Source organism: Eumetopias jubatus, unplaced genomic scaffold (assembly GCF_037043125.1).
Source record: "Eumetopias jubatus isolate StellerSeaLion01/CBP00866 unplaced genomic scaffold, mEumJub1_p1.0 scaffold_16, whole genome shotgun sequence".
Classification (NCBI taxonomy): domain Eukaryota; kingdom Metazoa; phylum Chordata; class Mammalia; order Carnivora; family Otariidae; genus Eumetopias; species Eumetopias jubatus.
In genome coordinates, this window is record NW_028274822.1 from 64,784,093 (window position 1) to 64,905,988 (window position 121,896).

The 121,896-nt window shown below is 47.1% G+C and overlaps 3 protein-coding genes across 5 annotated transcripts; 2 read left to right on the forward strand and 1 right to left on the reverse strand.

Annotated features, from left to right (window-relative positions):
- Window positions 1–56,783: 56,783 nt before the first annotated feature.
- Window positions 56,784–58,393, forward strand: CLDN5 (claudin 5). The gene has a single exon (XM_028094778.1). The coding sequence runs from the start codon at window positions 56,822–56,824 to the stop codon at window positions 57,752–57,754; it is 933 nt and encodes a 310-aa protein (XP_027950579.1). The 5' UTR covers window positions 56,784–56,821; the 3' UTR covers window positions 57,755–58,393.
- A 2,578-nt stretch (window positions 58,394–60,971) lies between these two features.
- CDC45 (cell division cycle 45) lies at window positions 60,972–95,759 on the reverse strand. Of its 3 annotated transcripts, none has more exons than XM_028094780.2 (19): window positions 95,277–95,759; window positions 95,091–95,150; window positions 94,205–94,297; window positions 92,764–92,901; window positions 91,646–91,789; window positions 85,299–85,354; window positions 83,458–83,506; window positions 81,824–81,885; window positions 79,910–79,960; window positions 78,408–78,527; window positions 76,775–76,906; window positions 76,416–76,514; window positions 75,676–75,837; window positions 69,323–69,461; window positions 69,156–69,239; window positions 67,476–67,594; window positions 64,882–64,958; window positions 62,779–62,845; window positions 60,972–61,099 (listed from the first exon to the last, which is right to left on the reverse strand). In XM_028094780.2, exons 1-18 carry the CDS (start codon window positions 95,325–95,327, stop codon window positions 62,781–62,783), a joined length of 1,701 nt encoding a protein of 566 aa, XP_027950581.1. In that variant the 5' UTR covers window positions 95,328–95,759; the 3' UTR covers window positions 60,972–61,099; window positions 62,779–62,780. The 3 variants fall into 3 exon arrangements, with proteins under 3 accessions (XP_027950581.1, XP_027950580.1, XP_027950582.1); XM_028094779.2 differs by having other exon boundaries at window positions 62,779–62,890; XM_028094781.2 differs by lacking the exon at window positions 79,910–79,960 and having other exon boundaries at window positions 62,779–62,890.
- Window positions 95,760–96,071: 312 nt separating this feature from the next.
- On the forward strand, window positions 96,072–121,193 carry UFD1 (ubiquitin recognition factor in ER associated degradation 1). The gene is made up of 12 exons (XM_028094782.2): window positions 96,072–96,211; window positions 99,367–99,499; window positions 99,880–99,912; window positions 102,788–102,909; window positions 106,627–106,757; window positions 109,389–109,461; window positions 113,983–114,051; window positions 114,896–114,961; window positions 115,238–115,285; window positions 116,078–116,166; window positions 117,298–117,379; window positions 121,070–121,193. Exons 1-12 carry the CDS (start codon window positions 96,209–96,211, stop codon window positions 121,142–121,144), a joined length of 924 nt encoding a protein of 307 aa, XP_027950583.1. The 5' UTR covers window positions 96,072–96,208; the 3' UTR covers window positions 121,145–121,193.
- Window positions 121,194–121,896: the final 703 nt, after the last annotated feature.

Here is a 121,896-nt window from a genome sequence, read left to right on the forward strand (position 1 = left end):
CCACTTGGAACAGTTCCCACCTTCCCACAACTTTTACTTCCACCTCTAACACAAGGACTCCCAAACTCTGTCTCTGGAGCCCAGGAGCCCTCCCTGAGTTTCAGACCGTCTATCCTCCTGCCCTTTAGATGTCCTGCAAGGACTTTCAAACCAAAACAATCCATTCTCCGCTGAGCTTTCTGCTTTGTCAAAAATCAACTGACCACATCTGTGTGGGGCTATTTCTGGACTCTGTGTTCTGTTCCATTGATATGTGTGCCCATCCCTTCTGCAGTGCTGCCCAGTCTTAATGACTGTAGCTTTGTAGTTAAGTCTCGAGATCAGATGGTGTGTGTCCTTGGAAAGACCCATACAAACCCATGAAAAGAGTTGTTCTTCTCCTCTGAGGTTGTCTTTCAGCGTGAATTTTAGAATTAGCTTGCCAATTTCTACAAAAAAAGCCTGCTAAGATTTTGATTGGGACTGAGTTTAATCTCTACATCAGTTTGGGAGAACAGACCTTTCCAACCCATGAACACAATATATCATTCCATTTATTCAAGGAATTCTTTGATTTCTTTCACCAGTATTTTATAGTTTGCAGTGAAAATTTTTGCATCTATGTTGTGGGATTTATTCTTAAGTATTTCATGTTTTCTGGTGCTATTATATATTAAAACATTTTTAATTTCAACTTTTGGTAGTTCTTTGCTAGTACACAGCTAACTAAATTCACTTGTTAGGCTTAGCTTTTGCGTAGATTCCATTGGGTTTTCTGCATAGAAAATCCTGTCATCTGCAAACAAAGATTTTTTTTTAAGATTTTATTTATTTATTTGACAGAGAGAGACGCAGAGAGAGTGGGAACACAAGCAGGGGGAGTGGGAGAAGGAGAAGCAGGCTTCCCAATGAGCAGGGAGCCCAATGCAGGGCTCGATCCCAGGACCCTGGGATCATGACCCGAGCCGAAGGCAGATGCTTAACGACTGAGCCACCCAGGCGCCCCAACAAAGATGTTTTTATTTATTCCTTTCCAATCTGTGTGCCTTTGATTTCTTTTTCTTGCCTTTGCACTTGCTAGGACCTCCAGTACAATGGTGAATAGAAGGAGTGAGGTCAGACATCCTTGCCTTGTTCCTGATCTCGAGGAAGAGCAACCAGTCTTCCACCTTTAAGCACTGGGCTAGCTGCAGGGGCTTGCTAGATGCTTTTACCAGATTAAGGAAAATCTCTTTTAATCCTGGCTTGCTGGGTTTCTTTTTTTAAAATCACAAATGGATGTTAAATTTTGTTAAATGTTGTTTCTAGATCTATTGAGATGATCATAAAATTCTCCTTCTTGAGTCTGTTGATATGAAGAATTATGTTGATTGACTTTCAAGTATTGAACCAACCTTTTATTCTTGGGATAAACTCTACTGACCATGATGTATTATCATTTTTATACATGGCTGAGTTAAGACTCGATAATATCTTATTGAAGATTTCACATCTGTGTTCACAAAGGACCTTGATCTATAGTTTTCCTTTCTTCTGTGCCTCTTTAGGCGGGCTTTTAAGTCCCTTGCGGATTATTAGCTTGACCCTTCCAAGGCTTATTTTTAAGATTTGTTGGGGAGGTTCAATGTACACTCACTCGAGGGCTTGTTTAGCCCACTACTAAGGTGGAATGCTTTGAGAGTCTCTAAAGTGTTTCTGCAGGTCACTGAGAGTTGTCCACTGTGGCTGAGCTCTTGGGATCAGCCTCCTTGCTGCTCCCTGGTATTTGCTCTTGGTCCATCTCCATGGCATCTCACACTGCACACGTGCGGCTCAGTGACTCACAAACGCTCAGGGCACCCTGTGAGGATTTCTGGAGCTCCTTCCCTGAAGAATTCCCTTCTCTCCGGAACTTTGTCCCACAAATCACAACTGAGTCCCTGCACTCCTGTCTCCGATCCTCACGGCAGCTAAGCCACCAGACACTACTTAGGTCCTTGTTCCCTGAGCTGTGGTCCATGAAGTAGCCCCAAGCAGAAATCCAGGGCAACGTTAGCACTTACCTTTTTTCGTTTTCTTTTCTCAGGGATCACAGCTCTGTGCCACCTGCTGTTCAATGTCTGAAAATAGCTGGTTCATGAACTTTGTCCAGGTTTCCAGTTGCTTTGGGCGGCAGGACACATGCACTACAGTTACCCCTCCTGTTGACTTGACTTTGGTATGTCCCCCACCAGGACAGGCCAGTCAGGCCCCTGTGCTTGACCAGCCTCATGGCAGACACCGCCCCAGAGAGCCATGTGTCCAGCCCTGAGAGTGGCCCTCACTAAAGGGCAGTTGTCTTTCCAAAATGCTGCTGCAGTGGGGAGGCACGCTTTGCTGGTGGCTCTCTCTAGAAGTCTGATAAAAGAGGGATGATGGAGGATGGCAACACCCAGGCTAAAATTCTGTGACCTGACCTACTTAGAAAAATTCCAGGGGCACCTGGGTGACTCAGTCGGTTGAGAGTCTGACTCTTGATCTCGGCTCATTCAGGTCTTGATCCCAGGGTCGTGAGTTCACGCCCCACCTTAGGTTCCATGCTGGGCATGGAACTTACTTTAAAAATAAATAAATAAAAATAAAAAATAAAAGTTCCAAAGGATAAATTATGAAAAATGACTTTCATTATTCAAAATAGATGTCAGTAGAATCATTTGAGTGCAATTGAGTCTGGGGCTCATTTTAATTACAGTTTTAACAATTTAAACCAAAGCCTATATTTTGTACACACTACATAAAGCCAAGGATAGGTAAATAAAATAAAATTCATGATCATGGAAGATTGGGGGAAATTGACTGCCAATTATGAGGAATGTCTAAATGATGATATATTAACCCAATAGATTATCATACAGCTATTAAAAATAAAGTGACATGAAAAAGATATTTATGAGCAAAGCTGAGCAGAGAGAACCTAAATTGCCCACATACAGTGATTACAACAATGTAAAATATGGGTCGATAAGAGAAAAGACTGGAAGAAAGTCTGGAGAGATGAAGGCAGCTATTATGCTATGATGGTGGGAATATAAGTGACATGACCTTTTTTCACGTTTTTCAAGTGCTGTAATAAACTTTAATAATTAAAAAGGTTTTAGAAAAACCACCTAACGCCCAGCCATCAGTCCTATTCAAACTTAACAATAATAATAGGAAAGAACCAGGAAGTGACCCACCATCTCCCACAAGGGTGAGAGCAGAGCCCTTCTTGGCAGACTTCCTGTGTACCCAGCGGGGCAAAGACTGTGTTGCCTGTGGCCTCAGGGGGAGCTGGAATGCACAGCGGATGCATTAGGAGTGAAGAGTTTCAAGTGTTGGTCAGACCACCCACAACATAACACACATATTTTCGCCTTGCAAATGCCAATTTTTTAAAAGGTGAAACTTTATACTGCTAGGGAGTTGAAGTTTGCCGTTTGAAGGCTACAGATCTTCACTGTAGACAAGCCCGTGGGAATAGCAGTAACAGTTGGGTGAAAGCACCAAGTAACATAGAGCATTCACACAGGGCCACTCTCTTGTTCAAGAGATCTTGAGAGAATATGCATATACTGTGACCACAGTCACCAAATTGCTGAAAAGAATCCCGAGGAAAACCAGGTGTGTGAACCCCATGCTTGGGGTCATGGTCAGGGATACCTGCAGCATCATCTCGGGCTTGCTCTCACTATTAAGGTGATTCTATCAGGCTCTTTGCACACACCTGACATGCATGAGAAGCAATGCGCCTTGCTGACTGCTGTGCTTCCTAAAGCACGTGTGAAAACAGAAGGGCAGGAGCCAGGACTGCTCAGCCTCTGTGAGCCTCCCCTTCCTGCTCCATGAGAGGAAAGGATGTGCTGCCACTCCCCTGCGCTACGTGGCCCCTTCCATGATGTCTGTTCATTGTGCACAGCTCCAGGGGTTCGTCTGACTCAACCCCGGCTTCCGGCCCCTGGCCCACCATGCTGCCCTTCTACTACAGTCTCTATGGAGCCCTAGGAGACCCAGGGAAGGGGCGTGGATTTCGAAGTTTGCAGATTTCAGGCAATCCGATCCTCACTAGTAGGGACGATGGCGATGATACCAGCTAGGATTTATTATAACATTCACGCTTGCAAGCCCTAAGTTATTTACATACATCTCTTCATTTAAATTTCACAACCACACTAGAATGATAATATCATTTCCTGCGTTTTAGAATTGGGGAAACTGAGGCACAGAGTGCTTAAGTTTCCTGAAATTATTTTTCACCAGATCAGAAATTTTGGAGAGATTGGAACTCTCTTGGACTACTTACTGGTGAGAATGTAAAATTGTTCAACTGCGTGGAAAATAGTTTGGTGGTTCCTCAAAAAGTCAAACATAGAATTTACCACATGACCCAGCAATTCCACTTCTAGGTATACACGTAAAAGAACTGACAGTAAGGACTTAAACAAATGCTTGTACCCGAATGTTAATAGCAGTATTATTTGCAATAACCAGAAGGTGGAAATAACTAAAGCATCCATCAGTAGATACATGGATTAACAAAATGTAGTCTATTCATACAATGGAATATTATTCAGCCACTAAAAAAAAAGTTCTGGGGCATCTGGTTGGCTCAGTCAATTAAGCGTCTGCCTTCAGCTCAGGTCATGATCCTGGGGTCCTGGGATTGAGGCCCATGTCTGGCTCCCCGCTCAGTGGAGAATATTCTTCTCCCTCTGCCCCTCCCCCGCTATCTATCTCAAAGAGATAGATAGTTGATAGATAGATAGATAAATAGATAGATGAAAATTCTGACACATGTTATGATGTGAACCTAGGAACCTCTAGGTCCCTAGAGCAGTTGAATTCCTTCTGGTTTAAAGATGGAGACTGGCAGGGGGTGTGCAAGACTAAAGCAAAATGGGTTTCTACAGTAATATGGGTGAGAAATGAAGACTTGCTTATAACAGTGGCTGACAAGATCGATTTGAGAGAGATCAGGAGATTAAATTGACTGGACATGGTGGTTCTTGGATTTGGAAAACAGAAGGAGGAATCAAAAATAATCCCTAGGTTTCTGGTTTGGTCAACTGGACATGTGACTGCTCTGTGGGCTGGTGTAGTTATCTAAGAAGCTCTCATTCATCATTTTTCCAGAAGTTATTAGCAGGTGATGAGGAAGCAGGTAATGATTTTTAAAAATTGTTTGAGGAAAACAGTTGAATTTAGAGCTACCATTCGATCCAGCAATTGCACTACTGGGTATTTACCCCAAAGATACAAATGTAGGGACCCGAAGGGGTATGTGCACCCCAATGTTTATAGCAGCAATGTCCACAATAGCCAAACTGTGGAAAGAGCCAAGATGTCCATCGACAGATGAATGGATAAAGAAGATGTGGTATATATACACAATGGAATATTATGCAGCCATCAAAAGGAATGAGATCTTGCCATTTGCAACGACGTGGATGGAACTGGAGGGTGTTATGCTGAGTGAAATAAGTCAATCAGAGAAAGACATGTATCATATGACCTCACTGATATGAGGAATTCTTAATCTCAGGAACAAACTAAGGGTTGCTGGAGTGGTCGGGGGTGGGAGGGATGGGGTGGCTGGGTGATAGACATTGGGGAAGATATGTGCTACGGTGAGCGCTGTGAATTGTGTAAGACTGTTGAATCACAGATCTGTACTTCTGAAACAAATAACGCAACATATTTTAAGAAAAAAGAAAAAGAAGATAGCAGGAGAGGAAGAATGAAGGAGAGTAAGTCAGAGGGGGAGACGAACCAGGAGAGATGATGGACTCTGAAAAACAAACTGAGGTTTCTAGAGGGGAGGAGGGTAGGGGGATGGGTTAGCCTGGTGATGGGTATTAAAGAGGGCACATTCTGCATGGAGCACTGGGTGTTATGAACAAACAATGAATCATGGAACACTACACCAAAACAAATTATGTAATATATGGTGATTAACATAACAATAAAAAAATTAAAAGATAAAAAAAATTGTTTGAGGAATACTATACTACTCAGCAACCCAAAGGAATACATGCAGCAACATGGATAAATCTGAAGAATATTGTGCTGAGAAAGGTGCTAGGCAAGTATATACTGGATGACTCCATTTATATGAAACTCTCAAAGAAGATAAATCTAATTCCCGGTGTCACAAATTTGATCACAAGTGTTTGCCTGGGGCTGTGAATGTGGAGGCTGAGGAAGACTGGGGCACCGGGAAACTTCCTGAGGTAATGGAAATGTTGCAGATTTTGATGGTGATGGTGGTTACAATGACCAGTTCATTTATAACAAATGCATTTTGGGGTGCCTGGGTGGCTCAGTCGTTGAGCGTCTGCCTTCAGGCCGACGCTCAGGTCATGACCGCTCAGGTCATGACTCAGGGTCCTGGGATCGAGCCCTGCATCGGGCTCCCTGCTCGGCGGGAAGCCTGCTTCTCCCTCTCCCACTCCCCCTGCTTGTGTTCCCTCTCCCGCTGTGTCTCTCACTGTCCAATAAATAAATAAAATCTTAAAAAAGAATAAAACAAATGCATTTCATTGTATGTGAATTGTACTTCAATAAATTGATCTGAAATTTTTTAAAAACTCAGAACTTTAAATAAATGTATTCTCTTTGGAGGAGGGATTATCCTAGAGAAGGTCATGGACTTGAACGAGTGACAAAGCTTTGCAATCACATGCATCTCTACTTCATGAATCTATTACTTAATGAGTTTAAGGTTTAAAAAACATATATGCGGTTCTAAATCTGTAAGGTTTTCCTTACATCTCATTCACTTAAATAAATTCAATTACATTCTTGAAGTTACCAAAATTTCGTTTCTTGGGTAATTGTTCTTTTAGATTTTACCAAGTGACCATACACTGGGATTACTGCATTGCAGCCAGCAACGTAAGGGGACAAATGCAGCATCTTGTTTTGCGAGGCACACAGCCTCTGCTTAGGTCAACACTCTTATGTTTAACCCTCATCTTCAAACAAATTGGATTTTTGCTATGACTTGTGTGTGTATAGGAAAGTGTGGATGGGGGCGACACGGAGTTGGCAGGAGCCACACAGCCTGTTGGTGGCAGTGCCAGGACACACGCTGCCCCTGGCCCTCAGGGGCAGAGGAGGCCACTCCTGGGAAGACTCACCTTCATCACTCAGACTAGAAGCCTGGGACTGCACTACCCAGCACTTTGGTTTCCTTCATGCTATTTCCAGAGCATTTATTTGCCAGTCCCGGGATGAATGGCACCTTTTTTTAGTGTGATCAATTATAGATCGATCACAAGTTTTGGTTTCTGTTAGGAAACAGATGCACATGATGAAGAAGTCAAGTGTCTCGCCTACTCCACCTATGCCCCATCAGCGGGGGCAGCTGTGGGTCTTCACAATATTGTGTGCACTGATTGACATTGACAAGCATATGGGTGCATTTATCCTTTAAAAATGGTAGCAATCTTTATGTACCATTCTGCTTCTCCATTCTTTTTTTCATATAAACTGTGGTTATTTTAGAAAATACAGGGTAGGTGGGCGCCTGGGTGGCTCAGTCAGTTAAGTGTTTGCCTTCGGCTCAGGCCATGATCCCAGGGTCCAGGGATCAAGCCCTGCATTGGGCCCCCTGCTCAGTGGGGAGCCGGCTTCTCCCTCTCCCTCTGCCTGCTGCTCTGCCTACTTGTGATCTCTGTCAAATAAATAAAATCTTTACAAAAAAAAAAAAAAACACAGGGTAGGTATACTGTACATCGGTTGTTGTTGTTCTTGTTTTACCTTAGTTACATAAAGGATTTTTGTGAATCAACTTTATTAAGGTATCATCTACACACAATAGAGTGCACTTAGTTTAAGTTAATGAGTTCTGACAAGTGTGTATATCTGTTACAATCAAGACAGAACATTTCCATCACCCAAAAAGTTCCCTTGTGACTCTTTCTGGTCAATCCCCTCACTCTCCACACCAGGCCCCGGGGAAACACTGACCTGTTTCCTGTCACTCCAGATTAGATCTGTCCTTTCTACAGTTTTCTGTAAGTGGAACCACACTGTCCGTAAATTTCTGGTCAGACTTCTTTTATTCAACATAATATCTGTGAGATTTATCCATCTGTGGCATCTTCAGTAGTTTATTCCTTTTAGCATTCCACTGCATGGCTACACCACAATTGTTTATCACATGTTGGTGGACATTTAAATTGTTTTGTTTTTGGCTATTAGACAAAATTGCTGTGAACATTCCTGTATGAATCTTTGCAGATGTTTTCTATTGTGTATTATCTAGCAGTGGAATTGCTGGGTTGTAAACAGTACATAAATATTTGAGATTAAAGAAAACTGCCCAGCTTTTCCAATCATACCATTTTTCATTCTCACCAGTAATGTATATCTCCTTGGCAACACTTGATATGGTCGGTCTTTTAAATTTTGGTGATTCGAATGGATGTCTAGTGCTGCTTCATTGTGATTTTAATTTGCATTTCCCTTATAACTAGAGACATTAAACATCTTTTCATGTGCCCATTGGCCACTGGTATATCTTCTGTAAAACATCTGCTCAAATTTTTTTAATTTGTAATGAAGTTTTGTTTGTCTTCTGACTTTTGTGTTACAAGGTCCTTATGTATTCTGCTTAAAGCCCTTTGTCAAATATACAGTTTTTGGCTCTTTTCCTTTTTTAAAGGTGCTTTTAAAAGAAGTTTTTCATTTTGATAAAGTTCAATTAATCAATTTTTTCCTTTGTTGTTTATGCTTTTTGAAAAATTGTTTTGTGATACACATTCTTTTTTTTTTTTAAGATTTTATTTGTTTCCTAAGAAATCTGCCAAGGTGGCAAATATCTTCTTCCGTGTTTTCTTCTTCAAGTTTTACAATGTTAACTTTTACACTTAGGTTTACAGTCCAATTCAGGTTAATTTTTGTATATTTTATCAGATAAGGATCAAGATTCATTTCTTCCCATGTGGATATCCAACAGTCCCAGCACCAATTGTTGGAAAAAACTATCCTTTCCCCCATTGGCTTCCCTTGGCAATTTTGTCAAAATCAATTACCTATGTATCTGTGAGTTTATTTCTGCACTCTATCCTGTTTCATTGATCTGTATGTCTACCTTTATGCCAGTACCACACTGTCTTGATGATTATAACTTTATAGTGGGTTTTGAAATAAGATAGTGTAAGTTTTACAACTTTGTTTTTAATTTTCAAAATTGTTTCAATGAGAAAAATTTGGCTTCAGTTCTTTGAATTTCCACATTTTAGAATGAACTTGACATTTTTTACATAAAAGCTGCTGGGCTTTTTTTTTTTTAAAGATTTTACTTATTTATTTGACAGAGACATAGCGAGAGCAGGAACACAAGCAGGGGGAGTGGGAGAGGGAGAAGCAGGCCTCCCGCAGAGCAGGGAGCCCGATATGGGACTCGATCCCAGGACCCTGGGATCATGATCTGAGCCGAAGGCAGACGCCCAACGACTGAGCCACTCAGGCTGCTGGGCTTTTTATTTGGGATTGAATTGAATCTACAGATTAATATAGGGGGAGTTGGAAAATTTAACAATATTAAGTTTTCTGATTCATGAACTTGGCATATCTATTTGTCTTTTTAAATTTCTCTCAGCAATGTTCTGTAATTTTTAGCATACCTCTCTTGCATACATTCTATTTCTCCCTAAATGTTTTGTGGTTTTTGATGGTATTGTAAATGGTACTTCTTAAAATTTCAATTGCTTATTGCATTTGAAGAAACTGATTCTTGAATATTAATTTTGTATCCTGTGACTATGTTAATTCACGTATTAATCCTAGTAGCTTTTTTTGTAGAGTCCTTGGAGTTTTCATGGTATATGATCATGTCCTATCTAAGATGGACATGTTGTCTGTGAATAAAGATAGTTTTACTTCTTTCCAGTTTAGATGCTTTTCTTTTTCTTGCCTTATTCAGCTGGCTAGCATTGCCACTAAAATGTTGAATAAAAATAGCAAGAACAGACATTCTTGTCTTGTTACTGACTTCAGGAGGAAGTGTTCATTCTGTCCTATGATACTAGCTCTAGGTTTTTAATATTTGCCCTATATGAGATTATGGAAATTCTCTTCCCTTCTTGGTTTACTGAGAGGTTTTGTTTTGTTTTGAATTATGAACAGGTATTGGATTCTGTCAATGCCTCCCCACCTTTTTTTGCAACTATTGAGATGATCATGGTTTTTCCTTAGTCTGTTAATATAGTAAAGCACATTGATTTTTTTTTAATGTTAAATCAATCTTGCATTACTGGGATAAACTCCACTTCTCCATGGTTTATAGTCTTTTTTATGTGTTGCTGGATTCAATTGGCTAAAATTTTGAAAGAATTTGAGTTTTCCGTGTGGGAAGGTTTTTAAATACAAATTTAATTTCTTTAGTTCATGTAGGGCTACTCAGACTATCTCTTTCCTCTTGAGTCTATTTTGGTAATTGGAGTATTTAAGGTAGAGTATTTTATCCAAGTTTTTGGATTTATTAGTTCAGTTATTTATAATGTTCTATTTCCCTTTTAATGTTTGTGGAATCTTTTTCCTGTGTCATTCCCTATATTGGTAACTTATGTTTCTTTTTTTTCTTAATCTAACTAGAGGTTTACCAGTTGTATTGCTCTTTTACAGAACCAGCTATTGATTTCATTGATTTTTACCTACTGTTTGTCTGTTTTGTTCCATTGATTTTGGTTCTTTACTATTTTCTTCTATTTTGGGTTTAATTTGCTCACTCTCCCTTTTAAGCTTTTTTTTTTAAGATTTTATTTATTCATTTGAGACACAGAGATACAGAGAGAGAGAGAGAGCATGAGCGGGGGGGGGGCAGAGGGAAAGGGAGAAGCAGGCTCCCCACTGAGCCAGGAACCAATGTGGGGCTCGATCCCAGGACCCTGGAATCATGACCTGAGCTGAAGGCAGACACTTAACCATCTGAGCCACCCAGGCGTCCCTCTTTTTAAGCTTCTAAGACCTTTCTACCAAATACAAAAATTTAAAGTTATGTTTCCCTCTAAATACTGCTTTAGCTGCACAAATTTTATTTTCATCATCATTCAAAATATCTTCTAATTTACTTCGTGACTTCTTTAACTTATGGGTTATTTGAAAATGTATTAATTTCCAGATATTTAGGGATTGATGTCCTTCTGTTATTGATCTCTAATTTTTGTTATGGTCAGAGAACCTACTATGTCAATTAAGTCAAATTGTTTGATATGGTTGCTCAGGTATTCTGTATTCTTAAACTGGTTTTCTGCCTACTTGTTCTATCATTTACTGTTGAAATTTCTAACCACAAGTGTGCATTTATCTACTCAAACTTTAGGTTTGGTCAGTTTTTGCTTCATGTATTTTGAAGCTATTGGATATATATATATTTATGTATATATATATAATATATATATTTAGGATAATTATGTCTTCTTAGTGAGTTGACCCCTTTATTAGTATGAAATCTCTCTCTCTCTCTCCTCTAGTAATGGTCCTTGCTCTGAAATATAGCCACTCTGGTATTCCCATAATTCACATTTGCATGATCTATCTTACTCCCATCACTTTACCTTTTTTGGTACTTTTTAAAGTGTACAATCCAGTGGTATTAAGTATATATATTCACACTGTTGGGCAACTGTCACCACTGTCCATATCCAGAACTTTTTCATCTTCCCAAACTGAAACTCTGTACTCTTTAAACAATAAATCCCCATCCCCTCTTCCCCCAGCTCCTGGAAACCACCATTTTACTTTCTGTCTCTATGAATTTGACTGCTCTAGTTCATAATGCATAATGCATTCAAGGTTCATCCATGTTGTAGCATATGTCAGAATTTCATTCCGTTTTTATGGCTGAATTCCAACTTAAGTATAATCCACATTTTGCTCATCCATTCATCTGCTGATGGATATTTGGGTTGTTTCCACATTTTGGCTATTGTAAATGATACTGCTATTAACATGGCTGTATGAGTACCTAGCTGAGTCCTGCTTTCAATTATTTTCAGTACATACCTAAGAGTGGAATGGCTGGGTCATACGGTAATGTTAAATCTAACTTTTCAAGGACCTGACAAACTGTTTTCCACGACTGCACCATGTTACATTTCCACCAGCAATGCATAAGCCTTCCAACTTCTCCACATCCTCTGAACACTTGTTATTTTTTGTTTTGATAGTAGCCATTCTAAAGGGGTGTGAGGTGATATCTCATCATAGTTTTGATTTGCATTTCCCTAATGACTAGTGATGAGCATTTTCCATGCGCTCATTGGCCACTTGTATGTCTTCTTTGGAGGGATGCCTGTTCAATTATTTTATCTATTTTTCAATTTGGCTGCTTGGTTTTTTGTTGTTGAGTAACGTTCTGGTTTTTTTTTAAACACCTTTTATCTTGGTTTTGCTGACAGAGATATTTTATTTTGAACATCAGAAGCTGAAAGAAAAAAAATGATGTCATATTCAAAGACACATTTTTTCTTCCATTCAGCACCACAAATTTTAACAATTATTGACATTCCACTGAAGTGACTCAATGTGTAGAAATATGAGAGTTACATTTCTCTCCATCACTCATGTAAGAATCCACATTTAGCAATGTGGCAGAAAACAACTTGTATATAACCTAAAAACAAAATCGGTTTCTTTCTATCCTACTGGAACATTAGCATTCCTCAAATTAATGATATTCAGGACTTTGACCACTCTTTCTTATAAATACGTGGCACCAACTCTGATAGTAAATGAACAGTTATCAGATCGACGTACCACTCTTCCTGTTTCAAAACCATGAAAGGAAATGGAAAAAAGGAAAACCCCTCAGAGTTTTTGAGCTGGTGATGGGGTCCCTGACCAGCACAGGAAGGAAATGACCATGGAGACACCTGTGCAATGGCTAGAGCCAGGCTTGCCTCTTTTGGATGTCATGCAAACAGCACACACACCCAATGAGGGTGGGTCACACAGCATGTTGGGCACCATCCCACTGGGCCGTGGAATATGGGAATTAGCAGTTCATCTCTCCCTCAGGCTTAATTTTTAGAAGCCTCATTTTGGTTACAAACTGAAATACTTAAGGATGGCATATCTGTGGTTTGCTTCTAATTAATCCGGGGTGAGGACAGCCCGGCTGGATGAAACAGGATGGGTATGAATTGGGAATGTTAGGGCTGGCGCTGGGTCATAGCAGTCAATATGCTATTCTGCCTGTTCATATATTTATATTTTTCTATAACAAATTTGTTTTTAAAAAGAAGCTTCATCCCTTGTTTCCTCCTTGGAGGAAGTATCTAAATATTTCTAAATATCCAAATGTTAATAATGCTCTCTAGACAAAAACTAAAGAGTGATCATCTCAGCAGAAATGACTCATCTAGGAGACATGGACATCTGCTTTTACACATGCTTAACTAATCACTAACCACACCCTAACCCCAGTTCACTATTTTCCCAAAGGATAAAGAGGGACTCCACCCAACTGGGGCCTTGGAGCCCCAGGTAGAAGACAGGAAGAACCCAGCTCTGGCCCTCTCTGTAGCCTGGCAGCCAATAGGTGCCAAGCAACCACCCCAAGGAAGGCAGTGACACAGGCCATCCCTGGGGTACAGAGCTGGGCTCTGCAGTAGCAGGAGGAAGGAGCTTGGCCTCCAGCCCCCTGCACAGGTTCATACACTCTGAGAAGCCCAAGGGGGCAGAGGCTGATGCTCAGGGCCCCCTTTCTCCTGGACTCCAGTAATGTCAGAACTGCCAAGTGCATGAAGTTGCCAAACAGTCCTCTTGATGATAGAAACCCGAGGCCCAGTGAGATCGGGGACTCTTCCAGTGGGGACCTCACTTTCCACATTCCTTCTAGAGCTGTTCACTTCTTCTTCCAGCAGATACTATGTACTTACTGATCACCGGGCCCTGTGCTAGGAACTGAGAAAGGAGCATCTGAGCAGACCTGGAAGAAGTGAGTGGGGGACAGGGCCCATTCCAGATAGCAGGGACAGTCACTGCAAAGTCCCTGAGGCAGGAACATGCCAGCTTGCTGGGGACTGAGGTGGCCAGTGGGAGTGGAGGAGCAGCAGTTCACATAGGCCATGGTCACTGTCACTGAGGAGGCCATAGCAGGCGGTGTGCGCAGAGGCAACAAGATCTGTACAGTTAATGTCTTTATATGTCTTATCTTGAATACAACTGGAGAGAAAAGTCCTTGGACAACAGATCTGTCTGACTTTGCTCATATTTCCTACAGGGCTTCCCAAGCACAGCACCTGACATGCCAGGGAATCAGGGTTCTCAGTATATTCTGAAGCCAATTACCAAAACTAAGATGGCTGGGGACTTTTAAGCACACTAAACTGGTTTCTTTGAGGTGTTAAGACGGAAGTGCCTGAAATAAAATAATGCACCCTAAGATGTGAATGAATGAAAATGAATGTCAAAACCCTCCAGAGAAGCTTGAGAGCAAACACAGTCAAGATAATCACTGCAATCCTGGTCTCCGTTCTGTGGAACCAACAAGCACAACACCCCACACTAAGAAGCTTCTAGCAATGGCTCACACACTCCTCAAATCATACTATACAACCTGCATCTGACCTGAATGAACTGGCCAGGGGCCCACAGCACCAAGCACTGGAAGCATTCTTGAGAACCGCATCCTGCATTTTCAAACTGAACATCTTTATGATATGTGGATAGTCACTCTTTTCCCCATTGGTCACCTGGAAAACTGAACCACCAGCACAAGCAGGGGTGAAACTTGTGACAGCAATGTAGAAGGGTCCCGAGATACTCACCCATAATAGCCCAGGTGAAGTCTGACCTGGGAGGCTTCCTGGACCCAACATCCTCCATCCCATCATCCAAAAGCTGCTGTAGAAGCAGAGACCAGGGCTCTATCCTCGGTGTGAGCCCCTGAGCAGGTTGCCTTACCCCGTGGGTACACTGCAGGGGATGCTCAGTAGTGTGCCCCAAATTTAAGGGACCAAGAACAGAGTTGTCACGAAGCTTCAGAGGAGAGCAAGCAGGGCCTGGTGACAACTGACACAGGGTGGTGAGGTGATACAGAAGAAGGGGAATTTCTCAGACTGCTGCTAAGTTGGGTGCATCCTTAGACTCAAACTGCTAAGAATTAATACCCGTATCATTTAAAGAACTGTTACAGCTCACTAAAAACAGGAAAGAAACCCCAAAGAAAAGTAGGCAAAAGATACAATTTTCTAATGAAAATTGACTGCAGCCAGTGAACATTTTAAAAGATGCTTCAATTTCCAAGTAATAGATGGAATGTAAATTAAAGTATCAATAAAATGAGCTTTTTCACCCAACAGACTAGGAAAAAACTCAGAAAGGTAAAATCCAGTGCTGATTAAAGTACGTGTGTTTGTGTGTTGTGGGGAGATAGGCCTGCTGGGGCAATCAGGCAACATCTGCTAAAACTCTGAAATGTGCATGCTCTTTGACCCAGTGATTCTACCTGGAGGACTATAGCCTACCAAAATACTCCCAAATGCACACAAATGAATACATGTCCTCAAGGACCTTCACTGCAGCACTACTTTTAATAGCATGAAATCTGTGGACAACCTAAGCGTCCTTCAAGAGAGGAACAATTAAATAAATAATGATGCATCTGTGTAATAAGATACCACATAGGCATAGGAGAAAACATTGAAGGAATACGTTAATAGCGATGCCCTCTGGAAGACAGGGTTTTAGGAGGAGACTTTACAATACAGGAAAATCAGGGGGAGAAATGCGAAGCAAACAAGCTGCTGAGTTGGTGGTATGGCTAAATAGGTGAAATACAGGTAAAATTTAGGTAACATAGAAAGCCATGTGTGCACAGACATAAGTACATACATATAAGGGTTCAGGGTCTGTAAGGGTATGTACCTGGATGCGCTTGCTATGGTTTAACGTTTTTATGACGAGCATGCTTAAGTATAACTTGTTTAATTTTAAAAAGGAAAATACCCAAGCTGGGCTGGACTTGGCCACTCCTCTCCTGTCCTGGTTTCCTGCCACCGGTGCCTCTCCCCGAGCAGCTCTGGCTCTCAGCACCATGCACATGTGAGGAGTCACCAGCTCCTTTCCTCTGCCACATCTCGGCCCTGAGCTCCAACCCCATGTGACCAATTGCCTTAGCAATATCTCCCTCCACCTCCACCAGACCAAACGCAGGACTTCTCCTCCACACCAGGCCTTCTCTTCTGGTGTCCCATCTCAGCACATGACAGCCTGCCACCATCACACTGACCCTCCCTCTCCCTGACCTGCATCCACAGTCACCAGCTTAGATTCTATCTGTTAGACACACCTTTGTCCCCACCTCCACCTCCACCACAGACAGCCTCAGCGTCTCACCTGCACATCAACTCCTGCCCTCCACTTACCCTCTGTGTTGCAGCCAAAATGGTGTCTGAGAAGGGGAGGTAGACCCACAGCTACATCCTGCTTCAGCTCTTCACTGGCAATCCATCACTCCCAGGACCAAGGGCAATTCCTTTACAAGGCCAAGCAACATGCCCTGGCCCCCCTCCCAGCCACCATCCCCTCCCTCCCTCTGGGCTCCATCACCCTGACTTGCCTCACATCCCTGGCCAGTCCCACCTTCTAGAACTTTCTTCTCCCTTTCTCTTGGCATTCAGTTGGTTCCTAGTCATGCTTCAGACCTCGGCTTGGTCAATCCTCCTGTGAAGGAATCCTCCCTCCCACTCTTCAAGTTTCCTCTCTTCAAGGTTTTCTTCATAGCCCATCTCTGTGCTTCAAAGAATGCCTCTCTGTTTGATATTCAGTATTTGTGTGACATTAGATTCACACCTGTCCCCCATCAGCTCTGAGCACCATGAAAGTAGAGAATTCTCCCCGTACCCAAACACCCAGCACAGAATTTGCAGCAAAACCAGGTGCAATGAGTACTGTGTGGACAAACATTTACACAAATGTTTAAATACTGCACATATTTTTGGGGCACCTGGGTGGCTCAGTTGGTTAAGCGACTGCCTTTGGCTCAGGTCATGATCCTGGAGTCCCGGGATCGAGTCCCACATCGGGCTCCCGGCTCACCAGGGAGCTTGCTTCTCCCTCTGACCCTCTCCCCTCTCATGCTGTTTCTCGCTTGCTCTCCAATAAATAAATAAATAAAATCTTAAAAAAATAAAACGCCTAATATATTTAAAAAATAAATAAATAAATACTGCACATATTTTTAAGCTTTTTAGTTTGGAATTTTCAAATATATACAAAAGCAGAGAGAAGAGTATAAGGAATCTCCGTGTGGCCGCCATTCAGCTTCGCTAACTATCAGCATGCTGCCATTTCTCTCTCCACCCCTCACACCTTTTTGCTTCTTTGTTCTTTCTCTCGTCCTACTGATGGAAACTTCGGTACGTACACAGAGACACTTTTACACGTGCACACGCACGTAGCCCCGTGTATCTGCTCAGAGCACAGCCGGTGGGTGGGCGGCCATCACGGGGTACACTGGGAGCGCCACGCAGGGCTGTTTGGTTCCCACATACTCGGTTTCTCAAGCAGCTGGACCCCTCGGAAGAGCCGCCTCATACCTCAGGTGGAAAAGTTATTTGGCTGTGAGCCGAATATCTCCCAGTGCGCTGTCACACCCTTCCCGGCCCAAACAAACACAAAGAGACGCGTCCCATCGAGTCACCTACTTGGCTGAACTGTGCACCTGGTCGCCCTCTGAGAAGCTTCCTTCGTGGGTATTTTTCTTCCCCACACAAAGCATGCCTACGAAGTAAACTGAGAATGACAAAAACAGGAAAGCCCGATCTTACAGAGACTAAGGAGCCAAGACCTGCCTGATAATGGGGCCCAAACTCCTAACTCAGATCCCAAAGAAAACAAACGATGCCATGGTTTCTGTGTCCACTTCCAAACTAAGAAATACACTGGGGAGAATAAATCACGGTTTCACAGATAGGAACTGCTAGCACTTACTGATCATATAATGAATAGGGACAAATATGTTTATCCTTAACAGTCACAAATAATTTCACAGCTGTTAGTTTTGGCAGCCATCAATTTGGAGGCAGTACGGGCTCATGGCACACATCTTCATCATCATCGGCTCAGGCAAAAATCCCATATGCCAAAGGCACGTAATTGTCTGAAGGAAAAAGAGGTTTAAGTAACGAGATTTTTTTTAAAAGATTTTATTTATTTATTTGAAAGAGATCATGAGTGGGGAGAGGGGCAGAGGGCCAGAGAGAAGCAGACTCCCCACTGGGCAGGGAGCCTGACACAGTGCTCGATCCCAGGACCCCGGGATCATGACCTGAGCCGAAGGCAGACGCTTAACCAACTGAGCCACCCAGGCGCCCGGGTATCAAGATTTTTTAATAGTCAATATTTAAAAGTATGTTAAAGTGTTTTTTAAGTCCAATAATAAATTCAGAGACGTATTAGCACCAATGCCTCATCCACTTACCAATCCAGATTACATGGCCGCATCCCACTGAATCTGTTGACCAGATATATTGAGCAGGACGCTACCCAGAACATCGCAAAGAAGCCCAGTTTAATGGTGTCTGTGTTTCTCCTGTGCCCTCTACCCCCGCCCCAGCTTACCTCCAGCCCTTCCACTCCCTCAACACCCTGCTCTGAGTGCCACCCCAGCCCCCCTCACCCCAACTGCCAATGGGCTCCCTCTCTACCACCATCATACCTGAGAATTCTGGAAGGCCAGACACTGGCAAGTGACAGCCACATGGTCAGTGAGGGTAATGAAGGCAGGAAAATCAGCCTTCCCAGATTAAGCCAGTAGCTAAGAAACTCAGAGGTGTTTGAGTCACTGCATCTTATTTTTCAGAAAAAAATGGAATTTCAGAAAGTTATCTTCTACGCACATACCAAATCTTTGTGAGTCTTCACACTAACCGCATTCGTTGAACTGACCACACTGAGGCCCACCTTGGGATGCCAGCTCAGCTGTGTTTCCCTCCCATGGGCAGAGGTCAATGCTACTCACTGCCTCAGTTTCGGCAAACTCAAAGCTGTACAATTTGTGCGCAGCCTCAAGTCCTCCAGCACATTCCCATTTCCCTGAAGTTGAGGGAAAAGCTGTCCCTTATTTAGCATGAACAACAAAGAGGGGTAAGAAGATGTACAAAGATCTTGCAAACAACAAAACAATTTTAGCTACTGAACTACCATTGTTCCTAGTAAGATCTCAAAGACAAATGACATCAGCAGCAACATGCCTAGTAGTCAAGAGCTGAGGTTCTAGGCCTAACATCCTGAGTTCAATAGCTGGTTCTGCCTCTCACTGACCAAATGCCTTGGGCCAGTTACTCTACCTCACTCCATTATTCCACATCACTCCAACCTTATTCTACCTTACTCCAAACTTACTCCAACTGTACTCCACCTCACTCTATCTCATTCCAACCTTACTGTAACCTTCCTCCACTGCAACCTTGCTCCACCCTGCTCCACCTTACTCTACCTTACTCCAACCTTACTCCGCCTCACTCCAACCCACTCCACCTTACTCTAACCTTACTGTATACCTTGCTCTACTTCGCTCCAACCCTACCCTACCTCATTCCAACATTACTATATCTCACTCCACCCTTATTCCACCTCATTCCAAACTCACTCCAAACTTACTCCACCTCACTCCAACTTAATTCCACTTTACTCCACCTCAACTCCAACTTTACTCCACCTTGCTCCAACCTTGCCCCACCTCAACTCCAACCTTACTCCGTGTTAATTCAACCTTATTCCAGCTTACTTCAACCTTATTCCGCTTCACTCCAAACTTACGAAGCTTACTCCAACCTTACTCCATCTTACTCTACCTCACTCTAACCTTACTGTAACCTTGCTCCACCTGTTCCAACCTTACTCTGACCTTAGTCCACCTTACTATAAGCTTACTCCAACTTTACTCCACCTCACTCCAACCTTACTCCAACTTTACTATCAGTAAAAATAGTGGTAATGATCACAACCAGCTCATGAGAATGTTGTGAAGATTACATGAGAAAATACATATGAAGTACCTATGTCCATATGACCCCTGAACAACACAAGTTTGAATTGCATAGGTCCACTTACACAGATTTTTTTTGATAAATGTAGGAAAGTACTGTAAATATATTTTCCCTTCCTTATGCTTTTTTTTTTTTAAGATTTTTTTATTTGAGAGAGAGAGAGAGAGAGAGAGAGAGAGCACAAGCTGGGGGAGGGGCAGAGGGAGAAGCAGACTCCCTGTGGAGCAGGGAGCCCAACGTGGGGCTCCATCCCGAGACTCGGATCATGACCCGAGCTGAAGGCAGATGCTTAACCCAGGCGCCCCTTCCTTATGCTTTTCTTAATATTTTCTTTTCACTAGCTTATTTTATTGTAAGAACACAGTATATAATACATATAACATACAAAATATATGTTAAGTGTTCAAGTTATCAGTAAGGCTTCCAATCAACAGTAGGCTATTAGTGGTTACGTTTTGGGAGAGTCTGAAGTTATAAGCAAATTTTCAACTATTGGGGGGTTGGTGCCCCTACCCCCCACACTGTTCAAGGGTCAACTGTACTGTTTATGAAGCACTCAATAAATATTAACCACTATTTTATTAGCCTTTGAAGATTTTAAATTTGGTTAAAAATTATGAATAAAAACTCCGACCTTTATTTATAAATTAACATAGGATAAATTATTATTGCTATTTCATTTTAAACATCACACTGATGTGTTATTTACATTGATCCGACCAGAGCTTTGAAATACTTCTGGGACACAGCTCAGATAGTCAAGGAAAAGAGAAAGTCCTTCAGATAACTGTGTAGCCTCTGGCAGGGTACCTAATCTCTTTATCCCTTAATTTTCTCAACTATAAAGCAGAACAACAATTAGCCTGCTCTGAAGAACAGTGATAAAGTCAATACTCCCCTTAGGCACCTAGCAAATACACTATCCTTGGAAAACACTCAATATGTTTTGAAAGAGAGGCAGGCCCCTGGCAGAGCTCCACAGGCCCAGGGTCCTCCCAGTAGACCTCTACCATCTTGGTTCCACGTAGCTAAACTCAGAGTCAGCTCCTCCACACACAGAAATGGAGGCACACAGGTGATCACCATAAGTTAGGACACAAGGCAAGAGCTTAGAGATCATCCAGTCCCAAACCATCCTTTTAAAGTTGGTCTTGCAAAGAGCATTCAGACATAGACCGGCGACTCAGTTTCTCCCGGGGGCCAGCCTCCATCTTGCCCTGCAACTGGGGGAATCTTGTTCACTCAGTGCTCATCTGCCTCTTTTCTGGGAGCTAAATGTGGATGATAGCCAAATCTGCACCTCTAAGTGTGCCCTCTCTTTTGAACTTGATTTGTATGTATTTCCTGTGTATTTTACACTGCAGCAGGCCAGCTGTATCCTGCGCACCTAGAACTCTGGAAAGTGCTCAGTAAATATTTGTCAAGTGAATCACCCCAACATCATGAGATGGGTACTGCCATCCCCATTTGGCATATGAGAAGACAAGCTTACCAAGGTTAAGTGAACTACCATTCCACTTAGCTAGTAAACTGCCACTAGGTATCTCTAGTCCTCCTCCCCAGGGCCCCATGCGCTGCCCCCAACTTCCAGTTCCCACTCCACTGCCCCCATACCAGTCTTCTCCCTGCATGCCCCACCATGCCCAGCTTCAGCCCCCCCTCTCACTGGCACTTCCTGCAACAGCCTCACGCCACAAGCTTCTCCCCTTTACAGCTGTTCTCCACAATGCACCCAGGGCAAGCCATCCCAAGAGAATCTGAACAAGCATGAGGTCCTGTGATGGCTCCCCAGTCTACAGAGAATAAAACTCAAGCTCTACCTCCCATCTCACATTCCAGCACCTAGTTCCACTATTTTATCTAGCTTCATATTCCAGCATCTGCGTCTAGTGCTCTAAGCATATCACAAACAGCCTGGCCTTCCCACCCATGCATCTTCTGTACCTTGGATGTCCACACTGCTTAGGAACTCCCGTTTCCCTGAAGCGCAGGCCTGCCTCCTCCAAGAAGCCCTCCCTGCCCTCACCCCCACCTCAGGCTCAGGTAGGGACACCTGTAATGCTCTACACCACATGGATAAAGATATAATCAGCTAGTTATAGGTCCATCTTCTCTATTCAACTATGAGCACCTAGAAGGCAGAGACTAGGTCTTTATCTTGGATGCTGAGTGCCTGGCAAAAGGTCTGCACTTGGTAGAAACTCAGATATCTTAATGACTCATTCCTCCTTGGTTTTCTAGACTCTGGGGTTATCCTAGAGTCGGGTATAACAGGGAGCCACTAAAGCCTGTCAATTACTATCTTCAAAATCTCCCTGATATCCTGCTTCTGTCTCCATGCCCACTGCGCTCCCAGGCTTAGGCCCTCATTACTCCCAGGACTATGAGATTAACTTCCTTCCTCCAACATCCCCTTTGTATAATTACAATTCCTGTCTGGTTCCTGCCAGAATTACTTTACTGAAACACACATCTGATGTCAGTTCCATGCCTAAAGACCCTCTGTAGTTCTCCCTGCAAAGCCTGCGGGGGCTTCAAAGGCCCTCCACACTTTTTCCCCACTTCTCCCCGTCCAGCCCACCTACTGACTCCCCACACACCCAACACATACTTCGCTGCTATTCCCAGAATTCTCTAGACACATCGATAGCCTGCCTATGCAGGCTGTTAGACATCCCCTGTGCCAGGAGCACCCCACTCATCCTTCAAGGCTCAGTTCAGAGGTCATCTCCTGGGTGAAACCTACGCTGACTCTCCTCCTCCCATGCTAACTCACACCCGGCCTCCACCCTGTATTCTACTGCACTTTTAACATTACTCGGTCACCACAAATTCCGGGCTATTCCATCTCTCACGGGATCCTCTGCAGGTGAGCCAGGCCAGACACAGGGTTTGACATCCAATGCAAGCGCGTGCGTAAGTCAGTCAAGGGGCCATCCCGTTTCCTTCAATTTAATAACTTGCGATGCTTAAGAGTGGCGCACCCTCCTCATTTTAACAATGGGAATAAAGAGCTCAGGAATATGACGTGCCTGGCCCAACGCCACCGTGTTGGGGCAGAGCTGGGCCCTAGACCCTCTGATTAGAAATCTTATTTACCAACAATTAAACGACGGAGGGTGGGGAGAGGACCCCAGCTGTTCCGCACGGGGGCCAATGGCGCTCGTGGGGACTCAAGTCGTCCCCTTTGCGGCTCCCTCGCCGCGGAGCCCAGTGTTCGGTTCCCACACTCGACTGGAACTAATCTCTCCCAGAACTTGGGGAAAAGTCGCTGTTTACGGCCCCGCGCCCGCAAGGACAAACCCCCGCCGAGCTCACCGCACAACACCCGAGCCGGTGGCGCCTCCAGCATTTGGCCGCGCACCGCGCGCATGCGCAGCCGGCCGCCGGCTGCCGGCCGCCGCGCGTCCGTGCACGCGCCGCCACGCAGGCGACGGGCGCATGCGCAGCCCCCGCTCTGGCGCGAGCCCCGGGCTTTGCGGTGGCAGCCTGTGGACTTGTGCGGGCCGTCGTCGTCGGGAACTGATACCCGGTCCGGGAAATGCCGGGGTTCCGGGCGGCGGGAGAGGTCAGCGCGGTCGCTGTGCCCTCCTCCTCTACCCCGCAGGGGAAGGCTGTGGATCCGTGTGGGGTTGGGCGGCGGGCCCTAAGCACCCGCCGCAGCATGGGCGCGTGCGTCCCTCGGGTTGGGATGCTGGGCAGAGGACGGGAGGTGAGCCGGCTGCGGAGCGGGCAGTGGACCGAGCGCCTGGGGGTCAGGGTGCGCGGGGCTCCTTCTCCACTGCCGCCGCCAAAGCAGAGAGACCAGCTGAGACTCGTACCTTCTTGCGGAAACTTCGGCTTTGTCTCTCCCACGTGGAAGGCAGCTATGCCAGGTGGCGCCTGGCATTGTGGACTTGAGCTAGACTCCCTGAGTCTGATTGCAGCTCTGTGGCTCACTATCCCCGAGAGTTTGGCCAGTTTACCTTACCTCTTCAGTGCATCAATTTCTTCAGCTGGAAAAAGGGGTTAGGGATCTTATTCACAGGGTAGGCTATTGTGAAGGTCAAATGAGTTGGTATAAGAGAATGAGATTGGTGCCTAGCAAGCACGATATGAGCGTGTGGGTGTTATTATTACTGTTTTTTATTAGAGCTGTGTGTAACAGGATGTTTAATGGACCTTTTCCTGTTACCCTAGAATTTATGAGTCAGGGCACAAAGATGACCCAGAGGTGTTGAGTATCCCGCACAGTAAAGATAATACCGGACATATAAGCAGAACTTATTAAAGGGCTGTAGAACCAGACCTGCCAGAAGAAAGTATAGGGAGTTTGGGGAAGGTGATGGGAATATTCCGTATCTTGATTGTCATGGTAGATTTTGTAGAACTCTAAACCTAAAATGGGTGAGTGTTACTTATGCAAATTAAACATCAATAAACAAGAGAATTTTTTAAAAGACGCATTAAGAAAATGAAAGGCAAGCCACAGACTGGGAGGAAATCAAAACATATCTGATAAAGAATTCTATACAGAATACATAAAGAACTCACTCAACCCTGTAATAAAACTACAAGTAGAACAGATACTCCCAACAAAGACGTCGTACAGATGGCAAATAAACACATGAAGGATCATTAGGGAAACACAAAGCCACAGTGAGACAGCACTCACTAAATCACTACACATCCACTCAAATGGCCAAAATTAAAAAGACTGGCAACATCAAGTGTTGAGGATGCAGAGCAACTAGAATTCTAATACATCGTTGGTAAGCGTGCAAAATGGTGCGATCAATTTGGAGACATTTTGCTTGTTTCTTATAAAGTTGCCATACTCTTACCATTCAACCCAGCAAAAATCCTACTGCTCGTTTACCCAATAGAGATGAAAACATCCACACTAGACTTGTACTAAATTGTTCACAGAAGCAATATTAACAGTGAAAAGCTAGAAACAACCTAAATGTTATCAGTGAATAGGTAAACAAACTGATAGATCCATACAATGGGATACTCTCCTGCAAAAACAGGAACAAACTACTGATACATGCAAAAACGTGGATGAATCTGAAATTTGATAGGCTAGGTGGAAGAAGCCAGACACTGAAAGGCTACAACCTTTCATTATTAATGAAATTCTAAAGACAAGACTCTAGTGACAGAAAGCAGATCAGCAGGTAGGGGTTGTGAATCAGGGGAGAGAACCCCTGCAAAGGAACACAAGGTGAACTGTGGGGGTGGTGGGAATGTTCTGTATCATAATTGTGGTGTTTACAGGACTACATTTGTCAAAACTCGTTTGGTTATGCTCTTAAAATGGGTGATCCTTGTTGTAAACGAAGTATAGCTGAATTTCTTTTATTTATTTTAAAGATTTTATTTATTTATTTATTTATTTGACAGAAGAGACACAGCGAGAGAGGGAACATAAGCAGGGGTGTGTGAGAGGGAGAAACAGGCTTCCTGCTGAGCAGGGAGCCCGATGCAGGGCTGGATACCAGGACCCTGGGATCATGACCTGAGCTGAAGGCGGACGCTTAACAACTGAGTTACCCAGGCGCCCCTATACCTGAATTTTTTAAAAAGCCAGTTAGTGTTGGCCTGAGAGGAAACTACAAGCAGTGGGCCCTTTAGGTAGAGAGATCTTTACTTTTTTCCCTACTTCATTCTCCATGACTCAACATCAGAGAAGCAAGATCCTAAGGTGGAGGGGGGAGATGGGTAATCAAGAGGTAGCCACATCCCACTCTTCCTCTTAAGGTCCTAAGCCTGGCTGGCAATGGAAGTGGGCAAAGGTTTACCTTGTATTTGAGATTGAACTGGCTGGACTTCGAATAACTGCCAAGCATTGGAAAGTTACACATTCTGCCCAAAATCTGATTAAGGGGAAATGTGGGAAATTTGACAAGGATTGACTGAAGGCAACAATTAAAGAAAGCAATTTTATATGCCTCCTGTGATGAGATAGTTCAATCATTTGATTGTGTATGTTGTTAAATTAATAAACCTACAGAACATATAATGTGTAACTCATATATAACTGTATTGTTAACCAGATTCACCCGAGTACATTTTAAAGATTTAATTGGCTTTATTAAATGATTCGTGAATTGAGCAGCATCTCATCTAGCAAGTAGAGGGGAGCTCCAAAGGGCCACAGAAAGGGAAAGGTTTTTAAAGGCAGGACAAGGAAGTCATAAACAGAAAAAAGGATTATTTTGAGTGAGGTCACCTTCCTTTGGGGAAAATAGGGTCTTAGTTCGATTACCTCATCTTCCTTTGGGGGATGGAGAGGGCCCAAAGGGCTGGTTACCTTATTGGTGCTGACCAGAAAATTTCTGATAGACCAGTTAAGACTACATTTCTGGGGGAGGTTGAAACTGCAATTAGGTTAGGTATTTAAGCCCTGGTTTGGTAACATGGCCTAACATAAGTGACTCCATTTTGGGCCTGTGGTTTTCTTTTTAATGGTATTTTTCCAAGTGTACGTAGGCACTGTCACTGTTAATAAAATACAAAATCATTTAAAATATTACTGAACTCATACCTTGGTCATTATATATTTTCTTGATCAGCAGGTACTGAAAGTGTAACTGCTATAACGGGGAGCACTGCCCCCAAATGTTGTCTGTAAAATGGAGCCCTTGTCCTTGGGAGCACTGGTCATAGTCCTTTGGGAACAAGAATGGGAATGGATCCTGCTGGGGACTGGAGATGTCAAGCAGAAGAGAAGAACCAGGATAGTGCCATATTGTGGACATTACAAGGGAAGAGCTTTTCAAGAAATCAGGAGTTTGGGAGCCTGGCTCTGATTCTGAGCACACTCTGACCTTCTGTGCTACCCGTGGGCCCTAGACAGGCTGACCGGTCACTGTGCCTATCCAGCTGTATCCCCCATACCTAGAAAACTGGAAGGTGCTCGGTAAATATTTGCAGGTAAGTAAACACTTAAATGTTATGAGGTGGGTACTGCCATCCTCATTTCACAGGTGAGGAGACAAGCTCACTAAGGTTAAGAGAATTGCACTTAGCGAATAAATAGTAGATGGGAGTGGGGTTGAACCTAGGCCTGTTGAACTCAAGAGCCCAAGTTCATAGCTACTGTGCTAGTGGCCTCTGAAACATGCAAGGTGACCGAAATGAGAGGCACACGGCAGTGTAGCTGATGCTCTGGTATTGAACGAGGATGTGCTTAATGCAGAAGTGGCAAGGGCCCAGGGCAGTGGGAGGGTGCCCTTAGAGCCAGGCTCCTAGTGGGCAGCCATGTGGCCAGGAGACAGAAAAGGAAGATGACTTGCCATCACTAGGGCCACACACGAGCTTGGAGAGGGGGGTGAGTGGGTGAGGTATGCACCTGTCAGTGTTCCAGGGCCACATGGCAGCTGCAGGCCGGGCCCTACAAGAACTCTAAAGGGAAATCAAGGCTGTATACCCATCCACCAAGCATAGGACAGAATCTGGCTCCTTCTATTCATCCTAAGGACCACTTCCCAGCCAGTCTCTGGCCTCCCTGAAGTCCATGTGGCTGGGTTCCCTGCTTGGAGGCCACTGTGAGGCCGCACAGATCAGCACACATCCTACTTCTTAAATGAGGAGAAAAAGTTGCCAGGTGACTTTGGGCGTGCTTACCAATGTAACAGTTTGTAGAACGTTTGCTCTAACATATCCCAGGGATGCTCTTTGAGTTATACAGGTGACCTTTGAGCAACACAGGTTTTGAACTGCATGGGTTCGTTTATATGCAGATTTTTTTACAGTGTGGCACTGTAAATGTATTTTCTCTTCCTTAGGAATTTCTTCATAACATTTCTTTTCTCTCAGGATGCCTGGGTGGCTCAGTCAGTTGATTGTCTGCCTTCAGCTCAGGTCATGATCCCAGGGTCCTTGGATCGAGTCCTGCATCAGGCTCCTTGCTCAGTGAGGAGCCTGCTTCCCGCTCTGCCTGCTGCCCGCCCCCCCCCCCCCCGCCGCTTGCTCTCTCTCGCTCTCTCTGACAAATAAATAAATAAAATCTTTATAAAAAACATTTTTTCTCTCACTTACTTTATTGTAAGAATGCAGTATATGATATGTATAACATACACAATATGTGCTAATCGACTGTGTGTTCTCAGAAGTCTTCCAGTCAACAGGAGGCTATTAGTAGCTAAGTTTTCGGGGGGAGTCAAAAGTTATATGTGGATTTTTGACTGCGTGGGGGTCAGTGCCCCTAACCCCAGCCTTGTTCAGGGGTCCAGTGTATTTGAGAAACAAAAATGAGCAATTATAAAAATATGTTTTTACTTCCACTTCCTTTGCTAATTCCCCAGAACATGGTTTACCAAGATGGACTTATTTTCTGAAATTTAAAACTTTTAAAATGAAGACTTCAAAATATGATACAGTGAAGACTAAAAACCTTGGATCTGAGAGCATCCCTTTTTTGCCTCTAATTTTCTACGACTTCCCCATTCCTCTTTGCTTTGGATGCTCATCTGCTCCCTCCACCTTCAGAAGGCAGCCCCTCAGGCGTGGTTCTCCTCTATTATTGCTGAGATGGAGCTCCCCCTGTTTTAGTGAAGGCCATGATGTTGGAGGTTGGAGCCATACCCTGCTGCCACACGTCCAAATCACCGCCCCACACGGAATACTCTATGCTGTCCCATCATTAGGAAAGACTCATGCCACCTTTGTGGCCAGTGCTGGGCTTCTCTTTTGGGTGGGCAGCAACAGGTTTGCTGCTGACAACTCTCTCTGCATTAGTTAGTTTCAATTACCCTTTTCTGTGTTCTTTGGGTTCAATTTCCCAAAGACCTAACATGGCAGGCAGAGCTCGGAAGGCAGACCCTCAAGATTCCCTTCCCCGAGTTATTCAGTCAAATAGTACTCCTAGTACTACTGTGAAGGGCCTCAGCAGATGGAATGATCATCAGCTGATCTCAAATGAGAGTGCTCATCCTGGATGGCTTGGGGCACAATGGAAACACAAGAGCCCCTAGAAGCAACAGCAAGGGGCAGAAGACCAGAGCTGCAGCGGGAGGGAAGAGACAGTGGGGGCTCAGAGAGAGCCACCAAGGGGTGAGAAGGAATCCACCTGCCATTGGGGGCTTTGAGGGGGCCATGAGTCAGGGAATCTGGACCATCTCTGGAAACAGGGACCTCAGTTCTGCAGCTTCGTGGAACTATATTTTGCCAACAACCTGAAGGACTATGGGAGTAGATGCATCCCCTAAGCACCCAGAAAAGAGCGTGGCCTTGCCAACACCTTGATTTCACCCTCATGAAACTTGAAGTTGGGAGCCAGCTGTGCCTTTTGAGTGTTGAAGGGGGGCAGACTATGCCATCCCAAAATGTGCCACTTTGGCATGTGGATTCTTTTGAGCTGAAGTCAATCAAGACCTAGTCGACTCAAGAAAAGCTTTTACCTCTCTCTTAATTACTTAGAAGAACTTAGATGGGGGCCTGGCCCAGAAAGAGAGATATTACCAGAGGTAACTTTTTATCTGAAAGACCAGTTCGGCTTGGCAGGGCACACATCTAATTACCAAACATCTGCTCTTTGTACAGTCCTGCAAATTACCCTCCTCCCTTTTGCAGCCAGGCCCCTCTCCCATTCTTGAGCTCAGGGTTGCAAATTAGCCTCAACTGTGCAACTTGCCCTTAAGTCCCACACCTTTGGAGCTCCTGTATGTATGAAATTAAGTTTGGTTTTCTTCTGTTAATCTGTCTTATGTCAGCTTAATTAGTAGACCAGCCAATGAACCTAGAAGGGAAGAAAGGGAAAATTTCCCACCTCTACCATGTACACACTGTTTCCAAGTGTCTCACATCTTTATGCAGCCCTCCAATTGTGATATGAAGGTTGTAGCTTGCCACACGGATTCAGGCACTTGTCACCATTTGTTTTATTGTGGCTCCTTAGGACATGTTGATAACCTGTTAATTTTACTTGCATCCTTTGCCGTTGCAGTAACAGTCTATTTTATGTACTGGAGGTTTGGTGGAAACTTGTTTCCATTCTTCGGTTTAGCAAACACTTACTGGGGTTAAGCATCTGGTGTTTTGCTGGGCCCCATGGCTATAGAGAGGAGCAGTCATGTTCTCGTGGACTTATGGAGGGGCACAACAGCAAGTGGCCAAGAGCACTGGCCTGGTTAGATCCCGGCTGTGCCATTCCCTGCCTGGTATCGTGTCTCTATGTCCTCTCGGTGGATGTACTGATAGCTGCGCCCAAGGGTTAGAGTCTGTGATATTGTGATTTATGACAAATATTTATTTGGTCTTCATCCATTTCCTGGTACAGAGCTCCTAAAACTCTTGGAATTTCATAAATGAGAAGAGTACCAAAGGTGTCTTTTGTTATGTTACTAAGGTGACTTTTGGAAGCACCTAGGGATGGGAGCTGGTTGCCAAGGGAACCAACCTTGTTATTAGAGGTTTGGAACTTTCAGGGCCATGCCCCTGACCTCCGGGGAGGGGAGAGGGGCTAGAGATTGAGTTCAATCACCGATAGCCAATTATTTAATCAGTTGTGTCTATGTAATAAAGCTACCACAAACCCCCTGAAAGACAGGATTCGAAAAGCTTCGGGGTTAGTGAACACAAGGAGATTTGGGGGAAATGGTGCATTCGGAGGACATGGAAACTCCACACCTATCCCCAGACCTTGCTCTGTGCATCTCTTCCATCTGGCTGTCCCTGATTTATATCCTTTTATATTAAACTGATAATCCAGTAAGTGTAATGTTTCTTTGAGTTCAGCGAGCCATTCCAGTGAAATAATCAAACCTCAGGAGGGGGTCATGGGAACCTCTGACTTATAGCCCATGGGTCAGAAGCACAGGTGGCAACCTGGACTTGTGATTGGCATCTAAGATGGGGGCAGTCTAAGCAGTCTTAGAGGACTGAGCCCCCAACCTATGGAATTTGATGCTATCTCCAGGTAGATAGTGTCAGAATTGAGTTAAATTGTAGGACACCCAGGAGAATTGCTTGGTGGTGGGGAAAACTTCACATGTCAAAATTGGGAGCAGAATCAGAGAATCGTGTATATGCATCACTCGGAACAGCAGTGCCAGCTGAGTATGCTTGTGACTACTGTCATCATTAAGTCACTAGCCAGTCAGCTCAGATGGGTTTTGGCATTGTGCTGATGACACCTGGGACACACCTATAAGTCCATTGGGCAGGTAGGTAAAGAAGCTGAAGGTAGGCGATGCCAACCTCATCTGGCCAAGAACTGAGGAAGAGCCAGAGCTGGTTCTCACCATCCTCAAAGCCAGGGATGAGAGCAGAAGAATTAACACCAAAACAAACATGAATTCTTTTTAAAACACATAGAGTTCCGGGCACCTAGCTGGCTCAGTTGGTAGAGCTTATGACTCTTGATCTCAGGGTCATGCATTCAAGCCTCACATTGGATGCGTAGCCTACCTTAAAAAAAATTAAAAATAAAATAAATAAATAAATAAAAATAAAAAGAAGGGTGGGGTAGTGCCTGGCTGGCTGAGTTAGAAAAGCATGCAACTCTTGACCTTAGGATCTTGAGAGTTCAAGCCCCATGTTGGGTATAATTACTTAAATAAATAAATTGTAATTTTTTAAAAAAAAGATTTTATTTATTTATTTGAGAGAGAGAGAGTGCGTGAGAGAGAACATGAGCGGCGGGGAGATGCAGAGAGGGAGGGAGAAGCTGACTCCCCACTGAGCAGGGAGCCCAATGCGGGACTTGATCCCAGGACCCTGGGATCATGACCTGAGCCAAAGGCAGACACTTAAATGACTGAGCCACCCAGGCACCCTAAATAAATAATTTTTTTAAAAACTTTTTAATTCTTTAAAAAAAAAAAGCATTTTGTTTGCCTTGTGGACTGGGAGGTGGCAGGGACCTCTAGGTGGGGTCATATCTACTGATGCCTGTACAGTTCCCCCAGGTCCCTGAGCTCATTTCAGGAGGCCTATAGAGCAAGAGTCAAGGTTGGCCTGAATAGCAAGCTACATTATGTCACTGCACCTTCCTGCCCCTTAAAGTAGGAACATTCCTCTGCCTTCCTGCATCCAGAGCTTGCCCAGCTGCTAGGCTCAGCTCATGTTCTGTTTCTTCTATGACCCTGCCTGACTTCTCACGGCACCCTGGGAAACCCCAAACACTAACTCCTCAAGTCTGTTGCTTAGCTCATCAGAGCATAGCATCACCCTGGCTGGGGGGTGTCAGAAAGAAGGCTCTGGACCCAGTGTCACCTTCCATCAATCCCGCCCTCCCCATCTCTGCTTTTGGGTAGATGGTGGACTCCATCAAATAGAGAAGCTTTTCGACTTTTCTGTTTGGAGGTGCTTCCCACGCTAGCACAGGATGTTTGGGAAGGGAGAAACACCTCCACCGTGGAAAGGACAACGCGTCTCTGGCATTTGCTTTGGACCGGAGGGCTTTGGGCTGGACAGTCTAGATAACCTCCACCCTGAAAATAGCCCTGCAGAGCAAGGGCGCTGGGGGAGCCACATCCCTCCACCATGCAGGGGAACGGCTGTCATCGCCCATCCCTTCCCTAGAAGCAGCCGTCCCGCTTGGCTCCCCAGCATATCCTGTCAGGTGGCCCCCTGCCCAGGCCTCTGAAACAGTTGGCTGGTGAACCCGTGGTGTAAGCTAAGCCAACTGCCCACGGCCAGCTTCCAAGCAAAGTTTGTTTTTGATTTTTATGCTTATGTTTTTAAGCCCCAAAAGACTCCTGGTTCTGGGAAGCACCCGGTCACTGTGTGACCTTGGGTTGGCCCTTTGCAGTGTCTGTGACTCCAGGTTGTAACTCGGCTTCCTTGGATCACGGCGTTCTCCTCACCTTGTTGGCATGCAGTGGCCAGAGCCCTCTTCTCTGGAGGGATGCGGTGAGGGCATGGTCCACCCTAAAGGAGAGGAACCCTACTCCATGGCACTCTGCTCAAGGTGCCAGGCTGCCCAGTGCAGCCACATCTGCTGGCCAAGGGGTGGTGGGCAGGACTGGGCTGGCCAGGGTACCAAGAAGGCAAGGCAGGGTTGTTGGCCAGTAGCCCCCTCCTACTGATTTCCCTGTCACTTTTGTTTTTATCTGTTTTATTATAAAGAAAACAGTTGCATTTGAAAAAGAAAGTTCAAACTGTAAAGAAAAAAGTCAAACTTGCCCTCTCTCACTCCAGTCCCCTCCCTGAAGCCTACCTCCCTTCACCATTTCTGGTTCCAGTTCTTACCTCCATAACTCTAACATGTACACCCATGTCTTGATTTCTCAACTGTAAACAGTTTCTCTTGGCTGTGATCTATGAAAAATGTGAAATGAACATGTTTACATGACCTCTGCTTGTTATTACTTTTCATTCTTCAAATGCAGTACTTCCAAAAGGTCCACTGAGTGCCTGCCTAAAATACAGACCCGCAGGCCCCTGGGGAAAATTATTTGAATGTGTGATGGGATCTAGGAATATGCATTTATCATCATCATCTCTAGTTAATTCTTTTTATTTTTTAAAGATTTTATTTATTTATTTGGCAGAGATAGAGACAGCGAGAGCAGGAACACAAGCAGGGGGAGTGAGAGAGGGAGAGGCCGGCTTCCCCCCGAGGAGGGAACCCGACGTGGGACCAGATCCCAGAACCCCGGGATCATGACCTGAGCCGAAGGCAGCCACCCAACGACTAAGCCACCCAGGCGCCCTAATTCTTATGTACATTACAGTTTGAGAACCGTCATCCTAATGCCTACCTTTATAACTAAATACATCTCTTATCAGATGGGATGTTTTTGTCTATCAGAAACCCAACTAAGGAGTGACATCAGCAAAAATGGTGAAGTAAGGAACTCCACATTCCACCCCACCATAAAGCAATGAAAACATGGGCAGAAAATTTCAGGATCAACTTTTTTTGGAATTCAGAACATTAACCAAAGGCTTGCAGCAACCTAGGAAAAACTTATTCCAGAAAAATGACTGATGGAATGAATAAGTCACAGGGATGAAAGGTACAACATAGGGAATATAGTCAATGGTACTGTGATAGCATTGTCTGGTGACACATGGTAGCTGCGCTTGTGGTGAGCATAGCATAACATATAGAGTAGTTGAATCACTATGTTGTACACCTGACACTAATGTAACATTCTGTGTTAACCATACTTCAATGAGAAGCACCTGGGTGGCTCAGTCAGTTAGGCATCTGCCTTCGGCTCAGGTCATGATCCCAGGGTCCTGGGATCGAGCCCCGCATCGGGCTCCCTGCTCAGCGGGAAGCCTGTTTCTCCCTCACCCACTCCCCCTGCTTGTGTTCCCTCTCTTGCTGTATCTCTCTCTGTGAAATAAATAAATAAAATATTAAAAAAAAGAAATGTAAAGTGTTACATATCAAAAAGAAAAAAGACTGATTCTTAGTAAAAAATCAAGACTGAACTCTTCCCAAATTTGGTGAATTTTAGTTAGTAATCAAAAAATGCCTAACAAAGAAGAGCCCAGGGTCAGATGATTCCACCAGTGAATTCTATCAAATGTTTAAAGAAAAATTAACACCAATGCAAAAAATAGAAGAGAGGGAACACTTCCCAACTCATTCTATGAAGTGGTGTTACCCTGACACCAAATACAAAGACATCACAAGAAAAATAGAGATTGGTACCTCTTATGAATGTAGATGCAAAAATCCTCAACAGAATACTAGCAAACTGAATCCAACAACATATTAAAAGAGATTATACACCGGGTGCCTGGGTGGCTCAGATGGTTGAGCGTCTGCCTTCGGCTCAGGTCATGAGCCCAGGGTCCTGGGATCGAGTCCTGCATCGGGCTCCCTGCTCCTTGGGAGCCTGCTTCTCCCTCTGCCTCTCTCTCTCTCTGTCTTTCATGAATAAATGAATAAAATCTTTAAAAAATAAAAAAATAAAGATTAAAATAAATAAATAAATAAATAAAAGAGATTATACACCATGACCAAGTGGGATTTATCCCAGCAATTCAAATTTGGTTTAACATACAAAAATCAGTCAATACAATATACCAAGCGCAGGGGGGACACATGATCATCTCAATAGATACAGAAAAAAACATTTGACAAAGCCAAACACCCTTTCATGACAAAAAGAACATGCAACAAACCGGGACAAGAAGGGAACGTTTTCAATATGATAAAGGGCATCTATGAAAAACCCAGAGATAAGATTATATTTAATGGTGAAAGACTGAACACTTTCTCCCTAAGATCAGGATTGAGACAAGGATGTCCACTCTCACTGCTTCTATTTAACATTGTACTGGGGGTTGTAGGCAGGGCAATTAGACAAGAAAAAGAAATAAAGGCACCCAGATTGGAAAGGAAGAGGTAAACTATATTTCAGATGACATGATCTTGTATATAGAACATCCTAAGAAGCTACAAAAAAAAAAAAACCTCAAAAAACTATTAGAGCTAATAAACGAGTTCAGTAAAGTTGCAGGATATAAGATCAATATACAAAATCAGTTACGCTTTTAAACACTAGCAATAAGCAATCTGAAAATGAAATTAAGAAAGCAGTTCCATGGACGCCTGGGTGGCTCACTCAGTTGAGCGTCTGCCTTCAGCTCAGGTCATGATCCCAGGGTCCTGGGATCGAGTCCTGCATTGGGCTCCTTGCTCAGCAGGAAGCCTGCTTCTTCCTCTGCCTGCCCCTCCCCCTGCTTGTGTGCTCTCTCTCTCTTTCTCTGACAAATAAATAAATAAAATCTTAAAAAAAGAGAAAATTCCATTTACAATAGTGCCAAAAGGAATAAAAATACTTAGGAATGAATTTAACCAAAGAAGTGCAAGTATTGTATACTGGAAACTATAAAATGTTGTTGAAAGAAAATGGAAGGATCTGTGTTCGTAGACTAGAAGACAATATCAAGATGGCAGTACTCTCCAAATTGATCTTTAGATTCAGTGCACTCCTATCCAAACTCTGCCTTAAAAAAAAAAATAAGCTGATTCTAAAATTCATTTGGAATTGCAAGGGATACAGAAGAGCCCAAACAGTCTTGAACAATGTTAGAAGACTCATGTTTGTGATTCCAAAACTTAATACAAAACTACAGTAATCAAGACTGAGTGGTACCAGGGGCTCCTGGGTGGCTTAGTCGTTAAGCGTCTGCCTTCGGCTCAGGTCATGATCCCAGGGTCTTGGGATCAAGCCCCGCATCGGGCTCCCTGCTCAGCGGGAAGCTTGCTTCTCCCTCTCCCAATCCCCCTGCTTGTGTTCCCTCTCTCGCTGTGTCTCTCTCTGTCAAATAAATAAATAAAATCTTTAAAAAAAAAAAAAGACTGTGTGGTACTGGCATTTAGACATATAGACCAAAGGAATAGACTTGAAAGTACAAAAGTAGATCCATACATTTATGGTCAATTGATTTTTGACAAGGCTTGCAATGGGGAAAGAAGAGTCTTTTTAACAAATGAGGCTAGAACAACTGGATTATCCACATACCAAAGAATGAACTTGGACCCTTACCTCATACCACATATGCAAATTAACTAAAGATGGACTACATACCTAAATGTAAGAGCTAAAACCAAAAAACTCTTGGATGAAAACATAGGTGAAAATCTGCATAACCTTAGATTAGACAACAGCTCCTTAGATATGACACCAAAAACATAATCAAAGCAATCAAAGAAAAAAAACACAAATTGCACTTGACCAAAATTAAAAACTTTTGTGCACCAAAGGACATTGTCAGGGGCACCTGGCTGGCTCAGTCAGTGGAGCATGCAACTCTTGATCTCAGGGTTGTGAGTTTGAGCCCTACGTTGGGTGTAGAGATTACTTAAAAAATTTTTTTCTAATCATTAAAAAAACAACAACAAAGGGCATTATCAAAAAAAGTGAAAAGACAACTCACAGAATGGGAAAAAATATTTGTAAATCCTATATCTGGTAAATATTAAGTATACAGAATATATAAAATACTCCTACAACTCAGCAAAAAAGACAACTCAATTTTAAAATGGGCAAAGAATTTGAACTGACAGTTCTCCAAAGAAGATATACATATGTCCAATAAGCACATGAAAAGATGCTCAATGGGGCACCTGGGTGGCTCAGTAGTTAAGTGTCTGCCTTGGGCTCAGGTCAGGATCCCAGGGTCCTGGGATTTAGCCCCGCATGGGGCTCCCTGCTCAGCGGGAAGCCAGCTTCTCCCTCTTTCATTCCCCCTGCTTGTGTTCCCTCTCTCTGTGTGTCTCTCTCTGCCAAATAAATAAATAAATAAATCTTAAAAATAAAAGATGCTCAATATCATTGGTCATCAGGGAAATGCAAATCAAAGTCATGAGACACCACTTCACACCCCCCTACTGGGTTTAATAAAAAAGTAATGACAATAACAAGAGTTGGTGAGCATGTGAAGAAATTGGAACCCTTATACATAGCTGGTGAGAGTGCCAAATGGTGCAGGTGCTATGGAGAAGTTTAGCAGTTCCTTAAAAAGTTAAACATATAATTACTGTATGGCCCAGCAATTTCTCATCTAGTTATTTGAGAGAAATGAAAACATATGTCCACAAAAAAAACCTTGTACATAAATGTTCATAGTAGCTTTATTCATAATAGCTAAAAAGTGTAAATAAACCAAATGTTCATCAACTGATAAATGGATAACAAAATGCGGTATAGTAGTCCTCCATAATCTGCGGTTTTGCTTTTCTGTGGTTTCAGTTACCATGGGCACTTGCAGTCTGGAAACAACAGTGTCAGGTCAGTAGTTGCCTAATGTTACATCACAACACCTACATCATTCACTACACTTCATCTCGTTACATAGGCATTTTATCATCTTACATCATCACAAGAAGAGAAAAGGTGAGTATAGTCCAATGAGATATTTGGAGAGAGAGACCACATTCACATAACCTGTATTATAGCATATTGTTATAATTGTTATGTTATTAGTTACTGTTGTTAACCTCTTGTTGCACCTCATTTATAAATTAAACTCTATCACAGGTATGTATGCATAGGAAAAAACATAGAATATATAGAATTTGGTATTTTCCACCATTTCAGGCATCCACAGGGGGTCTGGGAACATATCCCCCACGAAGAAGGGAGAACTGTATATCCATATGGTGGACTATTTTTTCAGCCATAAAAAGAGATAAAGTACTGACAGGCTACAATGTGGATGAACCTAGAAAACATGATGCTAAGTGTAAGAAGCGGGACACAAAAGGCCACATATTATATGATACCACTTATATGAAATGTCCAGAACCAGCAAATTCATAGAGACTGAAAGTAGAATAGTGGTTGCCAGGGCTTTACTATATTTCATGTTGTCAAGGATTCCAATGTTTGCCTTTGTCCTCTCATTAGCTGGCTTCTATCAGAGACTTCCAGATCAGCTATACAGTCACTGTGGTGGCTGGCATGGGTTTCCCTCATGCTCATGCTGGTCTGCCGCTCCCAAGGGTTTGTGCTCCATGTGGGAGGGTGGCTTGGGGTGCAGGGGTCCTGTCCAAGTTCAGGCTGTTCTATAAGATGCTTGATGGGGGTTGCTGGCGGGGGCTATGCCCCACATCATCCAAGCCCGGAGAATCTTACTTTCTTTTTGCCTTTCTTTAAAAAACAAAAAACAAAAAGCATGCTTTTTTATTGTGAAAGATAACACTCAACATAGACAAACAGCTTCACAAATTATTATAAAGTGAACATTCATGTACAAGGTCTCCATATGTCCTTCCACTCACCTTTCCCTAGAAGTAAAGGTTATCCTCACTTTCATGGTAATCATTTCTTTGTTCCTTATAGTTTCACCAAGTGTATATGTATTCCTATACAATATTGTTTAATTCTGCCTGCTTTTAAACTTTATAGAAATAAAATCTGGTTATCTATCCCTGCAGAGCAAATACCCCAAACTGCAGGGGCCTGAAACAAAGATAATTCTATTATTCTCTCTCAAGAGCTTGTGCTGGTTGGGCTCAGGGTGGGTGATTCCTGCTCAAGGCCTTGCATATGGTCATGGGAGTGAGGGGCACCTTTGGAACCCCTCGAAGGAGCTGTTGAAGGGGACTGGGAGGAAGCTGTATCACCCTTTAGGACCTAGCCTGGAAGTCACACAGCATCATTCTTGTTGTGGCCTTCCCAGATCCTACGGGAAGAAACATAGACCCCCATAACAACCTGTAAGAAGATCATGTGCATGTACACACATGTACATAGTGGCACATTGCAATAGCCAAAAGATGCCCAGTATGGTCTATCTATACACTGGAATATTATTCAGCTGTAAAGAGGAAGGAAATCCTGTTACGTGCTACATGGATGAACCTTGAGGACATTATGCTAAGTGAACTAAGCCAGTCACAAAAGGCCAAATACTGTCTGATTCCATGTATATGAGGGACCTGGAGTAGTCAAAATCATAGAGATGGAAGGTAGAGTGGTGGTTGCCACGGGCCAGGGGAGGGATTTGGGAGTTATTGTTTAATAGGTATAGAGCTTCAGTTTGAGAAGATGAAAAGGTCTGGAAATGGATGTTGGTGATGGTTGCACAATATGAATGTACTTAACTTTGCTGAAATGCACACCCCAAAATTTAAGATGGTAAATTTTATGTGTATGTTACCACAATTTTTAAAAGATTAACTTAAATTTTAAAAGGAGAGAATGTATGATAAACAATATCTTTGGCTATCCCTGCATTTATGGCATCTTTGGAAAATACAATCTGCCACCGAATCATACAACTTATAGTTTGGGGTCTTGTATCTCTTACTCAACTTCGAGTCTGTAAAATTCCCATAAATTTTGTGTTGCTAAGTTTTCGGGGCTGCATACTGTTCCCCCACGTGGATATGCCACCATATTTATCCCTTCCGTGGATGGACATTTGGGGGCACTCCAGCTTGGGGCTAATAAAACAATGCTGTTATGAATATTCCTGCACCTCTACCCCAGTGCACATGGGCACTTGCTTCTCTGCTCATGGATAGATTCTCATTCAACTTTTTGAGATAACAGCAAACTATTTTCTGAAGTGGTTGTACCAACTCGTACCCCCATCAAGTGTGTGAGAGACCCTGTTTCTTCACCTCCTCCCTGACACCCCGAGGGTGCCAGGAGACATTTAACTGACCCCACTTGTTTGTTTGTTTGTTTGTTTGTTTGTTTGTTTTTTCCTGGTAGAGCCTGCTTTTCTCCCCCCACTCCCCCAGCTGCTCAGAGGCAGGCTGGCATTTGCAGAGGTGCATGTCTGCATCCTCCCAGGCCACGGCCCCCCTGGGGGAGGCCCTCCCAGGACAAAGTGGCTCCCTGAAAAGTGCAACCCTCTCTCCCGGTTCGTGGTTCCTGGTCTGCACACAGGGTTCATACTTACCTCCATTGCAGTGTATCCCTCCATCTGATCCTAACTCCTTCCTCTCTTCCAAAAATTCTTCAAAGTCTCTCAAAATTTCTGGTCCGCTGATGAAATTTTAAATTATTTTCCATATTGCCATGGGTTTGTTTTTTAGCTCTCAATATAGTTACTGTTGTGCACAAGTGGGAGGGAGGGGGTCCGTGGGTGGGTTCTGTCTGCTGTCTTGAATCCCGTCCTCAGCCCAGGGTCTCTGACTCACTCTTGCCTCCCAAGCCCCGAGCTTGTGAGCCTTGAGAGCCCAGCATGCACAGGGGATGGTCCCTGCCCGCTGGGAATAAGAGGCCTGCTGAGTTTGTGTCCACCCAGCTGAAAGACTACATTTCACCTTTCCCGGCAGCTATAGGTGTGGCCTTGTGACTATTGTGGAATGGCAGCTTCTGGAAAGGTGGAACCTCGATATTGCTCCCTTGAGCTCTCTTCCAGGCACCACCCAGGCCGAGCCCAACCATACTGGTTCTTCCATTGTTCTACCACTGTTTCCCCCAGCCCACTCCACTGGTGCTTGTTACTTTTCTGTTCCAGGGTCTCCCCTTTCCCAGAAAGCCTGTTCCCATCTTCACCCTGGCGAACTCCTACTCAGTTCTATAACCCCATGTAAAAGGCAGTTTTTCTCTACAACTTCCCAGCCTCTCAGGGAGGTGGCTGGTCTCCTCTGCCTAGCGCTTCTCTACCCACCGTCGCTCAGTCTATGGGATCTGGAATGAGAGCCGGAGAAATCACAGTCTCAGGCAGCATCCCCACATTGTGGATGTTCAGCCAGCATATGCTGCAGGGGTCAGGCCCAGATGAGGTCAATCATAAGACCAGGCACCCCCAGCTCTGCCTCTTTGGTGAGAGTGTGAAGAGAAGGGGGGTGTCTGCAGCAGACAAACAAGGGCAGATAAGGAGTGAGTTTGCATTCTCCAGGCCCTGCAAGACTCCCTGGGCATGCAGGCAAGCGGGCAGGCCGGGAGGCACCACATCCTCCCAATCCTGGGAAGGCGGTGGGCTGGGAGAGTGTCCCCATGTCCTTGGCATGGTCAGCCTGGATGTCCAGTTCTGACTCACTCCTTGTTTGGGCAAAATGCTGGCCTGGATGCCAAGTCCTGAGAGCTTGACAAAGGCTAGGGGAGTAACAAGATAGGATCTGAGGTTCAGCTCCTGGGAACAGTGTGGGTACCCGGCCTGTGTTTACAGCTGCTTCCTGCTCTGGCTCTCTGTCTGGTGAGCTGGGTGCGGCCCCCGTCTGAGGCGGTGGGGGATCCTCTCCCAGCCCTCCGGTGGACCCTGCACAACAGTCCTGAGTGTATGAAACAATCACAGGGCAGTGGGGACAATAGCATGAGAGCTGGCAGCAGGTAACAGGGTTAAAGTATTCTAAGGTTTTGGTGTTGGTGAGAGGAGAGCAGAGATATTAATGTTAGAGGTTATCCACTTTAGAAGGTGACTGCTGAAATAGGCAAGGAAGGTATCATCTGCAAACAAGTAAAGGGGAAAAAATAAGAAAAAGACAAAAACAATCCAAAAGAAGACAGAAAGGAGTAGAGGGGGATCTGGACATAAGTTGTTACAAATAAATCCAAATATACCTGTAATTAAAAGAAAATGTAAAGGGACCTAATGCTCCAGATACAGGAAATGATTGCCAACATTATATGAAAAACAACCCGGCTTTCTGCAATTACAGGAGACCCTCCTGAAACATAAACACAATATTGAAGGTCATCGGAGAGAAAGATACACCATGCAAAGACTAACCAAGAGTGAACTTGTGAGCTATGTCAGTATCAGATGAAATGCAATTTAAGGCAGCAAAGCCCAAAGTTGGTTTGTTGGAAATACAAATATAAAGCCAAGCTCTGGTAATATTAACAAGAAAAAGAGAAAGCACAAATAATAATAATAATAATAAAAATAATAATAAACCCAGTAGGAAAGAAAAGGAGACTTAACCATAAATGCTCCAGCAAGTAAACAGAAATATAAGGAGCAATTTGTCAAGTATACGGAAACAAATTTGAAAACAGACGAACTGGGTAATTTCTCGGAAAAATACAGTTTTCCAGAATGGAAATCCAAAAGAAATAAAAAACCTGAACTGTCTTACAATTAATGAAATGTAATCAGTAATTTAAAAACTACCCCTCCTCCCTAAATGTTTCAATAGCTTTACATGAAAATTCTAACTTTCAAGAAACAGATCATTTCAACCTTATACAAACTATTTCAGAGAACAGAAAAATAGGAAATATTCTCACCTCATTTTTACAAGGCAAATATAACCTTAATATACAAACTTAGCAAGAATAGGACAAGGAAAAAATTAATGGTAAATCTCATGAAAACTGATGCAAACTGAATCTAATGATGTATCAAAAAGATAAATCACTGTGGCCAAGTTGGGTTATCCTCAAAATGCAAGGTTGGTATAAAATTACCTAATGTAGGGACCCCTGGGTGGCTCAGTCTGCCTTCGGCTCAGGTCATGATCCCGGAGCCCTGGGATCAAATCACCACATTAACAGAATAAAGGAGAAAAACCACAGTAGCATGTCAATATTTGTACAATTGTCCAATGAAATTAAATTCATTCATAATAAAAAATTTTAAAAAGAATGAAAATAAGAATAGAAGCTAATAAAGGACACCTCCTAAGAAACTATAGCAGAAAACATAGCAATGACAGCATTCTCTGCAAGACCAGAAACCTGACTTGATGCCCACAATGAAGACCTCTTTTTTTTTTTTAGAGGCAGGGAGGGGCAGTGGGAGAAAGAGAGAGAATCTTAAGCAGGCTCCATGCTGGGCACAAGACACGGGCCTCAATCTCACAACCTTGAGATCATGACATGAGCTGAAATCAAGAGTTGGGCACTTAACCAACTGAGACACCCAGGTGCCCCCACAATGAAGACTTCTATATGATGAGCTACTGGACATCCTAACCAGTGCAGTAAAGCAAGATAAGGAAATAAAAGAGACTGGATTTAGAAAGAAAAACACAGAAAAGAAAATCCAAAGACATCTGCAAGTAAGTTTGCTAGATTTGAAACAAAATTCTTTTGCATTTCTATACACTGGCAAAAATCTCTTAGAAAATACAATTTTAAAAAGATACAATCTAAAATAGCAGCAAAAATATTTAAAAATCCAGGAATGAGCACACCTGGGTGGCTCAGTGGGTCAAGTGACCAACCCGATTTCGGCTCAGGTCATGATCGCAGGGTTGTGGGATCGAGCTCCATGCCAGGCTTGTGCTCAGCACAGAGTCTGCTTGTCCCCGTCGCTCTGCTCCACCGCCCACTCACACATGCTCTCTCTCTCTCTCAAATAAATATATAAAAATCTTTAAAAAATAATCAAGAATCCAGGAATGACTCTAATAAAAAAAAAAAAGTGTAGCCCTAAAATGTAGGCACTTCTTATGGGCCATTACTGTCTAAGCACTTTAATCCATGAGCTGGTTTAATCCTCACCAAATCCCAAAAGGAAGCTGTTCTTATCTTCCCACCTTGTAGCTGAGTGAACTGGTATACCCACCTAGCACTGGGTCATCTAGTGGGAGGATTGAGGTGCAGACAGCCCGGCCACAGAACTTGGGCTCTAGCCATTGGGCCTCCCTGCCTCCTGTTGGTATTCATTGCTTCAGTGTACACACGGTACACATGGATGCTAGGAAAGTTAACAGAAGAGACAAAATTAAAGAAAATAAAATGAGCTCACCACTGTTACCTTGCTCACATACATTCCCTCTGGCCTCCATTCCGGTTCATTCCCATATGGTGTGGGTCAATCCAACTCTGGGGCCCACAGCCCCTTCTCAGAGCCCAGGCGGCCTTCACCCTAAATTCTCTCAAGTCTGATCATTGTACAATGAGACTCTGGTCAATGGGACAGGACTTTTTCTTTGGCTTGGTCTTGCTTTAAGTAAACAAATTCAAAATCAGAGATTTTCTCCACTTTGCTACTATAAGACGTCCTCAAAGATGCTTCCCAGGCCAGGCTGCTTGCTGTGGCAGTCGCCCTTGCCAGTGACCCCCAGCTACCTGGTATCTTTTGGCAGAGAATGAGAGCTCTCCCCCTGGCTTCTTCCCTTTGATGGTGCTGTGAATGTGCTAGGTGTTGTCAGAGGGCCTCCCATTAGCTCCAGGGAAGTGAGCCCACCTTGGCTGTCTTCTGTTGCTATGTTGGGGGTTGGGAGACATCAGATGTGTGTCACCTTCTCCTAGTGGGTGGGGGACTTACAGTTCCCTACCATTATGTTGCTCTTTCAGTTCTGGAGCCCCAAACCAGTTCACTTACCTCTTAACCACCTTTCAGAGTTCTCTCCCTGCTGAGCATGGAGCCTGACATGGGGCTCGATCTCACCACCCTGAAATCATGACCTGAGCCGAAGCCAAGAGTGGGGCACTCAACTCACTGAATCATCCAGGTCCCTATTTTGGTTGTTTTAATAAAGGAAATGATATCTCATCCTTAAATATGTAATGATCATGCCATCCTTAAAATCTTAATTTTAATTTCTCTAATGGATAGTGATTTGAACATCTTTTCATTTGCTCACTTGCCATCTTTTTGGTGAAAGTTTTCTGCGTGGTTTTACCCCATTTCTAATTGGATTGCTTGTTTTTTTAATGCTGAATTTTGAGAGTTCTTCCACATTGTGGATATTTGTCTTTTGTTGAATATGTGGAACTTGAATATTTTCTCCCAGCATGTAGCTTGTTTTTTCATTCTTTTAAAAGTGTCTCACAAAGAAAAAATTAATTTTGGTAAAGTTAATTGATCATTTTCTCCACTTATGAGCATGCTTTTGGTATCATGGCTATGTGTCAAAGATTTTCTCCTGAGTTATCTTTTAAAAGTTCTTTAGTTTTACATTTTACAATTAAAACAGGATTCATTTTGAGATTTTTTTTAATGGTGTGAGGTTTATATTGAGGGTTTTTTCCCCTATTGATATCCAATTGCTTTAGCATATTGTTAAAAAGATTATCCTTCAGGGCGCCTGGGTGGCTCAGTCGTTAAGCATCTGCCTTCGGCTCAGGTCACGATCCCAGGGTCCTGGGATCAAGCCCCACATCAGGCTCCCTGCTCGGCGGGAAGCCTGCTTCTCTCTCTCCCACTCCCCCTGCTTGTGTTCCCGCTCTCACTGTGTCTCTCTCTGTCAAATAAATAAGTAAAATCTTTTTTTTAAGATTTTATTTATTTATTTGAGAGAGAGAATGAGAGATAGAGAGCACGAGAGGGAAGAGGGTCAGAGGGAGAAGCAGACTCCCCGCCGAGCAGGGAAGCCCGATGCGGGACTGGATCCCGGGACTCCAGGATCATGACCTGAGCCGAAGGCAGTCGCTTAACCAACTGAGCCACCCAGGCGCCCCTAAATAAGTAAAATCTTAAAAAAAAAAAAAATTATCCTTCCTCCATTGAGTTGCTTTTTATTTTACTGTGGTAACATTTACATCACATAAAACTTATCATTTTAACAATTTTTACAGCTCAGTGGCATTAGGTACATTCATATTGCTGCACAACCATCACCACCATCCTTCTCCAGAACATTTCATCTTCCCAAACTGAAACTCTGTCCCCATTAAACAACAACTCCCCATTACCTCCTTCCCCACCCCCTGGCAACCACCGAATCTTTCTGTCTCTATGAATTTGACTATTCTAGGTACCTCATGTTAATGGAATCATACAATATTCATCCTTGCATGTCTGGCTTAGCTCACTTAGCATAATGTCCTCAAATTTCATCCATTTTGTAGCATGTGTCAGAATCTCCTTCCTTTTTAAAAACTGAATAATACTCCATTATATGGATATACAACTATTGTTTGTTTATCCATTCATCCATTGGTGGACATTTGGGTTTGTTTCCACCTTTTGGCTATTGTGAATAACAGTGCTATGAATATTAGTGTACAACTATCTGTTCGAGTCTCTGCTTTCAATTCTTTTGAATTACTTTTGCATGCTTGTCAAAAATCAGTTGACTGTACTTACTTGTGTGAGGCTATTTCTGGGTTCTCTATTCTATTCCATTGAACAATGTCTCTGTCCGCTAATAAGCAATATATTAACATCTATATAATAAGTCTTGAAATAAAATGGAGTGATTCTTACCACTTCATTCTTATTTTTCAGAATTGTTTTAGCTATTTTAATTTCTTTTCCTTTCAAGTGTTAGAACAACCTTGTCTATATCCATAAGAAATCTTGCTGAGATTTTGAAGGGAATTGCATTATAAACATCTTTATCACATAGAGTCTTCTAATCCATGAACATAGAATGCCTCTCCATTTATTTAGATCTTTGATTCTTTTCATCAGTGCTTTGCAGTTTCCAGAATACAACTTTTGCACATATTTTATTAGAGTTACATCTAGGTATTTCCATTTTTGACAGTAAATGATGTTGTATTTTTAATTTTGGTTTTCATGGGTTCATTGTTAGTATATAGACACGGAAATTGATTTTTGTACTTTGATCTTGAATCTTTATATCTTGCTGAATTCATCTATTAGTTTTAAGGCCTTTTAAAAAAAGATTCCATGAAATTACTATATTGACAATTATGTCAAGAGCAAAAAGGGAGTTTTTTCTGCAGCTTTATTGAGAGATGATTGACATATAACACTGTATGTAGAAGTTTAAGGTGTGCAACATAATGATTTGATATAAATATTGCAAAATGATTACCACAACGATTTGCCTTAATACATCCATGCCTCACATAGTCACAATTTTTTTCTTGTGTTGAGAACTTTTAAGACCTACTCTCTTAGCAACTTTCTAATACACAAAACAATACTTGTTAACCCTAGTCACCATGCTGTACATTACATCTCCAGAACCTATTTAGCTTACAACTGGATAAGGATAATTTTAGTTCTTCCTTTCTGATCTGTATCTCTTCTATTTTTTTTCTTGTCTTTCGGACTTCCAGCACTATATTCAAGAGTGGTGAAAGCAGAATTCTTGCATTGTCTCCAGTCTTTGTAGTTTTGAAATCAGCTTGGAGTCCTTCAACTTTGTTCTTTTTTCAAGATCATTCTGGCTGTTCTGAATGCTTTGCATTTCACTATGAATTTTAGGGCCTACTCATCAATTTCTGCTATCTGGGATTTTGTTGAATCTGTACCATCTTAATAGTGTTGTGATCTATGAACATGAAATATCTTTCCATTTATTTAGGTCTTCTTTAATTTCTTTCAACAATGTTTGTAGTTTTCAGAGTGTAAATTTTTCACTTATTTGTTAAATTACTAATTATTTTATGTTTAGTATTTTTTCTTTTCAATACTGTTGCAAATGGAATCATTTTCTTAATTTCCATATTGTTCATTGTTAGTGTGTAGAAACACAATTGTTTTTGTATTTTAATCTTGTATCCTGTATCCTTGATAAACTTGTTTGTTAATTCTAATAATTTTTTAGTGGCTTCTTTGGGATTCCCTATATACAATACCATGTCATCTACAAATAGTGATAGTTTTACTTCTTCCTTTCCAATCTTGGCCTTCTAATTTTTACTTGCCTTATTGCTTATTTTGAAATCCCCAGTACAATATTAGATAGCAGGTGTGAGAACAAACATCTTTGTCTTATTCCTGATCCCAGGGGGAAGTGTTCATTCTTTCATCATTAATATGATGTTAGCTGTGGGTTTTTCACAGATGCCCTTTATCAGTGGGAGGAGGAGCTCTCTCATTCCTAGCTTGCTATGTGTTTTTATCAAGAAAGGATATTCAATTTGTTAAATGCTTTTTCTGTGTCTATTGAGATGATCATATTGTTTTTGTCCTGATTCTATTGATATGATGTACTACATTAATTGATTTTCAGATGTTAAACCAATTTTATATTTTATTTACATTTCTGGAATAAATCCCATTTGGAGTTGGTCGTGTTGTGTGTGTGTGTGTGTGTGTGTGTGTGTGTGTGTGTGTGTGTGTGTATACAGAGAGAGATAGATATATATAACTGGATTTAGTTTTGATTTTGCAGCAGGGCAATGCTGGCTTCATAGAGTGAGTTAGGAAGTGTTCCCACCTCTTCTGTTTTTTGGTAAAGTTTGAAATTGATTGGTGTGAGTTCTTTAAATATTTGGTAGAATTCACTAGTGAGTCCATCTGGTCCTCTACTTCTCATTGTTGGCAGTTTTTGGTTTGTTTGTTTTTTACGAACTCAATCTCTTGTTACAGATTTATTCAGATTTCCTATTTCTTCTTGAGTCGGGTTTGGTAGTTTGTGTTTCTAGGAATCAGTCCTTTTCAACTGGTTTTCTACTTTGTTGGCAGACAATTGTTCATAGTATTCCCTTATAATCAGTTTTTATTTCTGTAAGGTCATTCATTAGTGGTATCTCATCTTTCATTCTTGATTTTAGTAATTTGAGTCTTCTCCCTTTATGTAGGCCAGTTTAACTAAACTTTTGTTAATTTTGTTGACTTCAAAGAATCAACTTTTGCTTTCATTTAATTTTGAGGGTTTTGTTTGTTTGTTTGTTTGTTTTTTCTTTTTTATGGCCCAGAATATGGTCTGTCTAGGCATAGGTTCTCTGGGCACTTGAAAAGAATATGTATTCTGCTTCGTTGGGTAGTGCTATGTGAATGTTCTTCTATCTTCCTGATTTTCTGTCCAGTTGTTCTATCAATTGTTGAGAGAGGAGTATTGAAGCTTCAACTATAATTGTCAGTTTGTCTATTTCTCCACTCAGTTTTATCAGTTTCACATTATTTTCCAGCTCTTTTGTTTGGTGCATATGCATTTGTAGTTGCTATGTCTTCTTGATGGATTGACCCTTTTTATGACTAGGTAATGTTTTCCTCTGTGCCTAGTAATTTTCTTAGGAAGTCTACTTTATCTGACATTAATACAGCTACTCTGCTTAGTACATCTTAGTACTTAGTACATCTTTTTCTATCCTTTTGCTTTCAACCTATGCATGGCATTGTATTTGAAGTGAGTTAATTTTAAATAGCATATATTTAGGTTATATATTTTTGTCTACTCTACCAATATCTGTTGTTTAATTGTATTTAGACCATATACATCTAAAGTAAAGTAATTATTGATATGGTAAAGCTTAAGTCTGCCACTTGATTTTAGTTTCTGTTTGCACACTCTTTCTTTTTGTTTCTCTGTTTATTGTTCCTGGCTTCCTGTGGTTTACTTAAACATCTTTTAGAATTCCATTTTGAACAAAATCTTGCCATTTGCAACAACGTGGATGGAACTAGAGGGTATTATGCTAAGCGAAATAAGTCAATCAGAGAAAGACATGTATCATATGATCTCACTGATATGAGGAATTCTTAATCTCAGAAAACAAACTGAGGGTTGCTGGAGTGGTGGGGGGGGTGGGAGGGATGGGGTGGCTGGGTGATAGACATTGGGAGGGTATTTGCTATGATGAGCGCTGTGAATTGTGTAAGACTGATGAATCATAGACCTGTACCTCTGAAACAAATAATACATTATATGTTAAAAAAAAAAAAGAAGAAGATAGGAGGGGAAGAATGAAGGGGGGGAATCAGAGGGGGAGATGAACCATGAGAGATGATGAACTCTGAAAAACAAACTGAGGGTTCTAGAGGGGAGGGGGGTAGGAGAATAGGTTAGCCTGGTGATGGGTATTAAAGAGGGCATGTATTGAATGGAACACTGGGTGTTATATGCAAACAGTGAATCATGGACGCTACATCAAAAACTAATGATGTAATGTATGGTGATTAACACAACATAATAAAATAAAATTTAAAAAAAGAAAAGAAAAAAAGAAATCCATTTTGAATTATCTATACTGTTTTTTAGTGTACCTCTTTGTATAGCTTTTTAATGGTTGATCTAGAATTACACTAAACACACATAACTCATCAAAATCTACTGGTGTCAATATTTACCAGTTAGAATGAAATATAGAAATCTACCTCCCTTTATGTTCCTTTACTGTCCCTTAATTATATAATAATTATCTTAGATATTTCCTCTACATAGATTGAGAATCATTTTAGGCAGTGCAATAGTTTTTGCTTCAAGCATCAAACATAACTTAGCAAACTCAAGAGGAGAAGGAGTCTGTTATATTTACCAGGATTTCGCTTACCATGTTCTTCTTTCCTGATGTTTCAAGATTCCTCCTTTTATCATTTCCTTTCTGTTTAAAGAACATCCTTCAGCCATTCTTGTAGGGTACATCTGCTGGTGATAAATTTCTTAGTTTTCCCACATCTGAGAATATATTTATTTCCCTTGTATTCCTGAAGAATCTATTCAGATATAGAATTTTGGGTTGACTTTTTTTTTTTTCTTCCAGCACTTAAAAAAAGAAGTGTTACTTTCTCTTTTTTCCATGGTTTCTGATGAGAAATCTTTGGTCATTTGATTTGTTTTTCCCCTATAGGTGAGGTGTCCTTTTTCTCTGATTCTTCTCAATATTTTTCTTTGTCTTTTGTTTTCAGAAAATTAATTATGATGTGTCTTGGTGTCAGTTTCTTTGGGTTTATCCTGTTTGGGATTCAAGCAACATCTTGAATCTGCAGGATTTTTGGTTTTGTTTGCTAAATGTAGGAAATTTTCAGTTATTAATTCTTTGAATACTTTTTTTTTTAAAGCCCTACCCTCTTTCTTTTCCTTTTGGGACTACAATGACATGGATGTTAAATCTTTAGTTATCATCGTATATTTCCCCAAGGCTTTGTTCTTTTTTTATTTTTTCCACATTCTCTCTCTTGTTCAGATGAAATAATCTTCTTGTTCTAGCTTCAAATTTATTTATTCCTTCCTCTAGCCCCTCCATTTTGCTGTTGAGCAGAACTCTAATCTGCTTAGTCCCATCCATCTTTTTTTAAAAATATTTTATTTATTTTTCAACAGCGAGAGAGGGAACACAAGCAGGGGGAGTGGGAGAGGGAGAAGCAGGCTTCCTGCTGAGCAGGGAGCCCGATGTGGGGCTCGATCCCAGGACCTGGGACCATGACCTGAGCTGAAGGCAGACGCTTAACAACTGAGCCACCCAGGCATCTAGTCCCATCTATCTTTGTCAGACTAGGAAGCCCTCCTTGGCATGAGGAGAAGCAGAAGAAAACTATAAGAAAATATAATTTAACTTATATCTTTTTTATACAGAAGGACTTTTTAACAGTTAAAAATAAAGATAGAAGTCAGGGAAAACCTTAACAGATTCAAATATTCGAAATTTCAAATTTTTGTAACATCCTGAAAAAAAAATCAACAATAGAGCAAGTAGCAAATGGCAAAAGGTATGTGTGCCACATATATGACAGCAATTCATGTTTCTAACATATAAAGTGAGAAAAACATCAATGCTCTGTATTTATGCGGGTACACAGATAATTCACCAAAGAGGAAATAAAAATAGGCAATATAAATTGAAAAACAATTGTAACCCAATTACTGTTCAAAGAAATGAGAATTAAAGATACCATTGTCCACCCACTCAATAAGTGCACTTTTAAAACTGTGAACACCCAATGCTGGTGACGGGCAATGAAAATGCCTACTCAGATTAGGGGTCTCTGTGATACAACCTCCTAGGTGTGAACTAAAATTCTTTGGGAATTTTTCCTGAGGAAATCATTCAAAATACCAAGGCTTTCTTTGGTAGCAGTATTATTGATAATAGAAAAATCATCTTTTATCCAAGCATGTCTTGAGGGATGGTTGTATACTGTATTATCACCGTTAATGTTAATTCAGCACATTCACTTTGATCCAGGGAATCCTGTCTGCTAAGTTCCTTGACAACTCTTTGATGTTAAGCCCTTTATCACCCCCATTTTACAGAACCTCAGAACACGTTCTCCTAGTCACACCCCACCACTGGGAAGGGTAGAGATCGATTCCATCTTGCCTCTGTCCAACCCCCAAGGTCATCTTCCAGGCAGTTAGAGACAGTAATCATGAGGGTGTTTTGTTCAAGTAAGCTCCATGCCCAGTGTGGAGCCCCATGAGGGGTTCGAACCCACCACCCTGAGATCAAGACCTGAGCTGAGATCAAGAGTCAAAGCTTAACCAACTGAGCCACCCAGGTGCCCCCATGAGGGTGTTTTTTAACAAAGTGTAGACATGTTTATAATATGATGCTAAATGAAAAATGAGGATCTAGAATCACTTTATGATTTTTAAGTGGGAAGAATATAAAATTGTTGCAAAATGCAGCATGCAGAGAAGGAAATAATCAGAGAATAAATGAGAAGGAAGGGGTTTAGGGAGAGAAGGTGGACAAAGAGGCCATGGAAGCAGTGCAGACATGAGGGGTGAGGAGTGGGAGTGGGGTGGAGGGCCACTTTTTGCCCCTGAGGGCACTACTGCCATTGGCTAAGCTCCTCCAGGCTCCCAAAGGGGGCCTGGACTATGCAGAGACCACCATCTGGGACAGTCCATGAAGGCACGAGGGCTCTACAGGTACAGGACCCTAGGTCTCTGTCAACCAGAGCTCCCTGCCCCTTACTCCTTTACCCACTGGGGAAGTTAAAGGCACAATGTCCTCCAATTTGGACAAAGAGCCAGTGGCACCTGTTCTGAGGATTGAAGCCAGATAAGCTGCAAAGGTCAAAGGAGCCAGAGAAGACATCTCAGGACCCCACAGGGTGCTCCAGAATGGCAGCAGAGGGCTTGGGATTGGTGACAGTCTCCCTCCAAATTCGCAGCCTCCATTGTGGAGGGCTTTTTTTTTTCCTTAAGATTTTATTTATTTATTTGAGCGAGAGAGAATGAGAGATAGAGAGCACGAGAGGGAAGAGGGTCAGAGGGAGAAGCAGACTCCCCACTGAGCAGGGAGCCCGATGCGGGACTCGATCCCGGGACTCCAGGATCATGACCTGAGCCGAAGGCAGTCGCTCAACCAACTGAGCCACCCAGGCGCCCATGTGGAGGGCTTTGTTACCAACAGGGAGACCAAGGCATGGAGAGGTCAATTCACTAGTCTGAATTGTGAATTCACTGGCTGTTTGTCAAAGGGTGTTCTGCCCATCATCACAAACCCCTGTCCCCCTCCTAGGCCCCCAGAGCAGGGCCGAGTGATGCGAAGATTCATGCTGCCTCTGGGAGCACCAAGAAAGGGCACCGGGAGGTGTTCTGTGATCAGGGAGTCTACAAACATCTGCTGCACTGGAGGAAAACAAAGCCAAAAGATAGAAAGAATGTGGTTTTTCACTTCCTCTGAAATGAAATTGGCTCCTAGGAGCTTCCCAAACCCCAATCCCCAGGAATCTGGAGCCTAAATTTAGATTGTCCTTGGAAGGTCACTGGATCACCCTGGCGCAGGGTCAGTCGGCAGCTGCTCAAGATAAACTTGGCTTTTCTGCTGACTCAGGCCTTTCCCTCACACAATTAATGAGATCCTGCCACACTTCCCCTGGGAAAGCAGAACAATAGCTCTAGATGAGCAGGTGGCCTTGGCTGGCACGCTGGCCTGGGAGCCCCTTCTCCAGAGATCAGGGAGTCATGGCCCTGCCCAGCCCTAGACCCTTCTGACCTCAGCTGGCAGGCCCTTGCCCACTGTCTTGTCCCAGCCTCACGGAGCTCCATGTGCCCCCCAGTCACCATGCCCCTTCCCACCTCCGGACTCTTGCATGGAACCTCTCTCCTGGATCTTGGCTCAACTCTCACCTCCTCAGAGAGGGCTCTAACACTCTGCATCACCTTGCCATCTCCCTAACCCATGGCCATGGGCACACCTGAAAAGGCCCTACGCAATTAGTGGTCTAGGGCAGGAGTTGGCTGGGCGTGTCCTCCACCCAGAGACAGTGCTCAGTGTGAAGCAAGAGGTCAGGAGACCACCATGAGTGGAAGGAAGGGCAGGCAGATCCTCAAGCCCCTCCTAGGTCTGGGCTGGGCCTCTCTGCAGTGGCTCGGGCTCCACTGCAGGCCTGGGCCACAACCAACACAGTCATGTTGGGGTAGAAATCAGATTGTGATAGGTGGAGACTAAGGCCTTTCCATCAAGTCCCCAAAATACTGTGAAGCTGTCCCCAAAGAGATAGAGGCTTGCTGGGGCCACCCCGGGGTGCCAGCCTGGGGGTGACCCTGGGGTAGGCCCTTGATGGTGGAGAGAGAGGGGCCGGTGGGCAGGCAAAGGGGGAGGACCTCGTGCTGGCTGCAGCTCCAAGCTGGCTAGAAGGGGTGGCATGGCCAGAGGTCAGCCGTGAATCACAGGAAGCCCCTCGCCGGGGACAGATGCGTGAAGATGGCCCCTGTGTGGAAGCTCCTTCCTGGGCAGTGATAGGGCAAACCAGGAAGTGGACGGACAGTTCCAACTTGGGCCTCTGAGAGCAAGGCTGGGGGACGGGGGCAGAAAGGCATCCAAGAGCAAGTGATCTCAGCAGCACAACTTAGATGAGCAGTCTCCACCTGAGGGACACACTGCAGGCAAAAGAGGCCATGGGTGAGAGCCAGACCAGCCCGAGGGCCCAGAGAAAGGCAAGTCTGGTTAGACCATGGAGTGTGTGCTGCTGGACTGGCCAGGCCCAAGGCAGGCAGGCAGGCAGGCAGGCAGACGGCACCCTGGGCAGCTCCCAGGAGTCAGCACTTTGTCCACAGGCAGTGCGAACCATGATGCAGGTTTCAGGCAGAGTGTGACTCAGGAGAGGGGCCTGCCAGAATGGCCTACCTGCCCTGAGGAGAACAGCCTCAGTGGGCAAGGATGGGGCCCAGCTGGACTGAGGTTACAGCAGTCGTCCTGGGAAGAGAGCGGTGTGGAGCGTGGTGGGAGACTTCGGGTAAGGTCCCCGGACTCGGGCCAGGAGGGAGCAGGACTGGGAGGGTTGGGTGGGTGGCACGGCTGAGCCCCCTGGAGTGGACAAGAGGAGGGGACGTCCAGGAAGGTGGAGGGAGAATGGCCAAGGCGTTTGCAGCAGGAGGGAAGCAGTGAGGTGATGGCTGGGAGGAGCCAGTGGTCCCCAGAGCCCCATCCTGTGCAGGGATCAAGGAGGCTGGAGGGTGAGGAAAGGGGTGAAACGTCCTCCCTCCCCTCACCTTCACACTCAGGGCCCAGCAAACTTGCCCTGGGTGCCTCCCCATGCTGGATGAACAGGGTGTTGGCCTTATCTCAGAGCCATAGGCAGAGGGAGAAGGAATCGGGTCCCAGGAGGGACAGATTTATCAAAACTCCTAGGCTGTGGTTGACCTCGATGTCAGGCCTCCTCTGTGGAGGGCCCTGTCTAGCAGAGCCAAGCACCTTGCACCAGAGAAAAGAACCAGGGTCCCAGCCACCTCAGTCCAAGACAGGGTACAGACTTTGCTGGAAACAAAAGGGCTGATGGGGAGTGGGGAGGGAGCTGCTAGAACAGGGCTGGTGCCCCAGGGGGTTGCGGACTGCAGGGTCTGGTGCCCCCACCTGAGTCTCAGGGGGGCCCAATGTCCATCCCAGAGGGCCTTTCGAGAAACGGCTGGGCCATTGTGCAGAAGAATGCCCGGAAATCCCGAGCCTCCCGCCTCCAGCGAGGATGGGGGCTCTTCCTTCTGGCCAGGAAACTCCAAGTTGGCTTCCGGAGGGTGGCCTGGGGCCTGGGGTGCCAGGGGTCCCACTGCCACTGGTGGGAGGGCAGAGCACAGCACCTCTGTGTCCCTTTGTGTTTCTCCTCTCTGAGGGCTGGAGTAGGCCCCCAAGCCTGGGGCCAAGGGCTGCTCTGAGAAGGTCAGCCTGTTTGTTGAGTCACTGGAGAAGAACACTGGGGACTTCCCGAAGTGGTGTCGCCTGAGCTGGGCCTCAAAGGATGGGGGATGGGAAGCATCTCAGGAAGAAGAGCAGCAGTGCAGAGGTTGAGAGGTCTGGGAAGTCCCGGCGGCAGGGTGCAGAGTGAGGGTCTCCGGAGGTGGTGGTAAGGCTCCTGTTCCACCTGCTTCCTGTTGGGGCCTCAGGCCCCTGCGAGGCGGTGATCGGCTGGGCAGTGGCGCTGGTCAGGACCGCGGGCTGGAGATTTCAGCCTGACCCGCACAGCTGGCCTCTTGGCCTCTGGGAGACATAATGCCAGGACTCAGAGGGGAACCGCGCAGTAAGGGTGCGGGGAAGGGGTCAGGGATGGGATTGGACTCCAGGGCGAGATTGCTGTAGTAATAGGCCGAGCTGTGCTTGGCTAACCCAGGAAAAGGGGCCCAAGAGTCCCTCAGGCAAACCTCCGCGCGACGGTGATGGTGGGGGGCTCCTGCAGACCTTGGCCAAGCAAGAGCGGAGCCGGCCTGGGTGGTAGAGACCTTCACTCTCATTCCGTGATGTAGCGGGAGAAGTTGGTGCAGTCATGCGGCTCCTGAAATGGAGAGGCTGGGACACAGGGAGGTGGCCCGGGGAGCGCGCGCCCAGCCACCCCAGGTCAGTCCGGAACGAGCTCTGGACAACAGCGGGTGAAGGGCTCGGGGGCGGCGGCCGGGCGGGGAGCGGTCCCGGAGCCCTCCGCTACTCCGCCCCCCCCCCCCCCCCCGCCCAGGCCAGCGGTTTCCCTAACTCCAGCTGCCGGGGGCGCCTGTGATTGGCTAAGGGCCGATGGCCGGCGCGCGGATTGGCTGCTCGGGGACCAGGGGCCGGGCCCGTGGGGCAGAGTCCGCCCCCGAACCTTCAAATGGGAAGCCCCCGACAGGCTCCAGTAGATCGGAGGCTGTGCTGCAGACGTGCCGGGACCGGGGACTGGAGGCGGTGAGCCGAGCGCCCGGGCGCAGAGGCACCAAGAGCTCGTTTAGGGCGCCAAGCAGCTCCATCGAGGCACCAACGCGCCCAGCCCGGAGGCCCGGAGGCCGTGGGGCGCCGGTCTCGCCTCCAGCTATGGGGTCGGCGGCGCTGGAGATCCTCGGCCTGGTGCTGTGCCTGGTGGGCTGGGTGGGCCTGATCCTGGCCTGCGGGTTGCCCATGTGGCAGGTGACTGCCTTCCTGGACCACAACATCGTGACGGCGCAGACCACATGGAAGGGGCTGTGGATGTCGTGCGTGGTGCAGAGCACCGGGCACATGCAGTGCAAGGTGTACGACTCGGTGCTGGCGCTGAGCACCGAGGTGCAGGCGGCGCGGGCGCTCACCGTGGGCGCAGTGCTGTTGGCGCTGGTCGCGCTCTTCGTGACCCTGGCGGGCGCTCAGTGCACCACCTGCGTGGCCCCCGGCCCGGCCAAGGCGCGGGTGGCCCTCACGGGCGGCGTGCTCTACGCACTCTGCGGGCTGCTGGCGCTCGTGCCGCTCTGCTGGTTCGCCAACATCGTGGTCCGCGAGTTCTACGACCCGACGGTGCCCATGTCGCAGAAGTATGAGCTGGGCGCGGCGCTGTACATCGGCTGGGCGGCTTCCGCGCTGCTCATGTGCGGCGGCGGCCTCGTGTGCTGCGGCGCCTGGGTCTGCGCTGGCCGCCCCGACTTCAGCTTCCCAGTCAAGTACTCCGCGTCGCGGCGGCCCACGGCCACCGGCGACTATGACAAGAAGAACTACGTCTGAGGGCGCCGGACTCGGCGGGGCCCCTCGCGCTAGCCACTCCCACGAGCCGGACGACTGGCTAGGGGAGCCCCTCATGCACGGCGGAACGGCCGGCTCTGTGCCTGGACGTGGCGCACCGACTGACTTTTGAGACCCTGCTCGCGCCCGCAGCCCGTTCTCTCCAATAGCCACTAGCCGGGCCCTGGGCCGCGCCCTGCCCTGAGCAGGAGCCACGCACTTGGGAGGACTTGCTGGGTTTCTTTTTCTGTGCGCAGAGCTTGCTCCAATGTGGGCGGGGCGCGGGTCCCTTTGGCAGAGTGGACAATGGACTGAAACGGCCAATTCCCTCCTGGACCCTCAGGGTCTTGGATGCCGCCATCCTCCCCAGCGGCTCCAGCTGATTTCAGCGGGGCAGACGGAGAGCCCAGGGGCCCCAACCTGGGCTGCCAGAGGGTTGTATACAGCTGGCCTTTACCCCATCAGTGGGGCCTGAGCCCAGGGCGACTAAAAGACTTGGCCTGGACCTCCCTGCCTCACCCCAGCAGCTCCCCAGGAGATGCTTATGGGCACCAGATCCTGAGTGTGGACCTGGGGCCCTGCCCTCCTTTACAGCTTGTGGGGAGGGTAAGAATTTGCTTAGTAAATGTTTTGAATACCCTCCCACCTGTGTCCTGTGCTCTGTCCAGTCACCACTTGTGCCCAGCAGCCCCCTTCATCCATGCGCCCACCAACTGCTCCCTGAAAGGCTTTTTCTGAGACCTCCCAGGGCTCCCCCGGTGTTCCAGAAGATTCATGGCCTGATCCCTGGCCCTCCCTGCCACCCAGTCACCTTCCTACTGGGTGGGAAGCACAGCTACAGTTTGCAGCAACCCAGAAAGGTGAGATCTGTAGTCAGAAGAGCCTGGGGAGAGGACGATACAGACCCCAGGAGAGGATGTGGGTTGGAAATCCACCCCCCATCACCCAGCCACTAGCCAGTGTGGAGTCTTTGGATGCAGAAAGTGTTGAGGGTGGGCTGCCAGGCTGCTGGCTTTGAGAAGAGGCTGGCTCCATGCACCACAGGTTGGGTGTTTTCCCCCTGCCCTCTCAGGGCTTGCCTGTTTGTGGATTGCACCAAATGGCCAGACATCTGTAAAACACTGACTAGGACCTTCCGGCTAAGAGTGCAGCAGGAGCAGGGGCAAATCCAGGATGTGTGCTGGGCTCCAGCAGAGCTAGCGGCGGGCCACAAGCATGTTGCTATGGGAAGGAGGCACTTGTGCAGGTTGCCTAGAGAGTGCCTGGGCAGGGTTCCAGGCCCTTGGTCCTGGCTCTTCTGCTAGTCTCAGCGCAGCTCTGTGCAGGGTCTGTGCTCATCTTGCTGGCCTGGCAGCCAGCCCAGACTTGTGCTGACCATTAGCACCTCTGTGCCACAGGCTGCTGGAAGCGCCCTGTGTCACCTTCCTCCCATGAGTGGGGCGCCCGGGAGCCAGTGCTGGCCTAGGCCAGGAACCTGGGTGTTAGGGGTCACAGGAGAGCAGGGCACACCAGAGCTATGTTACAGTCACTGAGAGCTCATTGCTTCCAGCCCCATTCTAGGCACTCTGAATTAATGCAGTTTTACTTTCTGCCAAAGGCCAGGACAAAAGAGAGCTGTGGATGGAGGTGGGACCTGTAGGGAGGAGCTCCAAACCCAGCCAGCAGGGCTTGGCATCTGCCCCCAAACCTGGCCTTGGGGGCCCTGTCCAGAAATGCTTGGGCCAAATCCAGTAGCAAGGAGTCTCCCAGGCCTGGCCAGGCTCCCCACGGTGAGGAAGGGGAGGAGCCTGAGGACCTGGGCTCAGGACGGCTGCAATGAACACTACCCTGAATCCCAGGAGTTGCAGCAGAGCCAGGGGTTGGACTTCAAGAGAGAATGAACTATCCCGTAGCCTGAGCTCCTCGCAATGGGATGAGTTGCAGCGAGACGGGGCCCATGGCACCGAGGTCCTCAGCAGCCCCCCATGGCAGCCCCCCTCGGGCCTGTGCAGCAGGGCTCATGAACGACCCTCAAGTGCAAGAGTGTGTGATCTTGGGGCCTTGGTGGGGCTGCTGGAACAAAGGTCCTGGGGCCAGCCAGGCTGGTGTTTGGCCAGGAGCACAGACCCACGGCTGCATCCCACACGAACCCAGAGCTCTCCAGTTCCTTCAGGCTCCAGGAATCAGCAGGATTCCGAAGGGAAGCTGTACCGTCCCAATGATGCAAATGGTCAAGGTGGGCAGCTTAAGGGCCCTGGGGAGTCAGGCTGCTGCTGCCTGACTCATGCCAGGAAGGCCAGGGGCACACTCCATCAGCCAGAGGTCAGGCAAGAGGAGCTGACCTCCAATGCAGCCAACCCCACTGTGCCCACTACCCCTTCCCAAGGGCCACCCTGCGACCTGGCCCCACCCAACTGTCTCCTCAGTCCCAGGCCACTGTTTCTGGGCTTTTTACCAGCTTAAAGCCTACCCAAACCACTCTGCTTCCTCCTGCCCAAGGCCCCAGGTGCCACACCCAGGTGGCCGTGTCGCTCCAGCCTACCTTGCTTCCCTGGCATCCCTACTCCAGGCAGAGCAGCCAGATGGCCTCAACCACCTGTGTGAACAGCTCTGTGCTCCCCAAAGGGCAGGAATGGCATCCTCCTTGCCTCCAGATCCTCTCAACCCTCGCAGGGGCTCTGGGGACATCTGGGAGAGTGGAACCAGCTGACCGCACAGCTCCCCTAACTGAGAACTCCTGCTGTTCTGAAGACTTTGCAAGTTGCCAAGGTTCTGTCCAGTTTGAACCTTCTGTGACCAGGATGTGCTGAAGCCATCTCCGTCTGGGGCCCCTCAGCCACCTTGCCCTTGCTATCTGCCCAACTCTCCCAGTAGCCTGGGGGTGCCGTGTGCCTGTGGGGATGGGGAGGGTACTGGGACAGGAGACACAGTCAAGAGGGTGGGCTTGAGCTGCTGCCAGGGCCACGTGGACAGGAAGAAGTGGCGGGAGGGCAAAGCCAGGTACTGGATGGTATCACTGGGCAGTGATCGGTGCAGGAGCCATGCGGAGGGCCACGTGCTAAGGTGCCCAGCCTCCACCCACTGCTCTCCCGGGAGCCTGGAGGCCGCCCCCCATGCTTATTTACTGCTGGGCCTCAAGGTCGCCCAGGGCACAGGAAAAGGCTCCTCTGGACCCACAGAAACCTCAGGACGAAAACAAGTGTTGGTCCCATGAATACAGCCAAGACTGAGGCACCAAAACTAAAATGAACATTTTATTCCATTAAAAACCAACTGTCCCTGCATCTAAAACTATGTCCATAACTTACAGTCTAAATAAAACCCAGTTAATATAAATAAGGAGGAGGTCATGTCTGCAGAGATCAAACTCTAGAGAAGAAAGAAAAGAAAAAATAAGTAAATTTCAACAATTCTGATGCCTCTCTGAATTAACAAATAAACTGTCCAGGCCTTCCCTCTAACATGGTGAGCTTGCTTCTGAGGAGCCATCACCACTCACAGGGGAGAGGGGTGGTGACCATGGGTGGAGGGCCACCCCAGAACCACTGAGGTGCCCACCGGCCTCAATGCACCCCGTTGGCTGGGTCCAGGCTGTCATTTGCTTGAGAACCCCCAGGGCCTCATGGTCCTCCACCACCATATCACCTTGCAGATCCAGCCTCAGCCCCATGGGGCCCTCACGAGGCTTTTCCCCTTGCCTGGAGCATCTCCCCTACACTGCTCCTCCCCCTGGCCGGCTGGCCCACCCTGCACCCTGTCTTGGTGGCAGGACACACAGTGGTGCTGGTGTCATCACTGAGCAGGCTGCAGGGAAGGGCTAGGCCTCAAACACCAGCCCCCTGCCCGAAAGCCCCCGCCTGTAACCTTTGATTTGGGTCATAAACTTACACCCTGCCCCCATCCTAAGGCTCAGCACTCACTGTCCAAAGGGGTGTCAGCCCCGTTTCAGTTGAGGAAACAGCAACAGCCTGGTGAGATACCCAACACACCTTGCTGAAGACCCAAAGGGTCTGAGCCCAAAGCTTCACCCCAACACGAGCCCTATATGCCCTAGCCAACCCTGAAAGAGGGACTATGGGTCCCTGAGGTCCCCTATACCATTCTCAGCAGAGCCCACTAAGGCCCTGACAGGGGAAGGGCACCTGCCCCCCACACCTTCCAGCTCACTATGGATGGTAGGGGAGTGGGAGGACCCTGGGCTGGCATGAGGGGACCCTCTACATCAGAGCCTTGATAGGGCCCGTTTGCCTCAGCAGCAGCTCCAGCCCAGGGCTCAAGGAGATGCAGGGCTGGGCGTGGGCATCCACCGTGTGTGTGGGGGGAGCGGCCTGGGCTGAGAAACGAGCACTAGGTAGAGATCAGGCCCCCTGGCCCGTTTGCTGAGGGGCCCTTCAAGAAAGAGCTGGTATGTGTGGCACTGGGAAGAGCCCTGGCCGGGAAGCATCACTATGGACCACCAGTGACAGCCTCACGCTCAAGCAAGGCCCACAGAGACGACATTTTCTAGTTATCAGCCGTGTGGCTGCCAATAGCTTTGTTTTCTCCTAAGTCAAGCATGTAAGAGCCTGGGTAGAAGCCTCTGTGGGCTCTAGCCCAGGGCCTGATCTAAGGCTGCAAAGGGTGGCAAGGCTCCAGGTGTCCGCCCCCCTCACAAGGGTCGCCTCCTTTCCTGGCAGTGCCAGGAGGCCTGCGTGTCACTCACGATGCCCAGCCCACAGTGCGGTCAGGACAGGGTAAATGCTAGCCCTTGCTGAAGGGGTCCCAGGAGTTAATGAAATTCGCTCCTTCAAAAATGCCCCATTGTGGCACTGCCACCAGCCCAGGGACAGACACCCTTGGGAAAAATGTGTTGGCCCCAAAACTCCTCAGGAGTCCTGCTTGGGTCTGAAATGCAAGCAGAAGCCTTGGCTTGAGGAGGGAAAAAGCAGGGAAAGCAAAGCAGGGAACGAGGGGCCCTCTTTACACTTCAACAGGGCCAACTTTGCGGCACCGCCACCCCCTGCCCCCCCTGGAACTCTCCAGCACCCCACCCCTCCCCCACATCTCACCCTTAGGACAGGAGGGAAACAAGTGCATCCAGAAACTTGCTCCGATCCTCTGCTTTCAGTTCAATTACTGAGGTAATGAAAGAAAAACATCCCGTGAGGTGGAGGAGTGGGGCTGAGAGTGAAGCGCAGGAGGAGAAACAAGTCAGGGTGTATTAACTCCCTCTTCCCAGTCATCCAAGATGGGAACCACCCTCTGGCACATTCCAAAATGTACTCAGCCCCTTGGTGGCCTGGAATATTCTGAACTCAGAGGCTCTTTCTCTGTCCTCCGTATTTAGTCCGCAGAAACTGCTGGCTGCCATGTTAGTGAGGCTGGCTGGGGTCACAGTCCGTGGGGAGGACCCTCCAGGCCGCTAGAGGACCAGCAGTGACAGCCAATGGAGAGGACACAGGGATGTGACGGTTTAGAACAGATCCAGGCAAAGGCAGGCCTTCCCTCCCTGGTGGACATAGAGCCCTGCCCCATCGTGAGTTGCCTAAGGCCCTGAGGTCAGGCAGGAGTCTAGCCTGAAGTTTTGCTCTGGCCAGTCTCTCTGTAGAAGAGAAACACGACATGAACTGCCCCATTCCCAGGGGCCCTCAACAAACAGGGCAAAACCAGGCCAGCCTGGTCGTAGGAGCCATCTGTGCCACGGGCCATGGATCCAGGAACCCCAGGCCCAGCCTACCCAGGTGGGGGCTGGCCTGCCCTCTGTTGTACAACCCCCCTCCCCCAGCTCTCCACCCACCTGGGAAGCCAAGCACCTTCCAGCCCATAAATCCTCCCTGTGAGAAGCCGGGACATCCTGCAGCCTGGCCAGCACCAACCTCTCCCACATCTTGGGCACGAAGTAGGAATGGGGGTGTTGCTGCTGGGGGTGAACCCACCCAACACAGAGCTGTAGCCCGAGTGGGCCTGGCATGAAGGAGCAGATCTAGATGCCGAGGCAGCTGGGGTGAACACTGGGTCTCTGATGCCAGGACTCATTGTAACAAATCAGCTGATGTGACATAAGAAACTGTCCTTTCTGACAGATGGGGGTTATGGGCTGAGGTCTATTCTCCCCAAATTCATGTGTGGAAGGCCTAACCCCCAGCACCTCAGACAGCATGTGCTATATTTGGAGATGGGGCTTTTGAAGATGTTTAGGTTAAACAAGATCACATGGGTGGGCCCTAATCCAATCTGACTGGGGTCCTCATAAGAAGAGAAGATTAGGACACAGACCGGGAGAGCGACCATGTGAGAACACAGCCATCTACAAGCTAAGAAGAAACCAACCCTGTGTACACTTTAATCTTGGACTTCAGCCTCCAGACTGTGAGAAATAAGATTCCTGTTGTTTAAACCCCCTAGTCTATGGTATGTTGTTAGGGCAGCCCAAGCACACCAATACAAAGCCGTGAGGGGTCACTATGTCCGTTTTACTTAAAAGTCTATCAGCTAGAATAAAAAGCAAATGTGGCCCAATGTGAGCCATGTTCCATGCTGGCCTCTGGAGAAGCTGTGGGGTGTCGTGGGGAGCACTGGCCAGCCTGCAAAGCCACCACCTGGACTGGGCTCTTCCATTCCCTGGACTCATGCAACATCAGGCCAGGGCCAGTGCCCAAGGCCATCACACAGGACCACGTGGCAGCCTCAGGCGGGCCCCTTCACGACAACACAGACAGGAGCTGCTGGCCTGCAGTGGCGGCCAGCACAGCCTTGGAGGCTGTGTCTGGGGGTTGCCGCAGGCCCTATTTCCACGCCCACAGGAGGGGCAGGTGACTCCTGGGTGAGGCTGGCCCAGGAGGCTTTAGTGGCCAGTCCTCCAGACTCCTTGGTGAAGTGGTCTCAAGGGCTAGACTGAGAAACGAGCAAGAAATGAGTAAGGCCAAAGCCAGGCCTATGGCTCTATGGACAACATCTGTTCCCGCTCTGCCCTGGGAGCCCATCAGGGCCCAGACAGGAGGCGCAGGGCCCCACGCATCCTAGAGCTCCCTGAGCCGCCTGAAGCAGCCAGGCCCTGGGACTGGCTCCAGGAAAGTGAGAGGGGTGCTGACAAGGTATTTCTGGTGATGCCAGCTTCCCTGGTTCGAGGCCAGTGCTGACCTTGAAAGGGCCCCAGTGCCGCACACTCTTACCTGAGAGGTCGAAATGGTTGTGTAGCGTTCGGGAGTTGGTGCCCTCTGCGGCCTTCTCAAACGCCCGCCCAAAAAAGCTGTAGACACATAAGAGGCGTGTTGGGGGCCTGCCCACTGTAATGGACCTTCCTAAATCCCTGGGACAGACACTGGAGTTGGCCCAGACTCCTCCCTCGCCACCCATTCTGCCTGTAGGCACTCCTGTTGGTACCCCTGCCTGGGCCCCAGTCTTTTGAGGTCTCACCCCCACTCCTGGACAGTCACCATCTCTCACTGCTGCTCTTGTCTGCATCCAGTTGAGCGCTTCTTAGCCCTCAGGGCACAAGCATCCCCAGGCACCTCCCACGGTGCACCCTGACCGCAGCCTCCCTCGCGCCTAGCACCACATTGGCAGCTGGGACAGGAGAGGCAGAGGCTCAGTGGGAAGCGTGCTGGGATGGGGGTTTCAGATGAGATTGAGTCACACACAGCAGGGTGGGGAATGGGAGGAGCCTGCAGGGCCGGGGTACAGCCCAGCTGGGGCTGCTGAGGGCGCAGGTGTGGGGCAGGGAGCCAGCCAGGAGCACACACCCACCCCCGGGGCTGTGCAGGTAGTAAGGGCTGGCAGTGGACAGAGAGCATCATGGGGAAGGGACTCTTGGGCTGGGAGAACAGGCGGAGGAGGGGCATGTGCTTCAAGCCCCCACAGTAACTCTCACATGAGACTGTGCACACCAGTCAGAGCTAACCACTCACTAGCACAGCCACGTGCAGCAACAAATTGATGGCTGGAGTGAGGACGCAGGTGGCCGTGCTGGCCCCTGGGGGGAGTGCTTGCTGGCTGCCTGGAGAACCCAGCCCAGGAGCCCCTGGCCAGCTCCACCCCATGTGACTATGAATCCAAGACCCACGGCATAGCTTTGGAAAGCAGCCCAGCAACATGGAAGCACTTATCTTAAAAAAGTCCATTGTCTCTCCCAACTTGCTACTAAATGGCCTTTGCAGACACAGAAGGAGGTCAAAGCTCACTAGAGCAGGGCTAGGATTGATCCAGATCCAAGACCAGTGTCTTCCACAGCAGAAGCCAATAAGAGCTAACTGGGAAAACTGAGACGCACAGGACACAGAGTGGTCCTTGGCCCCCAAGCCACGGCACCAGGCAGCTGGGTGGGGTGTCTTGCTGCCAGCTGTCAGTATCTCACCAAGGTTGCCTCTTGGGATGTTGCTGGGGAGCACTGGGCCTGGGGCACTGACTTTGCCAGGGAGGCAAAGACCCCCAAGGATGGTGACATTAGCCCCTGGGATTAGTCAGGGGGCTCTCTGGCCAGGCAGAGCACAAAGGGAGCCACAGGGAGAACAAGGGAGCCCCTCAAGGTCCACACCAGGTGTGGATGGGAGTGGGTAGGAGAAAACCTGACCTTGCTACAGGAAGAGGGCGAGAACCCAGGCCAACAGATGCAGGGGAAACATTGGGAAGACAGTGAGAGAATCTTCTCAAAAGTACAAGTTGAGCCTATGCATTCACAAACGCACTGGTACATTGTCTATAAACAAAAAGTTGGAAACAGCCTGAACGTCCAATAGGAGATGACAGGTAAAGCATCATCCATCCACTTAACAGGCTTCCTACTGTTAGAAGTCACTTTTGTAAAAATGTGCACAAAGGCCTGATGCTTGGTGAGAAAACAAAGCAGAACTACACCACCGATGGAAGTCCAAAATGTTTCTTAGATGCTAAATAAAGAAAAGGCCAAGGGAGGACAGGCAGCCACAACCCCATGGTCTGAGTGACTAAGCAGTTGTGTTAGCTTCTGCCGCGGCTGGAGCTGGACCCTCTACCCGCCGCCCAAACCATGGGGGTGCAAGTGAGCTCAGCTTTGGGCGCGGTAGCAATCTCTGGCAGGCAGTCAGTCTGGGGGTGCACATCCCTGCACACACCACTGAACAGTTTCTCGTATGTCAGCTCGTAACTGAACTTGTAAATGTGTTTGGCAAATGCCTAAGTTTGGGATTCCGTGAGCAATGAATTTGACTCACAGGGGTGGGGGTGGGGATGGGAGACACTGCCCAGCTCTCCTCAAAGGTTAGTGTGAGGCCCAAACAAGATGGGGAATGATCTTTCATGAGGGTTTTGAAGGCATCGCAGAGCTGGTCTGGAGGAACTTTGCAGGGGAAGCCTAATTTCTGGGGTGGGTGACCTGAAACCTCTCAGATTTTCAGTATAAGCTGCTCTTCAGAAGAGGGTTTAGGCCCAGGGAGGGCTGGGATTCTTGCCCAAGGCCACATAGAGTCAGGGCACCTAATCACACCTCACTGTAGGTATGTAGCCTATCCTAGGTGGGTCTGAACGTTGGTCTTCCTGGAGGAGCCAGACACCCTTGCCCGGGAGGCCTTGAACAAACTAGAAGCATTCAAAAGTCCAGTCAAGGGGTAAGGTAGAAGCTCAATGGCTAACCTGTAGCCCACATATCTAAACCCTCAAAGTCCTGATGCATGGTGGAAGAGGCTGTCCTCAGTGTGGCATTGAGGGCAAAGATCACCCAACTCAGCAGAGCCCACAGGCCAATGACAACCCTGGCGCTCCCAACTCCCAGGAGATGCAAAACCTGGCTCACTTCTTTCTGTCCGAGCTGTCAGTCTCTGGGGGGATGCCCATCACAGTCACGGTGCCCTGCTCCACACTCAGGGGTGCAGCCATCACCAAGGGCAACAGCTTGCAGCGCCGGTTCTTTGTCTGCAGAGGCAAAGTGCACCCTTAGTCATGGCCCCACGCAGCATGGCGCACCACTCAGCACCGAGGAGCCCTAACAGGGCCAGCCACCCACCCCCCAAAAGCCTCCCGGGTCTTATTCTCACCAGAGATGCTCAAGTCCCCATGCAGCTGCCCCCCAGGCTATGACACCGTTCCCAGCCTCCTTCTGTGCCAATGTCCCTTGGCTGTTCCCTCCTTCACCTTCTTTAGGTCCTGACTCAGTTGTCACCTCCTCCAGGAAGCCTTCCCCAACCAACCCTCTCTCTCATCCTACTTCAGCTTGTCTATGGTGTGTGCCACCATCTGACACTGCACATAATCTTTCCTCATTTGTCCCCTTTGCCAGCATGCATACTCCCTCAACATGGAGACTCAGGTGCTTCCTTCACTGCTGTACCCATTGCACCCACACCCTACAACAAAGGTGACCAACTATCCTGGTTTGTCCAGGACTGAAGGGCATCCCAGGACATGAACCAGGGTAGTTGGTCATCCTATGACATCAGAGCCTGGCTAGTGGTGGTTGCTTAAGAAATGTCTGAGGGGCGCCTGGGTGGCTCATTTGGTTAAGCATCTGCCTTTAGCTCAGGTCCTGATCCTGGGATCAGCCCCGTGTCAGGTTCCCTGATGAGTGGGAAATCTGCTTCTCCCTCTGCCCCTCCACCCCACTTGTGCTCTCTCTCTCTTGCTTTCAAGTAAATAAATAAATAATATCTTTAAAAAAAAAAAGTCTGATAAATGATGGGTCCTCTGGAAAAAATTCACCCATTTTGCAGATGAGGACACTGAGGCTCAGAGATCAAATAATTGACCTCATATCACACAACTGGGAAAGGAGGAGGCTGAGATTTGAACAGAGCCTAGAAGACTCGCGAGCTCATGTTTTGTCCCTAGTCCATCTTTTGTCATTATTTGACTGTCTTCACATAATCCTCAGATAATCATTTTATAGGTCAATTCAGCAATATGAGATGTCAACCTCCTATTAAACATTTTGTTTAAAGTAGCCCCCAGTGTAAACCCTCATCCAGGAAGCAGAGTAGGACTCTGATTGTTGAAATGTGCAGGATCATCCCTTCTGTGATCATACCCAGTGGGGAGTCTGATGTTAGCTGGGTTGGGGCAGAGGGGTGTCCCAGGCCAAGGCAAAGAATGGTGTTAGACTGTACAGAAGACAGAACCACACATGGAAAAGGGAAAGCCAGACCAGAAAACAAACTTTTGCTGGGAAGCAAGTCTGTGCTATCACCAACTTCATCTTTCCTTGATCTGCCACAGCTGAACCTAGCCCTAGCCCCACATACTCCATGAGGTCCCTTTGTACTTGTCCAAGTGACCAGGAGGACCAACTGATGAAATCAGAGCTTACAGGAACTGAGATCCTAAGGGTCAGCTAAGGAAAACACAGCTCAGAAAAACTGAGTTTTTCCCAGACCCCACAGCTGGTACATAGCCACCAGTACCCCAAGGCCAGCTTCTAATGCCCAGTCCAAGCTCTGCTCTGAGGCTCTACCTTCTGGCAACCATCCACCCAGCTCCTCACCGAAAACACGAAGGACTTGAGCAGGTGTCTGCTGAGCAGGCTCAGGGATGCTGGTTTGGAAAATAGCACAATGTCCGGAGAACCCTGCAGGGGGAGGACATAGAGATAGTCAGAGGGGGCTGTTGGCAGGCGTGGCCTGGTACCCACCTGTCCATGGGAAGCCTGACCTCCATGAGGGAGCAGTAGAGGAAGGGCCCCTGGGAGATGACAAGGTTGGTGCAGAGGCAGCTGGCAATGGTCTGCTGTGTGGCTCGCAGCTGCTTCTTGGCCAGTTCCAGGCCATGGTAGAGCTTGTCCAGGTTACTCCTGTAACGGGGCAGACACACAATTTTGGCACAGAGTCACAAACAGAACACTTAGTTCCTGGGGAGTGTGTGGGGATGAGTTTCATTCTTTTCCTCCTGCCTTCCCTATCATATGCAAGGAAGGATTAGGGGTGCCTGGTGGCTCAGTCGGGTAAGCGTCTGACTCTTGGTTCTGGTAGTGAGATTGAGCCCCACATTGGGCTCCATGTTGGGTGTGAAGCCTGTTTAAGATTTTTCTCTCCTTGGGGCGCCTGGTGGCTCAGTTGGTTAAGCATCTGCCTTCAGCTCAGGTCATGATCCCAGGGTCCTGGGATCGAGCTCCCCTCATTGGGCTCCTTGCTCTGCGGGGAGCCCGCTTCTCCCTCTCCTCCCCGCTTGTACTCTCTCACTGTCTCTCCTTCTCTCTCAAATAAGTAAATAAAATCTTTAAAAAAAAAAAAAAGATTTTCTCTCCTTCTCCCTCTGCCCACCCCCCCACCCCCACTCATGCTCTGTGTCTCTCTAAAAAGAAAGAAAGAAAGAAAGAAAGAAAGAAAGAAAGAAAGAAAGAAAGAAAGAAAAGAAAGAAAATGATTAAAACATGTATAAACCCACAGTGACCAGTATAAAAGATGGGGAGGGGTACTTGGCATCAGAAGACAGGAAACTGAAAGCCAACAGAGGCAAGACACTGCCCAGAAGGTTCTGGAAAGTACCCAGAGGACTCTGACAGAGGAGGGGCCAGGGAAAGGCCCAAACGGAGGACCAGGGACCCCCCCCCATTGATGGATAGATTTTTATCCTCCCCAAGAAAGGAGGGTTCTCCTCTAAATACATTAAAATGAACTCTGTGGAGAAGTGTATCCAGAAGTTAAGAGTCCCAAAGTGTCATATCAGCTCCCCACCCACCAAGATGAAGCAATGCCTTGTAGCCAGCAGGCTATGCCCCAACACCCAGGGCCTCACCAGGCTTCCACAGCCCCCCTTTTGAAAGTGAGGACCACCACACATTTGGGAAATGCCTGTGCCCTGAAAATATGACCCTAGATGAAACAGAGATGATTTAGAGAACAAAAGAAAACTTAAAATGAACTCTAATTAGTATCTTCAAAGAGACTGGGCAACTAAGAAATTCGTAAACCACTAACAGGATGCCATGAAAAAGGAACAATCAGAAACTGAAGTATTTGTGGAAAGTAAAGTGACTGCAAAAAAATTACAAATTCACTCAAAGACTAGAGAATAAAGTCAAGAAGCTTCCTTCGCATTGATAACAAGACAGACATGGAAAACATAAGGCACAAATCAGAGACATAGCATTGTTCCAGGAAGCCAGGAAAGAAAGATAAAAAACACTGATGTAAAAAAAAAAAAAAACAACAACACTGATGTATGTGTGGGAGAAGTAATTAAAGAAATAGTACAAAAGCATTCCTAAGCTGAAAAATCTGGGGCTTTGGCTAGAAAGGGCTTGCCTGAGAAGCCAGTACAATCCATGAAGCAAGATCCACCCTAGACACATCACGATGAAATCACAGAACACTGAAAAGAAAAGAAAAAATCCTGCAAGCTTCTTTAGGTGTGATGGGAGTACATTTACAAAGAAACAAGAACCAAGATGGCTCAGATCTCAATTAGCAATACTTGCTGCTAGAAGACAGGGGAGCAATGGAATCCACATTCAACAGGAAATTACCTTCAGCATTGAACTGTAAATAAGCTATACCAGGAACCAGATGAGGGCAGAATGAAGATATTGTTGTACATGCAAGAACGAAGAATGTTGATTTCACATGCGCTCTTTCTTTAAAAGTTACTTGGGAATTGTGCTCTAACAAAATGAAAGAGTGAAACAACCAAAGATAAGGATCCTAAGAAACACTGGCTCTAATCCAGGGCACAGTCAAGGGTCATCAGTGGTGGCAGCAAACAACAGGCCTAGAGAGCTGCAGGTCCAGGCTAGTGTCAGAAGACAGAACCCCAGGCTTTCCCGGACAAAAGGGCCTCAGGGAATACCTCCTGGAAGGAGAGCTGGACAAAAACTGGATATGATAAAGAAGGCAATTAAGATCTCCAGGAAAAGCAAAGAGCAGTACCAGAAAGTAAGGTAATCACTGCACATGAGTGACTCTTATATTTTATTAGCACAACGAAGTAAACCTATTGATTTTCATCTTCTAGAATCTATCTATAGCCAAGGATGAGATGACTTGCATTCTATTCTCTAACCCAAGATACACCCTGAAAATGTAAAAGCAGAAATTTTGCAAAGTGAAAGGTATGGGGAAAGAGAAAAGTAAGAATGCTAATATCTTTTTCTTGCAAAGTAGGGAGACAAGAGACAATGGTGATAGAACAAGGTGTAAGTATGTTACAGTTATAAAGGAGCCACAAATAGTGGCATAACTGTACCCACAGGAGGGGGAAGGAGCACAAAAGAGGAATAAATGTCCTGTCATAGCAAGAAGTCAGTAGACAATGTCTAAAACTGCTCCATCAACTCTGGGATGAGGGCAACAACAGTTGAATCTATAGTTATGGCATTTCCTCAAATTTCTAGATAAACATACGTAGAGCAACCACATTGCAAACCAAAAATCTAGGATTGTAACAAAACAAGAGAATAAAGGAACATTACAGACCCCAAAATAAATATAAGCAGGGAGAACAGACCACCAAATAGCCACAAGACTGGTGTATCGTTGGAGTCAGTGTGGGAGGGAGCTGAGAAGCAGCAAGATCTAAGAATGATGAAAAACTCCAGGCAACTGGGAAACAGCAGCCCAAAGTGAGAGTTTTGCCTTGTCCAAGAGTAGGTGAAGTAAAGTGCAAGGGGCCATGGTAAAGATGAGGGGGCCAGAGCAGTCTAGCTCCAGAGTCCCACATGACCAGCCAGAGCTCCTTTCCACAGTGAGGAAAAAGTGCTGAGAATGGAATAAAAATTGAGTAAGATAGAGACAATATAAAAAGGAAAAAAGAAGGTACAGATAAAAATGCACTGGGATAGTAATGGAGGTTCTAGCAGCTAGACTGGAAAGGAAGAAGTAAAACCATTTCTATTTGCAGATAACATAATCTTGTATACATGAAATCCCAAGGAATACACTAAAACACTATTAGAGCTATTAAACAAATTCAGTAATGTTGCAGGATAAAGATCAATATACAAAGATCAACTGTATTTCTATGCAGTAGCAATGAGCAGGCAAAAATAAAACTAAGAAAGCAAGTCCATTTACAAGAGCATCAAAAAGAATAAAATATTTAAGAATAAATTTAACACAGAAGTATAAGAAGAGTTCATTCTCTAAAAACTATAAAACATTGTTGAGAGAAATTAAAGAGGATCTGAGTTAATGGGAAAATATCCCATGTTCATGGACTGGAAGATTTAATATTTTTAAGACAGCAATACTCCCCAAATTGATCTATAGGTTCAATGCAATCTGACTTCTTTGCAGAAATTGACAAGCTGATCCTAAAATGCATATGGAAATTCAAGGAACACAGAATAATTAAAACTTGCTATAAAGCGACAGTAATCAAAACAGTGTGGTATTGCCACAAGTATACATATACCAATTGATGGAACATAGTTGAGAGTCTGGAAAAAAATTCCCACAATTTTGATCTTCAACATGGGTGCCAAAATGATTCCGTCAGGGAAAGAAGTCTTTTCAACAAATGGTGTTAGAACAAGTTGGATGTCCACATGCAAAAGAATTAAGTTGAACCTGTTCCTTGCACCAGACACAAAAATTTACTTCAAATGAATCATATCTAATGTAAAGGCCCAAACTATAAAACTCTTAAATGGCTTCTTAGATATGACATCAAAACCATAAGAAATGAAAGAATAAAGATAACTTGGACATGATCGAGATTAAAAATGGGCTTCCATAAAAAAAATGAAATCTTGCCATTTGCAATGACGTGGATGGAACTAAGAGTATTATGCTATAGCCAAACTATGGAAAGAGCCCAGATGTCCATCAACAGATGAATGGATAAAGATGTGGTGTGTATATATATATATATATATACACACACAATGGAATATTATGCAGCCATCAAAAAATGAAATCTTGCCATTTGCAATGATGTGGATGGAACTAGAGGGTATTATGCTAAGCGAAATAAGTCGATCAGAGAAAGGCAATTATCACATGATCTCACTGATATGAGGAATTTGAGAAACAAGACAGAGGATCATAGGGGAAGGGAGGGAAAAATGAAACAAGATGAAACCAGAGAGGGAGACAAACCATAAGAGACTCTTAATCTCAGGAAACAAACTGAGGGTTGCTGGAGTGGTGGGGGGTGGGGAGGGATGGAGTGGCTGGGTGATGGACACTGGGGAGGGTATATGCTATGGTGAGCGATGTGAGTTGTGTAAGACTGATGAATCACAGACCTGTGCCCCTGAAACAAATAATATATAGTATGTTAATAAAAAACAAAAACAAAAACTTGGGCTTCAAAGAATAGCATTGAGAAAATTGAAAAGATAACCCACAGGATGGGAGGAACTATTTGCAAATCATATGTTTGATAAGGGATTTGCATTTAGAATATATGAAGCAATTCTTTTAATTCAGTAATAAAAAGACAACTCAACTTAAAAATGGACAAAGGGCTTGAATAGACAATTCTCCAAACGAGACCTACAAATGGCCAATAAGCACATGAAAAGCTATCTAATATCATTAAGCCATGAGGGAAATGCAGGTGAAAACCACGAGCTCCCACTTCACACCACTTCATACCACTTCACACCAGGATGGCTGTCAATGAAAAAGACCAACAATAACAAGCATTGTCGAGGATGTAGAGAAATTCAAACTCTCATACACTGTTGATGGGAATGTAAGATGATGCAGTCACTTTGGAAAACAGTCTCACTGTTATTCAAAAGGTTAAACAGACTCATCATATGACCGAGCAATTCCACTCCTAAGCATATACCCAAGAGCAATGAAAACATATGTCCACACAATGCATCTATGTGTATTTATGGCAGCATTATTCATAACAGTCAAAAGGTAGAAACTACCAAATATCTGTTAACTGATCATTGGATGAATAAAATATGGTATGTCCAAACAAGAGAATCTTATTAGCAATAAAAAGGAAAGAAATTCCTTCATGTTGCATCATGGATGAACCTTGAGAACATTTCCCTTTCCCTCAACGGAAAGGAGCCTCAAATTTATGACTATAAAGGACCACATATTGTCTGATTCTATTTATATGAAATATCCAAAATAGCAAATCTATGAAGACAGAAAGTCGATTGGTGGTTGTCTGGGGCTGGGAGAGATGGGGGATTTGGGAGGCGATGGCTAAGGGGAATAGGGTTTCTTTCTGAGGCAATGAAAATGTCCTAAAATTAGGTAGTGGTGATATTTCACAACCTTGTAAACATACTAAAAGCCATTGTACACTTTAAATGGACGAATTATATAGTTTATGAATTATAGCTCAGTAAAGCTACTTAAAAAAAGTATGCTAGGGAACAGGGCCAGGAACCCCCCGAGAGCAGACCCCTGCATTTTTTAACACCTCACAAAAGCAACAGAGTGGCAATTCTCCGAAGTTAGAAAAGCTGTCTGAATCATGCCTCCCCTGAAAAAGTCAGGGAAGTGAAATTCACGTACAAAAAAGGAGCAATGGATGAGGACCAAGGTCAAATCCTCTCAAAGTTACTATCAGAAAAAAGGGACTAAGGAGCAGAATAGCATCTCTATCGACAACAAAAGTACTCTAGAAAGATATGTCCCCAAAAGGTCAACATTGTATTGTTCTATTTCAAAGCAAGCTAAGAGACATTAAAAAAAAGTAATAATAAAAGAAGACATCTCAGGGAATGAGGTAAGAAAAAATTAGAAATAAAAGGAAAATAATTGATAAATGAAGATTAAATTAGAAAAAACACAAGGATGAATAAACATTACAAACAATGCCTGAAGAGGGAAAAGGAGGTGAAAAAAAAATTTTTTAATCAAAAAGAAAGGAGATTAAAAGGATTCAAGACGAAATGACACACACTGAAGATAGATAGGAAATGTGTCACATGTACCCCTAGTTCTGGTGGACTGTGACTCAGTTTCTGCAGGACACAGTCACCACCACACCCTGGGGTCCCTGCGACCTGCCTCCCTGAAGACTGTTAGGTTGAGGGCCAGACGTGGCTTGTGGGGGGTGGGGGAACAGCAGCCCATGGCCACACCCAGTACCTGGAGAGACTATCCAGAGCCTGGATGAAGTTATCGGTCCCTGAGCCGTCCTTCTCGGGACTCTCCATCAGCGACATGGTGGCAAAGACCACATCGCTGGCCAGGAACTTATGCTTGAATCCAAAGTGAATGCTGAAAGTCTGCACGCGCATGTCCTTCATCCTGCAGTGGGAGGAAGCAACACGGCCGTCATCCCTGCTCTCAAGTTGTGGGGGTACTCTCACTGCCAGGCCAGGCGATGTACTACTGTCCCTCCCTGGCCCCTGCTAATGCTCACAGCAAGACTATGCCGGTCCCAGAATGCAGGGGGTCAGAAGACCTGACATCCCAGCCCTGTAACCCAGGGCACCGAGTACCTTATCCAAAGCTGTTCCACTGGTTGGGGGGCAGAGCAGGGATATGTGTGTGGCCCCCTCCCACGTCCCAGGATGCTAGGAGCAGGCACAGAACCCTCTAGGCAGAGCTTGCCTGAACTTGGCCCCAGTAGGCCCTTCCCAAGGCCATTTCCTGTGTTCAGTGAAGGACAGACCAGGTCAAACTAGAGGTCTGCACCTTAGCCCCAGGATTTAAGGACTTGGACTTCTCCAGCCCTGGACCTACTTTCAACCCAAAGAGAACTCAAAACTTCGGGAAAGGCTAGACAGGTCACACTCATTTGTGCATTCTTGTTTTTGCATTATTTTAGCAGTGTGGCTGAAGCTGAAGCCTGAACGAAGCTTAATCCAGAAAAACATGTTTACCCAAATTTATTTGCAGACTCTTCGATCATCTCCCGCAAATTCTCCTTCAAGGAGATGTCCATGGACTGGAACTTCTGCTTCACCTGTTTCAAGGGGAGGCTGGAAAGATGGCAAGCACTGGTTACATAGGCGACCTGGCTTCAGATGGGAGATCACTAAACACCAGCAGGACGAAAAGCACCCTGACGGGACCCAGCACATGCAAACATGGGATGATATTTGGATGATATTCTGGGGTCTCCAGGTGAGGCACTTCTGGTAGAAACAGGTAGCCGCTGGATATTGGTCACAAGGAAGGGGAGGGACCTTTCCCTTGGGGGCCGAGGGGCAGAGGCCTCTGGGCCAAGGTGGTCACTCACCCCACGTCGGCGAGGAACTCCTGGAGCCGCTTCTGCCCATGCACAGACCAGAGCTTGAACCGGGCCGCGGTGTAGCACGTGTTACACAGGCTGTCATGGAGGGACCAGTGCTGATAGAGCGCCAGGCGGAGGCTGCGGCCAGTCAAGGAGGCTGTGGCTGGGTGGCACCCCGCAGCTCACAGTGTGTGGCCCCACCCGTCCCGGGACAGCCTGCCTGCACAGCCACTTATCACATGGGTAACCTGGCGTTCTTTGACTTTCTTAGCTTAATTTGACCCATAGAGAGAGCTTGTAAGGGGGTGCGTGCAAACCATTATCCCTCTTGGACTGACAGGGAAACTGAGGCGGAGGGGTTCTGAGTCTATGTACTGTGGCAACAGAGAAGAGTCCTCATGGCCTCCAGGCTATCATCCCATCTGCTCCCTGCATGCTACAGCTAGCTCGGCCCTCCCCCACACCCTTCCCTCTGCCGGGACCCCCTGAGCAAAGCCCATCCTCACCCCAAACATGCTGTTTACTGCTCGTGGGGCTGCAAATGTGACTGTGTGTGAGGACAGTCCTGTCCCCCGCATGCCTCTCGTCTCCTACTCCAAGGGTCTCAGCAGGAGGCCCAGCTGGCTCCACCTGCATCTGATGCCCTGTGCTACCCCTCCTAATGGTTAGGCCCTGATCCCCAGACGTCACTAAGTCAGGTCCTGGTGGGTCCCCCTTCCTGTGAGCTCGGCTGCCTCACATCTGGCACCTCTTCCTAGACGTGTCATGGCCACCTCCTACTTGGCCTGTCTAAACCCATGTTTATTGGTCCCCATCCATCGCAGCAGGCACAGGGCAGCATCATTCCTGCCATCACTTCTCACCACTGAAGCAGCCAGGCCCCAGCCACGCACTGCACCTGTGGCTCCCACAGTCTGTCTCCCCAACAACCAGCAGCCCAGGGACCTTTTAAGCACAAAGAACTGAACTCCCCAACCCCCTCAATCTCCCACTGCCCTAGGCTCTCTGACCCTCAGACCTCACCCATTTTTCCAGCCACTTCTTCAAGCTCACCTCAGGGCCTTTGCACGGCCACAGCCTTGGCCCAGGCTGTCCTCCCTCCCATGGAGTATGGCTAAGTCTCAGCCTGAGACGTGGCCTCCCAGAGGTCTTTCCTCAGCACTGCCACCCAACAAGCCCCTGGTTATTCTATCAATGCCTTACCTTCTTCTCATGAAACATTTATGCTCTGTGATCATCTGCTGGCTTAATTCTTCCTGATTGGCTTGGCAAGAGTCTGCACTCATTGCTAAACCACCTGCCCTGCATATGTACCTGCCCACACGCACCGGGTCCACAATGAGCCCTAAATAAATAGATGATGCTCCCGAGCCCAGCACTGGCATTTAGGAGCCAAAGCCCCACAGAAAAGCCAGGACAGAGGCTGCTCCCCAGGCCCCAGTACTCTGCCCAGCCTGGAGGACACACCAGGGCCCCTCTCTTGTGGCAGCCCCAGCAGCGATTGTCCCCCTCACACACCACCCACAGGGGGATGTGGGCTGGGCCCACAGACCCGTGACACAGCAAACGGGTGCACTGCTGAGCAAAACCGAGGGCTGGGCTGTTGCCTGTGGCCGGAAGGCCTGAGCTGCAAGGATACTCATACTCGAAGGAGATCCGCGTACAGTCCACAGAGAGGGTGTTCTCCTCGTCCTCGTTCCGGTGGTTGTGCCGGGACACGTGGCGCTGCAGGATGCCCACGTCGGTCACGTACTTCATCCTGGAAAGAAAGCCCCGCCAGCCGCCTGGGTGGACGCCTTCCTCTTTCACAGCTGGCCACGTGGCTTCCCTCCTTCCCTCGGGGGGTGGGCCCCCCCCCCGCCCAGGCTTAGGGGCTGGCCCACCACATGGGCTGTTCCTGCCAGGACTGACGGAGCTCCACCACCACTGTGGAGAAGCCAAATGTGGCTCCGGCACCAGGGCCTGGCGGCCGGGGGTGTGAGGCAACAGAGCTGGGAGGGGTGGGCTCTGGCTGTGTCCCTGTCCCCTTTCCACTCTCCTCTGGGCGGCAGATGTCCTGACCAGACTTTTTTGAGGCCTCCTGAGGGCGGGCACTGTGGAGGCCACGGCCCTGTCTACCAGCCACGGTGAAGTGGACAGATCACATAGTGTCAGTAATCCCACCAGAGGGTGTGGATCCTGCACAGGAAGTGCTGCGGAGCACAGCAGGGGAGGGCAGAACCCCAGTCCAGGTCCACCTGCAGGTGGCCACTGAGCAGGACAGTGACAGTGGAGCCTCACCTGAGGGGCTGCCACAGGTCAGGGATGGTGCCCGTCACTGCACACACCCCATGCCATCCTTAACACAGAAGGGGGAGCAAGGCCCAGCAAAGTGTCCAGGCCTGTGAGACTCAGAACCCTCCTGGGTCCCTGGGCTATACCGCAGGACTCAGGTGGGCAGAGTGGGATGGGAGAGGCAGGAAATGGGGGCACAGGGGCTTCTGCAAATTGCACAAGGAGTCCAGTATGCACAGAAGCTGTGCCAGGTGACAGGCTAGGGTGCCCTTGGACAGGGTTAGGGTATGGATCCCTGTTGATTCCCTTGGAGTTCCCACCTGATGGCCACCAGACTGAGGATGAGAGGGGATGCCGATACCCCATGCCTCCGCGGTGTCTGCATTCTGGGGTAGCCCTTCAGCTCTCCATCAGGAGTGATGGGGAGCACCAAAGCCTGCCCACCGAGAGGCAAAAGAGGATTCGGCTCCATGCCAGTCCTCCTGGCTGTCCTTGCCAGCCTTCCCCTGCCTTTGAGATCACATCCACCCTCCCTGGCAGGATTCCTGGGGCCCTCACCTCCTCCTCCCAGCCCCGTGCAAGGGCATATGGAGAGCCGGGAGACCAAGCTCCCTCCTCTCACCTCTGGCTCCATCTGCTGGGCTCCCCGAGGGTGGACAAAGCATCTACACCAGGCCACACACCACTCCACCACAGGTCCTAGTCCTAAGCCCTTCCTCAGTGACGAGGACCTAGGCCCAAGGCCAGCTCCCTCCTCAACAGGGCTCTGCCACCCATCTTCCCATTGCAAACTGGGGCTGCAGCCAGGCCATGCACATGGCCATAGCACAGGCCAACCTCGGACAGCCCGAGGGAGCACATCCTTACTGAGTGATCTTGTCTTGTACCCACTGGTCTGTTAGTCCAACAATGGCCCACCTAGAAGAGAAAAGAGCAACAAAGCTCATAGGAGCGTCCGGCCCAGGCCCACCGTCGGACAGGCAGTCTCTCCTCTGCAGGGTAAAAAGGTCACGGGGCCAACTCTGGGTTCCCAGCACAGTGTCACTGCCGTGGGAGCTTGCGGGACCCAGAAGGGAGATCTCCCAGGGCCGGGACGGCAGGCCTGACGCTGTCTGTGTCCTGGCTGACCCCACCACTCTCCACCCTCATCCTGCTGGAGTGGGACTATAGCAGACACCATATTCAGGCGCTGGTGGGTCCTGGCATGTCATTCTACCTCCGAGCCCCTCGTGCCACCTGCCCCCTCTGCAATGTGCCCTGCAGCACAGCAGACCCTCATCACGCCCATGTCTCCCTGTCTTGAAATGATGGGACACAGAGTAACAGCATTTAGGCCTCTTAAGAGTCTTCCAAGCTCCTGTCTCTTAGCTCATCTTTTGTGCACGAGATGATAATGGAGACCCAGGTTGACTTGACCTGGGTCACGGCCAGCCCATGGCAGGAGGGACCAGGACCTCAGGTGTGTACCGTAGGTCAGTCCCCAGGCCGCGTCCTTCAAGACCCTCCTCTGGGGCCAGAGCCGAGAATAGACAGAGATGCTGGGTGCAAGTGAGGCAGGGGAGGCCCTGCAAGGTTCGCCTGGGGGCAGGGTGTCTGAGCACCATATCTCTCAGTACAGTGAGCCCCTCCTCAGAGGGTCCTCTTCAAAAAATGCCACCCTGCTATATCTTCCTCGACCCACCCTTCCTCCTTCCAACCTTTCCACGCATACATTTTGTATTAGGTTATTTTGCATTTGTCCTTGTGCTGTTTCTGGAGTTTTCTGGAGACATTTCACAGGGGCATATTCTGACATCAATGTTAAACTGGGGGTGCTTGTCATGAGTGGGCTGTTGTGAGTGGGCACCTGAGCGTACAGCAGGTGTTCACCAAAGGCTCCCCAATGCCGACGTGGCAGTAACATGCTGTGGCTACAGGACACAGTCCAGGGCTCCCACCTGACCTTACTGCAAGATCTCTTGATGCACAAGCTGGCCCCTGTGCCAGGGTATGGGATTGTCAGTCCACACCCTGGAGGAGGACCTGAGGCAAAGAGAGCTGAGCCACGTGTCCGAGGATGACAAGTGGGTCCACAGCTGGGCACCGGCTCAGGGTGAGGACAGAGCACCCCTGGGCTTAGGTGTGGCCAGTGCCTCGGTCCTGCCCCAGCCCCGGGCTGTCCTAAGACCCTGATTCAGCAAAGACCATTACAATTCCCACCGTGGGCTCAGGGCCGGGAGATTTCTCCTTATCTCCTGGAGGAGAAAACCAGGATGGGAGCAGAGCGCTGAGGGGGTGGAGCAGGCCAGATCGCGACTTTCTTTGCTCAGACTCTGGCTTTAGTTTCTAAACCAACCTAGGTTGTGTTGAGCACAACGGCCCATGTAGCAAACTCAGAGGTGGGCTAATGGGTATTCCTGTACCAGATTTCACCGCACGTCAGGGGTGCAAAGATGCCTAGCAAAGGCTGTCTTGTTCATATCTCAGGCTCCTTCTGTTACCCAAATTTACCAGGCAGCAAAGCTGAGTGGTAGTGTGGGAAGGGCAGAGCTGTAGTCTGGCCCCACCCTCGACCCTCTGCACCCAACAGTGCTCCCTCCCATTTCCCCCAGGAGTTCGTATGCAGCCAAGTCTCATAGAAAGAAAACCAGGGCTATGCAAATTCCTGGAAATGGGCTGTATCCAATATTCCTGGTGGGAACCACACAGTGATGTCTTCCTCCAGAGCCTGTTCTGTGGGAAGACAGAGCTACTTGGAGAAGGAAGCTCCACACAGCACTGGTCTTGATGGGGCCTACATACCACAGCATATCATTCAAGTCCTTGGACATCATCCACGCCAAGTCGAACATCACCATGGCTGACTGCAAGAAAGAAAGAAGCCTGAGGTCCAAGGCAGCTGTGCTCATGGCGGGGAGGTTGGCGGGGGGAGGGCTGGGCTGCACAGCTGGGCCAGACCTGAGCTGTCTAGGATCCCAGCCAAGCCCCTTCAGACTGAAGGTCTTCCCAGATAGGGAAGGAAGCATGGGTGGATAGGGAAGGCCAAACTGAGGGAAGAAGACAGAGTAACTCAAGTGACTTGCACGGTCTCCTCTGCTAACTAGTCATTCCTGTGTGTACACTTCATCATGCAAGGGAGACCATCTGGGTACAGCACTGTGCTAGAGCCTCTAGACATCTCACCAGGTGCCTCGGTGATACCTGGGGAGGCGCTGAAGCCAGGAGGTTGGGGGCCTATGTCCACATGCTCTTCCCAGCTGGCTGGTGGCCTTATACACACACACACTCCCAGGAAGGCTGGGTGAGGCAGGACCTTGGTTCCCATTACCTGGACGTTAAAGAGGGAGGATGCCTCAGGACCTCTGTGAGGAAGATCTTTCTAACAGGCCTGTCTGCAGACAGAAGCATCTAGCTCCCTGTGCGCAGAGTCTGGGTTTTGGTAGGAGACAACAAGGGGGATCAGTGCCCGGCCAGAAGACTCTAAAGTCCCATTAGCGGTGTGACACTGGGCTGCCCACCAGAGAGGATTTCCAAGGGAATGGTCCACAGATTTGGTGGGAACCAGGCATCTGCCTCCCCACCAGCCTCACCCACTGCTTAGAATTTTCCACGTCCTGGGGCAGAGCAGAGAGGGCAAAAGACGATCCTTCAAAGGATGATGGGACCTTGACAGTAAAAGGGATACTGGAAATATGGTGTTCAGAGTTCAAGGTCCCAGGGCCAAATGCTAGTACTAAACACATGATATTTTACTGGAAACTTATTTTCTAGGGCTCCTTAAAGCCCTGAGCTCTGCTCAACACTACCAGAGTCAACACCTATGTTTCCCACGTGAAATTCTGTTCCATAACACACAGTGATGGGCCTCTGTAATTCTAGAGCTTATCTTCTTGCACAGGGACTGAAATAGACTTGTTTTGTATTTTTTTTTTTAATTTTTTTTTTAAGATTTTATTTATTTATTTGAGAGAGAGAATGAGAGAGAGAAAGCACGAGAAGGAAGAGGGTCAGAGGGAGAAGCAGACTCCCTGCTGAGCAGGGAGCCCGATGCGGAACTCGATCCCGGGACTCCAGGATCATGACCTGAGCCGAAGGCAGTCGCTTAACCAACTGAGCCACCCAGGCGCCCGACTTGTTTTGTATTTTTGATGATGAACAAAAATAATAGCTACTGTCCTATGGGCACCTATTGGGTGTGCAGGACCAGCCTAAGAACTGCCTCAGAAATGAGGGTAGTTCTCTTCCTTTTATGGAGGAGAAGCTTAAGTCTCAGAGAGGCTGCCCCATCTGCCCTAGGTCACACAGTGGAAGTTGTGGGGTGCAGATTCAAACCAGGCTTTCGTAGTTCTAAAACCTATGCTCATTCCTCCTCATGTTTTAGGACACTGACCCCTAGAATCAGACCTCTATGGTGAAGTACACCTATCCATACGTACCGACGTCCCATGATATTCATACTGTTCATAGTCAAAGAGGATGTCTCTTCTGTAACGACATAAAAGGCAGGTCCTCAACAGGAAGCAGTGCAAGGAAGACCAACATTTGGAAAATGCTAAAACTTGACAGTACTCAGAGAGAGACAGATTAAGTCATCCACTTAAAGACCCTTTCACAGAGTGTACGTGTACAGGGCAGGGAAGGGAGTAATGTTGACATAAAAGGCTTGTGGCAATAAAAGACATAAAACGGCATAGAATAGTCCCAGAATCCCACTTCTAAGAAATTATCCTAAGACAACAGTTCAAAGGGACAAGAAAGAAAGCACTGTGTGTACAAGGTCGTTCATTGCAGCTCTACTTGTCGTGGCAAAATACTGGAGGTAACCTCTAGTTCAAAAAAGAAAGGGACTGGCCAAGTAAGCACAGTGCAGATTATTTGGAACTATCAAAAATGGTTATATTAAGTGAAAAAATGCAAAATTAGGTGTCTATTACGATCATATAAAATATGTACAAGCATGGGTACCCCAGGAAGATTGATCCAAAGTCAGAATCTCTTCCGATCAGTGAATATGGATTATATTCATTTTTCTTTTCTTATACTTCCCAAAATAGTATTTCATTGTCCTTCCATGAGGGGGTGGCTGAGCACAACACCCTCAGCTGGAACAGCGGAGACCTTCAAGGATGGGACCCAGCAAGGAATTCTCAGCTCAACAGCACTGTTGCACGGTCACCTCAAGCTACACTAACCTTTCCAGTTGTTTTTTTTTTTTTTAAAGATTTTATTTATTCGGGGCGCCTGGGTGGCTCAGTTGTTAAGTGTCTGCCTTCGGCTCAGGTCACGATCCCAGGGTCCCGGGATCGAGCCCTGCATTAGGCTCTGCTCAGCAGGAAGCCTGCTTCTCCCTCTCCCACTCCCCCTGCTTGTGTTCCCTCTCTTGCTGTGTCTCTCTCTGTCAAATAAATAAATAAATTCTTAAAAAAAAAACCAAAGATTTTATTTATTCAAGAGAGAGAGACAGAGATAGTGAGAGAGAGCACAGGCAGGGGGAAGAGGGAGAAGCAGACTTCCTGCTGAGCAGGGAGCCCGATGCGGGGCTCGATCCCAGGACCCAGAGATCATGACCTGACCCGAAGGCAGACGCCCAACGACTGAGGCATCCAGGAGCCCATTTTCTTTTTTTTTAAGCATTTCACTTTTTTTTTTTTTAAGATTTTATTTATTCATTTGAGAAAGAGTGAGCAGGAGGGAGAAGGAGAGAGAATCTGAAGCAGACTCTTACCAAGCACAGAGCCAGATGCGGGGCTTGATCCATGACCGTGAGATCATGACCTGAGCTAAAACCAAGAGTTGGATGCTCAACCAACTGAGCCACCCATGCGCCCCTAGAGCACTTTACTTTTTAAATTTGCAATATGGAAAGGAATTATGAATAATTCGCTTTCCTTTTCACACACTTTTTTCTATGAAAACCTTTACACAATTAGCATCTATCTCATTTATAAAGAACTTACAAATAAAAGTACATCCGGAAAACTACTAAAATAAAAGACAAGGGGCTCTCACCCCTAACAGCATGTATTTGGGTGACCTCTGGGCCTAGTCCTGCCACTCGTGAGACCACAGGGTGATACAGAGGGGACCCAGAGCTCTTCTCCAATGCAGGGGCCACATGCTCATTCCTGGAGCCACCGACCCTGAAGTTTCTAAACTAAATGAATTCTCCTCAAATGGGGAAAAAAAAAAAATGTATCCGGGCCCCATGGAAAACACAGGTACCCTACAGGGATTACGGGCTCTGTGGTACAGGGTATTGCTTGAAGTGCATACTCACCTCCGGGCCTCCCACTCTCTTCGCTGCCTCCTCTTCATGGTTTGTGCCACTATCTCCTGAGGTGAGGACAAAGAGAACAAAGGGCTGAACAAAGAAGCCAGGAATGTATCCCTGTGGCCCAAGAAGGTTCTAATGAGGCAGAAACCATTGGGCACAGAACCCCCGAGGGAAAACATGGGTCATTCATTCCCATGTCCTGAGCTCAGGCTGGTCCTGGAGGAGGGAGGAACTGAGGTGGGGAACAGCCAGGACCCCTCTGGCACTGAGAACACCGGACTGTGGACGGGCGCAGATGCTTCCCCAGCGCCTGCTCCGGCTACACTATCCATGCGCTCCACCTGTCCAGGCCAGCCTTCCACTGCCCCTACCACTGTGTGAGCCAGGATAAGCGCATCGTCACTTCGTACTGGCTTCCCCACCAGATTAATAAACGCGAATATTTCCTATGTCCCTCCGCGTGCCAGCCACTATTCTAGTTTTATAGGCATGATCCCTTTAGTTCTCACAGGAAAGGCACGAGGTGGTATGGCGGGTTTACAAATCTAGGGTGCCGAGACTTCTGCTTCCAGAAAGATGGAAATTTTTCATCTAATTTTCCCTATATGTCCACTAAATTTATCTGAAAACCCTGTCGATATATATAAAGCAAACAAAATGAGACTCTGGAAGGTGGAGAGGAAGGCCAATCAGCTGGGGATCCTAGGACCTGAGGACTGACATGCAGATGAGTTCCCTGGGTTTTCGTTTTGGCTTATATATCCCAGACTTGAAGCTGAAGAAGCTGGCAACCTGGAAACATCAACAAGCACAGAAGAAAAAAATCCCCAACAAAAGCCAAGGACCCAGAGAAGCAGCCTTGAAAGACAGAAAACTTTTAGACAATAATTGGTCTACTCTAGCCACCACCACCAAAACCAGTGCGGCCCCGCCCCTACCCACCCAGCAAAGACCAAGTGGGAGCCCAGACTCCCACCCTGGTGAACACCTCCCAGCTGTAATGTAACACCTCCACCTTTCACTTGCAACACCTCCCAACATGCTCACTGGGGTGGTATCAGAGGCAGCCAAGTAGTGAGCCTGGACCTTCCTTGCCCAGCGGTAACAAAGAGCCACTCCTCTCACTGGCTAACGGAGGTCAAGTAGAGGACCTTGAACTTCTGCCTCCACCTGGCTATAAAGGGACCATGCTGCCCGCCCATCCTTTGCCAGAGTGATGTCAGAGAAAGCAGATAAAACAGAAGGCTTATATAAGACCCAGAATCTCAAAACATAATATAAAAATGTTCAGGTTTCATGTGAAAAGCACTCATCATACCACAGGAACCAGGAAGATCTCAACTGAACACAAAAAAAGGAAACCCATAAATGCCAACACCAAGATAACAAAGATGTTAGAATTATCTGACAAAGATTTTAAAGCAGCCACCACAAAAATGCCTCAATGGGCAATTAGAAACAGCTGAAACACATGAAGAAAAAAAGGAAGCTTTTGCAAATAAGTAGAAAAATAGAGAAGAAACAAAGAGAAATTTACAACTGTAAAGTACAATAACTGACATAGAAACTCAGTGGTTGGGCTCAAGAGCAGAATGGAGGAACGGAGGAAAGAACCAGCAGAGACAATGACAGAAATTATCCCAGTCTGATCAAGAGAGGGAAAACAGACTGGAAAAATGTACAGAACCTCAGTAACATGTGAGCCTACAACAGAAGACCTACCCTTCATGGCATTGGTGTCCTGGAAGAAGCTGAGAAAGAGGATTGGCTGAAAACACACTTGAAGAAATAATGGCTGAAATGAAGAAATATGGCTCAAAATTTGGCAAGGGAGAGAAACCTACAGATTCAAGAAGCTGACTGAATCCCAATAGGTTAAGCCCAAAGAAATCCACGCCAAGACACATCGTAATTAAACTTCTGACCATTAGAGCCCCCAATTTTTTTTATTTTTTTATTTTTTTAAAGATTCTATTTATTTGACAGAGAGAGCACAAGCAGAGGGAGAGAGAGGGAGAAGCAGGCTCCCCGCTGAGCAAGGAGCCCAATGCGGGACTCAATCCCAGGACCCTGGGATCGTGACCCGGGCCGAAGGCAGCCGCTTAACCAACTGAGCCACCCAGGCGTCCCCCCAATTTTTTTTAAATCTCAAAAAAGAGCAAAAGAAAAATGACATCTTACCCACGGGATAAAACAATCTGAATGGCAGCAGACTTCTCACTAGAAACCACAGAGGCCAGAAGGAGTGTAACATTTTCAAGTGCAGACAAAAAAGAACTGTTAACTCTGAATCCCACACAGAGGGAAAATATCTTGCAGGAAAGAAGAGAAAAATCAAGAAATTCTCAGAAAAAGGAAAACTAAGTGAATTTACTGCCAGCAGACTGCCTCAAAAAAAAAAGAAAAAAAATGGTTAAACTAAAGGCATTTCTAAAAACAGAAAGAATATGACAAAAGAAAAAACCCTGGAACATCAGGATGGAAGAAAGAACATACTGAGTAGAAACTGGGTAAATATAATAGGCTTCCCTTAACCTCTTGAGTTTTATAATCATGTTCTGTTGTTGAAGCAAAATTTATCCCACTGTATGGTGTGAATCTAAATGTACACAGTCTATTTTTAAGAAACTTACATTATAAATAGAGGAGAGTAAGGGAAGTAAAGGAAGCTAAGATTTCTATATGTATAGTCTGTTTTCTCTAAATCTCTTTTGAGTGTGCACCCGTATCAATAAACATACTTCTGAGAATATATCTTGGATACAAGTGTATTTACAAATCATGCAGATTTAATTACATTTGAAGTATTCTCCAAAGTGTTAACTTTTGGGCGCCTGCGTGGCTCAGTCGGTTAAGCGTCTGCCTTCAGCTAAGGTCATCATCTCAGGGCCCTGGGATCAAGTCCCACATCGGGCTCCTGCTCAGCGGGGAGTCTGCTTCTCACTCTCACTCTCCCTTTGTGCTCTCCCTCTCTCTCAAATAAATAAATAAAATCTTTAAAAAAAAAAGTGTTAACTTTTATTAAAATCAGGTATGTAGGCCTAAACTTGGATGACAGCAAATGCAAAGTTAGAGGAGCAAGTAAAAGTATTCCATGAACAAGTGATAAATACCAGAAAACTGGACTGGCTTCCAATGTCATTCAAAACAAAACAGAAAAAAAGATATGGGGTCCTGGTCTAGGTTAAAAGACAATTAAGAGAGCGCCTGGGTGGCTCAGTTGGTTAAGCGACTGCCTTCGGCTCAGGTCATGATCCTGGAGTCCTGGGATCGAGTCCCACATCGGGCTCCCTGCTCAGCAGGGAGTCTGCTTCTCCCTCTGACCCTCTTCCCTCTCATGCTCTCTATCTCTCATTTTCTCTCTCTCAAATGAATAAAATCTTAAAATAAAATAAAATAAAAGACAATTAAGAGAAGAGCTAAATGCAAATGTGCCAACCATATACACAAAAACAACTACAAAATCTATTTTGGGGACAATTAAAGAAATTGAAATGGGGTTGACTAGATGACATTACTAATTTCTTATGTATGATAATGGTGCTTTGTTTATAGAGTAGAATGTTCTTAGGAGATGCATGTGGAAGAATTTGTCAGGGAGCATCATGGTGTCTGCAACTTATTCTCAAATGAACTAGCAAAAAAAAAAAAAATATATATATATAGAAAGAAGGCAAACTGGCAAAAGTGTGGAAAATGTGAAAAATTGATGAATCCAGATGAAGGGTATATGGGTATTCACTGTACTATCTTTTTAAGTGTTGTATACATTAGAAAAATATCAGAATAAAAACTCTGGAAAACAGCATTTTTCCTCCTATGACCCAGCAATTGCACTACTAGGTATTTATCCAAAGGATTCAAATATAGTGATTCGAAGGGGCATCTGCATCCCAATGTTTATAGCAGCAATGTCCACAATAGCCAAAATATGCAAAGACCCCAGATGTCCATCAACAGATAAATGTATAAAGGAGATGTGGGATATATGTATATATAAGTGTATATACACACACACACACACACACACACACACACACACACACACTGGAATTATTACTCAACCATCAAAAAGAATGAAATTTTGCCACTTTGCAATGATGTGGATGGAACTAGAGGGTATTATGCTAAGCAAAATAAGTCAGTCAAAGACAAATACCATACAATTTCACTCATATATGGAATTTAAGATATAAAACAGATGAACATAGGGGAAGGGAAGGAAAAATAAAATAAGATGAAAATAGAGAGGGAGACAAACCATAAGAGATGCTGATCCCTAGGAAACAAACTGAGGGTTGCTGGAGGGGAGGTGGATGGGGGGATGGGGTAACTGGGTGATGGGCATTAAGGAGGGCGCTTGAAGCAATGAGCACTGGGGGTTATATGCAAATGATGAATCACTAAATTCTACCCCTAAAACTAATAATACAGTATATGTTAACTAAATTGAATTTAAATAAAGAATTAAAAAAACACTAAAATTATAAAACTTCTAAAAGAAAAAAAATGCCGGTGGGAAATTATGTATATTATATGAGTATTATAGAAAGCACTCACAAACTCAGATTCCAAATAGATGCACTAAAAATGTTAATGGAAGCTCTGACATGTTCTGACATCTCATCATGAACCATCGACATTCTCTTTACTGCCAAACCCGCTGGTCAATTCTTGCTTGCCTGTTCCCCCCACAGAGCCCTTGTATCTGTGGACACTCCGCACTGGATGCAGAGAAGATCCTAAGGATCTTCCTGGCTCCTCCCTTCCTCATTCAGGTCAAGTGTCCACGGCCACATTCATAAAAGCAGCCCATTCCCTCTCTAGCCCCTTACCTTGCTTTAGTTTTCCTCATTCGACACAGCTCTCCACCTGAAACCCTCCTTGAACTCTGCTCATTTACACATTCCATATGTCTGACCCACTGGAAAGGAAGCTTTGTGAAGGCAGGACTTTGTTCTCCCCTGGGGACCCTAGACCTAATTGATACCCGGCACGTATTAGGTGCTGAAATATACTTATTAGTCTGGATGGAGATTTCCAAAACCCTAATCTGCAGAACGTGAATGTTCCCAGGGAAAATCCCACCAGATATTGATATTTGGGGCCCGATGGAAAGCAGCTCATTAAGAGATAAAAGAATGCTATAAAAAAAAGGAGCATCAGATAACAAAAAAAGAGCTCTTAGAAATCAAAGATTAGAAGATGAAGACCAGAAGTTGGCTAGAGAGTGGAGCAGATAAAGAGCTGGACAAGAGGAAAGAGAATCTAAGAATGTGCATGAGGTTCTTGATCAGACCACCCAAAACTCTAGAGAAGGGACTGGTCAAAGGCAGGGAAGGCAAGGAGAAAACATTCCTACCTTTGTAGGACATGCCCCCTAGATGGACAGAATGTCCTGAATGTCCCCAAAATGGCTCAAAAGAGCTCTGCTAACGCACCTTATTGGAAAACGTCAGGCCAAGGATGAAGGGAAGACCCCAAAACATTTCAGAGGCAAATTTCAGCACGCACACCAAGGATTGGGAGCCAAAGGGCATCAGCTTCATCTACAACACTGAACACTAGAATAAAACATGGCCCTCCTGTTAAAGGAAGAACCACCTGCCACCTTTAATTTTCCATGTAGCAGAAGCCACTGCATTGGGTAGGCCACTTCCTGTTGGCCAGGCCCCAGATTGGGCAAGCACCTCAGACCCAAAACTCACGAGGCTGAAACCACTCTTATCTTTGCACACAAGATGCTTCCCCTGGAGTGACCACTGGGGACTGAGCCTGGCTGAGAGCCACAGACCCATGTTGTTCCTCCATGGTGACTGCAGACAGCGAGTCTTGAGAAAGTGGGGAAGGGAGCTGATGCTTATGCTATTTATTGTTTCTCTGTATCACTCTTTTTTAAGACTTTATTTTTATTTATTTTAGAGAGAGAGCAGGGGGAAGAGCAGAGTGGGAAGGAGAGGGAGAGAGAATCTTGAGCAGACTCTGCGCTGAGTGTGGAGCCCGACGCAGGGGGAGTCCTGAGATCATAACCTGCCAAAACCAAGAGTAGGATGCTTAACCGACTAAGCCACCCAGCCACCCCTCTGTATCACTTTTTAAAAATGTATGCTCTCTAAGCGAAGAGCTGAGCCATCCTAAGTTTCATCTCCTCTGACAAAACTCTACAGTACAGAGAAGGATGTCAAAGCTCAAAGAAGTTCAGTTATCTGCCTGAGGCCACACAGCCAGGGGATAGCAGAGCCCAGGGTCAACACCCCATGCCTGCTAACCGTGGGCCCCGCAGGCCCAGTCTGAGCTCTGACCTCTGGGAACGACAAATCCCTCAAGAGTGTGGGGAAGCCCAAACCCACCTCTTCCAACCGTGTGCGCTTCTCAGAAGGCTCTGACCCATTGTCACTCTCACTTCCTGAATGCTCTTCATCTTCTTCATCTCTGAAGATATCATCATAGGCAGGAACTTCAAGGTCATCATCTTGTTTAATGAGTAGTTTGATCTAAGATTAAAACAAAAAGTAATCAAGACTCTCCTCTCTCGTTGACAGAAAATTTTCCACCACATGTTTTTCTCTTGCAGAATATTATTTCCCAATGAGCTGACTCGTTCAGTTTTCTGTACAAAGAGTCTCCTGTTCGAGAGAAGAATTTCAGACTTCTCAAGCATTTTCTTGTTTTTATTTCCACTCACTGAGGCACTGGAGTTGTACCACATGATATGCAAAAATTTCAAAAATTTAAAAACTATCCATAGTCACTTAAGTCTGAGAAAAAAGCTCCCTCTTATGCCACACACCAAAGAAACAAAATGAATATCCCGCAACTTGGACTCTGAAAGAAGACATGAAGATGTGTGACACCGAAGTGAGTAATACTGCTTGTCTCTAAAAGCAGTTCCAAGCTGATTTCGCTTAGAGAGAGAACTTCAGGGCCAACAGTTTGATAACATGGTGGGAGGGTTGTGGGGGGGGTGTCAACTCAGAGAATGGTTAGGTGGCTGCCCTGTGCCAGGCTCCATGCTTGCTGCTGGAGTTCAATGAGGAAGCACAGCATGGCCATTTTAGGCTAACAGTGGCCTCTTACACTATCGTCTTCTGGTCCTCACACCACCCTTCGGATGGGCAGGGAGAGTGCTAGCCCCACTCATAGGGCTAATGCCTCTAGATCCTTTTATTCAATGATGCCAGCTGGGCCTGAGCTCTGAGGGCAGGCTCAGTGCAGGGTTCTGGTCCCTACACTTCCCAGGTTAAGTGAATTCCAAAATGTATTCAGAGCGCCTCCAAGACTTAGGCACCATGTTTCTCACCAGAGATAAGCAAGACCAGGTTCTTGCCCTCAGGCTGTTCCAACTCCCGTAGCGGAGGTGGATACATGCCTTGCTTAGAATCAGGTGTGGTGTTGTCCGTGGCATAAGAGGTACAAAAAGATGGACGGGAGAACTCAGGGAAGACATGGACCCCAAAGGCTGAGTTACCTGGGCATCATTGTATACATTCACGACATTGACTGGCCTGTGGGTGTCACACACAAAAAATATGGCATCTTCATCAGGCTGAAGGATATCCAATAGGTCTACGTTAGCTCCGCAGTTTATGAGGATAAAATAACGGAACTGGAAAAAAGAGAGAGACATTGTGAAGTAAGTGCCCTGAGGAGGTCCTTCACTTCAGCATACTAGGCCTGAGTCCTTCTGCTGAGACACATCAAGCCCCTGACACCAGGCATGGCCCCGACAGTGAGAGGCTCCAAAAATGGCAAGCGCTGGCCTGTGTTAGCGCTTATACTCCACAGGCTCTTTCCTTTCCATGATGACACCATGAGATAGGCCCATGGCTGGCCCTGTGTCTGTCTCTGCACGTGGAGGCTCAGCATGACTCAGTCTCATGCAAAGGGCCAAGAAGCTGATGAGCAGCAGACCAAGACTTCAAATGCATAATAGAGCCTCTTCAGATCTCAGTCCCCTGCAGGACTGTGCTGTCTCTCTGTACTAACAGCATTATACAGGTTTAAATTTGTAGCAAGTTGGGCGCCTGGGTGGCTCAGTTGGTTAAGCGACTGCCTTCGGCTCAGGTCATGATCCTGGAGTCCTGGGATCAAGTCCCACATCGGGCTCCCTGCTTCTCCCTCTGACCCTCTCCCCTCTCATGCTCTCTATCTCATTCTCTCTAATAAATAAATAAATAAAATCTTTAAAAAAAATTTAAAAATAAATAAATTTGTAGCAAGTCTTGGGCAGCCCATACTTAACGGGAACATAAAATTAAATTAAGTCTTATTATATCCTATCACTATAGAAAATCCCTTCCTTAGAAATACCAAGTTGGCACTGGTACACTCCTTCTGTGATGACAGGAGCTCCAGGCAAGGATTTATCTCTGCTATACAGTCCTAAATGTGGCCCCAGACCCCCCAAAACCCTCTTCCCTACTCCAGCCCTACCCTGTGGGATCTAAAATGTCCCATCTCTCAATATAGCTCCATGCAGAGGTACTAGAACTCCTGGCCTCTACTGTTTAAATTGCAAAGGGAGAAGATATATTCCTGGATTAACATTTGGAAACTGGGATCCTTTTTCTTGGAGAGAGAATATGTAATAGCAGTGTAGTCTAACATAATTTTAACTAGGCCATATCAAAAACTGCTAAGCTCTAAGCACCTTACAATGAAGTGTCTGCAACACAAATTCAAAGTTAGAGGGTGTCCACATTCACTATCTTTATTTTGGTTGTCAATTTTGTCTCTACAACTTGAGGGTAAGTCACCCTGTATAGCTCATTTTTTCCCTCCATGCTGTCTAATATAGCTGATACTTTAATATACATGCAACCTATTGTGGACATATAAAGAATACTAAGTATTAAGAAATTGCAACTGAATAAAATAAGACTAATTATTCTAAAATACTTCTCTCATACCTGTTCTTTATGCTCAAGAAATGCAGTTTCAAGTTCTTGCCACCCAGAAACTGGAACCAGGGTATACTGCACGTGATCGCACTGGAACAGGGCCTGAGAGAGATTAATTTCAAACCTATCAAATTTAGGACATTTACAATTTACTTTGAAAGGCACTTAAAAAAAAAAGATGGATTGAGAAACGAATGACATGTGATAAAGTAAGAATGGTAAAACGTTAATGGGAAAAACTAGGTTATGGGGATATGACTGTTCACTGTATCATTCTGTCAACTTTGCCTAATTTTTGAAAATTACCAAAGGAAAACATCGGCGGGGGGTAGGGGGGAGCTGATCTTATTTCTAGGTCTTCTGAGAAGTAGTTCCTGACCCAAGGGCCTGAACAAAGGTCATGTAAACCTTTGCATTATATTCAAAACAGAACCAATGATCTTCCTTAATAGACGAAGTAATCTGAATTTCCGGTATTGCTTATGACACCACTGTGCCCTCAGTTGTCACAGACTCGTCTGTCTGAAACCCCACACTTGCGGAGAGCCACTCCATCCAGGTCTAAGGGTCTCCCCAATGCAACCATTTTTTTGGCCCAGGTTATTGCAAAAATACTAACTAGTATCCCTGCCTTTTGCCGAATACTTCTCTAACCCACCCAATACTCCTGCCAGCGAGACGACCTCTCAGAGTGCCCCTCCCCAGCTTTCCTCTGCTCCAGCCACTAAGGTAGCCTGCGCTCTCACCATGGGGGGTGGGGAGAGGGGCGGTTCCCTTCTCGGCTCCTCACCTCCAGCCCCGACACCCAGCCCACTGCACCCAACTCCTCCTGGGGCCCCGCTTGCATCCTCACCTTTCGCCCCGGCCCTTCCCTTCCAAAGTACGCAAGGCTCACCTGAAGGATCTTGCAAGCGCACAGAGCGTCCACATCCGAGGCCACGAAGAGAAGAACCCTCTGTCGGGAAAAGAGCGGGCCAGTTGAAGGCAGAGACCCGAACACTGGCCCCTGGTGCCCTCCCACGGCCGCTCCCTCTCATCCCTTCCCCCCGATAAGGCCACGAGGTCCAAGAAAAGAGGTCACCTGGCTCTGGACCACCTCGTAGAACTCCTTGCGGAAATCGGACACGAACATGGCCACGGCGGCCGGACCCCGAGAGCTATGGCAGAAATTCCAAGAGCTGCCGCGGCGGTCAACACTCCCGCCAAATCAGGACTCTTCCGATTGGCCCAGGATCCAACCAATCGCTACTTAGTTCCCCAGCTTTTTCTCCCTTTCTGATTGGGTCACATTGGAGGCGGGCACTAGCACTCCCCCATTCCGGCTGGAACAGTCAGGCCCGCTCCTACAGGAGCGTCATCCACAGGCAGGACGCAAACGCGGTCGCCCACTTCAATCCTGACTCCCATTTACCCACAAATCCGACACTTGGTGGACATCTTTAGTTTGGTAAGAGAAGCCTATTGCCTCCCGCTGGGAACGCCAGGAAAAAGAAACCTCGCCATAAATTAAATTCACTTATACATCGAAGTCGTCAGTTTACGATTTTCAAAAAGCTCTCGGCGTAGTTCGAAGGCGGATGTGTAGCTTACTTCCGCCAGTATCCTCGATGGCTGCAGCAAAAGCCGGAAGGTCTACGTGCATTCTGGGTATTGTAGTCGACAAGGAGAGTGGGCCTCACTAAATTCGTCTAGAGGGGAGTACTAAAAAAATGTAATTTAAAATAGTTATAAAAAATACTTTAGAGCGGACAAAAAGTTAGGAAAGGGTATTTTAGTATATACTACAGGGAAATTTTAGACCCTAGCGTCTTTGCCTGGCTTTTTCTCATTTGCAGCCTACCCCTGTCTTCCTCATCTCCCCCCGGGTCGCAGGTCCGGCACTTCCGGTGAGCCTCCCAGGGCGTCGGAGCGGAAGCGGCGGTGGCGGCGGCTGCTGTGAGCGGAGAGGGTCGGCTGGTTCCCATCCTAACGTTCTCTGGGCGAAGCGGCATCTGCGAGGCAGGGGTGTCCATCATGGTGAGTGCGGCCTGGCAGGGGCTGGGAGCTGGGGCTGGCGGCTGGGGCCAGGGGCCGAGGCCGGGTCCGGCGGGGCTGACTGGACCGCCGCGGAGATGCCGAGTCACTCCGGCCGGGCAAGAGCCGGACCCTTGACCACGAACGGCCTTGGCTCGTCTTCGCTGGTCCCGGGCGTAGTTCGACTTTTCTCTCAGTTGGACTTAAACACCTTCAGGGTGAAAAGGAATCTTCTACGTTTGGGTCCACCCACGGGTCTCACAAGTGCTAGGCACGTAACAAGTTTCCATAACACCAAATTAATTGAAACGTTGCTGGGGGTGAGGAGTCGAGTCAGGGGCCCCCCAGGGAGAATGCTTGGGGGCCATTCCCATGGAAGGGAACACTCAGCCCTTGCCCCAGTTCCTCCCCAGGTACTTCTGGGTCATACCTCCGTTGTAATGATGCCTTTGGCTATTTAAGCGATTCAGTAAAAATAACAGTAGTAGCTAGTTTTTGCTGGCGCTTTTTCTGTTACACAGTTTTTAACACCCACCGTCCCTTATTACACCATATCCCATTTAACCCTTACAATGCGGTTGGAGGCAAGGATGATTATTATCATTTTAACCATGAAAAAAAACGAAGGTTTAAAGAAGTAAGTAGTTTACTCGAGGTCAGAGAAGGGGGGAGTGGAAATTTGAAGCCAAGTGTGGCCGCAAAGCTTAGTCTCATTACCATGGTGCGGCATTGCCTCAATGTCACTTGTTTATTTTAGCAAAAATAAATAATGGTTATTAGGTTTTATGCGAAGTATGTCATTGTTGGATCATGTTTCCATTCTCAAGTTCATCCACTTAAAGACGTTGAATACCTGAAGAGGTCTAGGCAATATGCTAGGCATTGGGATTATAAAAGAAAGTAGGACTTGGGGTTGGGAGCAGCAAGGGAGGGGCAGAAGGTCAGGTATATGGGTCGATTGAAGGCAAATTGTTAAGGGTGTTAAATACTTTGTGGGGATTTTCTGATTTAAGGAGGAATGAGAGCAAAGAGATAAAATGGTTTAGATGGGGTAGGGTGGTGTAGTGAAAGGCTTAGGGAAACTCCCACTGCTCTACCTTCACATTTGTTACACTTCTGGCCAAGACTGTGGAACAGAGTTCAGCTTAAAAGGAGAGACAAAGACTTGAAAACTACTATGCTGAAGCTCCCAGGGATTGAGGAGCCATTTGAAATTTTAAGCAGGAACATGCTGTGTTTGTATTGTAGAAGACCGCAGATTCGTCTTGCTAATTTTGGAATTGCTGGTAAAGGACCTTATCAGTAGATGGCTTTCCCTCTACTTAATGTATATTTGGAATCAAGTCAAGAAATATTTGTCCATTGTGAGATATTTTTTAAAACTTGTAAAAAACACATAAATTTACCATCTTAACCATTTTTAAGCGTAGATTCTGTAACGTTAAGTATATTCACATTGTTGAATACTGGATGTCCAGAATTTTTTCATCCTTCAAAACTGAAACTGTATCCATTAAAGAATAACTCCCCCATTTCCCTTCACCTGTTCCCTGCAACCAACATTTTACTTTTTGTCTCTATGAATTTGACAACTCTAGGGACCTCATATAAGTGCAATTAAATAGTATTTGTCTTTTTGTGATGGGCTTATTTCACTGAGCATAACGTCCTCGGGGTTCATCCACGTTGTAGGATGTGATAAGGTTTTCCTCCCTTTTAAAGGCTGAAAAATATTCCTTTGGGTAGACCACATTTTTTTCACCTTTCATCTGTTGATGGACCCTTGGATTGTTTCCGCCTGTTAGCTATTAGGAATAGTGCTCTATGAACATTCGAACATCAGACAAATATCTTTTCAAGAGCCTGCTTTTGGTTCTTTGGGATATGTACCCTATTGTGCAGTTTTACATTGGAGGGGGGTAGGAGAGACATCATGGTAATTGCAATACTTTGAGAAGACTCCAGATTACTGTGTCACAAGTTTTCTAAGCCTCATGTTAAAAGCTGGGATATTACCTTTTTGGTGGCACCATGTCTTGACTTTACTTATTAACATGAGGGAGTACCACAGTGTAACATGAGAGCACCTTGGAGGGGCACCAGTCCAAACCCTAGGCAAAGCAGGGAATGTTCCTGGAACAAGGAAGGGTTGGTTATGGAAGCCAGGGGAAGGAGTGCAAACACCTCGTGCCTGCTCTTCCTGCTGCTTGGAATGCCAGTCCCTGTTTTTTGCTTGGCTCCCTCTTGGCATTCAAGTCTCTGCAGAGTCCCTTTCTGACCACCCATTTAAAATAGCAATCCCAGGTGCCTGGGTGGCTCAGTTAGTTAAGCATCTGCCTTCAGTTCAGGTCTGAGTCCCACTTTGGGCTCCCTGCTCCACGGGAGTCTGTTCCTCCCTCTCCCTCTGCCCCTCCCCTAGCTTGTGCTCTGCTCTCTCTCGCTTACTCTTCTCTCAGATCAATAAATAAAATCTTAAAAAATAAAACAGCATTCCCAGGAGCTCTCTGTCCCTTACTCTGTGCTGTCCTCAGAGCATTTATCAGCACCAGACATGCAGCTATTTTACTCTTTTGTTTCCCTTGTCTTGAATGTCAGCTCCTCCAAGGCAGATGTTGTACCTGTTAGTGAGCAAACATCCTAGAGTGATGTTTTGCTAGTGCTTAGATCAGAGCCTAGCAGATAGTGGGCACTCAGTAAAGTGTTTGTTTGTTAATTAATGAGAAGAGGGAAGGTGTTCCAGATGGAGGAACCAGGTGTGGCAGGTGTAGGAGATTGCAGGGCCGTCAGTAACAAGTCCCTGAGGTACGTGTGAGGTCTGGCCTGGGTCCTTGGGTGAGGGGTGAGAGACTGAAAGAGGTTAATGACAGGCTTGATGTGGTCAATTGTATATTTTAGTAAGATTGCACCGTCCAAAAGCAGTGGAATCTAGACAGGAGGGATGAGACTGGACAGGGCCGAATGTGTAGGAACAGATCTGAGATTCCCCAGGCTCCTGGGAAGTGCTTCCGGCAGATTGCTCTGCTCTATCAGGATTTTGGTGCATCTTGTTCTTCCAGGACATTCAGCAGCATTAACTGCCCTGACTTGTTTGGGCTTTCAACGTGAAGAAATGGACCTTTCTTCTGTACTAACTCCAGCATTTCTTTCCTTCCTTGTAGTTCTCCTTCAACATGTTCGACCACCCAATTCCCCGGGTCTTCCAGAACCGCTTCTCCACGCAGTACCGCTGCTTCTCCGTGTCCATGCTCGCAGGGCCTAATGACAGGTCAGATGTGGAGAAAGGAGGGAAGAGTATGTGCTCGTTTTTATTTTGAATAGTAACCTTTCCTGCCCTCAGCCTGCAGTGCTTATAGTCGTCAGTAGCCCTTGTTTTGCATGTGTAACCAGAAGCTAGTTACAGTGAATATCTTACTTGCCCTAGACTTGCTAAGGGGGTCTGGGAGTGGGAGGGAGAGTCCTAATTATGATTAGATTTATGGCTAATAGCCATTTGGTTCCCCCACAATGAATTACAGCAAGTAAAATTCCTTATGAAAGATCATTATGAAATTCTGGCTACCTCACAAGTATCATTTCGTATGTTTTAAAGATATGACAGAAACTAAATTTTGGCTTTTGTTCTGCCTTTTTAATTTTATTTTCTTAATGTTTCTTAAATATTCTTTCCACAGTAATTATGCCGCCCTCAGCCCTCGATCAACTCAGTAAGTATTTTCTCCATGACTAGGGAACTGAGGTCATTTAAGTATGGACATCAGAAACTTGGCACATGCTCTTCAGTATGTCCGGACATAGGCAACCTTCATCATGTCTGGTTGGGAATTGTCTGTGGAGGGTGTGTGCTGGACTGGAGGGCTGGGCCTGCAGATGCCCCGGGGGGGTGGTGGCTGGTGGTGGCCAGCTGTCCAGGCTGGGGCCAGCAAATACTCAGCTCTAGGTCCCTCGGGGGTTCTGCTCTTCTGAATCCTCACCCCCAGCACACATATACACCTTATTCAGATCCCATCAGGACTAAAGGAAAGTTCGAGCGCCAGTGCTTTTCACCTTGCTGGGGCATCACCCTGATGCTGTTGGCTGGGTCCACTAGGTTTTCTCCTAAAGGAGGCAGTGGACTCCCAAGGAGGATGCTATGCAGCAGGCTTCTCATCTCTTCCCCAAACATGTTTCCTCAGCTCCAGGCCCTGTCTGCCCCATTGCATTGAAAAGCACATCAAAAACTGAGCTATTGTCTTCTGCCTCAGAAGCTGCCTCTCTCAGGTCCTTTCTCTTATAGCAGGAGCCAGAAAGTCCCGTGGGTTGTGAGAGCAGCCATACTTCTCTTTCCTCAAGCCTTCATCCCATGAGAACAACCCATGGAGACCTCATGCCCCCAGCCACAGGCACAATCAGTTCCTTTCGAGATTCAGTGGTGGTTCTGGTGTGAGTTCCTCCTATCTAAGGCAGGAGACGTGGAGGCCACTAGAGGGCGGGTCCACAATCAGTGTCTGGTACATGTGGGGCAGCACCATAGAGAAGGGGCGTGGGTCTGGTATCATTCCAGCTGGGGCTTTGCGCCTGGCCTGGCTATAGACTAGTGACTTGGCCTCTGAACTTCAGTGTCCTCATCTTTAAACAGGGAAACACAGCACCCATCCATCAAAGCTGCTATGTGGCAGGAGTACCTCCTCCTAGGTGGTGCCCTGTGGTATGTGTGTAAATAGCCCAAGCCCATGTGACACCAGTCAAGGCAGGAGGTAGCCTTTAGCCAGCAGGGCTAAACCAGTGCCAGCAGTGGCAGTGGCCACACCCGGTGGAGGCCTGTAATTCTAGCTTCTGCACAGCCAGTAGGTTAACAGACCCATGGGGTTCATAGCCCCATCATAGAGGAGGAGACAAGGCCCCCCCCCAGAGAGCCTGCCTTTCCATTTGAGCTGACCCAGGCACTGAGTGCCAGGTGTGACCCTTGGTACAGGTGTCTGAGAAGAGACACGGATTGGGACAAGGGGCTTAGATCACAGTGTTCAAATCTTTTAAGTCATGGAAGAAACTTTGTCGAAATGAAATCTTACAGAGAGTCTTAATTTATAAAAGGGTCACTGCTCAGTTTGGAGGAGGTGAGATGGTGCAGAGGGCTCAGGAGCCCCGAGGCACTTCTCTAAATCCGAAAATGCAGTGTGAAAACCACCAGACTGAGGAGCACAGGGGTTTCTTCCAACCACAAGAATCTTGGATCCTTGGCTGGAACCTGATCTGCTTCACCCCAACAGACCATCGTTCTGCCTCACGAACGTGAGGGGGACAGAGGGCCTGGCCTCTGGGCCCTTCGCCACGGTACTCCAGCATCCAAGTCACCCTTGGTGATGGGGCGAGAACACCCACACCCACTGCTGTCACTGCTGCAGGCTCTTCTCCCCCATCTGTGGCTTCCTGCCCAAGCTTCTTACTTGATCTGCATCACCATAATTTTCAGGAAGATCCCAGGTGGAGTCTGCCATACCTCCTGCCACTGAATGGAGCTTTTGTGGCCATGTCTGCTTAAGCCGACAGGCTAAAGTGAGCTTTGGTGGTTAAGCCTCAGACCTGGGCTGGCAGCCTGGGTTGAATCCCAGCATCGTCCCTTCTGGGCTGTGTGATCCTGGGCTTCTTGCTGACTGGGCGTATTAGCTCCCCGTAGATAAAAGTAGTAATGATAGTCCTTGCCTCACTGGTCTGGAAAGAGTAAGCGAGAGCCTGGAAAATGGCAAACACTGTTACTTGTCACTGCATCAGTCTGTCCCAGACCCATCCCCCAGGTCCCTGACTCTCTTGGGTCTCCTGCTTCACACTGCCTGCACCTCCCACCCTCCTGGGTCAGCCTGCCAGTAGTCCTGTGTGCCTGCCTCTGGCTGTCCATGCTGCCTGCTCTTGGGACCACTAGAGTGAGGAGGCGTACTGTGTCATGACCTTGCTGAGAGCCCACATTGATGAATGCTCCCACCCAGCATAGTGTCTGGCCCAGCCTCCCTCTCCTCCTGACCACACTCTCAACCCTGTCCCTGTGCCCCAGTTTCACCTGATGGCCAGCCATTCCGAAACTGGCTGAACTCCCCTTCCTTCCATGCCTTTGTTCAGGCTGCTTCCTCTCTGGCCTTCCCAGGACTGGTATGGACGACTACAGGAATGCTGCCTCCCCCATGCCACCCTTCCCACAGCACTGCAACATCTCAGTGCACGTGTTTCTTTTCTCCCCACCTTTCTAACTAGAAACCTTTGCAGGCAGGGATTTTGTCCAGCATGTGGTTGGCAATTAATTATTTATGAATAAATGAGTTAACATACAACCTTTTAAAACTGGGATTTCAGAAAGCCTCAAGTGTAAGCCAGTACTGTGTCCCTGGGTCACCAAACATTCCTGAGCTCTGGGCCAAGTGATGTGCATGGGGGGCGCATGGGCAGGCACCTAGGGGCCGAAGGCCCTCGTGGGTCTGAAGGCCTGCTCTGGGGAGCAAGGCTGTGTGGAGCCATGATGGGCACCCAGGGAGGCTGATTTTCAGAGAAGCGCGTTTGGGGAATAGAACTTCTTCCTCACAGAAGCTGTGCCTCAGCCTCTCTCCTTTTTAGGCCGACTCAACATCACCTACCCCATGCTGTTCAAACTGACCAACAAGAACTCGGACCGCATGACGCACTGCGGTGTGCTGGAGTTTGTGGCTGATGAGGGCATCTGCTACCTCCCACACTGGGTGAGTGGGGCCGCGCCAGTCTCGGAGAGTATGTGGGCCTGACTCAGGTTTGGGGCCCCATAGAAGGGCAGCCCTCAGCGTTTGTCATGGCTACAAGGATGGGATTCGGAACAAGGCTCTGTGTGCTCAGAGGCGTGGCCTTTTCTTTGACAGTCGATCAACCGGTAGCCCAGAAACCACAGCCATGCTCTTTACCTGCCATCTCCTGGGTAAGGCTTTTGTAAAAATAATAAAGCAGGAGTATTTTTGAAGTGGTCTGAGTACAGGATTTTAGGTTTTAATACATCTCCCCACTTTTACTAATTTCTCCCCAGTTCTGTCACGTGTGTGTGCGCACGAGTGCGCTTAGATGCTTGTATGTAACTGAGTCTTTCCAAAGCACATCACTTCCTTGCCATGGAAACAAAGCCTCTCTTTTTGCCTTCAGACTTTCTCTTGAGCCTGGGTCCTTCCTGAGTACTAGGCCCTTCCTCTGGGCCAGCCTCTTCCCCCACCTCACCCATCTTACCTGCTGCCTGGCCTCTCCTATGTTGTTTTCTAGCCTCAGTCCCCCAGGGAGCTCTTACTCATGCCTCAAAGCCCAGACTCCACTTGCTTCCCTGCTCACTTGCCCTGCCCAGCACCTTACTGTGTGGGTTTACAGGTGCCCCTCATGGGTGCAAGGCCTTGTCCTATTCATCAGATAGAGTGCTGTGGGTGGCTGAAGTGTTGGGTACTGACAACTTCCCAGGGCCATTCTGGATCCTCAGAGGCCCTCTGTGACTCTTACGAAGAGGTAAAAGAGGAGATAGTAACTCTGGGGAAAACTGTACCTCAAAGGTTCTCTCCCTAACCCACAGACGTTGATTTTGGGTGGCCCCTTGTCCAGGCTCTCAGACCATTTTGGATCAGAAAACTAGTTGGATCCCTTTTGCTGAGAAATAGCATATTCCCTGGGAAGCTTCTTTAGGTAACGTGAACCTGCTTCTTTCTGGGCTGGTCTTCCAGCTCTTGGCTAGAGTGGGTGGTTGCCGGGGGTTTCCCAGACGCTGCTGCAGAGCCGGCCTGAGGATCTTTTCCACCCCCAGCAGGTATGTGAGCAGGTGCCTTCCATTAGCTGCTTGGCAGGCTCCATCCCACCCGGAGCTCCCAGGCTTCTTCAGGGTGAATCAGCCTGGAACAGATGCTGGCCTCTCTTCTAGTACCTGAGGCCTCATCTACTGGCCTAGATCGAGATCCCTGCCCAGGACCACTGGGAGTGTGTGGATGCCTACCGCGGGGTGCCTGTCATACTACCTATGCCCCATGGTGACCAAGTCCCTCCAGGGGCTTGTGCACACAAGGAGCGGACCAGACCTGGAGCGAGCCTCCTCCCTGCCCTCGGGCTCTTCCACCAGCCACTTCTCTCCCCAAGTCCTGTCTGAGCCTGCTGATTCAACCACAAGCAGGGGGCTTGGGATCCTGCCTTTCCTCCTCGAGCTGCCAGTGGCTGTGTCCTTCCTCCAGCCATTGGTTACCCTCCGTCTTCTCTGGCAGATTTCCCAAAGAAATCCCTAAGGGACTGTGAGCTTGGGCTGCAGCAGACTGCCAGTCCTTAGAGCACTTCCCGTGAAACTGTCCCTCTCCAAGGTCACTGAACGTCCCAGTTACCAAGTCCGTTGCCTTTCCATCCTACTCAGCCTGCCCGTAGCTTTTGTTGGAGCGACCACCCCAGCCTGGCGAGCACCCTTCAATGAGAGTGTGTGGGGACCTCAACAGGCTTGTCCGTGGGGCCGTGCTCACTCTCCAGCCTTGCTCATGACCTCTGCCCACCTTGGCCTTGGCCTGCCTTCCTCTTACGTGCATCTTGTCCTTGGACTTTTAGAGTCACCTCCTAACTACCTCTGTGGAGCCTCTGTGGTCAGCAGCACTGTTCAACAGTGTCACCTGGGGGAAGTGTTCTGGAAGGGATGTGCCTGGGACCAGCTTCAGGGCAACCCAGTGTGGGATGGGGCCAGGGAGTGGGGTGGTGACTGAGGAGTCGAGGTCAGCTGTGACCTGATCATGGTTGAAGCCAGGGCTGGGTGTATAGAGGCTCACTTGTGCAGTTCTCTCTGCCCCCCCCTTTTTTTAAGTTTTTGTTTGTTTATTTTTAGTAATCTACCCCCAGCGTGGGGCTCAAACTCACAACCCCTAGATCCAGAGTCTCATGCCCTACCGACTGAGCCAGGTAGACACCCTCCCTGTTCTGTCTGCTTTTGTATGTTTGAAGTTCTCTTTAAGAAACCCTGGGGGCGGGGGGGGGGGGTGGAGAGCCTGGGTGGCTCAGTCGTTAAGCGTCTGCCTTCGGCTCAGTTCATGATCCTAGGGTCCTGGGATCGAGCCCCGCATCGGGCTCCCTGCTCTGCAGGAAGCCTACTTCTCCCTCTCCCGCTCCCCCTGCTTGTGTTCCCTCTCTCGCTGTGTCTCTCTCTGTCAAATAAATAAATAAAATCTTAAAAAAAAAAAAAAGAAAGAAAGAAAGAACCTCTAAGGGGCGCCTGGGTGGCTCAGTCGGTTAGTTGGCTGACTCTTGGTTTCGGCTCAGGTCATGATCTCAGGGTCCTAGGATCAAGCCCCTCGTCAGGCTCCGCGCTCAGCACACAGTCTGCTTGGGATTCTTTCCCCCTCTCCCTTTCCCTCTCCCTCTCCCCCTGCTCACACTCACATGAGCGCTCACGTTCTCTCTCTCAAATAAATCTTAAAAAAAAAGCAACAACAACTGTAAAATAAGAAAAGCTAAAAACCATTCCAAGGCATGCAGGGTTACCCATTTCTTTTTTTTTTTTTTTTTTAAAGATTTTATTCATTTATTTGAGAGAAAGAATGAGAGAGAGAGAGAGAGAGCACATGAGAGGGGGGAGGGTCAGAGGGAGAAGCAGACTCCCTGCCGAGCAGGGAGCCCGATGCGGGACTCGATCCCGGGACTCCAGGATCATGACCTGAGCCGAAAGCAGTCGCTTAACCAACTGAGCCACCCAGGTGCCCGGGTTTCCCATTTCTGGCCCGCCCCCCTTGTCTCAGACCCCCGAGTGTCAGCCTTGTGGTGGTGTCTTGACTTGCTGCACACCAGGTACTCCCATGCCTATGTTCTTCTCTCTCCGCCTTGTTCCTCAGCCAGTGTCCACCATGCAGGGTGATTTCATAGAGGTGTGGGGGTGTCTTGTCAGTTTTATATGACCCCCGTAGCAGACCCCTCTGGGGACTTGTCGCCACCCTGTGCCTTAGCTATAGGGCCATTCCATGTGAGGTGAACCCACCTAGTGTCATCATTATCCTGCCTCCATTGCAGCCCTGTTTGCCCCAAGGCCTTGTAAGTTGGGTGTGGGACAGCTCGGAGGTATGGGGGGCGGGGTGAGCTTCCCTGGGGAAACACTTTGCCCCTAGGAGACCTGGCACTGCTGGCACCTCACACTTCCAGGTGACCCTCCCAGTGGACCATCTTTTCTCAGAGGCTGGCAGAGACACTCACATTGCCAGCTGCAGCCTCCCAGTAGCACCCCAAGGCTTTCCTTTCATGTCTTTGACTTTTTTGCTGGCTTGCTTTTTCCTCCTTCCTGACATCAAATCCCAAGTCCTCATCTCAGGTTCCTCTTCCAGGGACCCAAGGAAGAAGACATCTGAATGTCAGACCTGGGCCTGCTGAGGGTGTGGTTAGATGGCGCTCAATGCCGGCCACTTAATTTCCAGGAGCCTCATGTAGCCTTCTTCTTCCTTTAGATGATGCAGAATTTGCTGTTGGAAGAAGGGGGCTTGGTTCAGGTGGAGAGTGTCAACCTTCAAGTGGCCACGTACTCCAAATTCCAGCCTCAGAGCCCTGACTTCCTGGACATCACCAACCCCAAAGCAGTGTATCCTTTTGAGATAAGAAGGGTTCTTCTGGACAAAGGAGAGGTGTGCCAGTAGTCTATAAACTACCGAGCTCTTTGTTGGGCATGTGCCTACTCTGAGGACCACGCATTGGTTTGTGATTGAAGTAGTGATTAGAGAAGAATGGCGTTTGGCCAGCACGTCCACCCCAGCGTGGCCCTGGACAAACACCCTGGGCCCTCGATGGGATGCTTCTGAATGCTCTCCAGACACTTCCTCGAGGGCAAAATGGAACCCTTCCTCCAGGTGGACTGGGGCACCTGGCACAAAGCTCAGTGTGTTCTGGTGGAAAGAGGCTGGCTGGTCTCCCTCTGGGCCCTACGCCAGTGGGTCCCTGGTGCCCCAACTCAGCCATGAGTGCTCCTCAGCCTCACCTTTTACCCAGGTTAGCGCTTTGCACTCCAAACCAGTGGGGAGCATTGACAGAGTACATTTTCTGTCAGCAAGAGGAAAGAAAAGATTTTAGGTTTTAGTGGGTTTTGATATTGTTCTCTGAACGTAAGCCAGACATGTGTGTTGATAATTTAAGGAGTAGCTGGTGTGGGCAAGGAGCATGCTGTGTGTGGTCTGTGGTCTAGACCTCTGGCTTCGAGGCCTCAGCTTGGCTTGTTCAGATCGTGTTATAGAGTGGTCACTCCACCGCCTGTTTTTAAAAGGCTTGAAAAAACACAATTGAACAATACAGATAGGTAGACAGTTTAAAAAAAAAAAAAACCTGCTTCCACCCTCCTCTGGTTGTACACCCTTGTCCCCACCCCAAACCCGGGAGCAAGCTTGCTGCCGGCCGTGTCCTGGATGTGGGTGGGCTGTGTTGAGTCTTCGCTGACCGTGTCTGTGGACGAGCCTGTTGAGTCCCCCCTATGACTGGGCCCTGGGCACAGTGGGTGCCTGGAGAGCTGTGCTCACGGCTCTCATTGTTGGATGCTTCCCATCTTACAGCAGGATGACATCCTGTGGCAAGATCTGCTTGCCTGGTGCCTCAGAGCTCTGCCTTGGAGGTGCTTGTCTGGCTGGCAGTGCCCAGGGGTGTCTGCCTCCATGACTGCAGCCCCTTCTGGTCTTTCTCTGCATTTTCATGTGTGTTGTGGTACAGACTTACTAGATTGTTTTCAGAGGCTGTTTCTGTAGGCATGGTTAACTTTTTAGCCCGTGGAGAAAGAGTGTGTCCCTTTTGTCAGCTGAGAGGCAGTCTGGTGCTCCCGAGTCTGGCTGACAGGATGGAGGCAGTCTTCGTAAAGCCAGACTCAGCACAGCAGGGAGAAGGGGGAGCACGCAGGGCTGTGAGGCAGAAGCCGGCTCTACCTGCAGAGGCCGCATGGGCTGGCTCTGACAGCTCAGCGCCTCTCGCCTTGCAGGGCCACTGGAGGAGTTAAGGGAGGGCACCCCAGTAGCCGAGCATTTTATGCAAGGGGACAAAGAACGGTATGCACAGAATACCCTTTTCACAAAGCTGTTCTCATCTTGGAAGGCTGTCTGAGTAAGAGACAGGGTAAGAGTAAGAGAAGGGATCCTAGACAGGCTGAGTCTTGCACCCTCAGACTCTGAGAGCCTCACCTGCTATGCCATGTCCCGTTGCTGGGTTCTGGAGCCACGTTGTATGTTTGACCATTCTATTTAAAATAATTCTCTGAATTGATGAGGATGATGTGGTTAAAATCTTCCATGTGATTAGGCGTTACTCCCTCGCCTGGGCATTTGGGTTATTCAGGGTTTTTTGTTCTGTTTTGTTTTTGTTTTTTTAAAGATTTTTTTTTTTTTTATTTGAGAGAGAGTATGAGATAGAGCGTGAGAGGGGGGAGGGCCTGAGGGAGAAGCAGACTCCCCGCTGAGCAGGGAGCCTGATGCGGGACTCGATCCCGGGACTCCAGGATCATGACCTGAGCCGAAGGCAGTCGCTCAAGTAACTGAGCCACCCAGGCGCCCTGAGTTATTCGGTTTTTAAGAAGTTATTATTATTTACTATTAGAAAAAAAGTTTACAGGTTACTTCTTCTTTTTTAATTTTTATTTTTTTAGTTCTTCTTTTGAAACATACCCCTAAAGTTGGGTTACCACCCAAAAGATAGAAACAGCGAAAGTGGCAAAGAGAACATCTTTGATTTTTGAGGGAGCCTATTTATCATTCACTCATTCCCCCGCCGCCCCCCCCTTCTGTGCTCCCATGGGATTTTGAAGATCAACTTGTTCAGATGTAATTTACATAAAATGCACAGTTTGATGAGTTGGCAAATGTGAACACCTGGGTAACCAGAAGATTTCCATCTTTCTGAAAGGTCCTCTGTGGCCTTGCCTGCCCGTCCTCACCTGACCTCCAGCCCTAGGAGCCTCCCAGGGCCTCCCAGCCCTCAGAAAGCTACCTTTCTTGAGGGAACACTTTGTGGCAGGTTCTTTCCCTCAGCGGTGTTTGCAAGATTCATCCTTGCTATGAGTTTACCCTTCCATAATTATTGCTGAGTAGTATCCCAGTGTATCAAAGCCGTGTGTTTCAGCACCAGCTTGGTACATGTCTGTCTGGTATACTTTATGACGGAGATGATCTAAACCCCTCATGGAACTTGTTTCAGATTTAAGGTACCCATGTTGCCATGTTGCCTTGACAGTGTGTGTCTGCAGATTAGAAAACGCCTTGAGAAACTTTGCCTGTCTGACCACGGGGGATGTGATTGCCATCAACTACAATGAGAAGGTGAGCATCTCCACCATGGGGCCAGCACTGTGAGTGTCTCCATTCTGGGGTTTGAGTGGGGGTTCTTTTTAGGCAGGGTGTGCCTGGCTTTTGTCATGACGGCTGCCTACTGTTTGCTTGCTTTTTCAAGTCTCCGTGGATGCGTGTTCAGGGTCCTCTAGTAATTCATTCAGCAGCTCTGCCTGGAGAATTGATTGTGTTTGCAGATGCATGAGCTTAACATTATTAATCTCATGTCTGTGCCCCGTGAAGCCAAGGCTGCCGATCGTGCCTCTGGCAGGAAGCGCTCCGCTGTGCCTGTGATCTGAGCTGCTCCCTGGGCCGCTCTGTGGGGGCACAGAAGCAGCAGCCTGGGCCCTCGTCCCTGTCACCCCCTCGGGCAGGCCCCCGAGGAGCCAGGTGCTGCGCGGCACAGGGAGAGCAAAGCCTGGCTCCGCCTAGGGACGGTGTCGCCTGCGGTCACCAGCCCGCTCCTCATGGGAGCACGTGTCCTCTTCCTCCTCTTCTCTTCAGCTCTGGTTTTCCCTTAGGAGCTCCTCTGGGACATGAGTCTTTCGGGTCTGAACGCCACATACGTTCATCTGTGGTTCAATGCTTGCCTAGCTGCCTGGATCTAGACAATTTAGCTGTAAACTAAAATGTCATCGCTCGCCCTCCCGTTTCTCACTCACGTCCTGTTTAAGCGACACAGAATTCAAGACATTATCCACATCCCCGTTACCCGTGGCAAGTAGCTGAGGAAAGATGTCATAGTTGGCAAGCCGGCTGATAACCCATCCTGCCACAGGCATGGAGCACAGCCACGTGGATACCCTCACCCACTGTGACAGCGGATGGTGACGCTCGCGGAGCTGCCGCTAGAGCAGACCTCCTGGTGCTCAGGAGTGACCACAGCCCCTGCCCGGCTTTCCCTGAGCCAGCTGCCTGCTCCTTCACACACTCTCCCATCCCATCGGGGACTCGGGTGCTCACAACTGAGAACAGGTGCCTGTGGTTCAGCCAGGTGCTCCCTCCATGTCAGTGTAGGGATCCAGTGTGTTCTTTGAGTTTCCTACTGTTTGAGGCGTCTGTTGCTGAGAATCCTTATCTTTCATTCTGTGGGTTTTGAATCACACTTTTATATTTTCTCCTCAACCAAGAAGTAATCTTGTTCCCTTTAGCTTTGTAGGGGACATTTTAGGTGCTCTCTACCTTAACTGAATACTTGAGACTTTCATAATTATGTTAGTGTTCTTAGTATTAAGGGAGTAATGCTAAATACAATCCAAATTGATGATAAAAGATAAATTGAAATTTTTGCACTGAAAGGGAAGGTGAGTTACATAGAATTGAAAGGCATGTTTGGACTTCTACTTCTGGAAGTATGGAAGGCTAGGTACTCTAAAGGGCCCTTCTCATAAAATCCGGTTAATTTTACGATGAAGTCTAGATTATGAATACATTGTTGGTCTTGCTAAAAACATAGGTTTTAAAGAATCTCTCATAGTGTTTGTTGTCCTGCGTGCAAATGACCATGTCAGTGCTTTAGTGGGAGATCTGAACTGGAGGCTTCCACATTAAAGTAAGACCCTCAGAGGGGCTTAAACCAACCCAGAGGTGGATGTTGTCCTCATCCCAGGAGAAGGAACCCAAATACTCTCTGGGAGAAGCGGCCCCAGTTTATTTAAGCCCTCATGACTGCTGTAGATGGAACAAACAAACAAGAATTCATAAAACCACCAGACACCCAAGCAGAGACAAGAAAAGCAGACATAGACCCTTAAGGAACTCAGTATTGGCATTTTCGTTGGTTTTTTTTGTTCTGTTTTGTTTTGTTTTGTTTAAGATTTGATTTATTTGAGAGAGAGCATGAGCTGGGTGGGGCTTGGGGCCGTGGAAGGGCAGAAGGAGAGGGAGAAGCAGACTCCCCCACTGAGCAGGGAGCCAGATGCAGGGCTCGGTCCTAGGACCCTGAGATCATGACCTGAACCGAAGGCAGACGCTTAACCAACTGAGCCACCCAGGGGCCCCGGTATTGGCACTTTCAGGTGCAAACATAAAGTAATTATGTATAAGATGTTCAAAAACATTTTTAAAATGGAATCATAAAATTTAGCAATCAGCAAAAGACTACCAAAAATAGGAAGATTTGAAAAACAGTCAAAAGAGTTAAATAACAGCTGACGAAGAATTCATGAAAGGAAAGCTAAATTTGGAGAAGTACCTTAGAAATCTACACAGAGAATCAAGGTCATGAGCACAGGGGAGACTAGAGTATTGGGGATCCTGAGAAAATTACACACGCTCAGTGAAAATGCCAGCAGGAGAGAGCGGAGGAGTGGTGATGTTGTGAAGAGACAGTAAGTGAAATTGTTTTAGAGCTGGCCTTCAGCTCAGTTACAGGGAGTATAGGGTATATCACACAGGGTGAGTTGCAGACACCGAATACCAGGTACCAAGAGGTAAGCAGAAAGCAGGTACTTAGAAAGGAACGGCAGCCATTACTGCTCCAAATAGCAGAAAACGGTTGACCCTTGCAGAATACGGGGTTAGGGTCACCCAGCCCTGCAGAGTGAAAACTCTGTGTATAACGTCTCACTCCCCAGAACTTCACTATTAATAGTCTACTGTTGACTGGGAGCCTTACCACGAACAGGAACAGCCAACAAACACACACAGTGATGTTATATGTGCCATAAACTGGGCTATTGCAGTAGAGTAAGCTGGAGAAAAGAAAATGTTACTAAGAGAGAAAATAGACTGTGAAAACTCCCCATGTAAGTGGACCAGTGCCGTTCAAACCTGTGTTGTTCAAGGATCGACTGTATCTTCAAAGGATGACAGGAACTGTCACCAAAGTCATCTTCATCTTTAAAGAATGCAATCAAAATACTTGCAGATTAGCAAAATCAGAGAGAGTTTATTTACCAATGGAACTTTAAAAGCATGTGCTTCAGGAGTAAGCAGTATCCTAGAAGGAAAGACCAGCATGCCAGAAGGAACGGTGAGCAAATAAACTAGCAAATACGAAGTAAATCTTGGTAAACATTGCCACATAAAGTGGTAATAGTATTTAACATGTAAGCCTGAAACGAGGACATCTCAAATATTGGAAAAGAAGAATGTTCAGAATGAAAGTGTTCTCTATTTGCAATCCAGGAAAATGTTCAATAAGTAAAAATAACTGGAAATTCTACATACCTGTTGAGTGTTTAAAGGTAGTTTAAAATTACTGTTTTAGGGGCGCCTGGGTGGCTCAGTTGGTTAAGCGACTGCCTTTGGCTCGGGTCATGATCCTGGAGTCCTGGGATCGAGTCCCACATCGGGCTCCCTGCTGAGCAGGGAGCCCGCTTCTCCCTCTGACCCTCCCCCCTCTCATGCTCTCTCTCTCATTCTCTTTCTCAAATAAATAAATAAAATCTTTAAAAAAAAATAAAAAATAAAACAAAATTACTGTTTTAGATGCAGTGTGACAATACAAAAAACTAAAAAAAAAGTCACAGAACTATTTCTTGTTACCACATGCAGCATAGTCTAGTGTTTCTGTTGTGCTCCTTCCGTGATTTTTCTTTCCCAGCTCTGGTTATGACACAGTTGGTTTTATGGCCCACTAATCAGTTGTGACCTGCAGTTTGAAAGCACGACTACAACAAAATGAGAACATGTGGCCCCAGCATCGACAGGTGGTGGTGTAGACGGGATGGCAAAACCAGTGGAGCCAGCCCAGATGTTGAGTGGAGAAACTGGGTTACATCCACACAGTGGCATGCATGCCTTGCTACTTATCTTCTATAAATAATGAGGAAACTTTTAGAAAGCAGCCTGGGCACACGAAGCCCTCTGACTTTACTAATGTTTAGGCTTTTTTTCCATGGTGGGGCTCTGGACTATTCTTTACAAAAGCAAGACATACCCTAGGTAAAAAGAACCAAAAACAATGCAGGAAAAAGCAGATTCTGCCACTTTTAGCTCTTACCCTTCTGGACTCTTCTGTGTTTGTTACATACTTGAGATCATCTTGGACACACAGCAGTATAACTGACTTTTTAACTTATTTTCCTATCGGCTGTATAGTATTCCCCTGGTGACTGTAATTTCTTTATATGTGGACAAATATCACTCGCTTAACCAATCTATTGGTGGGTATTTTGAGCATGCACTATTATTAGCAAGCAATGTTGGAGAGAGCCTTCTCAGAATTTTCTTTGGGTGTTTAGCTAGTTATTTACTTAGAATAAGTTCCTAGAAGTGAACTTCCTGGGATAAAGGTTGTGTCTTTTGCAATTTGATGTATAACTACCCTGTCTGATTTGAACCGCTTACAGGGAACAGCCTCTGTTGAGTGCTGGGCAGGCATCAAAGCAGCTGAACCCCGCAAAAGGCAGCCCCCTTGTCACAGCAAGAGGTGCGGCTGGGGGAGGGTGCCCTGGAGGTGAACAGTATGTCTGCAGGAGCTAGGTAGGGAGCCGTAGTCACATGAGTGGTGACAGCCCGCAGTGCTGCCACGAAACCGTGCAACTGATGTTGGTGGTTTTCCCACAGATCTATGAACTGCGGGTGATGGAGACGAAGCCTGATAAGGCCGTGTCCATCATTGAGTGTGACATGAACGTGAGTACCTCTGCTGCTTACAGGGCCGGGGGGAGAGGGGCAGTTGATGACCCCTGCAAGCCACTGCCCCACCAGAGTGTCATGCAGCCCCTGGGACTGTGTGGGTGAGAGAGGAGGAAGGTGATGCCAGAACACCGTGAGGAGGCTGCTGACCTGGTGACCCATCTCCAGCCAAGAGGTGGCACAGTTCTAGCCGCTTCTGAGGTGGCTGCACTCACCAGCATTGCAGACGGGCCACAGCGTGGATACTCTGGAAAGCTAAGGAAGCCTATTCAGCTCCTGTGTAGGAAGCAACTACTGGTACCCACAGCAGCCTGGTGGGTCTCCAGGGAATGCTGCTGAGCAAGAGGGGCCAATCCCAAAAGGTTATATTCTATCTGGTTCCATTTGTTACTACATTCTTGAAATCGGCCAGACTTTAGTGGAAGACGGGGTAGTGGTTGCCAGGAGTTAGGAGAAGGCCAGGAGAGAGGCAGGTGTGGTTATAACAGGACAACTCAAGGGGTCCCTTTGAGGTTGGAATAGTCCAGTATCTTGACTGTGGGGGTGGAGACATTGACCTATACTCGGGATAAAATTTTGAGAACTTAACTGGGAAATCTGAATAGGAGGGCAGGATGGTGCCACTGTTGCTATCCTGATGGTGATACTCTGTAATTTTATAAAATGTTACCATTGGGAAAACTGGGCCAAGTATACAGGGGCAGCTTTCTGTTGCATTTTTTGAAACCACATATGAATCTACGGTTGTCTCAAGTAAAAACAAAAGGTTGTCTCAAGTAAAAACAAAAGTTAAGGAAGCCTAAGTACATCCCAAAATTGTACTGTTCCTCTTGAACCGCAGGTGGACTTCGATGCCCCACTGGGCTATAAGGAGCCTGAAAGACAAGTCCAGCATGAGGAGTCCGCCGTAAGTTGTTTGTCCAGTGTCCCTCTGTGGCCCCGCGCTGTTTGCCCTCTTCAGTAACAGGGCTTCTGTGGGAGGCTGTCCTGCGTGTGTCGTGGCAGAGGACATGTCGAGATTGGCCTCTGCTGATGCTTGACACGGCCATGTGCCTTGCTCCCAGGGGCACAGTGTGTCCCAGCTGTTGGGGGCGCAGGGAAAGCAGTAGCAGTGAGAGGCCCAAGAGAAAAGCTGGGGTGTCCCTGCTGAGAGGCTCATCACCCATTTTTCTGTCCCCATCAGGAGGGTGAAGCTGACCACAGCGGCTATGCTGGAGAGCTGGGCTTCCGTGTGAGTACTAGGCCACAGTTTTACTTTCTGTGCTCCCGCCGTGCCATCTGGGGGCCTCTGCAGGGATTGGGCGTGCAGTTTTTGTGCACGCATGTATCTGGCACTTTCTCAGCTACATGGTCCTTTACATCCACTTTCTCCTGGAATCCTCGAAACAATTCTGTAAGGCAGCATTCAATTTTTCTTCTTTTTTGAAAATGTCTAACCTACCAAAAAGTTAAAACAGGACATGCGTGTACCCTTCGCTTAGATTTACCAGATGTGACCACATTTGCTTTATCTCTGAGAACGGGACTCTTTGAAAGGAAGTTGCAGCATGACCTCCCAGCACTGCGGCCCGCCAGCCTCCCTGGGAAGCAGGTGGAGATGTCCAGGGTGTTGGCACCAGGGGGCTGGGAGGCGGCGGCGGAGTCAGGACTGGAAAGTGGAGCTGAGCTGTGTGGGGCAGCTGCAACAGAGGCCTTAGCCCACCCCGGAGTGGCAGGGGGCAAGCTGGGTGGCCCTGCAGAGGCTGGGGCCAGAACTTTCAACCTGTCTTTAGCTACTGGCTGCCCTTATAGGGTGGCTTTGTTTGGGCCAGGAGGTTCCTTTCATCTCACTAGCAGTCCCCCCCCCCCCGAGGGGCTTGGCAGAAAGTTCTTGGCTGTCTGTACTCCAGCAGCTGGGGAGTAAGGGCTTCAGTCCTTAAGGGTTCTGGGCAGCACCTCCCACACACATCCTGGCAGCAGTCTCTGGCCCCAGGGCACACGTGTGCTCACTAGTTCTTGCGCACTCTCCTGCTCCCTCATCCAGGCCTTCTCCGGCTCCGGGAATAGACTGGACGGGAAGAAGAAAGGTGTAGAACCCAGCCCCTCCCCAATCAAGCCTGGAGACATTAAAAGGTGGGTCTGCTCTGGCTCTGCTTCCACCCTGATGCTTTGTCATCCTCCAGGGAGGCTCTGTGCCAGATTCCTGGGGTGGGCCTAACCTCACTCGAGCTCCAGAGACAAAGTCTGGACTGAGGAGGCTGGCGGTGTGGATGGACGGCCCCTGCCTGCTCTCAGTGGGCTGGAGCACCACCAGAGCCTGTGTTTCCCAGTGGGGGTTGAGAGGGGAGGATAGTGGTGCCCTGCTTAATCCGCCAAGCCTCTCCCACTGCAGTCCAGCCTCCCTCGGTGCCCGCAGTTCAGCCTCTACCTGCCTCCAAGTGGTACCTGATCAGCTTCCTCTCCTGTTTCAGATCTTTCTGGTTCCTGTTTAGTCATCTCTCCATTTTCCTGTTTTGTGACTTCTAATAATTGATCAAGTCCCATTATGTCAACTTCCCTCAAACAGGAGGCCAGAACTGCCTTACTTAATGTGTTTTTGTCGTTTGGCTCAGGGAGTGTCAGAGCAGGTTTCCTGCTCCGGTGGCCGTCATGGAGGTGGTGGGGATTAGATATGTCACCTGTCTACTGTGTGTGTTAGAGCAAAAGGAGAATGCTGGAAGTGTGGTGTTATTTTTGTTTTTTGTTTTTTTAAGATTTTATTTATTTGAGAGAGAAAGAACATGAGCAGATCGGAGAGGGAGAAGCAGGCCTCCCGCTGAACAGGGAGCCTGACGTGGGGCTCAATCCCAGGACTCTGGGATCATGACCTGAACTAAAGGCAGACGCCCAACTGACTGAGCCAGCCAGGTGCCCCTGGAAGTGTGGTTTTTACCCAGTCCTAAGAGAGTGTAGCCCTTGCAGGGTCTGTGAGGCTAAAGGACAGAGATGGTGAAGGCCCCCCAAGCCTCCAGGTGGCCCCTCGCTGCAGGCCAGGCACCAGGTCTACAGGCCTCTGCCCCAGTTGCCTTCTGATTACTTCAGGAAGGATGCTGGGGAACACGAGAGGGCTGGCCCAAGGCCAGAATGGGTACAGCGGTATACCCTAGAGTTGAGTCGCCAGGATGGCGCTTGTCTCTTCTGCTTGCTTTTCTCATGATTGCCAGGAATGAACTTTAATGCTTTTCTCCTGCAGCTAACATTTTTCTTCCTTTCTTTCCTTCACAGAGGAATTCCCAATTATGAATTTAAACTTGGTAAGATCACTTTCATCAGAAATTCACGTCCACTGGTCAAAAAGGTTGAAGAGGTGAGTTTATTTCACTGGTAATGAGAAGTGTTGCTTGTTAGTCATGACTTTCCATTCTGAATGAGGCCATTTCTGTCATATTTCCCCCCATGCCTGGGGTGCTTCTCTCCCTGGTGCCCTGATTATCCTGCTGAGGCTGTGTGGTGTGTGTGCAGGTCATAGCTCTGGTGTCACCTGGTAGTGGTGATCAGCACCATACCCGCTCACAGAGCCCTGACCCAAGTGCCAGGCCCCATGTTGGTGCTTTATACTTAACTATTTAATGCCCAGCCAGTCCCTTGCGGTGGCTGCTGTGATTGTCTGCATTTTACAGATTTGAGTGTGAAGATGTGTGATGGCGAGGGCACCCAGGGTGCAGGGGCAAGCTCCTGACCAATACATGGCTGCCTCTGTGCCACCACCCTCTAGAAACGGCCTCCACTGAGACCTGAGGGGAAGGGCCTCCCCCGGCCCAGGAGTTCCCCTGTAACAGGAAAGGAAGGCTGCAGGTGGGGGCAGGTGTTGGCAAAGGGTAGGTTCCCACCTTGTGGGTACTTCTTCCAAGTGTTGGGAACCAGCTCAGAAAAGCCAACACACCCTACTGCAGATCGCCCACCCCACCTGGCAGCCATGGCCATTATGCTGTGTATTTCTAGAACACCAACACTTTAGACCCTCCGCTCTCCTGGTTCCTTTTCTCAAAGGCTCAGTCTCTTGGGGATCTAGAGTAAGCTAAAAGGCAGATGTTCTGTGAGCACATTCAGGATAGACTGCTAGCTCGGACCAGTTAACTGGCTAGCTCCTGGCTGCAGGGCCATCACCAGCCTCTTGACCACTGAACTCTTGCCCTCTACCTGTGGGGTGGTTGGGGAACTTCCAGGCTTCGGAGGAACAAGAGTGGTTCCCAATGAGACCTCAGCCTCTTGATTCCTCCTTGAGTGCCAGCTACAGGCTGGCCCTTGCCGCCTTGGGCCTAGAGGCCTCAGCAGGGGCTTCCTCCAGCCTAACTTGTGACCTGAGTACTGGAGAGGGAGGGCGAGGCTGGCAGGCATAGGTGGAGCTGTTTAATCCATTAAGTATTCAAGAAGAAATGCATGGCTAACAATGGGATTGAAGGCACACGCTTAGCTCCACCCCATCCTGAACCCCCATGAAAGCTTGGCACAAGGTAATAAGGCAATAAAGACATTGACGAGAAGAGGAGGCAACTGCTACAAAACTTTGAAAGACTCAGAACAGAAGGACAAGTGGTAACAGACTGCATAGGCCATGAGAAGCTGCATCCTGAGCTGCCTGTGGTTTAGACAGTAGAGCTCTGAAAGGCACCTCTGGAAATGGGGGGCTAAAGATGGAATGTGTGTCACAAAGAACTTAGAACCACAGCACCGCCCCCGCCCCTTCCCGCCCCCGTTGGGGCTGTGCCTGCCTGACCCCAGAAGAAAGCTGGTGGCTTGTCTTCTGGAAGAGGCATCATGGCAGGTCCCTAGACTGGGGCTGTCAGCAGAGTGGGTAGCAGGACTGAACTAAAAGAGAGAATGAGTGACAGTTTGCATCCTGAATGTTGTCGCCCTTGGTGTCCTTCCCTTGCTTGGCTCCCACACTGGCTGCCAGGGTTACTCACTGCAATTGGAGGAGCTTTCTCTGGACAGTCTGGCGAGCCCTGAGGAATGTTCCAGACAGCTCACCCCAGTGTGGAGACTGCAGTCAGAAAGTTTCTACTTTCTAAAGAGTTCTGAAAAGAGATTAGAGAATCCCAAGGGTCAGAAACCATCAGAGAAATAATTTCCCCAAATGGAAGGGTATGAGTTTGCAGCCAAGAGGACCCCTTGAGCATCCAGCACCATGAATGAAAATAGCCCCCTATCGAGGCAAAGATCCTAAAGCTTCCAGAAGGAGGAAAGAGGTTATGCCACAGATTAAGAATGGCATCATCTTAGCGCAAGACACAGGAAGCTAGGAGATGATGGAGCAGCGTCTCTAAAATTCTGAGAGGAAACTTTCACAAAAAATTGTGTACCCAACTCTAATGGGCTGAATTATGTTCCCCCAAATCCTTTGTTGAAGCTTTAACCCCCAGCACCTCAGGATGTGACTGTATTTGGAGGTAAGGCCTTTACAGAGGTGATTAAGTTAAAATGAGGCCAGTAGGGTGGCCCCTGATCCAGTCTGACTCTTCCTATAAGAAGAGGAAAGTTGGATGTACAGAGGAAAGACCATGCAAGCACATCACAAGAAGGCAGCCATCTGCAAGCCAAGGAGCGAGGCCTCAAAAGAAACTAACCCTGTCAGCACCCTGATCTTGGCTTCCATTCTCCACAACTATGAGAAACTAAATGTCTGTAGTTTCAGCTGCCCAGTCTGTGGTATTTTGTTATGGCAGCCCTAGCATGCTAACAATAGTCAACGTATCAGGGAAATGTGAGAGTAGAAAAAGCGATTTTCAGACATGTAGGATCTCACAAAAGGATATATTTCTCAAGCACCCTTTCTCAGGAAGCGTTTGGAGGATGTACCGTACTAAAATGAAGGCATAAAGTAGAAATAAGAAAGCCCTCGATCCAGGAAACAGGGAGCCCTGAAACTATTCGCAGCACCAAGAGGATGGCCAGTCTAAGCAGGGCAGCCTAAAGGCCCTAAGAGATACACCTTTAAGCAGACAAAACCAGCAGGATGCCTGCTGTGATTGAATGTGTGCAGAAGAGAGAAGCCAGACACAGGGACAGCAGGACAAAGCGAAGGCTCTGCAGGAAAGGAAGACTGAATGGCTCAGCTATGACTCAAATGTACATGGTCGCCTGGTACCACATAAGCCCTGTACAGGCCCCCGCCAGCAATACACTCCTGCATGGGGTGGGGAGGGGCAGGTGCAGGTGCAGGTGCAGGTGCAGGGCTGTGTATCAGGGAGTGTGAAATCCTCTTCTTCCATAGAGAATGCCTCCAACTGACTAGCAATACAAGCTCGTTAAAGATACCTGCTGTTTTCAGTTGAGAAAAAACAGGCCTTCTTTCTGTTGGTGGGAAAATAGCTTGATAGAATGTTTCTGAGGGCTGGTTAGTGACCATAACATTAAAAGCCTTAAAAATATGTGCAATCCCAAAAAAAATAAAAAATAAAAAATAAAAATAAAAACAACTTAACTGTGCAATCCTTTTATGGTAGAATAACACTCCTAAGAAAAAAATCAGAGTTGTGTGCAAACACATTAAGCTGCTCACCACAGCAGCTTAAAATATCACAAACCTGGGAGTAACATCCAATGGTGGAAGACTGCCTCTCCCAATGATGGAATTCTCTGTAGCCTTTAGAGTGTACTGGAAAAGAAATTCATCGACTTGAGACTGGGGAAGTATTAGAAAAATTTACATAAACATATATAGTAAAGTGGCTGGAAATATTTTTGGGTGGTGGAGTTACAGATGATTTTTCTTTTGGAGGTGTATTTTATGTTTTTAACATTTTGAAAACGTGATACTTCTGCAAAAGGATGTACATTCAATCTGAGAATAAAGGCTATGGTAGAGGCATAGTTGTGATTCTCTGGTTTCGTTTCTCAATTCAATAGATTATGATTTCTATTTCAAAGCCATTTCTTATTATGAATAATGGGGAAGTAAGGTAAATGGGTGGCTGGCACATGAGTCAACAGAATCAAGCATTTATTCTAAGCCTCCAAGGAGTTTCTGAAAATAGTATTTTATCTTCACACTCAGGATGAAGCTGGAGGCAGATTCGTCGCTTTCTCTGGAGAAGGACAGTCGTTGCGTAAAAAGGGAAGAAAGCCATAAGTTGGGACTGTTGGCTGATTGGAAAATAAAATAATCAATTGCAACATAATGGCTTTTAGTTACTGGCTCTGATGGGGATGAGACTGTTGCAGAGGATGCTCTGTCACTTTAGGTTTTGTTTTAGAGTTACCTAAGAATTACCGCGTGTGACCTGTAAGTGGAACTTTCCGACTTGGTGGATGATTTTGGGAAGGAGAAACCTCACTCTGAGGTCCTGCAGGCAGCCTCCTCCTCGCCCCTTCTTGCTTTCAGCCCTTGAGGGGTGCTCCCACTGCCTTAGCCAAAGCAGAGTTCCCTAATTCCTGATAAAAATCAATGGAGGGGATTGAATTGCTCTAACTTGAGGTGTTGTTTCTCTTTTTTTCACTTACCCTTTGTTTTTCCATGTCGATAGCTTAGAGCATTACACCTTTGGCCTAGAAAAAAGTGGCTTAAATAGAGACATGCTCTATAAATAGTGGTTATCCCATTACTCTGGCTGCAATTTAAGTGTATGAGGAAGGATGTTTTTATTTTACACGTTGATATTTTTTTTTCCAAAAGAACCATTCTTCAGAAGGTGGATTCCTGATAATACATTTCATCTTGTAATTTGATTTCATATGGAAATACTCCTTAATGAATCGGTTCTACAGTGAAACAACTTCATGATGAAGCACAAATATGAATATTAGAATAAATAAGTGCTAAAGATATATTTCTCCTTCCCTACCCCCCACTCCCAGTTAATGTATTAAATTATCCAAGGTTCT

Bases quoted from the DNA above. Each gene is read 5' to 3' on its own strand.
- CLDN5 (XM_028094778.1), top strand. From the start codon at position 56,822: ATGGCCGGCGCGCGGATTGGCTGCTCGGGGACCAGGGGCCGGGCCCGT.
- CDC45 (XM_028094779.2), bottom strand. From the start codon at position 95,327: ATGTTCGTGTCCGATTTCCGCAAGGAGTTCTACGAGGTGGTCCAGAGC. The intron at 81,886-83,457 runs GTACGTATGGAT...TCTTTCTTGCAG, and splicing joins ATGAATATCATGGGACGTCG to TCAGCCATGGTGATGTTCGA. The intron at 67,595-69,155 runs GTGAGGAGCTGG...TTGCCTCTGCAG, and splicing joins TCAAGTCCTTCGTGTTTTCG to ACAAAGAACCGGCGCTGCAA.
- UFD1 (XM_028094782.2), top strand. The intron at 99,913-102,787 runs GTAAGTATTTTC...TCTCCTTTTTAG, and splicing joins CTCAGCCCTCGATCAACTCA to GCCGACTCAACATCACCTAC. The intron at 114,962-115,237 runs GTAAGTTGTTTG...TGTCCCCATCAG, and splicing joins TCCAGCATGAGGAGTCCGCC to GAGGGTGAAGCTGACCACAG.